Raw genomic sequence first — 141,518 nt, 5'->3', positions numbered from 1 at the left:
CAGACTCCATGAGAAAGCTTTCATATACTTTATTTGTTCCATCCTCACAGCAATTTTGTGTGGTAGGTAGTTATGAACCTAATGTTTTATGTGAGGAAACAGAATTTTAGGTTAATAACTTGATCAAGGATTTACACAATTAGTGGCAGAGCCAGAATTTAAAACCCAGTCTGTCATCTCTAGAGCCCATACTCTTATTTTGTTGAGAACTGGAACAGATTTTTTTGGTTAAGAACTGGAACAGATCCACCCCACAGGCTTATTGTGATAGTTAAATAAGAATTTTTTGAGCTGGAAAATTCTGAATACACCTAAGGATTTTGTACTGTTCTTTGATTGCTCTATCCTCTATGCTACAATTGGAGGCTGAGACTTCTTTTAAAGCACTCTCTGCCATAGCGGATGTTTCATTTATATTACCGAAAGCTTGAAATTTTGGCTTCTCTGTACAAATCAAGTCTCGGAGACAGACTTTTGGGTGAAGTAGAGATGGATTTCTTTATTGCTTTGCCAGGCAAAGGGAGACACATCAGGCTTCTGCCTCAAAAAACTATGTGTCAGCAACCCAGGAGAATTTGATGAGGAGTTTATAACAATGATTCAAAGGTGGGGTCTCTGACAAGATTAGGGTGTGTGAAGGGCCTGCACGCCTTTAATCTCATCTCAGATGGTCTCCTAATCTTGATGAGCTTCTCTGGTCCCTTTAATCTTGCCTCAGGTGGTTTCTTGGTTGCTCCTCCTTTGATTAGCAACTAATCAAATGAATCTACCCTTCATTGAACTCAGGGAAGGTCATGGAGGCTGGTGTCTTGCCTACAAGAAAGACAAAAGGGCCTCTGTGCCTGGGAACAACACAGGGCCTTCCTCGGTTTCACTTGGTTTGTTTCCATACTCTTCCACCATTTGTGAATTTCTCAGTGGCAAAGCCTCTATCTTATTCATTGTTTCGGGCAGGATTTAAACTAGAACAGTGACAGGGAGATCAGCTCGGTGCTTTGTGACCACCTAGAGGGGTGGGATAGGGAGGGTGGGAGGGAGGGAGATGCAAGAGGGAGGGGATATGGGGATATATGTATATGTATAACTGATTCACTTTATTATAAAGCAGAAACTAACACACCATTGTAAAACAATTATACTCTAATAAAGATGTTAAAAAATTTTTAAAAATAAAAAATAAACTAGAGCAGTGTTTGTCAGAACAGAAGATGGGGTTTAAAGAAGTGGGCAGGATGAGAGTCAAACATCATCTCTGTGTGACTTACTCCAAAAGCTTCCTGAATCCCTACCATACCAAGTATTATCATTACCCTCACTGCTCTCACCATCATCAACATGTATAATCATCATTAACCACAGCAACAACAACCCCAGTAGCAACAGACATGTTATCAGAGCCTACCAGGTGCAAGCTACTAGCCAGGGCTACAAATAAAAGTTTTAAGCCACTGCTTTCAAAGTGTCTAGAAAAGCCTCTAATCTTTCCCACCCTTCCCTATCCTGTCCTCTAATGCCAGACGCTCCTTTCATAAACCCTACTTTAATCATGTCACTCACTGAGTGTTGCTGAAAAGAAATTCCTTAGTATTTAGGCCTTCAAAATCGAGATCTTAATATATATATATAAAATTTATATATATATATATATTTAACATCTTTATTGGAATATAATTGCTTTACAATGGTGTGTTAGTTTCTGCTTTATAACAAAGTGAATCAGCTATACATATACATATATCCCCGTATCTCCTCCCTCGCGTCTCCCTCCCACACTCTCTATCCCACCCCTCTAGGTGGTCGCAAAGACTGAGCTGATCACCCTGTGCTATGCGGCTGCTTCCCATTAGCTATCTATTTTACATTTGGTAGTGTATATATAAATCCATGCCACTCTCTCACTCCGTCCCAGCTTACCCTTCCCCCTGCCCGCGTCCTCAAGTCCATTCTCTATGTCTGCGTCTTTATTCCTGTCCTGCCCTTAGGTTCATCAGAACCATTTAAAAATTTTTTTTAGATTCCATATATATGTGTTAGCATACAGTATTTGTTTTTCTCTTTCTGACTTACTTCACTCTGTATGACAGACTATACATCCATCCACGTCACTACAAATAACTCAATTTGGTTTCCTTTTATGGCTGAGTAATATTCCATTGTATATATGTGCCACATCTTCCGTACCCATTCATCTGTCGATGGACACTTAGGTTGCATCCATGTTCTGGCTACTGTAAATAGCGGTGCAATGAACACTGTAGTACATGAGTCTTTTTGAATTATGGTTTTCTCAGGGTTTATGCCCAGTAGTGGGGTTGCTGGGTCATATGGTAGTTCTATTTTTAGTTTTTTGAGGAACCTCCCTACTGTTCTGAATAGTGGCTGTATCAATTTACATTCCCACCAGCAGTGCAAGAGGGTTCCCTTTTTTCCACACCCCCTCCAGCATTTATTGTTTGCAGATTTTTGATGATGGCCATTCTGAATGGTTGAGGTGATACCTCACTGTAGTTTTGATTTACATTTCTCTAATGATTAGTGATGTTGAGCATCTTTTCATGTGTTTGTTGTCAATCTGTATATCTTCTTTGGAGAAATGTCTATTTAGGTCTTCTGCCCATTTTTGGATTGGGTTGTTTGTTTTGTTGATATTGAGCTGCATGAGCTGCCGGTATATTTTGGAGATTAATCCTTTGTCAGCTGCTTCATTTGCAAACATTTTCTCCCATTCTGAGGGTTGTCTTTTTGTCTTGTTTGTGGTTTCCTTTGCTGTGCAAAAGCTTTTAAGTTTCATTAGGTCCCATTTGTTTATGTTTGTTTTTATTTCCATTTCTTTAGGAGGTGGGTCAAAAAGGATCTTGGTGTTATTTATGTCATAGAGTGTTTTTCCTATTTTTCCTCTAACGGTTTTATAGTGTCTTGCCTTACATTTGGGTCTTTAATCCATTTTGAGTTTATTTTTCTGTATGGTGTTAGGAAGTGTCCTAATTTCATTCTTTTACATGTAGCTGTCCAGTTTTCCCAGCACCATTTATTGAAGAGGCTGTCTTTTCTCCACTATATTCTCTTGCCTCCTTTATCAAAGATAAGGTGACCATATGTGCATGTGTTTATCTCTGACCTTTCTATCCTGTTCCATTGATCTATATTTCTGTTTTTGTGCCAGTACCATACTGTCTTGATTACTATAGCTTTGTAGTATAGTCTGAAGTCCAAGAGCCTGATTCCTCCAGCTCCGTTTTTCTTTCCCAGGATTGCTTTGGCTATTCGTGGTCTCTTATGTTTTCATACAAATTGTGAAATTTTTTGTTCTAGTTCTGTTAAAAATGCCATTGGTAGCTTGATAGGGATTGCATTGAATCTGTAGATTGCTTTGGGTAGTATAGTCATTTTCACAGTGTTGATTCTTCCAATCCAAGAGCATAGTATACCTCTCCATCTGTTTGTATCATCTTTAATTTCTTTCATCAGTGTCTTATAGTTTTCTGCATACAGGCCTTTTGTCTCCTTAGGTAGGCTTATTCCTAGGTATTTTATTCTTTTTGTTGCAGTGGTAAATGGGAGTGTTTCCTTAATTTCTCTTTCAGATTTTTCATCATTAGTGTATAGGAATGCAAGAGATTTCTGTACATTAATTTTGTATCCTGCTACTCTACCAAATTCATTGTTTAGCTCTAGTAGTTTTCTGGTAACATCTTTAGGATTCTCTATATATAGTATCATGTCATCTTCAAACAGTGACAGCTTTACTTCTTTTTTTCCAATTTGGATTCCTTTTATTTCTTTTACTTGTCTGATTGCTGTGGCTAAAACTTCCAAAACTATGTTGAATAATAGTCATGAGAGTGGTCAGCCTTGTCTTGTTCCTGATGTTAGAGGAAATGGTTTCAGTTTTTCACCATTGAGAACAATGTTGGCTGTGGGTTTGTCATATGTGGCCTTTATTATGTTGAGGTACGTTCCCTCTATGCCTACTTTCTGGAGAGTTTTTATCATAAATGGGTGTTGAATTTTGTTGAAAGCTTTTTCTGCATCTGTTTAGATTATCATATGGTTTTTATCCTTCAATTTTTTAATATGGTGTATCACGTTGATTGATTTGCATATATTGAAGAATCCTTGCATTCCTGGGATTCTGGAATCCCATGCTGTATGATCCTTTTAGTGTGCTGTTGCTTTCTGTTTGCTAGTATTTTGTTTAGGATTTTTGCATCTATGTTCATCAGTGATATTGGCCTGTAGTTTCCTTTTTTTGTGACTTCTTTGTCTGGTTTTGGTATCAGGGTGATGGTGGCCTCGTACAATGAGATTGGCAATGTTCCTCCCTTTGCTATATTTTGGAAGACTGAGAAGGATACGTGTTAGCTCTTCTCTAAATGTTTGACAGAATTCTCCTGTGAAGTCATCTGGTCCTGGGCTTTTATTTTTGGAAGATTTTTAATCACAGTTTCAATTTCAGTGATTGTGATTGGTCTGTTTATATTTTCTACTCCTTCCTGGTTCAGTCTCAGAAGGTTGTACTTTTCTAAGAATTTGTCCATTTCCTCCAGGTTGTCCACTTTATTGGCATATAGTTGCTTGTAGTAATCTGTCATGATCCTTTGTATTTCTGCAATGTCAGTTGTTACTTCTCCTTTTTCATTTCTAATTCTGTTGATTTGAGTCTTCTCCCATTTTTCTTTATGAGTCTGGCTAATGGCTTATCAATTTTGTTTATCTTCTCAAAGAACCAGCTTTTAGTTTTATTGATCTTTGCTATTGTTACCTTCATTTCTTTTTCATTTATTTCTGATCTGATCTTTATCATGTCTTTCCTTCTGCTAACTTTGGGGGATTTTTGTTCTTCTTTCTCTAATTGCTTTAGGTGTGAGGTTGGGTTGTTTATTGAGATTTTTCTTGTTTCTTGAGGTAGGATTTTATTCCTATAAACTTCCCTCTTAGAACTGATTTTGCCACATCCCTTAGGTTTTGGGTCTCTGTGTTTTCATTGTCATTTTTTTTTAGGTATTTTTTTGATTTCCTCTTTGATTTCTTCAGTGATCTCTTGGTTATTTACTAGTGTATTATTATTATTATTTTTGCGGTAAGTGGGCCTCTCACTGTTGTGGCCTCTCCCGTTGTGGAGCACAGGCTGTGGACGTGCAGGCTCAGCAGCCATGGCTCACGGGCCTAGCCCTCTGTGGCATGTGGGATCTTCCCAGACCGGGGCACGAACCCATGTCCCCTGCATCGGCAGGCGGACTCTCAACACTGCGCCACCAGGGAAGCCCCTACTAGCATATTATTTAGCCTCCATGTGTTTGTAGTTTTAACATATTTTTTCCTGTAATTGATATCTAGTCTTATAGTGCTGTTGTTGGAAAAGATACTTGATACGATTTCAGTTTTCTAAAATTTACCAGGGCTTGATTTGTGACCCAAGATATGGTCTATCCTGAGAATGTTCCATGAGCACTTGAGAAGAATGTGAATTCTGTAGTTTTTGGATGGAATGTCCTATAAATATCAATCAAAGTCCATCTTCTTTAATGTGTCATTTAAAGCTTGTGTTTCCTTATTTATTTTCATTTTGGGTGATCTGTCCATTGTTGAAAGTGGGGTGTTAAAGTCCCTTACTATGATTGAGTTACTCTCGATTTCCCCTTTTATGGCTGTTAGCATTTGCCTTATTATATTGAGGTGCTCCTATGTTGGGTGCATAAATAATAACAATTGTTATATCTTCCTCTTGGATTGATCCCTTGATCATTATGTAGTGTACTTCTTTGTCTCTTGTAATAGTCCTTATTTTAAAGTCTATTTTGTCAGATATGAGAATTGCTACTCTATTTTTCTTTTGATTTCCATTTGCATGGAATGTCTTTTTCCATCATCTCATTTTCAGTCTGTATGTGTCCCTAGGTCTGAAGTGGGTCTCTTGTAGACAGCATACATATGGGTCTTGTTTTGGTATCCATTCAGCCAGTCTATGTCTTTTGGTTGGAGCATTTAATCCAATTACATTTAAGGTAATTATTGATATGTATGTTCCTATTACCATTTTCTTAATTGTTTTGCATTTGTTTTGGTAGGCCTTTTCCTTCTCTTGTGTTTCCTGCCTAGAGAAGTTCCTTTAGCATTTGTTGTAAAGCTGGTTTGGTGGTGCTGAATTCTCTTAACTTTTGCTTATCTGTAAAGTTTTTAACTTCTCCATCGAATCTGAATGAGATCCTTGCTGGGTAGAGTAATCTTGGTTGTAGGTGTTTCCCTTTCATCACTTTAAATATGTCCTGCCACTCCCTTCTGGCCTGCAGAGTTCCTGCTGAAAAATCAGCTGTTAACCTTATGAGGATTCCCTTGTATGTTATTTTTTGCTTTTCCCTTACTGCTTTTAATATTTTTGCTCTGTATTTAATTTTTGATAGTTTGATTAATATGTGTCTCAGCATGTTTCTCTTTGTGTTTATCCTGTCTGATACTTGCTGTGCTTTTGGACTTGAATGCCTGTTTCCTTTCCCATGTTAGGGAAGTTTTCGACTATAATCTCTTCAAGTATTTTCTCCGACTCTTTCTTTTTCTCTTCTCCTTCTGGGACCCCTATAATTCTAATGTTGTTGTGTTTAATGTTGTCCTAGAGGTCTCTGAGACTGTCCTCAATTTTTTTCATCCTTTTTTCTTTATTCTGCTCCCTGGCCGTTATTTCCACCATTCTTCCAGTTCTTCCAATTCACTTATCCGTTCTTCTGCTTCAGTTATTCAGTTATTGATTCCGTCTAGAGTATTTTTAATTTCATTTATTGTGTTGTTCATCATTGTTTGTTTGCTGTTTAATTCTTCTAGATCCTTGTTAAATGTTTCTTGTATTTTCTCCATTCTGTTTCCAAGAGTTTGGATCATCTTTACTATCATTTCTCTGAATTCTTTTTCAGGTAGGTTGCCTATTTCGTCTTCATTTATTTGGTCTTGTAGGTTTTTACCTAGCTCCTTTGTCTGTAAGATATTTTTTCGTCATTTTATTTTATTTTATTTTTTGATGGGTGTATTCCTGTCTTACTGGTTGTTTGGCCTGAGATGTCCAGTACTGGAGTTTGCAGGCAGTTGGGTAGAGTTGTGTCTTGGTGCTGAGGTGAGGACCTCCAGAAGGCCTCACTCTGACTGATATTCCCTAGGGCCTGAAGTTCTCTGTTAGTCCAGCGATTTAGACCCAGAGCTCCCACCACAGGAGCTCAGGCCCAAACTCCAGCCTGGGAACCAACATCCTGCAAGCTTTGTGGCATGATAAAAAAAAAAAAAAAAAAAAGGGAAGGAAAAAAAGGAGCAGTACAATATCAAAGAATAAAAAATAAAATAGAATTAGAAAGATAAAAATTATATTAGGGGCTTCCCTGGTGGCGCAGTGGATCAGAGTCCGCCTGCCGATGCAGGGGACGCGGGTTCGTGCCCCGGTCTGGGAGGATCCCACGTGCCGCGGAGTGGCTGGGCCCGTGGGCCGTGGCCGCTGGGCCTGCGCGTCCGGAGCCTGTGCTCCGCAACGGGAGAGGCCACAACAGTGAGAGGCCCGTGTACAGAAAAAACAAAAAACAAAAAACAAACAACAAAAAAAATTATATTAGGAAAAATAGAACTATAATTGAAACAACTGCAGCAAGGTAAAATAAAACCACAACAGAGGGCTTCCCTGGTGGTGCAGTGGTTGAGAGTCCACCTGCTGATGCAGGGGACACGGGTTTGTGCCCCGTTCCGGGAGGGTCCCTCATGCCACAGAGCAGTGGGCCCGTGAGCCATGGCTGCTGAGCCTGTGCATCCAGAGCCTGTGCTCCATGGCGGGAGAGGCCACAGCAGTGAGAGGCCTGCATATCGCAAAAAAAAAAAAAAACACACAACAGAAAAAAGAATTTTAAAAGGGAGGGTGGGAAACAAGCCAAAAGGAGAGAATATTAACAAAGTATAAAGAATAAAATAAATTAGAAAATAAAAGATTTATTAGGAAAAATTAAAAGGTAAAGAATCAGCAACAGTGAATCAACAAGGTAAAACAGAACCCAAATCCAGTTGCTGGGGGTTCCTCCCGACCCCTTAGGTGTTTGTGGTCCCCCTCCGGTCGGTGCCTGGTAGGTGCCCTAGTTGTGAGGAGACACGAATTCCGCATCCTCTTAGTACACCATCTTGACTCTGCCCCTCGAGATCTTAATATATTTTAAGAATTATTTCTTTTTAGAATAGACATTACATTCACACAACTCAAAATTCATATCAGTATATGGAGGAAAGTCTTTCTTCCCCCTTGTTTCTTCCAGTTACTCCATTTCCTGGGTACCCTTCCAGAGGGTTTCCCAGAGGGTTTCTAAACATGCCCTTTAAAAACAATAAAATAAGAAGATTATTTTTCCTAGAGCAGTTTTAGATTTAAAACAAAACCGAGAGGTAGGTATAGAGATTTCCCATATGTCCCCTGCTCATACACATGCACAGCCTCCCCCATTATCAACATCACTCACCAGAATGGTACATTTTTTACCAGGATGAAGTTATATTGACATATCATAATCATCCAAAGTCCATAGTTTACCTTAGTGTTTGTTCACTCTTGGTGTTGTACATTCTATGGGTTTGAACAAGTATATAATAATATGTATCCATCATTAGAATATCATATAGAGTATTTTCACTGCCTAAAAATCCTCTGTGCGCTACCTAGTCATCCCTCCCACAACCTAGGCAACCACTGATCATCTTACTATCTCCATAGTTTTGCCTTTTCCAGAATGTCATATAGTTGGAATCATGTGGTATATAGCCTTTTCAGATTGAATTCTTTCACTTAGTAATATGCATTTAAAGTTCCTTCATGTCTTTTCATGGCTTGAAACCTCATTTATTTTTCTTGCTGAATAATAGTCCATTGTCTAGATATACCACAGTTTATTTATGCACTCACCTACTGAAGGGCATCTTGGTTGCTTCCACGTCTTGGCAATTATGAATAAAGCTGCTACAAACATCCATGTGCAGGGCTTTGTGTGGGCATAAGTTTTCAGCTCCTTTGGTTAAGTACCAAAGAGGGTGACTGCTAGATTGTATAATAACAGTATATTTAGTTTTGTAACTTCCAAACTGTCTTCCAAGGTGAGGTGGCTGTATCATTTTTCATTCCCACCACCAATGAATGAGCATTCTTACAGCTCCACATCCTCACGTGCATTTGGTATTGTCAGTGTTTTGCATTTGGTCATTCCAACACCACTAAGTGTTTGTGTCTAGAAGGAGTAATTGCAGTTTGACTTATCTGATCAGATTTGTTCAATCCCACTTCCCTTAAGAGGAGGGGCTTTCAAAATGATCTGATTTGTAATAAGATTAAGAACATTCTGGCATCCTGAGAAGGAGGATTACTATGCTTTTGCAAGAGTGGTCCAGTGAAGGTGGGGGAGGGGCACGGGCCCGTTGGGGAGCAGCTATCTTCCTTCCCAGCTGCCCCTCAGGTTGCCCCTGAAGGAATGGTTAACGGAGGTTGCAAGAAACACCTGATGTTAAGATGCCTGTCCTTTACCCAGTTGATAGCCTCCAGAGAGCCTGAGACTGGTCAGATAAGCCACTTTTGTGGATAACATTCTTATCCTGAAAACTGAAAAACACTAAATGGAGTGAAAATTATCTGTCAGATATAACTCACCAGCTTGGAAGACCATATGGTTATATTATATGAAGATTACATTCTAGTTCAAGGACTCCCCAAAATATCAATTTTTTTGGTATTTTTAAAATTTATATTTGCCTACTTCATTCTGTAAAGGAATTGAAGTAATTTACAAGAATTTTAACCTTATAATAAATGGAAATTTAAAAAAACAAAGGGTTTAAAGCTAGGATAGCATGAAGGTTTATAGATCATAAAGTAGTTTATTGTTCTTAAAATTGGGCTGCCAATATTTTTTTGAGCTGCCTAATAGCCAAGGTAAAACGAGAAACATGATAGGTTAAAACTTCACATTTCATTAAAGCAATAATGATTCAGTTTCTCAGGAGAAAGGAAACTTTTATTGTTTCTTAGGTCCGTAAGACATTTGTGTGGGGTTTCATGTGTTGGCATCAAGTGCCACATGGACATCTTTAACGACATTCCTCAATAAACACAATGGTCGGTTCTGTCAGAAGTTTCCTCTACCATTCCTCTGTGTAAACCAAAGATATAACAGTATACATAATTCGAAAACGTGGAAGAGAGTAGATTCTGTATGCAACTCTGTGATAAACCAGGGAATAAAAGTGAGCCATCTAAGGGGATGGAATAACTGTATGTTCTTCAAGATGGATTCCCTGCATATTTCCTTCAGTTGGACTTTTGATAACAGTTGAGCAGGAGCCTGGTGGATGTGTTAATTAACTAGATGTGGGAAATCCTTTCACCATGATGACCATTTTAAATATCTTACAATTTTATATGTCAACTATACCTCAATAAAGCCTGAATTTTTTTTTAAGTTGAGCAAGAGAGAATTCAATGCATAAAATTTTACATAGCCTGACATTCAAATATTCTCTGTAGTTGTCTAAGAGAAGATCCACAGACTTTCAGAATCAATCAAGAATGGGAGGATGGTAACCTTTATAAAAACTGAGGGCTGGGTATCGTGAGCACAATTTTGATTGCAACTTCCAGGAAACCAAAATAGCTTAAAGGCTTAGTTAATTTACTTTAATATTTATTTCCTAAAAATTTATTTAAAGTTATAAATTTCCTTTTAGTATTACAAAGGTGAATCTCATAGATTTTTGGCATATACATAGTGTTTCCATTATAGGGCTATAAGTGTGACTCATATTTAGTAATATTTTTCAGTTTCTAAACACAAGAGATTTTAAAAAGATATCCTTTGGTTGTTAATTTCTAAGTTTATTGTATTATGGCAAGATAATTAAGTCTGCATTGCAATCCTTCAGAATTATTTAGACTTCCATTTGACCTAGTGCATGAAATATTTTTGTCAGTTTTTCATGTGTTCTTGAAAGTGTATTCTCTGTTGAATGTAGAGTTTTATATAATGGCTTGAGCTTATCAAATGCATTGTTCAGGTCTCAGATATAGGATTGTATGGAACTTTACAAGCTACTTCAGAGAGAAGGCTGTGGATGAGGAAATTTTGAATTGATTGAACTTAAATCAAACTCACTTTTCTGGAATTGACTACAATTATGGTTTCAACCAGCAGGGTTGTATCAGTTATCTATTGCTGCATAACAAGGCACCCCGCACGTTAATGGCTTAAAAAGCCATCATTCATTTGCTCATGGTTTCTATGGGTTGGCAATGGACTGGGCTTAGCTGGAGTGGTTCTTTTGCCATTCTTGCCTGAGGTCACTCTTGCAGCTGCAGTTATCTGGGGATTGCATGAGCCTGGACCATCCAACATGGCTTCACTCACAGGTCTGGTGCCTCAGATGGGATGGCTGTCTTCTCTCTCCAGTCTCTCTCCAGTCTTCTTCACAGAATGCTGGAAGCTTTCCAAGAGGATAAAAGCAGAAGCTGTGAGGTCTCTTGAGTCTGGGCTCAGAAGTCCCATGGCACTTCTACTACATTCTGTTGGTCAAAGAAAGTCACAGGGCCTTTCCAGATTCAAGGATTGGGGAAATAGATTTCACCTCAGTGTGAGGTGCTACAAAGAATTTGGGGCCGCTTTACATCCATCACAAAGGGAAATGCAAGTTCAAAATAGAGTTTGAATTGGGTTATAGGGTTGTTGAAAGAGAGAAGTTCTATATATTGTATTCTTGAGTACACGGTTTGAATATGTAACTGCTCCATATGGTTGCAAAGGGTCTGTGTTGAACAAAGTGTTCATGTCCTTGTGAGGCATGTTTCAACAGGACTGAGAGCTTGCAGAGAGGGTGTCTGCCTGACTCTTTCCAGTGAGTTATTTCTTGGCGGCTTCAGCTCCTGGCAGATGCCCAGGTAAGAAACCCAATTTCAGAGCCCCATAAACTTAGGCCCTGCTTTGTATGAGGTGATATATAAAGAGTATGACTTTTGAAAAGCCTAGGGCCATAATTTATCTAAGGCCTAAATGGGTAAAATTTTTGTGACATTATCTCTTCTTTATGTCAAGTTCACAGTATGTGATTTGTTTTAGCAAGATAAAGCCTGGCTGAAGGTAACTACAAGGGAAGTCCTGGTGACTGCCAAGTTAATGTACAGGCATGAAGCTAGTGTAGAGGAAAATGTTGAATGCCCTTATTCTTTTTTAAAAATATTTATTTATTTTATTTATTTATTTGGCTGTGCCGGGTCTTAGTTGCAGCTCATGGGATCTTTAGTTGTGGTGTGTGAACTCAGTTGCAGCATGGGGGATCTAGCTCCCTGACCAGGGATAAAACCTGGGCCTCCTGCATTGGGAGCACAGAGCCTTAGCCACTGAACTGCCAGGGAAGTCCCTGAATGCCCTTATTTAAATACCACATCCAGAATGACATAGGGCAGGGTGGAGTTGGAATTTGTAACATCCTCTGAAGAATCAATGCCAAAGAGTTTGGAATTTACACACTCAGTTCCTGTGATCTCACCAGGAAAGTAAAAGTTTCTGCTCCTAGGAATGAAGGCAGGGGAAGAATTCTTCATTTGAAAAATGCTATTTTGGCCCTTTTCCTCTCTTTGAGTTGCCTTTCCTTCTACCCCAACAAATCAGATCAGCCCTGTCCTCCCCAGGAGTCTCTGGGAATTCATATCTGGTGTATGAAATGGATTTGGATCATCTAATCTGCTGCTGACCTCCTTTCTGCCAACTGAGCTAGACAAATCTGAGCACTGCAAGGTGTGGTAAGCAAAAGAAGCAATCGTTTGCTAGCACAACCATTTTAACTTTCATCCCATCTCTTAGCTCTCACATTCACAGTACCATCTGTAAAAGTGAAAAGTTCAGGGTCTTTGCTGGCCCCACTTGAATGTTCCGTCCTATTCCTTTACTGGCTACATTTGGATGAAGAAACATACCATTCATTTGGCCTTGGGATCCACTTGAAAACTCTCACCAGGACTCAGATTTCTGTTCTTCTTCTTATAAGGCACAGTATGTTTGTCATCCTCTGAGCACCCTGGCAAGTGTGCTGATGGTGATGTTATTCTCTAAGAGTGCAAACAGTGTTTTCCGCCTGCATGGCTTCATGCTCTGTCTCCCACTGGGGCCTGGTCATGCAAGCTGTGTGTATACTTCTTGAGAAGGCTGATTGTTGTGAAAACCTTTGCCACATAAACAGAAGTAAGGGATTAGGTCTTTCAGATGCAATCGCCAGCAGCTTTTCTCTTATAACCTCTGGAACACCATTGCATCAGTTCAGACATGTGACTGGGAAGAAATATCAGCTCAAAGACCATCTGGTTAAAAATGAGCAGTACTTCCCAGCTTGGTGGATGGCAAAACAACAGAATGCCCCAGGTACATCTGCCTTGTTTCCCAATTCCTACAGGATTCACAGACTGACTAGTTTTGACCCAGCCTCACAAAGGTGGGTTTGCCTTGGAGGAAGCTGGAGTGATCCTCGCCTCAGGTCTTATGCCTTTTGGAGCAGTCTCACGGGCTTTTGTGTTTCTGGAGTTAACCTAAAGAGTAAGTGTTGCTTTATGACAAACCCGATTAAGCCAAAATCATTCATTCATTCATTCATTTGTTCATTAATATTTATGAGCAGATACTGTCCTACAGCTAGAGACACAAAGATAGATGAGATTGAATTTCTGCCCCTTAGAATTCATGCAATAGGGTGAGGATCTAAGAGAGGAAAGGAGGAGAGACATCAAAATAGATGCTGATAATACAGAACTCTTTCCCCCACCTTTTTAAAATGTGAACCACACTTTGTCCTGCTATGGCAAGTAAAGCTTTAATTGATTCATTTATTTAATCAGCAAACATTTGCCAAATGCCTGGTTTGTGCCAGGAGCTGTACCAGGTGCTGTGTCTACTTAAAGAGCAGCCTGAGGGTAATGTTAGGAAGATCAAAGCAGAAGCCTCCCTCATCTCCCTTTGCCCCTCTCACTTGCCCTTTCACCCAGCCCTCTGAGGATGGACCCCAACAGCACCAGATGTGTGGCAGCTGTTGCTAATCCTTTTTTGGTTCGAAAGGAGGAGATGCCCTCAAAAGGGAGCAGAACTGCAATGTAAACATCACCTTAAACCGTGCCAATCATTTGTCCTCCCTTGCTTTTCTTTAAACACACAAGCAGCTTCATTCAAGGCACTGAGGGAGCAACCCAACTGGAAGAAGGGAAAAATAGAACAGCCAGAGTATGGTAGCTTTGCCACTGACTGCTTACATCTTTGGTGAGTCACCATCTTTAGTAAATGGAAGCAAGCCTCAAAAATGAATGGAGGCTACCAAGGTTAGTAATGGGTATGACCCAGATAAGGCAGAGTCTTATCTCCTTCCCCATTTGATACCCAGTGAAGACATCTATACAAATATTTCCATAATGCTTTTTAGTTTACCAAACACTTAAAAAGAGAAAAACTATTTGGATAAATAAATGTAGATATTACTTCTAGGTACTGAGGAGTTGGTTGAAATAATTATATGGAAAATGAGACTTGAAATAGTTGAAAAAAGAAGAGGTAGATTTTATTTGTAATATTATGGAAATATTTCCATAATACATGAAGGGGTTAAACAAACAAATTTTCAAAATAACATACAGTAGTAGGATGCCATTTATGATAAATAAAAGAGGTGAAAATGATAATAGCTAAGGGATTTCCCTGGTGGCGCAGTGGTTAAGAATCCGCCTGCCAATGCAAGGGACACGGGTTCGATCCCTGGTCTGGGAAGATCCCACATGCCGCAGATCAACTAAGCCCGTGTGCCACAACTACTGAGCCTGCGCTCTAGAGCCCATGCTCTGCAACACGAGAAGCCACTGCAACGAGAAGCCCACTGATGGCAACGAAGAGTAGCCCCCACTTGCCACAATTAGAGAAAGCCTGTGAGCAGAAACAAAGACCCAACACAGCCAAAAATAAATAAATAAAAATAAATAAAGCTATTAAAAAAATAAAAGAATCTGCCTTCCAATGCAGGGGACCCAGGTTTGATCCCTGGTCGGGCAATTAAGCCTGCACGCCACAACTAGAGAGCCCGCATGCCGCAACTACTGAGCCTGCACACTCTGGAGCCCACGTGCACCACAACTAGAGAGAAGTCCATGGGCCACAACTAGAGAAGCCTGTGTGCTGCAACAAAGAGCCTGTGCGCCTCAACCAAAGATCCCACATGCTGCAACTAAGACCTGAGGCAGCCAAATAAATATTTTTAAAAAATGATAATAGCTAATACTTTATAGTGCATACTATGTGCCAGACACTGTTCTCAGTGCTTTACATAGATGAACTCATTTGATCCTCAAAACATCTCCATGAATTAGGTACTATAATTATCATCCCCATATTACAGACTTGAAAACTGGGCATGGAGAAGTTGAGTGTCTTGCCCTAGGTCACACAGCTAGGATTTAAACCCAGGCAGTTAGCCTATAGATTCTGGAACCTAAGCTTTGCATTATTTCCACAGGTACAGCTATATGAATGTAAATGCTTAGAGAAAAGTTCAGAAGGATATACACTAATCTGAAAATCATCGCTGTCTTTGGAGAGCAATCAGGAATTGGAGTTCGGGCAGGTCTACTAGCTACAATGGGTTTTGTTTTCCCCCAAAGATATTTCCCCCAAGATAATGATTTCTTGTAACTTCTGTTAAATTAATTAAAAATGATTTTAAAATATTTTAAAAAATCTTGGGGTCAATAGAAGTGATTATTTATTTATTTTTGGCTGTGTTGGGTCTTTGTTTCTGCATGTGGGCTTTCTCTAGTTGTGACGAGCGGGGCTACTCTTCATTGCAGTGCACGAGCTTCTCATTCCGGTGGCTTCTCTTGTTGCAGACTGCAGGCTCTAGGTGAACGGGCTTCAGTAGTTGTGGCACATGGGCTCAGTAGTTGTGGCTAGTGGGCTCTAGAGCGCAGGCTCAGTAGTTGTGGCGCATGGGCTTAGTTGCTCCGCGGCATGTGGGATCTTCCCAGACCAGGACTCGAACCCATGTCCCCTGCATTGGCAGGCGGATTCTTAACCACTGCGCCACCAGGGAAGACCCAGTAGAAGTGATTTTGAGTCAAATTACTAGATTATGCTCTCCTCCTAAATTTCACATTGCCTTTGGTATCTTTGGGAGCAGAAGGATTAATTGCGTTCATCTTTCCTCTTTGTCAGTCTCATGACCTTTGATGAAATCTTATTTCAGAGATTAGATAAAAACCTATTTCAGATTTTATCTGGAACAATGGGAGACATATTGGTAAAAGTATTATATTTCATGGCTGAAATGTCTTTCAGAATTAGAAACTGAAGCCCAGGTAGCCATGTCAGATCATGTTATTAAGTACTGAACTAAATCAAGAATGGATTTGTCATTTAATTACAAAAATGAAGTAAAACCTTTAAAGTCTCATATGTACTAGTAATTAGAAAATAGTAGTGTATTAGAGTACTCCAGAGTAACAGACCAATAGGAGATACAAATAGATAGAGATATATGTAATCTTTGAACATAGATCTAAATCTTTGGAGATTATGATAGATATTGAGAGAATATTTTATTTTTTTAATATTTATTTATTTGGCTGTGTCGGGCTTAGTTAAGGCACGTGAGATTTTCGTTGTGGCATATGGGATCTTTCACTGTGGCATGTGAGCTTCTCACTAGTTGTGGCGTGTGGGCTCCTAGAGCACGTGGGCTCAGTAGTTGTGGCGTGTAGGCACTCTAGTTGTGGTGTGCGGGCTCCAGAGCACATGGGCCCGGTAGTTATGGTGTGTGAGCTTAGTTGCCCTGTGCATGTGGGATCTTAGTTCCCCAACCAGGGATCAAACCTGCGCCCCCTGCATTGGAAGGTGGATTTTTTTTTTTTTTTTACTTTTACTTATTTATTTAGTTTTGGCTGTGTTGGGTCTTAGTTGCAGCATGCGGGGTCTTTCACTGCTGCATGTGGGCTCTTTGTTGCGGTGCTCAGGCTTCTCTCTAGTTGTGGCATGTGGGCTCCATAGAGCGCAGGCTCAGTATTTGCGGTGCACAGGCTCTGTAGTTGTGGCACGCAGGTTCAAGAGCAAGTGGGCTCTGTAGTTGTGCCACATGGGCATGGTGCACAGGCTCAGTATTTGCGGCGTGTGGGCTTAGTTGCCTTGCGGCACATGGGATCTTAGTTCCCCGACCAGGGATCGAACCCACATCCCCTGCACTGGAAGGCAGATTCTTAACCACTGGACCACCAGGGAAGTCCAAGAATAATTTATCTTAAGGAATTAGCTTACACAATTTTGGGGGCTGGTAAGCCTGAAATCTATATGGCTGACCAACTGGAAACTCAGGTGAGAGTTGATGTTGACTCTTGAGTCTGAAATCTACAGGGCAGGTCAGCAGGTTGAAAACTCAGGCAGGGTTTCTATGTTGCAGTCTTGAGGCAGAACTGCTTCTTTTTTGGAGAAACTTAAGTCTTAACTGATTGTATGAGGCCTATCCACATTATGGAGGGTAATCTGTTTAACTTCAAGTCAATTGATTGTAAATGTTAATCACATACACAAATACCTTCACAGCAACATCTAGACTAGTGTTTGACCAAACAACTGGGCATCACAGATTAGCCAAGTTGACACATAGTTAACCAGCATGAGTAAAGTCTAATTTGAACTAAATTCTGACTGCTCAAGAATGTATGTTAGAGATACATCAGTCTAGTGATTTCTTCATTTAGGATGACTGAAGTTCTAATTTGCTTTAAGAGATTCAATCATTTGAGGAAAATATTTGAACAGTACATTCACAATATATTTAGCCATTCTAATCACCAGTTTTGCTTAACACAAGCTAGGTTGTGAGATGATTCTGAATTATTTCATGGCAGTTGAAATATAAGGTTAACTAAATGCACACACATCTGTGAAGCTAAACAGCAAACACAAAGAACTCATTGCTGTAATCTCACATTTTCAAATTTGCTGCTAGTTAAAGACAGTTAACTTAGACACAATGTGCATACTGTTCTACAATGAAGATGGTCAGTAATGAGGTGTTTTCAACTTAACATAATCACTCAGTTCTGTCTCTGACATCTCATCTGCAAGTTACACAAATGGTTAACTAAGTTATGCAAATGATTTCAGGATAATCTCCATCTGAATATAGATTCTAAATAAATTATGAGTTGGGCATTTGAGAATATTAATAAATGTGGATCTATGACTCCTGGCATTATTGCTTTAGTTTTGCCTTCTCTATTACTAAACACATCAATACTTTGTTAATGATAAACTGAGGAAAAACTAGTAATCATTTTTCAGATTTAGAACTATTTAATTAACAAAAGATTGTTACCTTTAAAGAAGAAAAGTATATACCACCGAAAAAGATATCTAAATGTCTTCCTACCACTGGAAAGGAGAGGAAGAAGGGAATAGTGTGTTGTATATGTCAGGGAATTGGTGGCCTTTATCTTATTTCTCACCTGTGTGGTAGGTATTATTAGTCTCTGAAAGTGAGGAAAACTAGGCTCATAGAATTTCAGAAACTTGCTCAAGGTCACCAGAAAGCAGCAGATTCCCTTCAAGGCCTAAACTCTTCCTCTACAGACCCAGCTGAAACACAGAAGGAATTAAAATGCTTGCTCTTGGGACTTCCCTGGTGGTCCAGTGGCTAAGACTCCGTGCTTCCAACGCAGGCAGCCCGGGTTTGATCCCTGTTTGGGGAAATAGATCCCGCCTGCTTGCTGCAACTAAGAGTCCGTATGTCTCAGCTAAGAGCCGGCCTGCTGCAACTCAGACCCGGCACAGCCTAAATAAGTATTTTAAGAAAACTGCTTGCTCTTGCATTTCTTATGTAATAACAAAGGTGATTCATTCCTATCTTATCTTGCTTTTGCCTCCTTTCTCACCATTAGCACAGCTGTAAGGGCAAAGGTCTTCCCCCACAAATAAGGCATTTATTTCCAGGCAAGCGCAGCAGGTGAGACTGTTTTCATTATGCTTTTATTACATTGCAGTTTGTCTTTGGTAAGATCAAATTTAAACTTGCTTCTCACCTTAACTTGCCTTTTCCTAGTCCACTGGAGTAGACTTAGAATTGCAATCAGTGCCTGTGTGATGGCAGTGGTGGGGATGGAGACCAGGGGGGCATAGTGGGAGGGAGCAAACGACTCCTTGGGTGGGATTTCAAAGGCATTAATGAGTGTTTTCAGTTATAAGAAAAAAAGAGGGAGTCTTCTCCTTCCCCCCGGTTTTCCTTTGGTCACGCCTTTGATGAAGCCTCTAAGCTGTCATTGCTGCAGAACAGTTTTGTTTAGATAGGCACTCAGGACAAGATTGCACTGTGGTGCTTTCATCTAGTTGTGTCATGAAGACGAATCTATATTTTGCACTCATATAGCATTGCTAGATATGAATAAGACTATATGGTTCTACCCTAGAATTGTATTCATAAACTGAAAGGGTACTAGAGATTATCTAGTCCAGTGGTTTTCACACTTTTTTTTTTTTTTTTTATAGCACAAAACTCTCTTCAAACTTACTTGCAAGCCCAGAACCAAAACCAAGAGGTGCTGCTCCTAGGCTCTTTTCTCAGTTAATGTTTCCTTGGAGCCCTCATTTAAAATCTTTTGATATTAGTCTATCCTCTCATTTTATGAACTTAACAAAAAGTTCTGAGCAAATACAATGTGTCTAGCTAGCACCGTACTAAGTTTAGGAAAAACACTGGGCCTCAAATGCTCTGGTCCCTGGCTTATCAGGAAAGACAGATGATTACAACACAACATAGCGAATTCAGTGATTCAGAATTACCTGTGACACTATGGAGGCATGGAATTGGGGCTCTAATTCAGTCTGGGGACGCTGAGTCTGAGCCTGAGTCTCTAAGACTGAGCAAATTAGCTAGGAGGGCAGTTAACTTGGGAAGGTGTAGGGAAGAGTATAGTACAGACTGAAGAATGGAGTGGGTAAGTAGCTAGGGGTATATTCTGGAAGCTACAAGTCATTTTATGTAGCAGAGAGTTCAGTGGAAACTGGTGAAGAGGCCTAAGGCCTGTCTTGAAATAGGAAGTAGGGTGCCACTAAGGCATTTAGGTAGGGAGACAAAGAGGTCAAATTTGTTTCGGATTGCCAACAGGGACTGTGAATTTGATGAGAACAAGAAGGGAGGTGGGAAGACAAGACAGGAGAGTATATAGCAGGAGCTCTCTGACAGAGAACGTGAGAGCAGGAGCAAGTCTGGCAGGAAAATGATGCATTCATGTTGAGCTTCCAGGCAAAGATGTCCAGCATGATTGGACGGGTATCTCATCTGAAACCTCAGAGAATACACTATGATCCTACATAGAAAGAGACTCGAGAGAGATGTGGGGGGAATTCCCTGGCAGTCCAGTGGTTAGCACTCTGCCCTTTCACTGTCGAGGGTGTGGATTCAATATGTGGTCAGAGAACTAAGATCCTGCAAGCCGAGTGGTGCGGCCAGAAAAAGAGATGTGGGAAAAGGTTAACTTTGCTTAACTCTTAATTTGTGGTTAATTCTCACTTTCTTAATCTTTTTCTGTACACGTATATTACTTTTATAAATGGGCAAAAGCATAGTTGTTCTAAAGTCTGCTGACTTATCTTCCAAGTTTTGCTCTTTACCCTAAATGGCACCGTACCATATATGCAATATTCTGCGTTTTCACTCACAGTACTATGTCTTCACTAAAAATCATGCTTTCAAAGGAAAAATGCAAATATTTACCAGCCTTCTTAGACTAAACTTCACAATCTGGTTTAGCTGGACTCCATGCAGATACAGTAAGACAGAAAAATCTCTTGAGAATAAACCAGTGTTCACAGCACGTTAAGTGGTCTCTTGAAGGAATAATCACGGGCAGCCCTAATGTTCTGTCACTAGTGATGGCAGAACAAATGCAAACCTGAAATGTAGCTCAGGGTCTCCTCAAAGTCTGACTCGCAGGACTGTGTGAGGAGGTACGGGCTTTTCTGACATGGTCTGGGGATGATGGGCCCCGCCGAAGAGCGGTAAGGAAAAGCAGGGTGGGTCCACTTGAACTTCCTTCCCACAACAAATGGGCCATAGTCTGTGATTCGCATCATCGACCAGATTGATGGCTGACTTTAATGGAGCACACATACTCAAAAGCTGTCACTGAGCATTTGCTACTTTTAATTCATTAGAGGAAAAGAACCATCACTACAATATTCAATAACTTATTTCCACTATGCTCAAAGCAACTTATATTATAAATTCTTTGGTATAGTATCACCAGTTTATCCTATTTCTTTAAACCATTAAAAAAATCAAAGTATAGTTAATTTACAATGTTGTGTTAGTTTCAGGTATACAGCAAAGTGATTCAGTTATACATATACATATATATCTATTCTTTCTCAAATTCTTTTCCATTCTAGGTTATTACAAGATACTGAATCTAGTTCCCTGTGCTATACAATAGGTCCTTGATGTTTATCTATTTTATATATGGTAGTATGTGTATTGTTAATCTCAAACGCCTATTTAATCCCCCCTCCCTTCCCCTTTGGTAACCATAAGTTTGTTTTCTACATCTGTGGGTCTATTTGTTTTGTAAATAAGTTCATTTATATCATCTTTTTAGTTTCCACATAGAAGTGATATTTTTGTCTTTCACTTAATATGACTGATAATCTCTAGGCATCCATGTTGCTGCAAATGGCATTATCTCATTCTTTTTTTATGGCTGAGTAATACTCCATTGTATATATATCCCACATCTTTATTCATTCATCTGTCGATAAGACACTTAGGTTGCCTCCATGTCTTGGTTATTGTACATACTGCTGCAATGAACATTGGGGTGCATATATCTTCTCGAATTAAAGTTTTCTCCTTACCAGCTTGTTCTAATCCATATAAGCACTGTAAGGCTATACACTGTGTTTACATGCCAATGGCATCTATTTCTAGCCATGTGATGCACTTCTCAGTTATCAGTAGAGGTAAATGGAATACTTGGGTGAGGAGAGTGATTTACGCCAAGTTTTCGAGAGATTAATTTTCTCCAGTAGTAGTTCAACATATTAACTTTTGCTTTCTAGATTGTAGGTGGGGGTAAAAGTGTCAAGATTCTGCAGATTTCAAAAAAGGCAGGTGGAATTACTGTCAGGAAAACATAAGCACCATAGTCAAGGTTTTAAAAACGTGATCTGTAATCTAAATGGGCTCAGTTCCTAACAGAGAGAAACTGGCTAGTACACACAGTATAGACTTTATTTGGGAAACATACTGCCAACTTGGAGAAGTTATCAAAAGACAAAAAACAGAAGAGAATAAAAATTTGATCTTTAAAATAAAATCACATACTAGATTCTTATGTGAAATCTCCTAATTTTTAACTCAGAAATGCTATGGATGTTTAGGGAGTGAAACAGAAAACCAAATACAGGGAATCAGACCAAAATTATCTAAGGTTAATGTCCATTTCAAGTAGATGACAAAGATAGATAATACAGCTGACCCTTGAACATTATGCAGGGGTTCAGAGGTACCGACCTGTGCTGAGTGAAATTCCCCTTACGGCCCTCTGGATCTGCAGTTCCACATCCACAGATTCAACCAAATGTGGATCATGAAGTACTGTAGTACTGTAATACTTATTTATTGAAGAAAATAAAGTGGACCCACACAGTTCAAACCCTTGTTGTTCAAGGGCCAATTGTATAATTTGAAAAGACTGGTGTGGTGTTTTTCACATTTGAAAATTCTGATCATAAGAATTACCCAAGGCACTTCTTACAGATAGAGTCTGAGACTCATTCTCTTTCCATTCGGGCTCAGTGGGTGGTAGGTTTTGACTGGGGACCAAGAATTTGTATTTTAAGCACCTCAAGTGGTTCTAATAATCAGGCAAATTAGGGAAATAGTGGTTAAGAGAGAAACAACAGCAACAATGCCACCACAGCTCCCGTCCCCTTACTCACTGACTGCCCACCAAACTTCCTGAGAATGAGAAAACTCAACTGAAATTGAGGAACTGTCCATAGAACACTGTTTATTTCAAGTCCAAAGCACAACATTACTCATTTTTCTTAACAGACTGCATAATTTTTACTGCATGAATATTTACGGTTTCTCTATTCACAAGTGTAGATTTACTTCTTAACTTTAGGCTCAAATGATTCATATATATCAGTTTACTCCAGAGGACACATACTCTAACAAATCTGTTCAGAAAATATTTTACATAAAAACACACAAATCATTTACCAAGACTCTTCAGTTGTTACAAACAGTCTTCAGCAAAGATCTGGCTGAAGTTCATCATTTTCTACAAAACATTCCAAGACTTAATACAATAGAATGTAGTATTTTACATACTTTAGCTTATTACTGCAGTTAAAAGTTCCTCTTTCTTTGATGGCTTCTGCATATATTATACTCATAAAGCAGGAGAATTCTTTTCTCTAACTGCTGACTTATTAAATAGAATTGTCTTTTTTGGTATAACTTGTCTCCAATTAAGAACCTAAATAGTCATGATGAAATCAAATAATGGACACATATAGGGCTTGTAGTAAGAGCTTTTTCAAACTAATAGAAGAATTTAATACCTATCAATCAGTATAATATCCTTTATTGTTTTGTGTTCAATAACTACCACCTGGAGTGCTATTACTTCTAGTATTATCAGTTGGCATCAAAATATAAAGAAAAAATATGTACATTTTAATATATCAATTCTTACCTGAATAATCTCAGATCTCTTGAGAATGTTCCACAAAGTGGAATTTCTTCCTAAAGTTACAGTGAATGTGGTACAATGTGTACAACTTGGTTAACCAGTGCCTGCCTTTCATTTCCAAGATTTTTCCTTATCTTGAATCAAATACACAATCTCAACTCCCATATCATAAATGCACTGGCTTACAGTTTGTATATAAAGTCCAACTCAAGCTTATTTTGGTTTATTGTACATGCTTTATTAAAATGGTACGGGTATTTACAGTATCTGCAGATCCCTTCCAAGGTGCTCTCACACACACTCAGACACACCCACACGACATCCATACTACGGCCTCATGCACCCACACCAGTGAGATGTGAGAGTCAAGACTCCTAAAATTAGGCAGCTGTTGGGAACAGAGTTGTTGATTTGTTTTTCAATTTTTTTTTGAAAAGAGAAAAGCATGGGGGAATGCATTTGGCCATGACAATACTAATTAAGTTTGTGTATATTAACATATATGGCAGTAACACTGAATATTCCTTTTACATTCTATATACACAGAATGACATCAAGGTTTTGCGGTCAACAGAATATTCCAACTTCAGTCTCAATGCTGCTTGTAGTGACTTCTGAATTCACATAGGGGCTTTCCCTAAAAATAATTCAAGTCGATGTAAGTGAAATAAGGCACAATTAATATTGGTTTGATCTAGGGGAAGGAAAGGGATAAAAACCAGTTTCAAATGATCTGTTGGGGAATTAGCTTTGACTTAAATCCACCTGAAATCCCTTTTTTTTAATTTCCAAAAATTTCTTAGAAATAAAGGTTTTTTTCTTTTCTCTGACAAAACCCAAAAAGAAAAGCTCAGGGATTCACATCTTAGTGTTTCAGTAGCCTTAACTACTCAGACTGATGGGCACCACCCCCCAGCTCCTGCCCAGGTCTCCTCCCTCCCTCATTGCTAAAACAGACCCAACGCACGAAGTAGGAATTCCTTGCTGTTTTTTTTGAGGAGATCTGTACACTTAAGTAGCAAATATGTATCAGGTTGTCTTTGATTTAAAAAAAAAAAAAACAGAGAAAAAGAAAAGTAATCTTGTGACTTTCTTGCTCTTTAAAAAAATCCCTGTCTCCTTCTTTTCAGGATGAAGAAGCCCCACGAGACATTACAAACAACTGCAACAAATTAGTCTGGCAGCATAATGTCTAGTATTCAAATCTTCATAGTGAGACTCATTTAGCTTGTACAAACAATCTGTTGAATGTTTTTTTGCAGCAGGTGAACCAAACCCAAAGACGCTGGACATTCTGTGAAAGGGAGTAAGAATTGCAGTTCTGAAGGCCCCTGACTTTGGTTGTTTACAAAGTTCAATCCTGTTTATTGTGATCCTTGGTATCTTCTTCATCTGTATATTCTGATGGTTCTTCCCCTGGTTTTAGGAGTCTGCCTACATAATCATATTTTTCTGAAAGATACATCAAAAGAAAATCAGTAGTGATCAAATTTGTCTCACTATTCCATTATACAGCAGGGAAGCTGTATGCTTCCTTTAGAGTCATATAGAACAAGATAAGTTTTTCCTATTGTTTACCTTGTCCAGTCTTTGTACTCATGTAACACTTGAACAAAAGAAAACAGGGTCAGGGAACTCATAAAGCTTGGGAATTGTGCTTTGCAGTACAGTGTTCCATACAACCAGTTCTTAATCAAGGACACTGCATCAGAATCACTTGGAGACCTTTAAAAAAAAAAAAATGCACACCCAGGACCCATCTTGGCGTCACCCATGTCAGGCTCTTGGAATAGGTATGAGGACGTGTACTTTAAAACTGGTTAAACTCTAATGTGCACTGTGAGTCTCAGAATAGTTCTTTAAATTTTAATAGCCCAAAGTATTGTAATTAGATAGATAAGTTGGCAATGTAGGGCATTTCCAACAGTTAGAAGACCATAAAAAAGTTAATGGTTACTTTCTTGGGGAGAAAGAGTACATGAGGTGGAAAATCACATGGAAAGTAGATCCAACCAGGAAATAATTCTTGGGGAGAAAATGTGACACATGCTAGTAGTCCCTAAGAAAACAAACCAAATGAGAAGATGAAAATTCACTCGTTACTTATTATCCTGTGTTCTCTGAGGTCCCAATATGTGGTGCCTAGTACATTATTGTTCTTTCTCCTATCAAATTCTCTTCTTAGATCTTGGTTACATTGCTTGTTTTTATGTTACCAGGTGTTTAATTTAGAACATCGTTATGTGCAAGGTGATAACATGTTTAGTCATTTCTTGGTCAAGACTCTGAACCTAGTTTAAGCAAATTAACTGACAAACTGAGAGGATAAGATAGGAGGACTGCTTTGTATAGCAAAACCAGTATAAGTGCCAAGAAGCCAGAAGAAGTATTCCAAGGGATCCAAAGGTCACATAAATAGCAGTCCAGAGTGTTCACAGAGGCGGTAAAAATTGATGTCATGAGCATGTAATGAAGGAGAATGACATTTTTCCTTTATGGTTTGAAGGTAAGATCAAGAAAATCATTTTAGAATAAACTAAAATTACAATATCAATATCACTAATTAATTGTTTTAAATAATTAATTGTTTTAAATATAAATATATTAGTTGTTTTAAATTGTTTTAAATTCTATATTTAAAAAACTATACCTTAATGAACAAGCCTTATAAGACTAAAGGTGTCACAATTTTTATAAATTTTATAGTTTGTAACAAGCCAATTTTTAAATATGGATTTTATAAATAATAACAATCATTTTGATAGTTAGCTATGTTTATCATCAAATAATGATGGCAGTGAAAACAGACAGCATCCTTAGGCTCTTTAGTAATGAAACAGTATGTACTTTCTTTGGCCATATATTTAATATTTGCAAAGAACCCAACAAAATGAAGGTACCTTTAAACTGCATTTCCCATTCTCGAACACTCTCCATTTGTACGGCATTCAAATCTGAGAGATCATCATATTCATCTTTAAGTGCATCTTTATCTAGGCAAAATGTCGCCAGTCCTCTGGAGGCATCCCTACCAGCAAATATTCCATATGGACCCGCTGGGAAAAAAAAGAAATTGTTTAGATTATCTAACCCTATTTTAGAATGTCTCAAATGAAAAGGTCAAATAAAAGAAACCTCATGACTCTTATTTGGTACACAGCCTTAATTTCAAAACATGCACAGACACTAAATAGGATAATGAGAAGAAATTTCTTAGAATGAGGTAACTCTATATGTACAGGCACAGAAAGAAGTCCATGATATAGTAACTGAAAAAAGCAATTCAGCAAATTATATAGTATGACTCACTTTGAACTAAAAAAAGATATACATGTATGCACATTTCACCCACGTTTGTATATGCACAAAAAAAACACCAGGAAGAATACAGACCAAGCACTTTACAGTGGCAACATTTCTGGAGAATGGAGAGGAAAATTTTACTTCACATATAACAGAATAAAGCATTTTCTAATGAGAAGTACACAAGTAGAAAAAAATGGAAATCCCCTGATTTTTAAATGAGCAAAAAAATGATTATAGCCATATTCATACTTGAAAGCATTTAGGAAATTGAAGGTTATGTGTCAGAAAAGCATCTATACTTTTAAGAATAGAATTCAAAAATTTACTTAAATAGACAAAAATCTAAACATTTATGAACGTTAATTTGAATTATAGAAAGCACTGCACCATAAAGTTCACTGGATGTAGGAAAACTCGTTTCTTTTAAAATTTGTTGCATGGAACAAAAAAGTGGCCTTAATAAATTTAAAAGTAGCATTACTAGGTATTAATATATTAACATGAAAATAAAGGCAATACTTCCAGTAAAGTACTTTTTCCTGCTTTCCCGTTCTTAAGTACTTTCCATATTGCTGCTTAATATTAGGTGACTATCACAATTATCATTTAAGGGTTATATATTTTCCCACTGAGTGGATATACCTATAATTTATTTAATCATTCCCCTATTAATATAAACTTAGGCTATCATTTTATACTTTTAAATGTCTTCTATATAAGAAAATGGGACACTATTTACAATGGGCCAACATTTGTAACTTTCAAACTTTGCCCATTATCTCAACTGACATTCAAAAAGGTATGACAACTGACATTCAAAAAGTGTTTAAGAGAAGGAAATTTAATACTGTTTCTATTTACAGAGTAAAATCTGAAGTTCTTTAATTGGAGTTAATTATTTTGGAGAAACATTAACTTTTTTTCTTTTAAATTTAAGCATAGTTAATTTACAATGCTGCTCATTTTAAGTGTACAGCAAAGTGATTCAGATATATATATATTCTTTTTCATTATAGGTTATTACAAGATAATGAGTATAGTTCCCTGTGCTATACAGTAGGTCCTTGTTTACCTATTTTATATATAGTAGTGTGTATATGTTAAGCCCAAACTACTAATTTATGCCCCCCCATCCCCTTTGGTAACCATAAGTTTGTTTTCTAAGTCCGTGAGTCTATTTGTTTTGTAAAAAAGTTCATTTGTATCATTTTTAAAGATTCCACATACAAGTGATATCATATGATATTTGTCTTTCTCTGTTTGACTTACTTCACTTATGATAATCTCTAGGTCCATCCATGTTGCTGCAAATGGCATTATTTCATTCTTTTTATGAGAAACATTTAATTTTTTTTTGTTTTTTGGCTATGCCACCTGGCTTGCGGGTCCCCGACACCAGGGATTGAGCCCCAGCCCTGGCAGTGAAAGTACCAAGTTCTAACCACTGGACCACCAGGGAATTCCCAAAGTTAACTTCTAAAACTAAGCAAGAACAGTCCCTAGGGAAAGAAAAGCAGTCCACCTTAAAGCAATTGTGTTTTTTTGTGGTATAACTCCACATGCTTTGTGGCAATGGCTGTTTTCAGGAGATGGAGAATATATATATATATATATATATACACACACACACACACACACACACACACACAGACACACACATACACATTTATGTATATATAGAGAGAGAACTAATGTGGTTTTTTTTCTTAAGAAGCAACAATGACAAAAAAAAATCTGTGAATAATATATAGCCTCTTAATGCTAACTGGACCAATGCTTACAAACTTAAAACAGTGATTAGTCAAACACACAAAAGAAAAAATAAAATTGATCAAGGCTATAAAAAACTACAAATGTAAAATGAGAATTTCAACTTTTTGGAGAATTTCCTAGCAATCTCACTTTCCTCTCTCACAGTATTGCAAAGTGGAAGGGACAGTTTTTGCCCTATCTGGCAGACAAACTGAAACAGAGGCATTCAGTGCCTTGCCTAAAATTACTGACAGAACTGGGAAGTAATATTTCCACTTTTCTGACTACCTCAAACACAGCACATCTTGAGAAAACACACAGGGGACCCACAAACCCAAAGATGGAGTGACAATCCTGAAAACTGGAGCATTTCACTAATCACAAAATTTCAGGGAAATGGCTATTTTAGAATACCTGTTAAATCAAAATGGAAGAGCATTAACAAGAAAAGCTTTTTTTTTTTTTTTTTTTAGAAATCAACAGCTTTTCTTAGCATTGTGTTATAATATTTACCTCCATGGCCTACAAAAGTCAATCTACTTCAGGATACTTCACAGTATCAACCTTAAAATATATCCAAATGGTAAACAGGAGAGAAGAAAAGATGATCACTATAAAAAATAGGAGTCATAAAACCCTCCATCTTTGAGTATATTAACATATAACAGTGTATTCTTTAGTAAAATTGTCTGCCAACTTCTCTTAAGAGGGAATGATGTTCTTTTTTTTGTTTGGCTAACTTAGAGTGAACTTGAGTCAACAGTTAATAACCCAAGCCTAATTCTAGACAAAATGATGTTTTGTTAACTCTTGAAAAGAATGACTCAGTGATTAACATATTTTCCCACTCTCTGTATTGTGCTCTCCACATGTTTCGAATTTCCCTCAAGAAGCATTTAACTTCTGAAAAGGTTTTTTTGAAAACAGTTTTCTTTACTTTTTCCTGTAAGACCATAAAGAACGTAATATAAAGATTCAGAACTAGAGTTGGAAAAGGATGAGTTAGTTGCTCAGAAAAAGGAGGATTTGAGGTCCAGTTAAAGTATATTTCTCTGCATCCCTAACACAATCAGAACCATATCTGAGAAGTCAGTAATACCTCCCCTTTCCACTACCTCCTTACATAACAGACCTAAATGTTACTGATTCTAATATTTTGATAACTACTCTTGGCTATCCATAATACTATAATAGCAGAGAGCTACCCAAGGAAAGCAAATTTTAAATGGTATTAGGTCTTCAGTATGGTATAATTTACACACACACACACATCTAGCTTACATAAATTAATCAGATTGTTTAGATTAAGGCTCATTTAGATATTAACATTTCAGTAATAACTAAGCGAATTATACTCTTGCTTTATCAAAGACTAAAATATAGTGCTGATACAAAACTAGATTTACAGTTTCAAGAAAATTCTTGCTACAAAAAATGCACCCAATTATTTAGCCAAGACAGATTCTCTTAAATATACATATATAACAAATATTCTAGGACATCATTTTAACAATAAATTTTACTTCCACGATATTGTTAAATACACCAAAATGACATTATACTAGTTAGAATTCAGATTTCATTAACAGTTTTAAGAGTTAACACCACTTATGATACAGATTTTTAAAGTTCAAAAATCAGTAAATCTACTAGTTATTGTATCCTGAAACTGCTTACTTTAATACAATCAAGTGACAATGGGGTGACATTTTTGAAGGCAACAACATATGGTCACTGTAAAACAATGTTTTAAGAATAATTTAATGAGCAAAAAATTCCAGGAGGAAGTAAATATCTAAAATATGTAACATAATTTTATGAGTATTAAGATGATTATGTATCTACATTAGCATTTATGAAAGAGAAAATTCCAGAATGTTTTAGTTATTTCCATGGTATAAAAACCATAGCTCTCAGAGACATTATTAAAGTTTATAAACAGCCCAGTTTTCTGGCATGTTCTGACAATAGTCTTCTGTGATTATTAAAGTAAGTTAAAAAAAAATCTAATAATACTTGGTATTGAGTAATTTATTCCAAATAAGGTTATAATGTCCCTAGGAACAAATGAAACAATATGTAAAAGTGACTAAATGAAACCCAACTAATAGATATTATTTTTTTATACTTAGTTCTAGGAACTCCCAGGACTTTTAGAGAGAAGGCAGCATGGTAAAACTGAAAGAATACCTCTTAAGTTAAGATACCTGGGTTCAAGGCCGCACCCTACATTTGACACTGGGCAAATTTTACATGCCTAAAATTGGAGGTCAAACCAGATAATCTCTTGACTACTATAATTCTAAGAGGAACTGAAAACTTAACCTTGTTTCTAAAATTCAAACTAGGAGGCTCTCAGCAATACTGTGGGTTGAGCTAGTGGCCCTGGCCCCAGGGCTCAAGGCTGGGCTGGGGGCAGGGAAGACTTTGAAAAATTAAAACCCCAGGCCTGTGCCGTTTGTGGAAGTGGGGCCTGAGTCTACCTAGCCCAGGTAGAATGAGAACTCTAAGGTGAAAAAAATACAATAGCATGGATTTAAATATCTGTTGGAATTTAGCAAACAGTAATGGTAATACAGCAAGTATTGGGAAAAAGAAATTATTCTATAAATGGTGTTGGGATAACTGAACAGCCCTCTGTAAGAAAACAAAAACAAAAGTTGGATGCTTACTTCACTTCTTAAAACAAAATAAATTCCAAGTGGAACTAACAAACTAAAACCATAAAAGTATTAAGAAACTACAGATTTTTAAAAATAATCTTTAAGTGCAAAAAAGCTTTAAGTATGATACAAAACCCAGCAGCAATAAAAGTCATGATCGAAAAAATGTGGCAAAAAATATATGAATAGATAATTTGTAGGAAAGGAAACGTAAATGACTCAAATTTTTGAGGATGTCCAACCTCACTGAGAAATGTAAATTAAAATAATATTGAAATACTATTTTAACTTCTCAGATTGACGAAGACCAAAAAGTTTAATATCACATTTTTGGCAAGAGGGTGAGAAACAGGCATTTTCGTGTGAGTGTAAATTGGTCCAATGTCTCTGGAGGGCAATTCAGAAATAAGTACCCAAATTAAAAATGTCCATACCCTAAGACTAGTAATTTTACATCTAGGAATTTATTTTATAGATAATTATGATTTTACTCACCTTTAAAATGATACATGAATATTTAGAGCAGTACCATGTGTAATAAGAAATTGGAAACAAAGGTTCATTAAAAGTGGACTATTATGATATATTCATATAATAGAATTTATGCACACATTCAGAAGAATGAAATGGTTCTCTTTAAACTGATATGAAAGGCTCTCAATATATTAAAATATTGTTAAAGGTTTGTATAGTATGCTACCATTAGTGCATGGGAGGGGTGACATACCCACATGCTTTCACTTGCAGAGAATAGCTCTGGAACAAGACTCAGATACTCAGATTGGTTCCTCACCTCTAGGGAGGGGAACATGGTGGCTGGGTTGTGGGAAGGAGACTATCTTTTACTATATACCCTTTAAAATTTTTCTATCTTGAGCACGTATTACCTAATAAAAATTTTTTTTTTCAAAAACTTCCATTAGGCCCTATTTTGAGGCATACCCCAAACCACTCCACAGGGAGACTTCCACAACCCAAGCCTCATGGAACATCACAGAAAATATTCAAGAAACAAAAAGATAGCAATTGCTGAAGTTTGTAATAAAAGTTATAACTACATGAAGAAACAAACTACCATGGAGGAGTGAGCACACAGAACAGATATAAGAAATGGTATCCCAAGAATAAGGATAACAGAAGCAGATTAAAGAGATATAGTATGTTTACTTAAAATTATTAAGAAATTAAGGGGACTTCCCTCGTGGTCCACTGGTTAAGAATCCACATTCCAATGCAGGGGATGCTGGTTCGATCCCTGGTCAGGGAATTAAGATCCCACATGCCGTGGGGCAAATGAGCCCGCATGCTGCACTACTGAGCCTGCGCACCTCAACTACAGAGCCTGTGTGCCGCAAACTACAGGGCGCATGTGCTCTGGAGCCTGCACACCACAACTACAGAGCCCCATGCACCGCAGCCACTGAGCCTGCACTCTGGAGCCCACACGCCACAATGAAAGATCCTGCGTGCTGCAACTAAGACCCAACACAGCCAAAAATAAAAGTTAATGTGTATCTACTAAGAGTTCCAGAAAAAGTAATAAAGAGAATGGGAGAGACAATAACTGAAAAGATAATGTGTTCAAATTTTTTAAAATAAACTAATGACACATATCCTCAGATTTTAGTAGAGCCTGGCACATGTTAAAAAAAAACATTATCGGGGGACTTCCCTGGTGGCGCAGTGGTTAAGTATCCACCTGCCAATGCAGGGAACACGGGTTCAAGCCCTGGTCTGGGAAGATCCCACATGCCGCGGAGCAACTAGGCCCGTCCGTGCACCACAACTACTGAGCCTGCACTCTAGAGCCTGCGAGTCACAACTACTGAGCCCACGTGCCACAACTACTGAAGCCTGCATGCCTAGAACCTGTGGTCAGCAATAAGAGAAGCCATCACAATGAGAAGCCCGCATACTGCAATGAAGAGTAGCCCCCGCTCGCCACAACTGGAGAAAGCCTGCACGCAGCAACAAAGACCCAACACAGCCAAAAAAAAAACAGAAAACAAAAAACTAAAAAACCATTATTGAGGATCTGAGTTAAAAAAACAGTTAACCCACAATTTTATATCCTACATCTATACTATTATTCCTGAGTGAGGGCAGATAGACACAGAATTTTTTTCTATCAATGAAAAAAGCTATAGGACGTACCTCACTAAAATGAAAACTGAACCCTGAACAAAGGAATGAGATGCAAGAAATGACAGTGAATAAAGAAAATGGTAACTATGTTGGTAAATTTAAATGAAGATCGACTATTAAAAAAAAAGTTAATAATTTAACCGATTTGGGGGTAGAGTTTTAAAAACTGCAGTAAAACTAGAAGTCTAATAGTAATAACAGAAAATGGAATGTGGGAGGGATTAGAGTTAATGCTTTCTAACCAGGGCCACAATATATGGCTGTGTACCATATAACTCCAGGGGACACCATTTACATTTGTATACATGATAGTTTTGTGTATTTAATATTAAGAAATATTCTGTCAAATGGCAGTGAAGTGTCTTAAAGAGACAGTTCTTTCTAATTCATACAAAAATGTTTGGTTAACATTCTTATATTGTATAGCAAAAACTTAAGGAAAAGAATCTTATCACCAAAAGAATAGAAATAGAATGCATCCAAATCAGTAGGGGGATGTGAAACAGAAACAGACACACAGACATAGAGAACAGACTTGTGGCTGCCAAGGGGCGGGTGGAGTGGGGGAGGGATGATTGGGAGTTTGGGGTGAGCAGATGCAAACTAGTATATAGACAACGGATAAACAAGGTCCTACTGTAGAGCACAGGGAACTATATTCAATATGCTGTGATAAACCACAGTGAAAAAGAATATAAAAAAGAATGTATATGTATGTATAACTGAAACACTTTGCTGTATAGTACAAATTAATACAACATTGTAAATCAACTATACTTCAATAAAATAAATTTTAAAAAAATCAGTAGGGGAGAAAACGTGGAAGGAATAAAAAATAAACTGATTAAGTTGGTAAAAGACAGTATTGATATTAAATTTAATGAAAAATCCAGGTATATGTTATTTATAAGGAAAAAACCCCACAAATTGGTTAAAAGTAAAAGGATGGAAAAAAAAGCACTGAGGTAACACCAATCAAATGAAGCCTCAAGTCAAATCTGAAAATCAGTAAGGGTGATAAGGATGTTTCTTCCTCTGCCGATTAACACAGTATCAGTTCTAGATCTAGTGCTTAGATAGCTTCAAAACATTGATATACCCAATCTTTGTAAGGCTGACTCCTTCAGGTTTTTGCTTAGGTATCAATCCCCACTTTCTTGACAAACCAATATAAATAGGGTACCTTTCTTAACCATCTGATCTAAATAAAGTCCTTTGTTAACCTCTATTACATATCCTATTTATTTCTTTCACATCATATTTAATTACAGATTATAATCATGTATTGAATGCCTGTTTATCATCTGTCTTCCTCAACAGACCATAAACTCCATGAGGGTAGGGAGGCAAATGTTTTGAAGACTCAGAGAACTCTCATTTCTCAAAACATCTTATCTAGGCAACAATGTAATGAAATCCAGGCAATTCCTTCTTAGAGTTTAAAAGTGGAGATGAAATCCTATATTAAAGATCTTGAGACAAGATGCTGGCTCTAAGAGTACAGCAGTTATTTAGTGATGTCTGTCACAAGTACGTGGGGGAGGAGTGATCTATGTCATACTGTTGAAAGAACTATTATAAAAGAACTTGAATGGCTAACTCCAGATGTTACTAAATGTACTCCTTTCCTCCAACCTGAATAACATCTGCTGGTCTTATACATGCTTTAGGCTATCCTATTATACTTTGTGTTAGTATTTAATACAAATACAATTCCCTCTTAGATTAAAAACATTGGAATGATGTTGAACTCAGAAGAGCCAAACAAGAAGGTACTGTAGAAATTACTAGTATAAATTTGAGCAGAGTATCAAAATTCATCAGAAGACTTAGCTGATCCCTTTATCTGATTGGCAGGTAATGAATAGTAGGTAATGAATGTGTATGGGCATTAGACCTAACACAGACCCAGTTGGCTTCAAAGCAAGAAGCTAGGATGAGAGCTGGGTACTGTCAGTAGGACATTCATGAAGGAATAGGTTTGTCTATATGCCTCAACTGTTGCTTCAGCTGCAATTCTGCAAACTACAAATAAAATTCACATATTGAACATAAAGTTAAAAAAGGAGGAAAGACACATGAAAGGTAAATGTGCTCCTTTCCCCCACCTCCTAAATATTAGGCATCTCATGGGGTACTTCATATATACTTCTTTCCTTCCCAGTGGAATTTAAATGGTATGTTGGAGAAAATACACAGCTTTGGTATATGTCAAAGAATACATGGAATAATGGGGGAAGCTATATATATAAATATCAGAAATGCAGATAAACTATTAGAAAGGTCAATTGTATAATTTCTTGCCATTCTAAAGAATAAAAAACACTGTTTTAATTCCACTGCAGTAATATTACATCAAATTATTTAAAATTATACTATCTGTTGGAGTCTTCCTCATCTATTATGAGTATGGAAACGTGAAATTATATTATGTTGTGATACAGTGGGAGGGGATAGCCTGTGAAGGCTGTTAGACTGGGTTTGATTTCTAGCTTGGCCACTTACTAGATATGCGACTTGGGGCAAAATCTCTGAGTTTCAGTTTCCACGTTTGTAAAATGGGAACATTACTTATTTCCTAGGGCTGTCTGAAAATTAAATGAGATAATAAACCCCAAATGGAGTTTCCTACTCCTTCTACCCTGACCTCTAGAATCAGTGCTGTTGAACAGAACTCAATTGGGAAGATGGAAATGCTCTATAAAGTGCACTGTATAGTACGGTAGCCATGTGGGTACTGAGCACTTGAAATATGGCTAGTGTGACTAAGGAACTCAATTTTTAATTATATTTAATTTTAATTAATTTAAATTTAAAAAGCCACACGTGGCTTGTGGCTACCATATCAAACAGCACAACATAAAGCCATGAAGTGTGTTTCTTTGAGGCTTTAAATCCTTATGGAACTAGGAGAGGGTATAAAAAATAAGAGCAGTGAGATTCTCTTTAAGTTTATCCCAGAATGCAGTATACCTGAAATAGAATAGATAGGCTTTGTGGTCAAATGTATGGATTTGAATACCATGTCTGTGTGATCCAAGCCAATTTACCTCAAATTCCTAAACCTCAGGCTCCCCATCTGAAAAAATACTCACTAATCTCACTGAAGCATTGTGGAGATGACAAATTAATGGATTTGATGTAGTAGCTGTTTAACAAATCTGGTTCCTTTCTCCTCCCACATTCATTGTTTCTTACATGTCCACTTTCCTCACATGCTGGCCAACTGCCTGAACTGTTACTAAATTTAATATTAACAAATGTAGTTAATGCCAACTGTTTGCCAATATGTGTTTACTCCACTAAATTAAACTGCCAATATTTAATTTTTTAAGAACCCAAACTTTAAAAATGTATGGCTAAAAAGAAAAATATCTTCAACACAGAAAAAGCCTCACAAAACAATCTTTTAACTCTAAAACCATTACTGAGAAATGGGAGTAGATATTGGTTAGGCACAGAAACTAGGTTTTCTAGCTCCCTTAGCTCATTCTTTCAGCTACTAAGAGTCTCAGATAAGGATTTTTACTTCTGAATTATTCTGCTACAAAACTGCTTAACTGATTTGAGGACGAAAATAAGAAATTAAAACCAAAACCGAACTTACGTCTGTTTCACCGCCAGAAACTTGGCTTCAAGACTTTTGGGAAGTGTTTTATCTTCTCTTAATGTGAAATATATTCCAAGCCCCTAAGATGATCTGGCTACCTTTAAGGTTCCTTTCAATAATAAAATATTCCAAATATCTCTATTAGGTTGTTAACTGATAACTACTTAGAATGAAATAACTGAATATCACTCTTAGCCTGTTCATTAGGACCTGGAAATCAGTGGAAGCTAACCTAAAGCTGACTCCTCTGTTGTTACGAGGAACCCCCTCACTGGCTCAAGCCACACAAAGGCTATCTACATTGTAATTATGATTCAATTTTAAAATTTCTGTTGCAGAACATTTGCCACTGGATCGTGCCAAACTGTGTCTAAGGCTGTTTCTCCTAGTTATTTTCAGATAGTGGCAAGGCATAATGTGTGAGGACCGATATGCTTCTTTGCACTAATACTTTGGTTGCTTCACTGTCAGTTTAGATAGGGGTACAAAGGCAGAGTTTTTAGTTTGGTTAAGCTCTGTATTAAAAATCTAAACCTGTACACAATTTCTAATCATCGAACACACATACTGTGTAAATCCTTGACTAAAAAAAAAAAATTAACTATTTAATTTGGTCTGTCCGTTTAAATATTGTACTTTGGCCCTACTGTCTTAACCTACATGCTCATAAGTAAACAAAAAAAGTATTAACTATTTCAGCTGATATGAGTAGGCAGACATCTGGTTTTCATTTTTATACAACGAGAAGCAAGTACTTAATAAGCTATCTGTGACTTGGTTGGATTGAATGTACTATAAATATATACAGAAAATACAAGCCACTAAGAAATAAATAGTTCAACATGTAGAATCTCCAATTTCTTACCTCTAATTAACAACTAACCAAAGCACTTCTAAAATATCTTCCAGCCACTAAGCACAGAAATCGTAAGTATATATTTGCAAGTGTCAATAAATCTCATGGACTAACAGATTAAAGAGGAAACCGACTTGTTTTTAGACTTGCCAACCCCCTTGACTTTAAGACTTGGATGTACTCTTTCGAATAACAGGTCACTCTTAGGTCTCTAATTTTATTTACTTTTATTGTAGTCACTTTTTTAAAGCTCAGAATAACTACACAACCAGCATGTACAATGTTGCTCAGTTTTATGGTATGCCAACAGGTTCCATGAGTCTGAACTGAAGTTTATTAACATAATCTGAAATGTATGCTATAACTACATTGTAAAAAAAGGGTTTCTAAACCAAACATCCTATACACACACAGTTCTCTGAAAGCAAAGTTTTAAAAACCTTTAACTTGCAGAACTGGTGCCTGGGGGTATGAATTTATAGCTGTTTTAAGTTTTTGCTCCTCAGTGAAAACACAGTAAATCATAATCAACGTGTAGTTGAATACTTGCCTTCCTACTAAAAAAAAAAAAAAAAAAAAAGGAAAAAGGAAAAAGAGAGAAACCGGACAGGCACGCCTGCTGGGTATATGAGCTCCACCCCCAAAACTCTGGGCGAAGACCTTTGCCAGTATTTATTAGGATCTGCATTCAGGTTTGCCTCATCCCACATATATTGTTAATCTTGAAAAGCACCTTCGTACCAAAACCCATTTAAAAAAAAAAAAAAGAGTCGAGGTGTTGCTTATATGACAGGACTTTACAGAGGGGTTGGGACTTGGAACTCCGTGTACCTAAACGTGGCCTTATGGGGAGTAGTAGAGGGAAAAAGCAGCTCAGTGGCGCGTGCACACACACGCACGCACGCACACACACACTGAGTAAAGAAAGGAAAGCTATGAATTACAGGGCCTAAAACTTTAGGTCCCTACTTTAGAAATCTTTCTTCTCTCCCGCCCCCAACGATCCCAGGAATCAGAAAGCTCAGGAAAGGCTGAGGGCCAGCGTGACTGGCGACAACTAAAAGGATTTTGAAAAATTCAGCACAAGAAAAGGCTGCGAGGAGAAATGGGATAGGAGAAAAATGAAAGATGAGAGCTGGCTCCTGGGGCGACACTGGGACCCCGACTTCGGGGGGGTAAACGCCAGAGGGGCCCGCGGCCGAGGCGTGTGGGGGGCGGGCCGTCTCAGGTGCGGGAGACAAGGCGCAGGGATCCAGATGTCGAGAAGGCTGGCAAGCTAACCCTTTGCCCAGGGGCCTCCCAATCATAAGATGGTCGCGCTTGAGCTGCAGGGGTCCTCCCCCTCCCCGTCCAACTCCTCACCGGGGCCGTAGAACTTGCTGCCTTTGGTCACGTCGAAGACTTTCCCATTGACCGCAAGCAGGATGCGCGGGGTGCGTGACCCGTCGTACTGGCGTAGCTGCTCCAAGCTGAAGTCCCGCTTCTTCATACGAGGCAGAGAGGCAGCGGGGCTCTCCTCGCCCGCCCCGGCCCCGGCCCCCAGACCCCGCCGCCCCCAGCGCACCCACAGCCGGTAGGCCCCCAGCAGCACCAGCGCCACCAGCGCCACGTTCAGCAGCATCTCCCCGCCCCCCGTCAGTAGGGCCAGCGCAGCAGCCGACCAGCCGCCCCCTTCTGCTGCCGCTCCCGCGCCGCCCGGGCTCTCGCTGCTACCGTCGCTGCTGCTCTCGCTGCCACTCCCCAGGGTGCCTAAATTCCCGTCCCCATCACCCGCCGCCATCACTGCCCGCCAGCGCCTTCCTCTCCTCCCCGCCCCTTGCCCTCCCCAACCCCACGGTCGGCCCCGCCCATGTGGGGCCTCCCAGCCAATAGCGTGAGGGTAGGGGGCGGGGTCAGGCCGGCTCCCGACTGGGTGTTGACGCGGTAACGTTGTCTTGGATCTCTCCCTCCCTCCCCCTCCCTCCTTTTGCAGGCCGCGCGCGCTGCGACGCCCCGCCCACCTCGCCCCACACTTCCCTGCTCTCGTCCTTCGCCTCTAGTTGAAGTAGAAGAGGGGGGCGGTCTGAAGAAAACACGCTGCGCCGGCCGCGCGCGCGCGGGCGGGGCGAGACTACGGCGCGTGCGCGGGCCCCACGGCGCCACGCGCTCTCCTTTTCTCAGCAAGCCCTCTGGGAGACACGCTCCTCCCAGTCCCCTCGCTGTGCGCGTGCGCCCAGGGGTCGCTTTTCTTCCCAGGCCAGGGTTCGCGTCCGCAAACTCCCGCCTCTTCGCTTTGGCTCCGCCCGAGAGCTTCATGTGCGCTGAGGCGGCCGCTGAGGCGGGATCCTCCCTGACGCCTTCCCGAGGGTGCGGGTTGGTGGCTAGTGGGAGGCCGCGACATAGTTATAACTGCTTTCGCACACTGAAGAGGGGTGTCTCTTTCTCCCCCGGGCGCCGTCGCGCCTGTCCGGAAGCCCGGAGCGTGGGCGCGCAGGCAAAGCTACAGCCTAGAAGTTTTGGCGAGGAGCTGGAGTCGCCTGGCGCGGAGAGCGCGCACGGAGCTCGCCCAGGGATTGTTTGGCAAAGGGAATCTACGTGCTGTCTGCGCCATTCCCCAGTGGTTTTAGCCAAGGCTGCTCTTGTGGAATTTTCTTTCAGATTTTGTACTAAAGGTGTCGTTTTTCCTTGAACCGTTCTCATTGGTGCGAGAGGCAAGTGGATAGGATGAAGTGGTCCTTTTTTTCGCGTATTTAGCTTTATTTACAGTTTCTTTTCATCTTCCTGGGTCTTGTAGAGTCTTTTAGCCTCTCGAGTCCTTAAAATTCCTGTGTAAATGTCACCTCTGAAGCCTCATTCTGAGCCCCTCACCTCACGCTCTCAGGTCATCTGATGTGCTCCCTCTCAACCCCAGTCTGTTCTGTGTCGCTAGTCCCCGCCCCCGCGCGCGTGTGAACTACCCTTGTGGCGAATGAAGGTTTATCACGGGAGTAACAATTTCGTTTCATCTTGAGGAACTGATGGGATGGAGGAGAGACGTGGGCAAGCAGTGGGGGCGTATGGTATGCTAATTAGGGAAACAGCAAGTGGTCCATTTTGGCTTTAAGTACTGAAGAGGAACAGTCTGGAAGACTTCAGGTTGTAGTCTTCAGTATCGAGGGATAGGCTTGGACTTCATATTGCCGGTTTTGGAGGAGCCTCTGAAGATATGGAAGGGGAAAGTGACAGGATCACAACTCTTCTGTAGAGAGTTCTCTACTAGGATTGGTATGAAAGATTGGAGTGGGGAAAAGAATGGGAAACCAGTTAAGTAGGCTACCGTATTGGTGCAAGGAGTAAGGGAAGTGAGGGAACGCAGGACTAATGACAGCATTAGAGCAGGGGTCTGCAAGCTTTTCTTCAGAGGGCCAAACATTAATATTTTAAGTGCTCTCTGTCATAATTACTCAACTCTGCCTTGTAGTGAGAAAGCAGCCATAGACAATACTTCAAGGAATGAGCTTGGCTGTGTCAATAAAACTTTATTTTTTGGACACTGAAATTTTAATTTGATACAGTTTTAGATATCATGAAATATTCTTTTAACTTTTTTTTTTTTTTTTGGCTGTGCTGCCCAGCATGCAGGATCTTAGTTCCCCAACCAGGGATCGAACTCACGCTCCCTGCATTGGTAGCACGGAGTCTTAACCACTGGACCGCCAGGGAAGTCCCCTTAACTTTTTTTCAATCATTTAAACATGTAAAAAACTTTTTTTTTTTTCCACTTTCCAGAGGTACAAAAACAGCCTACAGGCCATAGTTTGCTGGCCCCTGCTTTAGAGGTATTTTCTTGAGGCAGAGTGAACAAGATTTAATTGGGGGTAATGACCATGTATAGTCTGTAGTCCTCCAATCTAGAATACTTTCCGAAGTTAAAGGGGGCACTGTTAATTACACTGGGAGAATAGGAGTAAAATTAGACTGTCCTAAGCCAACCTCAAGTGGTCATCCTAAGGTTAATGGTTAAGAGAAGTCAAAACTGCTTTAGGACCTGGTAAAGGGAAATGGAAGTGGCAATGATGGAAACAGGGAGCTTGGGAAGACACTGGTTTTAGGGAGAAGATGGCTGCAGCAGTCCCAGGTGTCATATGGTTGGGACAACATTGACAGGCAGGAAGAAACCACTCCAGAGGCTTCATAGCTGGCCACTCCTTATATCTTATTTACCAGAATTGAGTTGCTAGCTAGTCCCTAAAACAGTGACGGACAAGAAGCATGGGATTACCATGATTGGCTAGTGTTTATCTGGCTTTTGACAGTTCTTATACAGGACTATGGCATGCGTTGCTGGACATTTAGCATCTCTGGTGCCTTCCTACTAAATATAGTAGCAACCCCAGGCATTGTGACACCAAAAAAAAAAAAAAAAAAAAAAAAAATCCTTTCCCCTCCATCCCACACACACTCCCTAGAGAAATGATACTGGTTAAGAACCACTGGCTTAGACCAGTTGGGATTTACCTTGGAACTGAATTATGTGTGCATAGTTTTCTTTTTCCTGATTGGTTTGGAGGGAAGAGAGGAACTAAGCAGTATTGAAGTTCTGTTGTCAAGGAAGTAGGGTGGGGAATGGTGGGTAGGTAATTAACATTCTGCCATGAGAATTAAACATTTTCTTTTAGATCCTTGATAAAATAAACATCTCAACTTCACACTTGAAGCCCTTCTTTTTTTTTTGAGTTCCCCTCCACTCCCCACGGGAAAAATCTCTCCCAGTAGGATACTCATTTTTTGAATACTGTAGTAACTTTCAGACTGGTGGCCCGCTCTGTCTTTCCCTCCTTCATTACTACATGAAGGGCCTAGTCCTGTATACTGATTTCCTTTACTCAGATACCTATCTCCAGTGGTGCTCAGCTATCTCAGCAACTCAGTTGGCACTCAAAGGCCTCCATAAATCCACAGATGGCTTCACTGCCTTTCTCTTACAAATGTAATCCACTGCTTACTGATTGACTTGTCATCTCTATGGAAGATGTACCTCTCTAGGCCTGACCCCTCTCTGAAGGTATTAGTACTAACCAACAAATTTTTCCATTTCTTTTTTTTTTAATAAATTTATTTATTTTATTTATTTATTTTTGTCTGAGTTGGGTCTTCGTTGCTGCATGCGGGCTTTCTCTAGTTTCAGCGAGCAGGGGCTACTCTTCATCGTGGTGCACGGACTTCTCATTACGGTGGCTTCTTATTGCAGAGCACGGGCTCTAGAGCGTAGGCTCAGTGGTTGTGGTGTGTGGGGGCTTAGTTGCTCTGCGGCATGTGGAATCTTCCCAGACCAGGGCTCGAACCCGTGTCCCCTGCCTTGGCAGGCGGATTCCTAACCACTGCGCCACCAGGAAAGTCCCTACAGTGGCTTCTTTTGTTGCGGAGCACGGGCTCTAGGCACGCAGGCTTCAGCACTTGTGGCTCGCAGGCTCTAGAGCCCAGGCTCAGTAGTTGTGGTGCATGGGCTTAGTTGCTCTGCAGCATGTGGGATCTTCCCAGACCAGGGCTCGAACCCATGTCCCCTACATTGGCAGGCGGATTCTTAACCACTGCACCACCAGGGAAGCCCTCTTTTCCATTTATTTTCTCACGTAGCCAACTTGCATTTCCCTCCTTTCAACTCAGCATGGCCATTGAAGTGTGATTGAAGTGATCTGTGTCACTTGCGAGCAAAAGCTTTAAGAACCCGTGCACAATTTCTCATGCTCTTTCCTTCTGGCACAGTGACGGAAAGTTTTAGTTATCTATTGCTGCATAACAAACCATCCCAAATCTTGGTGACTTAAAACCGTAACCATTTTATTATCGTCAATGGTTTTGTGGGTTGAATGGGCTCATGGGCAGTTGTCTAATCTTGCTTGGTGTCTCTCATGTGGTTCCAGCCAGGTATTGTTGGACTGGAGTAATCTGGAGGCTCGATGGGGATGCTAGAATGGCTGAGCCTTTCTTTTTCCAGTGTTATTCCAGGGCCTCAGTTTAAATGGCTTCTCCTTCAGAGTAGCCTGACTTCTTACATGGTGGCTCAGGATTCTTCAAACCACAGAAGCAAAAGCTTCCAGGTGTTTGTAAGACTTAGGCTTGGAAATAACGCATTCTATTGGTTAAAGCAGTCACATGGCCAACTCAGTTTGAAGGGGAGGGTAAATAAACTCCACCTCTTCATGGGGATTGGGGAGAAGAGTGACAAAGGATTTGTGGCCTTATTTAATCTACCACCCCAACCATGTTCCACATGGTGGCTGCTTCCATCAGCCAGGGTCCTAGGGTCAGGACAAAGTGGAAAAGAATCCTTAACTAATACACATGGTTGTATGAGTGAGAAATACATTTCTGCTGTCCTAAGTCACTGAGATATTTGTGGTTGTTTGGTAAAGCCTGATCGATACTAATACAAAAATTGGTACTGGAAGTAGGGCACTGCTGTAACAGAAACCTAAAATATATGGCATTGACATATATGACTATGTTACAAATGTTAGTGGTTGGTTGTTAGGCAGCATCCAGCTCTGATTCACTTAGGAATCTCTCAGCAAATGTAGCTTAGAAATTTGAGCTCAATAAATATTTCTTAAATAAGATAGACTGTTTCTTGTAATTCTGTTCTATTTCTCTATTTTAGGGGAAAACACTTCTTTCCCACATCAGATGTTTCTTAAAGTATGGAGGGGGTGCCACTAACATAACACTCGATACCTCATTCCAGCGCTTCTAACAAGTTTCCTGATGTGTAAGTTTGGCGTGTGCAGCCCACCTTCTTCCTCTCTCCTTTCTCATGGGAGCCAGGCCGCCCACAGAAAGTATGCTTTCTACTCTGCTGCTTCATACCACAAGTTTCACAGGGGTGTGCCCATGCCAGGGGGGCCTGTCCAGGACAAGGGAGGCTTGGGGTAAGCTTAACAGGATAGGCGCTGTGGGGGAAGGGGAGCTTCAAGCTTGGGAGCTAAGCTCACTGCCAAGGAGTGAAAAAACCTGTTGTTTGAACTTTAATTCACAAGCGCAAGAGTGTTAACAAGTTGGAAGTTAATAATTTTGGACTTTAACATGAAGTCGGTACTGATTACTTTGGGCTATAATTCAGAAGAACAAGATAATGTAATGTCTGAACTTTTCATTTCTTGCTGGAAAATTCATATTGGAAAGGGGTCATAATCAGATTGAGGATGTCTTTTTGGCTCTTAATTTTTATAGTATTTTTATGTTATCATTTGATCTTCTTTTAGAACTTCTGATAATGTTGAACAAGGTAGTGGGACATAATTTGAGGTGGCAATAGAACAGGTTGTGAATTATAGCCTTGCGTACAGAATAGCATGGGAGCTGATTTAATTGATGTATTGTTCTGACCCATTCAGGGCATTCTGGGAACAAAACCTACCCTTTACCAGTGGCCCCAAGAGATTCCACAAAAGAGGTGAAATCAGTATTGAAGTGGCCTTATGAAGATGGGAGCAGGACTACCCTAACTGACTGCTGACTTCTTACCCAAGGGGGATAACCATGTCCTAAGGTGATCTCAGTGGGTAAGCTGAAAGGGTTAAAGCAATGGTCTTTATACATTTTTACTGACATACCACCCAAAATAATTTTTAGGTTCACATGTAAAAGTTTTTGTCCTTAGTTGCAAAAGATGTAATTTCTGGTGTAATCTAAATATGAATATTTTAAAGTATAAAGGGTTATATCACTTAAAAATGCATTTAGTGGGCCTCCCTGGTGGCGCAGTGGTTGAGAGTCCGCCTGCCGATGCAGGGGATACGGGTTCGTGCCCCGGTCTGGGAGGATCCCATATGCCGCGGAGCGGCTGGGCCCGTGAGCCATGGCCGCTGGGCCTGCGCATCCGGAGCCTGTGCTCCGCAACGGGAGAGGCCATAACAGTGAGAGGCCCGCATACCGCAAAAAAAAAAAAAAAAAAAAAAAAAAAAAAAAAAAATGCATTTAGTGAAATTAAATCCCATAGAAATTGAATACTCACCATCATCCATATTTACAGAAATTTTACATTACTCTTTTTTCTCTTTGAATTTGTGTTTTTATTCTACTTCCCCACAGAAGTCTTAAAAATATATTTTATGCTCAAACGTATTTTATTGCTTACCCTATCATTCTTTTTGGCAGTCAAAAAATTGTTTATAATTAAAAAAATTTTCTACCACCAAAAGGTTCTAAATGCCAAAAATTTCTTTTGGATTGAGTTATTTTTACAATTATTATTAGTAATACATAATTAATATTAAATACATTACAAATTTTCCCAAATAATTACTAAAGAGAACTAAAATTTTACTGGAAATATGCCTCTTAATGAAATGGATGAAACTCCTCCTCTCCAGTTAGTTCATGAATGTAATTTCCTGCTAGGACACAATAAGAAAACAAGTTGGGGGACTATTAGGTGCAGGGCTTACAAAAGATGAATAAATGATGTTCAATGCATTATTTACAATAAAAAACTATATATCTAAATCTAAGTTTATTACATAAAAGATAGGAATGAATAATGAGGTGAGAAATGGTTAACAAATAATAATAAGCAGAAGTGTTTGGGTAAGAAAACAAGTATAGACTTACTATATTCAGTAATCTTCAGGTAAAAACTAGTGAAAATATTTTCTCCCATGAGTCTGAATAATTGTTCAAAAAGCACTACAAAACATTAATGTATCTGTGATATATATTCCTTTTATATGTAACATTGATCTGTTAGAAGGAAATTTGGAATTTTTTTAACATCCTTTTCCTTGAAATCATCTGAAATATGCAGTTGAGACACAGGACGATGGCACCAAGTTCTCTCTCATTACTGAGCAGATGTGCCTTGTAACTGGTATTTCCCAGAATGTTTTCTACATATCTTCCATTTTTGAATTCTGAGAGAGATATCTGGAGCATGAAACTTTGCTGTGGGTTTGTTACCCACATGAAATAGGGCTCAACCTCCTTCAGTATTTCTTTTTGCTATCTCAACAGTATTGTTTGACACCATCAGGAAATGGAAGAGGAAATGGCATTAGGCAAAAATGATCGTAACTCTTGCCACCCTGCTCTACAATTATCTGAACTCAGAACACCCCCGCACAGACCAAAATACCCAATTTCTAGCACCATGCTTTTCTCTTAATAGAAATATATTTAAGATAAGGAAAGCCAGGAAATCCTCCTGCTACTTATAATGCATTGATTAAATTAAATATTGACATCAATATTTAGAATTGTTCCTTTGTATGGTGCCTTAGATGCTTTTTGCACATGGGAGCAAGTTATAGTAATATCTGGGATGGGTGAGAGGATGCCTGTCTTTTATAAGTGAGAAAAGACTGATTTTAAAATAGAATTGGAAAAATTGAATTGTTGTGAAATCCCAACCTCAGTCGTATTTTAGACAGCTCAATTTTAGGAAAGAGTAGGTGAAAGTTGAATAAATGGAATTGATTTCCTTAAAATTATCTGTGCTTGTATTCCTCTTGGAAAGTAGAATCCCAGGGTAGATTTATTCCAGTTTGGAGATTACTAGGTTAAGAGAATAAAATTATGTGGGGAATGTGGTGTAAGTTGCAGGGGGTTTTATTAACATTCCTGGTGTCTTGGGCCAGCCTTTCCTCTTCCCCATTGAGTAAGATACTACATAGTGAGAAGCTGCATGAGAAGGCTCAGCCCTTTGGCCAGTCTTACCCTTGGGGCCAGGCTGCCATCAGGAATAGACCTCTAGTCTATTCCTTTATGCTGCAAAATTTACAGGGACAAGTCTTTGGAGTAGGTGGAGGGGAGAGTTTCTGTAATCCTGTTCTGCCAGTCAGCAACCCAGTGTCAAGTCTGCCTTGTCCTAGGGTTCAGTGTTGGGAGGCCCACTGGCGCCATCTCGCCTCCAGCGTCAGCTTTATCAGGAAGAGCGACAGTTCTCAGCTGTCTACTCTTTTTCCTGTTTTTCAGCTGGCTCACAACTTGGTAGGAAGAGGGATGTGGTTCACTGAGTCCCCTAAACGTTCTCAGTCCTTAACAGTGCTGTGCATATTAACACAACAAATACTACTGTGAATTTTCCTATGTTTTTTAGCCATGAAATTACATTCAATCTTACCTGGTTTATTTCTAATAATATTTTGTGTATATTTCATAGATTTGTACACACTAATGAGTGTAGTTTGTTTTCAAAATGGTATTTTCTTAAGGACTGTTACTGGGCAATATATGAAACATCAGAATAGTTAAGTTCAGGAGAAAGAGAATTGCTCTGTCGCCTTAAACAGCTAGTTCAAGACACATTGTTGCCAGAGTTTCATAGAAGGTGAATGAATACATTAAGAGGTTGATTCTAAGGAAATCAGGCTTGCCATTCTGTTTCTTCCTGCACTGTAAGTTACTTGGCCTGCTAAGACTTTTAACATTCATAAAACAATGATATAAAATATGGCCCTTATATGAGACAATAAGATTATAAAGCAAAATAAAGATGTGATAACTGTGATAGAAGCTCTGAGCTTATAGATCTCTAATATTGCAAGGAAATGGCACTTCTTAAAGTGACACAAATCTTTGTTTTGTAAGCAACTTGGGTCTTTAGAAAATGAGCTGCTTTTTAGATTACAAAAAAAAAATCAGGAGCTTAAATCTTCAGTTTAATGAAGAATAAACTGTTCTTGAATCCTCTGTCATAAATTGGCATGCATAATTCAAATATTGTCATACACTAGCGGAAATTTTGACTGGCTTTGACTTTGTTATGGTTACTGAAAGGAGATTCTCCAGCAGAACACAAATTTTTATTGGCAAGCAGGTGCAGGAATTCCTGATGAGAAGAACCAAAGGATCACAACTTTGATTCTTCTTTTTTCTCTTGGCTGCAACATCCAATCAAAGATCAAGTCCTGTTGATCCTACCTCCAAAATGTTATCCCAAATTTGACGGACCACTTCTCACTATGTCTACTGCTACCATCCTGGTACAAGCCATCAGCAGCTCTCATTTAGACCATGACAATAGCCTCTTGCCTGGCTCCTGGGTTTCCACTCTTGCCTTCCTAGAATTCATTCTCAATCATTAGCCATTTAACAATATAAATCAGACTATCACTTCCCTACCTATACTTCCCTAATGTCTTTCCCTTGCAATTAGAATAAAATCCAAGCTCCTCATCATGGCCCTTATGATCTGTTGTACATCTACCCTCTGATTGCTCTTAACTCACATTCCTTGTTCATTATGCTCTAGCCAAATTGGTTTTCTATCTTTCTTTGAATGCAGCAAGCTCATTCCTACCTTTGAGATTTTGCATTTGCTCTTTTTCCAGCCTGGAATTCTCTGCTCCCAGATTTTCTCATGGCTGATTCATTCTCATTACTTAGGTCGCAGCTCAAATGTCCATCCCTCAGAGAAGCCTTTTATCCTGACCACACATCTAAAGAGCTGTCACCCCTTCTCCCCAACTTTAATCATTTCCTATCCTGCTTAATTGTTTTCACAGTATTTAGTACTGCCTGAAACTCTATTGCCTTAATTGTTTTCACAGTATTTAGTACTGCCTGAAACTCTCTTATTTTTCACATGTTTATTATTTGTCCCTCTGCTAACCCCCACTAGAATGTGACTCCATGGTGGGTAGGGCTCGTCTGTCTTGTTCCCTGCTATATCCTCAGTGCTTGGAATGAAGGTTGCCATTTAGTGGGGGTTTATTACATATTTGAATGAGTGAATGACTCAAGGTCCAGATGTAGCCAGAGAAGGCCTCCCAAGAGGCCTTTACCTTAGAATTTACCATAGTTCAGAGTTGTGGCCCTTTTGTTTTAAATACTCAGATGTCAGCTTTTGCCAGCACATGGAGGTTTTTTCCTCCAGGGCAGAACTTACGTTAATGAAAGTATAAGATTGTAAAATCCCTATACCAATTTATTAGTTTTCAGTGAGCAATATAGCTGTCACATGGACCCAGACTTGTAGTAATATGATCTGTTGTGGATTTTCTGCCTATCAGCTAGCACAGATAGGATAGGGCATTAAGTGAGAAACTATTTGGGAAAACATGGAATACAAAAAAGGAGAAAGAGTTAGATGGCTTGTATGTTTCAAAACATTTGTTTATTTAACAAATATTTATAGATTTCTGACTTTGTTTTGTGTTCTGTGCTAGGTACTGAAGAATCAACAAGGAATACTATTAAGCACCAGCAGTTTAGTTGGAGAGGCAGACAATAAACTGACAATTACAGATCAGTGTCAAAAGTTCTCTATTTAGGTTCATGCCAGGGTGATGTAGGAGGACCTAGAAGGGAAACTGAGCCTTGGGGGATCAAGGTGAGCTTCTCAGGAGATAGGACTATTTGAGCTGAACTCTGAAGAGTTAGCCAGGCAGAACAAGGAAAGGTATGGGGAGCACTGCTGGCAGAAGCTGCAGCCTGAGCAAAGGTCAGCTGGAGAGAGCAGAACCTTCTAAGAACTACAAGTAGTTCAGTAAGGTTGAGGAAAGGTGGAATGAGAAGCCTGGCTATCAGACTCACAGACCTAAGTAGGTCTGGACTTTATCCCTATAAAAGGGAGCTACTGAAAGTTTTTGTTTTGGTGAATGGGCAGAGTACATCTTTCAGACTGCCCTAGTACAGCCAATACTTTGCATTCCTTTCTTCCAAAGAACTTTCCATGAATATCTGGAGAAAGTCCACGCTCCTCCTCCGAGAACACGCAGTCCTTCCTTTACCACCCCCAGCCTTATACCTGCTATACCTGCTGCCTCCACAGCGCACTCTGTACTCCAGACCCACCAAACTTCCCAGCTTCCAGACTCACTTCCCGATCTTTAATTATGCTTTCGTAGCCTCCACTCCTGCTAGCACTCTCACCAGGCCACTTTCAAAAAGTGTTACTGGATTAGTCTTCCAACCTATAAAGGCAATACATGTTCCTTGCAACACAGAGACATGCAGAGGAAGAGCTAAAACCTTCTCCTTTCCTCTCACCACCACACACACATACATAGTGTGCTTTAAAACATATATACACTTTTAACTAAAATATATCTATGCTATACAATTTGTACAGTTCTTCCCTGCTTCCCCAACAGAATATCCAGCATTTGCTGGATTCCAGGCCCTATGCTTTATCTCATTTACCCCACAACTACCATACAAGGTAGGTACTGTGATCCCCAGTGGATAGACAAGCAACTGAGATGTGACTAATTTGCCCAAGGTTGCACAGTTGGTGGGAGCAGCAATTTGAACTTGGGCAACATGGCTCTCAAGTCCACTGCCTTTTGATATCTTCCAAATAATGCTATTTTTGTTCTTTTCAATAACTACGATATTTATATGGAGGTCCAGAATTTATTCAATTATTCCTCTGTTGATGAATGTTGAGGTTGTTTTTTGCCACTTAAAATGCCTCAATATGTAATTCTCCAAAGCAGGATTTGAGGTCAGAGGTCATACTTATTTTTAAATCAGTACATGACCAAATAATGTTCCAAGGATTGTGTAGCATTTTCATATCCCCAAGAATCATGGGACAGTATCTGTTTCCCTATACCCTCACTAGTTCTAATGATACTGATATTTTTAGGTTTTGGGGGTTTTTTTGGCACTTTGCTCAGTAGAGACAGTGCACCTTTGTTTTGTTTTGCATGTTTCCTGACTACAGGTGCAGTTGAGAATTTTTCTGTGTGTTTTTGAGATGTTTGCATTTCCTGTTCCATGATTTGTCTATTCATTTCCTCTCGTTCATTTTTTCTGTTGGATTGTTTGTCCTTGATCATTTTTGGGGGGGGAGGGAGCATGTTTATAGTAGTAGTAATATTAACCCTTTTTCTGACATGTGTTCAAATATTTCCTCCTCTTCTGTGTTCATTCACCTTTTGACATTTTTAAGGCATCCTTTAATTTCATTTGTGTGTGCTCAAATCTATTGGTCTTTCCCGTCATGGCTTTTGGGCTTCTTGAAATTGACAGGTTTGGGCATCTCCCTTTATTAAGGATTGGACCAGCCAGCCAGGACTATCCTTGGAGGCTGCTTGATGGGCTTTGATGACTTTTCTCAGACTCTTATACCTTTGCTGCTACCTCGCAATCTCCTTCTGAGGGATCTGTTTTCTTGAGATTTGTTATTACATTCAAGCAAAGCCTTTCTGGCCTGGGAATCATTTGTCACTTATAAAAATGCATTTGCATATCTTTGCTCTGATTCACTGTGTGCTCATTTTGTTTCTCTCTTCTAGTTTTAAGAAGCAATTACCATGGGGTCTTCTATTTTATGTATTGAGTTTTGGGCCATCTTTAGCCTCTGAGTTCTTAAGCTTTTTAGAGGCAGTTTAGAGGGAAGATGTGCCCTTGGTATAAGACGTATGGATGGTGAAGATAAATTGGTAATGGGGAAGTTGTGGGCTTGAGAGTGAGTTTGATTCTGTCTTTGATTACAGCTGTATAATCCTGGGGAGGTTGTTATATGTCTCAGGGCCCTTTTTCATAAAATGGAAGTGATAATAATACTGCTTTGAGTCCACTTTTTGATGTAGGATAGGCCTCCAACAGTTTACTTAGACGTTTCTTCCTTTTTGGTCACATTTCAATAATATTTTAATGAGGTCAGGTCTTCACAAATTACCTTGGTATCCCTTTTGGCGAAACAAACTCTTTTCATTTGCTGTCAGCTTGTGAAAGAAGGATAAAATTTCTTGGCCTTAAAGACTGGCACTCTTTACAGCTCTCTGGAATGAACTGCCCATATTTCATTATTGAAGAGAGAAACATTTAAACTCTTCTTAGTAGAAATTAAATTTGAGGCCATTTTACACAAACCATGGCTTAGGGCCAAGGCTACAAGACAGAGCATGTGTGGGTTGGGGGTAGACACTAGGGAGGAGTCTGGCCTGCATTTTGGTGGATTTCAAAATGTGTACCAGAATCTGTTCCAAGTCGTCACTAATGGGCTCATAGAAAAGAAAGTTACAGGGAATCTAGATTTATCACCCAGGCCTCTTCCCGTGCCCTCAAGCTGATGATCATGAAACCATTTAGCGAAGGCAGTTGGTTGAATTGCTCAACTGATAGTATTCCTGAATGATAACTAATTTTAGAGGATTTGGGGCTGAGTACTGATTCTGAGAAGCTAAAAAGGAGAAGTGGGTCTCAGGAGAGCTTATGCTTCATCCTGTGTAATGATCTTTGTTCTTTGTCTCCCACCTCCACATTTGAGGCAGCATTGACCTGCTCTTTCATCAGGATCCAATAGACAAAGGGAAGGAGGCCTAAACCAGTTCCTGGCTTAAAAGTCTTGCTGTCCTTCAAGCTCAGGCCTTGAAGGATTCAGACTTTATGCAGGTACTCAAATCAACTAACATAGTTGAGCGCTATGTGTAAGACACTGTGTAGGATGGTGAGTGTGTATGTTTGAGAGAGGCAGAGAGACAGGGGTTGGAGAGGGAGAAGGAGGTATATAAGGCAGGTTTCTTGCCCTCAAGTAGCAGAGTTTGCTAGTAACTCGAATGCTTAAGAGGTCAGGCATATTAAGTTAGTTAAGTGACTTTGCATGTGTAAGAGAAACAAGAGAGTAAGCATGATAGTTGACAACAGATACTTGTGTCACTGACCATAGGATGTGGTGTGGGCTATGTTAAACTGGAGTGTGCATCCCTATTGAACAGGAACAGCCCATGCAAGGATCTAGCACAGTGGTTCTCAAAGTATAGTCTCTGGACCAGCAGCATCAAAATCAACTGAAACTTGTTAGAAATGCTCTTTTTTCAGTCCTATCCCAGACCTAAGGAATCAGAAACTCTGAGAATGGGGTCTTGCAGCCTATGTTTTAATGATTTCTTGCTGTGATTCTTATGCTCCCTAAAGTTTGTGTTGCCTTGTGGGAATTTGGGCCCAGTGTTGCTAGATCTTTTGGTTTTTCAAGAAAAGCTAGAAAACTAAATTTTTTATGGGAATTTCATGATTTTTAAATATATATATATATATATTTAAATATATAAATATATGGAGAGCATATATCTAATTTTTGTTGGGGAGGGAGCAGATGTACCCTTTGTAGGCCAAACAGCAGGCCAAGGAAAGCACATCTTTGGCCTTGGGGTCTCCACGCCTCCAGTTTCAGCTACAATAGAGTATTCAAATATTTGACAACAGATTAATTGAAAATACTGTTGGACTAGAGGAATGACTCTCAGTGTGTGTTTGTGGGGGTGGGGTGGGGTGCAGCAGGACATTGGTGTCTGGCAGGAGGAGGCTTTTAAGAGCTGCACAGATCCTGATACTTTCCCAGCCCAGGTGCTTCCTTACTTCCTACCATGGTGAAAGTCCTAACATTGTCAGCCACTGTTCCTCTTGCAAGTCCAGAGCATCCCTTGGATATGCAGCAAAGGAGGAAAGAAGCCGTGTCACAGGTCTAGAGCACCGTGGTTTATAAACTGCTTTCACATCCGTCCTTTCATCAGATCCTTACAACCTTGTGTAATAGGTGTGATGGTATTGTCTCCATTGAAAGCTGCTAAACTACGCTGAGAGAGGTCAAGTGATTTGTTGAAGGTCACGTAATTTGTAAGGGGAAAACATGAGACTAGATACCTAATCTTATAGTTTCTAAACTAGAGTTTTTCTCCCATATATAGTTTTATGTGTTTATCCATACTGTCACTAATTTTTTCTTTTTTCTTTTTTTGGCTGCACTGAGGCATGAGGGGTCTTAGTTCCCTGAACAGGGATCGAACCCGTGCCCGCTGCAGTGGAAGCAGAGTCTTAACCACTGGACCACCAGGGAAGTCCCTACCATCACTAATTCTTGAAAGGATCTGATGTGGCTCACTTCACTATGACTGGTGACTAGTTTTTTGCCATTCCCATGACCAGGCCTCAGACGGTCCCCTCCCTGGCTTGGTGTGCTGCCTGGGACCCCAGATCTTCTTCTGTGGGCTGGGAAAGTATCAGCTTTTAAAAGTCCCCTCCTGTCAGACTCTAATGCCCTGCTGTTCCCTCCACCCCTGCAGACACACACACAGTCATTCTTCTAGTCCAACAGTACTTTCAATTACTCTGTTGTAACAAGATATTGAATCGCCCAGACCAGTCTTCCCTCTTGGGACCCTTCTCCATCACCAGCTTTCCTCCTGGGCTCTGTCTGTTTGTGGGGTTCTGGGTCTCCTTGTTCTGGCCTATCTTGTCACCTACTAAGCCTCAGGGGGACACTCTGAGTCCAGAGCTGTCCCCAGTACAGGTGATACGTGACCTGCACATCAGTTGTCTGGAACTGGACTAAGCACCGGGACTCATTTTACATAGGCTGCTGAATAGCAGCCAAAGCAATAGCTTTCTGACATAGGGCAAATTTGAATGATAGACAAAGGACATTATTAGGGGAGCTAGAATTTAGGATTCTTCAAGTATTCTCCCCAGTCTAGCTTAAAATGCAACAGTCATGCATCTGGGTAGCACTACCAGAAAAAGTTTAGTAGTTTGAAATTTCTGGGGTTCGTTAAATGCTACAGTTGACCCTTCAACAATGGCGGGAGGGGGCTGGTGGAATTGGGGGACCCTCCTGGTGGAATCAAAAGTCTATGTATGGCTGCCTCTCCCGCTCGCTCCTCGGCGCAGCCTCTGCGCCCTGTGCTGCGGCAGCGGCACCCAGCTCTCCCCGACACGGATGGCGGCATGGCGGGCAGGCTGGGCCCGGGCACCGGGCCGCGAACCGAGGCGGCCCGGAAGCGCCCGCCAGAACACCCAGTCATGGATAAAAATGAGTGGTGCAGAAGGCCAAAGTGGCTGAGCAGGCTGAGCGAGATGATGACATGGCATCCCGCATGAGGTCTGTAACTGAGCAAGGAGCTGAATTATCCAATGAGGAGAGGAATCTTCTCTCAGTTGCTTATAAAAATGTTGTAGGAGCCCGTAGGTCATCTTGGAGGGTCATCTCAAGTACTGAGAAAAAGACGGAAGGTGCTGACAAAAAACAGCAGATGGCTGGAGAAGACAGAGAAAATTGAGACTGAGCTAAGAGGTCTCTGCAATGATGTACTGTCTCATTTGGAAAAGTTCTTGATCCCCAGTACTTCACAAGCAGAGAGCAAAGTCTTCTATTTGAAAATGAAAGGAGGCTACTACCGTTATTTGGCTGAGGTTGTTGCTGGTGATGACACGAACGGGATTGTGGATCAGCCACAGGAAGCATACCAAGATGCTTTTGAAATCAGCAAAAAGGAAATGCAGGCAACACATCCTATCAGATTGGGTCTGGCCCTTCACTTCTCTGTGTTCTATTATGAGATTCTGAACTCCCCTGAGAAAGCCTGCTCTCTTGCAAAGACAGCATTTGATGAAGCCATTGCTGAACTTGATACATTAAGTGAAGAGTCATACAAAGACAGCACACTAATAATGCAGTTACTGAGAAACACCTTGACATTGTGGACATTGGATACCCAAGGAGACAAAGCTGAAGCAGGAGAAGGAGAGGAAAATTAACCGGCCTTCCAACTTTCATCTGCCTCGTTCTAAAATTGACACAGTAGACCGTTTGTCATCCATGCTGTCCCACAAATAGTTTTTGTTTACGATTTATGACAGGTTTATGTTACTTCTATTTGAATTTCTGTATTTCCCATGTGGTTTTTATGTTTAATATTAAGGGAGTAGAGCCAGTTAACATTTAGGGAGGTATCTGTTTCCATCTTGAAGTGGCCAATACGGGGATGTGGAATTTTTATACAAGTTATAAATGTTTGGCATAGTACTTTCAGTACATTGTGGCTTCACAAGGGCCAGTGTTAAAACTGCTTCCATGTCTAAGCAAAGAAAACTGCCTACGTATTGGTTTGTCCTGGTGGGGAATAAAAGGGATAATTGGTTCCAGTCACAGGTGTAGCTGTGGGTACTTTAAGGTTTGGAGCACTTACAAGGCTATAGTAGAAATAGATATCCCATGGATATTACATGTTAAACCATGTGTTATCTGTGGAATACTCAGTCTCAATGTGCACACCACTGACTACAGCTACAGAAGTGTTCCTTTAGTTGTGACCCAATTTACTCTGGATAAGGGCAGAAACGGTTCACATTCCATTATTTGTAAAGTTACCAGCTGTTTGCTTTCATTATTTTTGCTACACTCATTTTATTTGTATTTAAATGTTTTAGGCAACCTAAGAACAAATGTACAAGTAAAGATGCAGTAAAAATGAATTGCTTGTTATTCATTACTTCATGTATATCAAGCGCAGCAGCAAAACAAAAAACCCATGTATTTAACATTTTTTAGGTTTTTGTTTTGTTTTTGATACTTGCCTAACATGCATGTGCTGCAAAAATAGTTAACAGGGAAATAACTTGAGATGATGGCTAGCTTTGTTTAATGTCTTATGAGATTTTCATGAACAATCCAAGCATAATTGTTAAGAACACGTGTATTAAGTTCATGTAAGTGGAATAAAAGTTTTATGAATGGACTTTTCAAAAAAAAAAAGAAGAAGTCTATGTATGACTTAAAGTTGGTGCTCCCTATATGTCTCCACTTCCTCCGTATCAGCAGTTCTGGACCTGTGGTTTGAACCAACTGTGGATCGTGTTATACTGCAGTATTTACTACTTCAAAAAATCCGTATATAAGTGGGCCCATGCATTTCAAACCTGTGTTTTTCAAGGGTCATCTGTACTCTGAAGAATTCTGGAACGTGCAGGATTGGGTGGACATTGTGACTTCCTCCCTCCCTCCCTTCCTTCCTTCCTTCCTTCCTTCCTCCCTCTCTCCCTCCCTCCCTCCCTTCCTCCCTTTCTTTTTGTGTCTGTCTTTGACATAATCTTTTGAAGGGGTTGTTTCCTTCATGTCTGGAAACTGGCCAGGGAGGGATGGTGAGGAGAACTGGTTACTGCTGGGTATCTAGGTACTTACAGCAGGCCTCTGCATGTCAACTGTATGAAAAGCTGTTCAGTCTTCTCTTTCTTATCTTCACTCCAAACCATCACTGTGACTGACACTGAGTGTGTTGGAGAGGGAGAGAGATAGAGACAGAGAGACACAGAGAGTGAGAGACATAGACAGAGAGACAAAGGGGGAGAGAAAGAGAGAGAGAGAGAGAGAAATACTTAGTGACCAAGAAAGCACTACAGTGCAGAAATGTCTTGGTACAACCCTGCTGTGAATATTTGTAGAAAGACATGGAGCATTTTGCCAGGACCTTTCTTTGCCCAGGATTGGCTTCAATTATAGTTTTTTATCGGGGATGGCAGATCACCAGTGGGAAGGGTGTGTTTCAGCCTTATCTTGGATGCTTCCTTACTTTACTTGACTTAATTCAGAAACTAGAGAACAATTTAGTGTGTAGCTTGTACCATTTCCTTTGCATAAAATGAAAGTTTTATTTAAAGTCCTCATAATCATTTCCACTGTTTTTCAGCAGTGAGAATAATCAAATGAGAATTGTAAACACTTTTGAGACCATTTTTACTTGACAAAACAGTTCTCCTAAGCTAGATCTTTCCCTTTCACTGTCTCTGAAACACTTAGGGGCAGGAGAATCAGACTTTTATAGGAAGACTATGAATTCTTGTGCATTGTTACATACTGCTCAAGGTTTTTTCAGTTTAATAATAAATATTTTAAAACCAGAAAGGGACTTATCAATATGCTGGTCTCCAACTTCTTCCAAAAGACATATAAAGAGCAAAGTATTTCTCAGATTATTTGAAAAATATAACAAGATGTTTTAAATTTCCCTCAGTGACCACATAGAATGTCATTTATCTGTCTACTTCAACACAGAGGTGTTGGGTAGCAAGTGAAGGCTGAAGCTAATTTATACAGTTATGTGCCAGACCTGTTCATATATGTTTGTGTATAAATTCATACACACACACACACACACACATATTCACTTAATCCTCACAATAATGTATGGGTCAGGTACTATTATTATCACTACTTTACACATGAGCAAACTGAGCTACAGTGAGGTTAAGCAACTGTCCCAAGTCACACAGCTAAAAACTGATCACTTGCACCCAGGCGGTCTGTACTACGTGGACCCCCCTGACATGTTATTGCAGGGCTCAACTGAGGATCAAGATTCCCCAGTGCTGGCACCTGTGCCAAAGTCGGCCCACAGGCCAGTTCTCTTGTGGGACATGGCTGCTATCACTCAGCAACCCCCATAGGCTACAATAGCTGACACCTACGGAGTCCTTACCACGTGCCAGCTAACGCGGGAAGTGTTTTACCTACATTATCTCACCAGTTCTCCCAAAAGCCTTATGAAGTAGGAGGAGTTTCACCTCCATTTTATGTAGGAGGAAACTGAGACCTAGAAAAGTTAAGTCACTTGTTCAAGATCAACAGCCAGTAGAGCCAAGATTTATCATTGTGCTATCCTACTCTCTTGCTCAGGAGCCAGGCTCCTAACTTCTTTGTGTTCCTAGTGAGTCTCCACCAGCACATATTTTCTATATGTTATGACTGTTTTGCTAGGAACTTCCTGAAATTAAGGGCTAAGAGTACTTTCAGAAAGAGAAATCCCAGTGTAACAGGGAATGTGGAAGAGAGGAGGTGACAGGGACTCTTCCCTTCAGGGGGATGTGTGCAAGCATATTACAGTGTGTTCCTGTTGGGGAAGGGGAGCACTGACTATGAAAATGGGAGCTCTCAAAATATTCACTGTGGGCGGTAACATCTTGGCCTTCATCCTTAGTCAACAATTAGCATTTGGTTCCACTTTATTTAATATACAATGTATCCTTCTCTTTTATTCTTTCATTTGGACACTGTTGATGCCTTAAATATTACAGCTGCCTACCTCAGCTGTAAAGCTCTAGCAGAATTACTTGAAAATAGAATCAACTCATCTACAGGCATACCTCAGAGATATTTCAGGTTCAGTTCCAGACCACCACAATAAAGTAAATATCTCAGTAAAGCCAGTTACACGAATTTTTTCCTTTTGCAGTATATATACAGAAGTTATGTTTACGCTATAGTCTATTAAGTGTGCAATAGTATTATGTCTAAAAAAACAATGTACACACCTTAATTAAAAAATACTTTACTGCTGGGACTTCCCTGGTGGCACAGTGGTTAAGAATCCACCTGCCAAAGCAGGGGACATGGGTTCAATCCCTGGTCCGGGAAGATCCCACATGCTGCGGAGCAACTAAGCCCGTGCGCCACAGCTACCGAGCCTGTGCTCTAGAGCCCATGAGCCACAACTACTGAGCCCATGCGCTGCAACTACTGAAGCCTGTGTGCTGCAACTACTGAAGCCCGTGCACCTGGAGCCTGCGCACCGCAACGAAAAGTAGCCCCCGCTCGCTGCAACTAGAGAAAGCCCACGCACAGCAATGAAGACCCAATGCAGCCAAAAAAAGAAAAACAAAACTTTATCACTAAAAAATGCAACCATCATCCGACAATGCAGGTTTGCCAAAGATCTTCAATTTGTGAAAAGCGTGGTATCTGCAAAGTAGAATAAAATGAAACACAGTGAAATGAGGTATACCTGTATATAAACTATCAATATTATATTATAAAAAAGAATAATTGTAGTAATGCCAATTATTGTAAAATGAAAGAATAAATATTAGATTTTACCTGAGAATAATAAATGTTTAATTCTGGCATCTTCCCTAGATACCTCTTATTTCAACATCCTGTAAGCACTTACTCTCTTTCAGTCTCCCTGGTAGGTGCTGGGGCTATAAAGATAATAAGCCATGGACCTTGTCTTCAAGGAATGTTCACTCCCTATTGGGACACAACTGATAAAGGGTTTTGAAAACACAAAGTGCGGGATGCAATTCAGAGCAGAAGAGTTGGGGTGCAAATGCTGGCTGGGAAGCGTCCTGGAAGAGACAATCCTGGAGTGTCTAGTGTTTCACACTGATGGGGCAGGGTTCGTTGCTGAGCAAGTAGGCTCTGGTGTCAAGGGGATTCAAATCCTGACTCTGCCACTTACTAGCTCTGTGGCCTTGGGCCTTGATCTGGTCTCTCTAGGCCTTTGTTTCCTTAAGTGTAAGATGGGGTGACACTGTGAAGTTTACAGGTGGTTATGGGAATCGGGGGATGAAGCACTTAGAATACTTACAGAGTTAGGCTTAGCACAACGTAAGCATTCAGTATATGAGAGCTGTTTTTTTATAATGTGTAACAACATGAAAGCATTCTACATCTTCAAGTTTATGGACTTAGATTCTGCTTATCTCCTCAAATATTAACCACTTATCTAGATTTTCTAGTTTCTAGAATTCTTCTACAATGCCTCCATTTCTAAAACTACTGCCTACCATACTAAGGCAACTCTAGGGGAATACAGCCAGGGGAGGTGGTATTTGGGCTAAGGTGTGATATCAGGGATAACCTTACCCCAAAATGTCAAGAGCCTGTCATTTAAGACTTGAAGGATGTATTTTGGTTGAGGGTTTGGACAAATCTGACTGACTCTTGGGTAAGAGTAGATTCTAGATTTAAAATAAATCTTGTTCTTTTCTTTTCATTAGGTGTAAAGGTAAAACCCAATAATTATCCTCAAAATAAGGTGAACATCAAACCTCAAACCAAAGTATAAAAATAGAAATTCCTAATTGTTTCCAACTTAATTCTTTTAGTGAAAATATTAATGAGAAAAGTTGTCATCTAGGATCCCTGCCATTCCTTGGAAAATTAAGTTAAAAAAAAAGTCATCTTGGATTTCAGTACAAATTTCAAATGTTATATTTTTAAACTTTGAAAGAGATGTGTAAGTTCAGTTTTTCCCATTGGCCTGGACTCGAGCACCTGCCTTTCTTTTGGACAGTTATATCACCATTAACAAATGCTCTGGAAGCTAAGATCCTTTGATAGTCAGCTGTGGTCATACAAGAAAATCCTCATGAGACATGCCAGACAGGATAGTGTGAGCTCAGCCAGGCTGAGAACAGCCTCACTGAGAACCCTCAGGCAGCAGCATCTGTCTCTCTGTCTGCAGAGCAGCAAGGCTGCAAGTCGTCACAGTTTTTCTTTGGGGTCTATATCTTTTCCTTTCTCTGCCATTTCCCTCTCTTGGTCATGATTCTCCCCACTGACACAGGGCTGGTCTCTAGCCCCTCCCTCTGATAACAGTTGTTTCCACCCATTCTCAGCCTCCAGACTATTTTTTCAGAAGCCTGGGATCCTCTTTGTGATAATTCTCCCTGCCCCGTCTTTAGTCACTACTTTCCTTCTCTCTCTATCAAAATGTGAAAGGATCATGAGGCCCAGATCAGGGCAGTGGGCGGGGGGGGTGGTGGTGGGTGTGTGTGTGTGTGGTGTGTGTGGGGGGGTGTGGGGGTTGGGGTGGGTCCATTTGTACATTCTGCCAGAGAGCTCTGCTGTCCCTGGGAGAAGGTGCCTGGGACTAACCACAGTGCACTTTCTGGAGGCCCAGGCCCCCTAGGCTGAGGTAGTGAAGATGGCAGCAAAGACTCTGGCCACTGGCACCAGTAAATTCCCACATAGCAGGTCCTGCCCACTCCTCTCTCTTGCATCTTCACCCGCTCAGATTTAACCTCTTCCTTCCCTCTGCCTCAGAGACTTCTGTTGCATATTTTATGTTTTTCAGAATGCCTAGTGCTATTTTTTTTTTTTTTTTTTTGCAGTATATGGGCCTCTCACTGTTGCGGCCTCTCCCGGTATGTGGGCCTCTCACTGTTGTGGCCTCTGCCATTGCGGAGCACAGGCTCCGGACGCGCAGGCCCAACGAGCACGGCTCACGGGCCCAGCCACTCCGTGGCATGTGGGATCCTCCTGGACCGGGGCACGAACCCGTGTCCCCTGCATCGGCAGGCGGACTCTCAACCACCGCGTCACCAGGGAAGCCCAATGCCTAGTGCTATTTTAATAAACATTTAATTCTGTTTTCATACTATATTAAATACTTTGCCTGAAATTGGGATGTGACTCTCAATGCCTCATGTTATTTCTATGTCTGAAAATGAAGTTTTTGACAAAGAAATATGTTGGTAAAGTATAATATCTCCATCAATAGAAGCAGTTAGTACTCAGTTGTCATTAAGGAATATTTAAATTTGCTTTTTGACAAAATAGTGATTTGTTCATAGTGATTAGAGAATATAAATAGTAACGCATCAACAATTGTTAATTTCTTATCATATCTACGTTAAAATAACAATGAGGGAAATAAATATAGAAAGATTTCACTTATAATTCTCCCACTCCATATAATTACTATTTTTATCCTCTTGTGTTCTCTTCTAGGCCTAGGCCATGTGTTTGTGAAGCTGCCAAATGGGGTTCCTATTGCAGTTCTGTGGTAGAGGAATTCTTGTGAAAAACTGTGTTCCATTTGAGGGTTGTACTTCAAACTATCTCTAGTAGTACCCACATTCTAACTTGCTGTATTAGCCAGCTGTAGTCTGTTATATAGAACTCTGGCTGCACCATTATGGTATTGAGATGCATCTTTGTTTTTTTTTTTTTTTTTTTTTGGTGGTGGCAGTGGAGCTATGATTTTACCACCAGTACGTGGAAGAATAGTTGCATAACACTAGGTTTTCATTGTATGTTTCATTGTATATATTGAGTTTGTGGGTATTAATAGGCCTTTACACGTAAGAGTTGAATTCCCTCTTTATCTTGGATTCCTGTGTACTGTTTACATCATGAAAAGTTCTCAGCTCAAGATAGGCAGTGGATAAGGCCTAAAGTAATAATCTACCTTATCCTCCAAAAGGGACAGCAGCATGTATTCCCAAGCTCAGTGGAGAAACAACTCCCTCTGGCCTCTCCCTTTTCCTAGTTTTCTTTCTGAAATTGTGTATTTCTTATCTTAGTATTTATAAAACTTGCCTGATTATAAAAATCATCTGAAGTGCTGGTGAAAAACACAATTTTCTGGATCCTTTCCAGACCTATTGAATCGGAATTCTGAGGAACTGCTTGGTTTAAACAAGCACCCTGGATAATTTTTACAATCCAGGCAGATTTGAGAAACAATAGTTTATTTGAAGCAAATTCATAGCTGCTGGCTCACACATTTGCTTAGCCCAAGTTTGAAGAGAGATGGACAGTAATTCCATCCTCAGGAGAATAGCAGCTGGGCAGGACCTGTCCTTATTCTGTTCCAAATATGGATGTGGTCATGGCTGTATGAATTGTAGCACAGAAGGTCAGACCAATGTGGGAAGATCATCTTCCCCACCCACCGTCATCATACAGAAGACTGCCACAGCCTTCACTTTGCCTCAGTGAAGAGGGAGAAATGTACAGATGAAGTTATTTACTCTGTGTCACTTGCAACTTCCGAATTCCATTTCTCAGTGAAATTATAGTTATGTACATGATGGGATGTGTGTACATTTAGAATTTTTACTTATGCTTTCTTCATGTGGTTATTGGGTCATTTAAAATTCAGTTTATGCACAGAAAAATTGTGCCCTCATTAAGCCCAGTGGAACTAATTTGAAAGATAAGCAGAGTTTATGCAATTCTAGGTCATTGCCCAGATCTGAAGTAGTATTCCCTGAAGTAGGCTTGTCCCAAAGTTGGGAAATATTGGGGCTTTTTGAGTTTGAGCTCACTTGCTGGGTTCCTCTCATCACCCTGGGGCATCAGGGTTCTCCTGCTGTCCTCCAGCTGCCCCTTCCTTCTGTGGCTGTGCCCCATCCTCCAAAATCACCCTTCCCTCCCTTTTAAGTTCTTCTCCGAGTCAAAAGATAAAATAGAACGTGAACAATAAAGTGTAACGCAATACCTCTCATCCTCTAGATTTGGTGATTTCAGCCAGTTGGTAGAAAGAAAGGAATGGATGAAATGAACACATGCCATAGTAGGAATGACTGATTGATGACTTAATGCATTAACAAACTGTCCCACATTGAGAATAGACTGGTGGTTGCCAAGGGGGAGGCACATGGGAGAGGGTTGGATTGGGAGTTTGGGATTAGCAGATACAAACTGGTATATATAGAATGGATAAACAACAAGGTTCTACTGTATAGCACAGGGAACTATATTCAATACCCTGTGATAAGCCATAATGGAAAAGAATATGAAAAAAATGTATATTTACGTAAAACTGAGTCACTTTGCTGTATAGCAGTAATTAACACAGCATTGTAATTCAACTATACTTCAATAAAAAATTAAAAAAAAAACTGTCCCAAGGACATTGGCATTCTAAGACAATGCACGTTAAACTAAAGGAGTAAGTCTCAAATACAGGGTATCAGGCAGTTTCAAAGAGAGTGAGAGGAAATTTGGGGCAGAGGGATCTTTAAATCACACCACAAGGGCCATAGTTCACTCTGCTACCTGAGGTTAGCCGTTGTTCTTGGAAACATGGTGATATGGTGTTCAGCCAAGAAGGCCAGGGAAACATGCTTGGGTCTGGTTAAAGGGCAAGTCCAGACCTTTCTCCCCACCTTCTTGATCTCTCTCATCTCTAGCAGGGCATTGCATGGGTGCACTCTCTGCAGGGTGGGTTGTTACAGGAAGCAGATAGTTCCACAGAGCCCGGAACTATGCAAATCCACACTCAGGTCCTCACATTTTTGATATTTAAGGCTGTTGACTTGTGGACTAAATGATTATCAGTTAGAGCCCTTTCACGTAGATAGAATCAAGAACCTTTGGCACAGGCGCTTATCACTGTGTGTAAAGGTGAAAAATTGATTGGAAGAAAACGTGGTACTTTATTCTACCTCGTGTCAGTTGAAAGTTTAGTCTCCATGTCTTTCTGTGTCGCTGAAATAATAAATTCAAATCCAACCAGGCAGGCTTTTTTTCTTCACTAAAGGATTCTGCATTAGGAAATGAAAACATTTGACAGAGTAAATGCAGTGTGAATAATAGAGTAAGCACATTGTATCCGCCTCCCCTAAGCCTAGATACAAAGCTCATTCATCAGGCTGTGTGTTGCAGCATTTTAGGCTATCCTTGGGTCCTTAGGTATCATGACTGCTTAGTGATTTTCAGTGATGGGGCAGACCTACAGAGACAAGACTGGATGTGGCTCTATTGAGTTTCATTTTTCATCCTACCCTCACCCATTTAATGCTTTTCATATTAAATAAAAAGCTGAAATGTCAGTAACAGTACTTTGATGGGCCTGGTTTCCATCTACAAGGTGTACTGAATGATACTGAAGACATTTTTTGGCTCAATACCAATGATTAAATATTCCAAGAGACCTATTTCCCTGAGTGCCTTTGTATTTAATGTAGTGTTTTGAGTGACTTTGAGTTACAATAAGTGTTTCAATTACTTATTCTTCAACTGCATTGAAAGAAGCAAACGTAGATATTTTATTATGAAAGACTGAAGAGTTTATCAGTAATAAGTGACAATTCCTGGGTGCCAGGCTCTGTTCTAAGGGTTTTATGTGTATCATGTGTTATTCTCACAATAACCTCATGAATGGTTGCCATTTTTGCCACTCTTTTTAGGTGGGGAAACTGAAGCACAGGGATTTTGGATGACTTCAACATGGTCTACCCTGGCTAGTGGTGCTGCTGGGCTGTGGACCTGGCAGCACGAGTCCACAGTCTCCATGCTTAGCCAGAGAGCCATACTGCCTCTGCAGCAAGAGCAATGAAAAAACCTAGAAGAACACACTGAAAGCTGGCAGGACAAGTCCCCTCTAGGATTATGAGAAAAGGGCCATAACTTCTGTTTATGTTGATAATGTATTCATGTGTTAATGTACTTGAAACTTGTAAAGTTAAAATTGTCAAAGTCCTAAGTCAGGTTATTAATTTCCATAAGTTTGTTGCAACTTTAAAAATTGTCAGTTAGACTCTTAAAGCTGTTAAAGAGTTTAGGGATTGTGTTAGAGAGATGGTTAAACACAATCCCTTTGTTTTTCAGATAAGGAAGCTGAGGTTATATGACTTGCTTAAGCACATAGAACTAGTTAGTGACAGAGCGGGTCTGCTGATTTGGTGTGCTTTCTATTGCATTTAAAAATTATTTATTTATTTATTTATTTATGGCTGCGTTGGGTCTTCGTTGCTGCGCGTGGGCTTTCTCTAGTTGTGGCGAGCGGGGGCTACTCTTTGTTGCGGTGCGCAGGCTTCTCATGGTGGTGGCTTCTCTTGCTGTGGAGCACGGGCTCTAGGTGCATGGGCTTCAGTAGTTGTGGTGCGTGGGCTCAGTATTTGTGGCTCGTGGGCTCTAGAGCGCAGGCTCAGTAGTTGTGGCTCACAGGCTTTGTTGCTCCGCGGCATGTGGGATCTTCCCAGACTAGGGCTCGAATCCGTGTTTTCTGCATTGGCAGGCGGATTCTTAACCACTGCGCCACCAGGGAAGTCCCTCTATTGCATTTTTGAGACATATGTTACAGGGAGTAATTTACAGGTCTTAAGTTAATAGTCTGAGAACTTCATCAAATGCATGTACCCATGTAACCAATTTCAAAGCCATATAGATCATTTAGATCCTGTGATGTAGATCATTTCCATCACGCCTGAACATTCCCTTGTGCTAGGCAACTCTTTGAAAACTTTACCCTTGTTCATTAGTGTGTATTAGTAAGAATCAAGTACTTACATTTTATATGTATCCATACATTTTGTATTTCTCAGCAAAGATACACCTTAGTGTGTATGTGTGTGCATACTTCCTTAAAGACAGAAATAGGGTTTTCACAAAGTCCCATGCTCTTCTTCTTATCCTTTTACAGACCAGATCCTAACTGATGAAATTGCTAATTGGTGTTCCTTGTTTACAATCATCGCTGAAGTTGGTCTTTAGCCTGACATAATAATTATCATTACATACAAGATTATTCTTCAGTTGTTTGATGCTCAAGCTCCCCAGACACATTTAGAGTCAAAGTACATGTGTTTTTTTTGTTTTTTTTTTAACTAAGCAGTTTCTATATTAAAATTTTGGAAGTTTTGTAAGAATAAGACATATTGACTAAAACCAGTGCATCTGAGCATGGACAAGTTTGGTCTGCTGTGCTTTGTGTTAACTAGAAAAGCTTTCCAGCCGAGTTGGTGGTAAATCAACACAGCGATAGTCTGTCAACTTGGCTCCTTGAGCATCCTTTTCTTTCTCTTTTTGTTTGCTCTTCAGGCTTGGTGAATGGTGTGTGTGAGAGAGAGAGCTGTTGTCTGGCAATGGTACCAGTGTGTTGATGAGTAATTTTCAGAACTGCCTCCATATTCAAAAGTATGGAAAATGTCCTCTGGTATGAGTGGATCTCAGTCCATATAAGTTTGACATCTAAAATGGTATATCTTCTTTTTGATCTTGCTCTACAGAATTATTCTAAAATCCCTAGGAAATATTCCCAAAGGAAATAATTTTTATAGCTATGTTCATAGCAGTGATACTGTAATTGAGAAAATTGGAGATAACAGAAATGTTCAATAGAAGAATGATTATATCATAGTGAATATATAGTTACTAAAAATGATTGACGTGTAACCAAGTTGATACATGGAAATGTTTAAATAAGACAATATTAAGAGAAATAGAAGATCCTAAAGTTTCAAGTACTATATATAGTAATTTATACTTTTGTAAAAACCTTATATCTTAAAAGAAATTGGTTATGAAACTTTTATGCATGAAAATAATTTTGACTTTAATGTTTTATAGGTTGTTTGTGTGTGTGTGTGTGTGGTACGCGGACCTCTCACTGTTGTGGCCTCTCCCTTTGCGGAGCACAGGCTCCGGACGTGCAGGCTCAGCGGCCATGGCTCACGGGCCCAGCCGCTCCGCGGCATGTGGGATCTTCCCAGACTGGGGCATGAACCCGTGTCCCCTGCATCGGCAGGTGTACTCTCAACCACTGCCCCACCAGGGAAGCCCTATAGGGTTTTTAAAAGAGTTTTTATTTTGAAATAATTTCAAACTACATAAAAATCACAAGAATGATGCCAAGAACTCCCCTGACCCTATATCCTTTACTTGTAGTCATGGATTTTTAACATTTTGCTACATTTGTTTTATTACTCACTTTCTTTCTTTCTGTATATATGTACATATTTTTTTCTGAATCATTTGTGGGTAGGTGGCATACATCATCCCCATTTACTCCCTTAATCTTCAGTGCATTTTTCCTAAAAACATGGATGTTCTCTTATGTTCTTACAGTAGAGTTATTAAATTCAGGAAATTTAACATAGATATAATACTTTAAACAATGTACAGTATGTAGTTCAATTGTCCATTGTCCCAGCATTGTCCTTTTCTAGCATCTCCCCCCTCCAGTTCAGGATCCAGTCTAAGATCATGTACTGTATTTAGTCATGTTGTCTCTTTAGTTTCCTTTAACCTGGAAGAATTCCTCACCGTTCTTTGTCTTTTATGACATTGACATATTTGAAGAACATGGACCAGTTATTTTATATTATATTACTCAGTTTGGATTTGTGTGATGTTTCTTCAAGATTAGATTCAGATTTCATGAGGAAATTAGATGTCTGACTAGAAAACTACAAAAGAAATGTTGTGTCCTTCTTGGAGTATGGCATCTGGAGTCACATGATATCTATCTGCTCCTCTTTGGGCATGTTAATGTTGATCATTTGATTAAAGTGTTATATGACTTCTCCACAGTACAGTTGTGATTTTCCCCCTTACACCTGATAAGCATTCTGAGGGGAGATTTGTTAAGAGCACATGAATATGCTTCTTGTCCTACTCTTCCCTCTAGACTTAGCATCTCTCTTGGTTCCTTTATAAAGCCACATTTCCCAAGACTCACATATACCCTAGGTAAAGCGGAAAGCTTGAGTGATTTTGCTGAGGTTGTATATTTGCCTGTAATACCCCCATTCAAACCTGTCTAGTTTGTACCACAATTTAAGCCTATCTCAAAATGCTATCTACTTCCCTATTTGTAACTAGATTTAATGTCTTCCTCTTTGACCTCCAGGAGCACTTTGTACTTTTCTTGGGGGACATATTAACTTCTACTTGTGCTTGTAACTAATGGTATAATTCCTTTATCCCAGTTACCAGAGAGCAAGTGCCTTGAGGGCATGGACTGTGTCCTAATCGTTTCTGCAAATTTTGCTGGGCTCAGAAGAGGCAATCAATGGGAGACATGTGACCAGTGTTTATTCATGAAATCTGTATTTACTCCTACTACTCACTGCTTCTGATGTGCTAGTTGAATACCCAATTGCATATTTCAAAAACTCAATTTCATCTGTTTAACATCTCTATACCTCCTGTTTAACATTTTGCTATTTTGCCCCTGAAGGTAGAATGGAAACCCTTCAGTGTCGGTCATTTCTGTATTCTTAGCTCAGGTGTTAAGAAAAGTGTTGTTGAGTGAATGAGTTGCTTCCATACTGTGAGGATTTGTGTTTCATGTTTCCATCTAAATCTCTTACTAGGGCACTGGGCCAGCTTCTCATGGCTTTGACAAGAATGTATGATGAGGTCTGCTCTTCCTCTAGGGTATTCTTCTAACACTCATTAAGAATAACTCCGTGAGAGAGAGTGGCATGGACATATATACACTACCAAATGTAAAATAGATAGCTAGTGGGAAGCAGCCACATAGCACAGGGAGATCAGCTCGGTGCTTTGTGACCACCTAGAGGGGTGGGATAGGGAGGGTGGGAGGGAGACACAAGAGGGAAGAGATATGGGGATATATGTATATGTATAGCTGATTCACTTTGTTATAAAGCAGAAATTAACACACCATTGTAAAGCAATTTTACTCCAATAAAGATGTTAAAAAAAAAAAAAAAAGAATAACTCCGTATGTGTATAGGTAGGAGAGCAGATCCCTACCTCAGGACTCCTCTGTGTATGGGCTTTAGAAACTGAAAGTATAACCTGCCAAAATCACAGGAGTTAGGAGCCAAGGTTATTAATTTGTTCAGATAGTATTAATTTGTTCTGCCAAGACATGTAAGAGCAAGCATTAATTTAGTTTGTAAGTTTAATGAATGATTAGAAGAACCAAAATTCTAAGTAGGTCAATCAAATCTTATGGTACTGATGCTGAGCAGGGCCCTGTGGGGTTCCCAGGCACGGAGGCTTTTTTAATCTCCCATTTCTTGTAGGCAAGACTCCAGCCTCCATGACCTTCCCTGAGTTCCAAAGGGCAGATTCAAGAACAGTTGCTAATCAAGGGAGGAGCAGCCAGGAAACAACCTGAGGCAAGATTAAAGGGACCAGAGAAGCTCCACCTGAGACTCTGCACACACTGTAATGTTGTCAGCAGCCCCACCGTTTTGAAACTCTGCAGAAGAAAGAATGCCAGACTGTTACTGCCTTGATCCTTATTGCATACCCCTGACCACTATAAGACCCGCCTATAAGACCTCTCCCTATTCCCCAGGGAGTGGGCACAGTTCTTGAGGCACTAGCCTGCTGTGTTCCCCTCTTTGCCTGGCAAAGATTAGAGCCACCCTTTCTTTCTTCTCCAAAACTCTGTCTCCGTATCTCATTTTGGCATCGGGGTACAGGGAGCCAATATTTTGGCAGCAGTACAACTAACTTGCAATTATACTGGGAAAAGTTGTCCAGACAGATGACACTAGACTGCTTGTTACTTTATATAGAAAATGTATAAAATACGTAAAATCCATCTTTTCTAAAGTGTATTTTTTTATGTTGAGTTTTTGAAATGGATGAAGCCATATCTTTCTTCATAGTGAGGCTTTCCTTTAGAATATGAACTGGTCTATTATTTTAAAGATAATTTTAAAAATTTTAATAGTTTTAGATTTCCAGAAGAGTTGCACAGATAGTACAGAAACTCCTGTATACACCTCACCCGGTATTGATGCTGAAAGCTCAACTTCTCTGTACACCGGTGCTGAATCAAATCTCGGAGATGGAGTTTTGGGTGAAGTAGAAACTGATAGCTTTATTACTTTGCCAGGCAAATGGGGACACAGCAGGCTTCTGCCTCGAAAAACTATGTGTCCCCACTTGGAGAAGATAGTGAGAAGTTTTGTAGTAATTGTTCAAAGAGGACATGATCAGCTCATGGACATTCTTCTGATTGTTGGTGGTGAGGTAAGTAGGAGTCAACAGCATCAACCTTCAGGACCAGCTGGTCGGGGGTCTACATGCTTGTGGGCAGCATACCATTGTTAATTGTTAACTTTTCCCACCTGGAGGGGGTTTCAGTATCTGCAAAATAGCTCAAAGATATTGTTGTGTGTATCCGTTGATGGGGAAACAGGACCTTGCCCCAAGGCTGCTCTTGACTGTTTGTTTCTCCCTGGTCTGGCATCCCCTCCCTTCCCTAATTAACAACTGCTTGGATCTGCCCATTGGAATTCAGGGAAAGTCATGGGGGCTGAATGAAGGCTGTTTCCCATAATCAAAGAAATGGGGGACACAGAAAGGCTTTGTGCCCAGGAGCCCCACAGGGCCCTGCTTGGTATCAGTATCCTCTACTGTTAACATCTCATTTCACTATGTACATTTGTCACAAGTTAGAAATAAACATTGGTACATTATTATTAACTAAGCTTAATACTTCATTCAAATTTCACCAATTTTTTCCTCTAATGTCCTTTTCTTTGTTCTGGGATCCCACCTAGGATATGACATTATGTTTAGTTCATATGTCTCCCTAGCCTCCTCTGCTCTGTGACAGTTTCTCAGACTTTTCTTGTCTTTGGTGGCCTTGACAGTTTTAGAAGTGCTAGTCAGGTTTTTTTGTAGAATGTGCCTCAATTTGGATTTCTTCAATATTTTTCTCATGGTTAGACAAGGGTTTTGGGGAAGAAGACCACGGAGGTGTAGTGCCATTCTTATTACATCATATCAAGGTTACATACTATCAGCATGACTCATCATGTTGTTGTTAACGTTGCCAAGGTGGTCAGGTTTCTCTACTGCAAAGTTACTTTTTCCTCTTTTCCTCCTTTTCCATACTCTACTTTTTGGAAGACAGTCACTATGGCCAACCTACTCTCAAGGGAGTAATGGGGTGGAAAATTAAGTTTCACTTCTTGGAGGGGGAAGTATCATCATGAATTCTTCTGTAAAGAAGATTTGTCTCTTCTTCTTTTTTTTCTTTTGGCTGCACCACACACCATGTAGGATCTTAGTTCCCCAACCAGGGATCGAACCCGCACCCCCGTCTCTTCTTATTTATTCATTCAATCATTTATTTATATCAGTATGAATCCATTAATATTTATTTTATACTTTGGGTTATAATAAAATACTTTGTTATTTATTTTGTTGCTCAAACTGTTCCAGATTTGGCCATTGGGAACTCTTTCAGTTGATTCCTGTGTCTCTTTGATATGTGCCCATCATTTTTGTTTTCTGAGCACTTCCTTGCTTTCTAGTACTACAAGATGCTCCAGGCTATCTTGTATATTGTCTGCTCCAGCCTTAGAATCAGACATTTCTCCAAGGAGCCATGGTTCATTTTGTAGGAGAATGGTATTAGAAATCAAGATCTGGTCCATTTTTTGATAATACAATAGTGAATTTTGGAAAGGAAAGAAATGTGAAGAGGTAGAGAGCATAGGCTTTGATAACAACTTTGAATGATTTTGAAGCATAACTCTGCCATGAATAGGTTGATCAGCCATCCCAGTTTGCCTGAAACTGAGAGGTTTCCAGGGATGTGGGACTTCCAGTGAGAAAACAAAGTTGAGTTGGCCACCCTAGTCATGGAATTGGTTATGTCTCTTGGTTGCAAGGGACAAAAACCCAAATAAAGCTACCTCAGTTAAAAAAGGGAATTTAATGACTCATTTAACTGGGAAATCTAAGGATGAATGGATTTCAGGAAGAGCTGAATCTAGGGATCAAATTATGTAATTAGGGCTCCCTCTGACTTCGTGTTTCAGCTCCACTTCTCTCTGTGTGTTGGTTCTTTCTTAGACTTTCTGCATGTGGTGGGAAAAGTGTGAGCTTTCTTTAACGGAGAAGAACAGCTGTCCTCATCCCCTAGGACAGGGATCAAAACTGAAATGCCTAGAGGGGTGAGGCATCTAGTGTAAATGAGTGGAACAGACTGGGTGGAGAACAATAGGGAGAAGCTCTAGTTATAGCAACTGTGCAGGAATGAAAGTTCACTATTGCCAGATACTTCAGTTTTTCAAAAGAAGCCAGAGATGAGAAAACCTGATTTTTAAATGTTGGCAACGAATTCAATTAAATAACAACAACAACAGCACTATTTATATCAAGAAAATATACTTTTGGGGCAAATACTTGTAGGGCACCAGTTTATAACCTCGGCCTTCAGGAGTTCAGGGCCACTTCCTGGCTGCCTGAGGACACACTTGGGCATATACCTGTGGAAAGTGGTTCACTTTGTGTTCTCAGGATACATTTACTACTTTTGAAAATAGACCCCATTTAACTTAATAGTCACTAAATTCATCACAAACACTTGCCATGTGCCAGACATTGTGCTAAGCAATTTACACATCTCTTTTAATCCTTAAAATAACCTATGAAAGAGTTACTATTATTTTTATTATTATTATTTGGCTGTGCTGCACAGCTTATGGGATCTTAGTTCCCTGACCAGGGATGGAACCTGTGCCCTCAGCAGTGAAAGCACGGAGTCCTAACCACTGGACCACCGGGGAATTCCCCAATAGTTACTATTATTACCATCATAGCCTTCCTACAGATGATGAAACTGGGAACAGAGAGGTTGTGTATTTTCCTTGATGTTCACAAATGGAGGTGCCAAGGCAGGATTTAGATCCCTGCTAGATGTGACTCTAGTGCTCAGATTCTTTGCTCCTTTGTTGTATTGTTTCAGATGCCTGCAGAGAAGAGGCATCTTATCCCTCAGGGGCAGAGAAGGTCTGGGATGGAAAGAACCTTGGAGATTACCCAGTGTGTTAACTTCCTTATTTTATGGATGGAGAAATTGAGGCCAAAAACAAGCAGTGACTTTGACAAGGTCTCATAGCCTATCAGTGGCTGAGCTGAGATAAGTCTAAAGCCCTTCTGATGCATCATGTAGCTTCTGGGATTTGCTAACCGCAAGGACTAAGTCCATGGCGGGTTTTACAAAGCATTCTGAAGCCTTGATAGATTATCCCTGCTATTGCTGTTTCTGAATTGACACATTCTTCATCTCTCCATACATTAGGCTCTTCAGAGGAGGAAATATTTTCTTGTCTTTTTAACCAGGAAAGAAGATTAAAACAATTATTTTTCTCTAAGTTGATAATTTAACCTATAAGCTCAGCCATCACTATAATTTGAGTGCCCCCCCAGAGTGAGATGGAGAAGAAATCTCACAGCTATGATAAATATCTGTCTTTTAAGGCCTTTCTGTCAATGCCTAAGAGATATGTCTCCAAGAAGCCATGAAAGCTACATTTTGTCTACACAGAAATGATCATAATATTCAGTTTCAAAAATACTAAATTCCAATGTGTGATTTCTTAAAGGTATATACATGTGAATTTAATAGATATTTAAAGACAGCCATTTCTTTTTTTTTAATTGGAGTATAGTTGATTTACAATGTTGTGTTAGTTTCAGGTGTAAAGCACAGTGATTCAGATGTTTGTGTGTGTATATATATATATATATATATATATATATATATATATATTCTTTTCCCTTATAGCTTATTACAAAATATTGAGTATAGTTCCCTGTGCTGTACAGAAGGTCCTTGTTGGTTATCTGTTTTCTATATTGGAGTGTATAATACATGTTAATCCCAAACTTCCTCCCCCACCACCTTTCCCCTTTGGTAACCATAAGTTTTCTATGTCTGTGGGTCTATTTCTGTCTTGTATATAAGTTTGTATCTTTTTTTTTTAGATTCCACATATAAGTGATATCATATGATATTTGTCTTTCTCTGTCTGACTTACTTCACTTAGTATGATAATCACCAGGTCCATCCGTGTTGCTGCAAATGGCATTATTTCACTCTTCTTTATGGCTAAGCTAGAATTTTGCTAGTTTTTTGGGGGATATAAAAATAAGGCATGATCCCTGTCTTCAAGGAGCTTATTACATAGTAGAAAAGGAAATATATAAGCCCTTAATTACAATAGAATAAAGTAAGAGTCACAAAAATAAAACCATTGAGGAAGTACTGGAAAAAGAACCATCAAATCCAACTCAAAAGATCAGGGAAGACTTCCCAAAAGATCTGAGCCGCATTTTGAGGGCTGGTCAGATTTCAGCAGCTATAGTCGGGGATGAAAGCCCTATAGGCAAAAGGAAGCTCATGAGTAAAGACATAAAGGTGAGAAACATAGGGTGCATTAAGAAAATATTTAGTAACAAGTTTGGTCATATGTGCAAGGCTCTGTTTGCCAGGCTAATGAGTCTGCTGCACTTGGTAAGCATGAGGGATCTATTATAGACTTTTGAACAGGGAAGTGGGATGATCAGGGATTTTTATAGGAAAGTGGACTTTGTGGGATTGAAGTGGGAAGAATGAAGGTGAATAGACTACTAAAGAAGCTATTGTGGAGCTTTCAACAAGAGCCAGTACCGGTCTTGTGAGAGTCTTGGCAGTGGGAATAGAAAGAACATTGAAGGACTTTGTGGAAATAGTTTTTGGACTTGGTAGTAGGATGTGGGAAGGGGGTAAAAGAATTAAAGATGATTTCTGTGGTTTGAAGCCTCAATAACTGGGAGATGGGTAGCATTATTATAAAAAGAGGGAAGAGAGGGAGAGGAGATGATTTGGAATAGAAGATGGGGTAGTTTCAAATTGTTGAGATCGACAGGCCATCTGGCTATCAAGGGAGATATGTGCATTTGCATCTGGAGTTCTGGTGTGAGTATAGTTTACAGATTTAGGTCTGGGAGTCATTTACATGGGAAATAGAGAACACGTTAGCTGTTTATATTATACTATATGCCTGTTATTTTCTTTCTAAAGTTTTCTTTTTTTTAATTGAAGTTACTCTATTTCCAACATACTGTTAGTTTCAGGTATACAGCAAAGTGATTCAGTTACATATATATTTTTTTCCCCCAGATTATTTTCCATTACAGGTTATTACAAGATATTGAAAACCTTTCCTTGTGTTACACAGTAAATCTTCTTTCTTATTATTTTGTGTATAGTAGTTTGTATCTGTTAATCCCATACTCCTAATTTATCCTTCCCCATGCCCCTTAGGTAAGCATAAAGTTGTTTTCGATGTCTGTAAGTCTGTTTCTATTTTGTATATGATTCATTTGTGTTATTTTTTAGATTCCACATATAAGTGATATCATATAATATTTATCTTTCTCTGTATGACTTACTTCACTTAGTATGATATTCTCTAGGTCTATCCTTGTTGCTGCAGATGGCAATATTTCATTCTTTTTTATGGCTGAATAATAGTCCATTGCATATATATACCACATCTTCTTAAACCAGTCATCTGTTGATGGGCATTTGGGTTGCTTCCATGTCTTGGCTATTGTAAATAGTGCTGCTGTGAACATTGGGGTGCAAGTAACTTTTCAAATTAGAGTTTTCATCTTTTCCAGATATATGACCAGGAGTGGGATTGCTGGATCACATGGTAGTTCTGTCTTTAGTTTTTTAAGGAACCGCCATATTGTTTTCCATAATGGCTGTACCAATTTACATTCCCACAAACAGTGTAGGAGAGTTCCCTTTTCTCCACACCCTCTCCAGCATTTATTACTTATGGCAGTTAGGCTTTGAACCACTTTTGGGTACACAGAGAACTGTAATCTAGCCAGCATTCCAATTAGGTGTGTGGGCTTCTCATTGTGAAGGCTTCTGTTTGTTTTGGAGCACGGGCTCTAGGTGCACGGGCTTAGGTAGTTGTGGCACATGGGCTCAGTAGTTGTGGCGCATGGGCTTAGTTGCTCTGCAGCATGTGGGATCTTCCCGGATCAGGATAGAACCCATGTCCCCTGCATTGGCAGGTGGATTCTTAACCACTGTGCCACCAGGGAAGCCCCTCATTGTGGTTTTGATTTACATTTCTCTAATAATTAGCAATGTTGAACATATTTTCATGTGCTTGTTGGCCATCTGTATGTCTTCTTTGGAGAAATGTCTATTTAGGTCTTCTGCCCATTTTTTGATTGGGTTGTTTGTTTTTAGGATATTGAGTTGTATGAGCTGTTGGTATATTTTGGAAATTAAGCTGTTGCTGGTTGCATCATTTGGAAATATTTTCTCCCCTTCTGTAGGCTGTCCTTTCATTTTGCTGATGGTTTCCTTTGCTGTGCAAAAGCTTTTAAGTTTGATTAGGTCTCTTTTGTTTATTTTTGCTTTCATTTTTTTTTTTTTTTTTTTGCCTTGGGAGAAGAAAATATTGCTGCGATTTATGCGTGAAGATGTTTTGCCTGTGTTCTTTCTAGGAGTTTTATGGTGTCATGTCCTATATTTATGTCTTTAAACCATTTAGAGTTTATCTTTGTATATGGTATGAGGAAGTGTTCTAATTTCATTTGATTTACATGAGGCTCTCCTTCACAACACCACTTGCTGAAGAGACTGTCTTTTCTTCATTGTATATTCCTGCCTCCTTTGTTGTAGGTTAATTGAGTGTAGGTGTATGGGTTTATTTCTGGGCTCTCTATTCTGTTCCATTGATCTATATGTCTGTTTTTGTGCCATGATGTTTTGATTACTGTAGCTTTGTAGTATTGTCTGAAGTCTGGTTGGGTTATGCGTCCAGCTTTGTTCTTTTTCCTCAAGATTACTTTGGCAATTCTGGGTCTTTTCTGTTTCCATATAAAATTTCAGATTATTTGTTCTAGTTCTGTGAAAAATGTCATGAATATTTTCATAGGGATTGCATTAAATCTGTAGATTGCTTTGGGTAGTATGGCCATTTTAACAATATTAATTCTTCTAATTCAAGAGCATGGGATATCTTTTCATTTCTTTGAATCATCTTCAATTTCCTTTATCAATATTTTATAGTTTTCAGTGTATAGGTCTTTCACCTCCTTGGTTAGGTTTATTCCTAGGTTTTTTTTTTTTTTTTTATGTGATTTGAAGCAGAATTTTTTTTACTTCCTCTTTCTGATATTTCATTGTTAGTGTAAATACAGCAACAGAATTCTGTATATTAATCTTGTATCCTTATGCCTGTTATTTTCTAGCCTCTAGATAAGTTTTTTTAATATATTGTAACATTCAGTTCACATAACAACACCATGAAACTGAGATCCAGAGAGATTGATTGGTTTGCTCATGTTCTCACATTTCATTCATCTCATCACTATTGAAGACTTACTATGTGCCAGAACCTGTTCTAAAAGAGGGAAAACTTGAAGTCTTACTGCATGAGGAAATGAAGAATAGATTACATCCATATATGAAGAAATAGGGTGAAAATAACATGAAGATACATCTAGAGAAACACCAAGCTTTGCAGAGTTAGGGGAGGAGGAGGAGGGCCCAGAAGAAGACATATAAGGTGCAGGTAGAAGGAGGAAGGGAAGCAGGATAGCATCATGTCTAGAAGAGGAGAGAAAGCTAGAACTAGAAGGAAGAGATATTTACCCAGCCAACAATGTCAAATGCTGTAGAATGAGCAAGGATATGAAAAATGAGCAAAAGTCTCTCAGTTTGGTGATGAGTTGGTTAGATGAACTCCAGAAAAATGGGAAGAAAGTAGCACCAGCATAACAATTTGTATTGAAGCCAGATTTTATAGAATTAAGGAGTAAGTAGGTGAAGAAATGGAGGCAATAGACAGAGATAGTTCGGTAAACAAGGGGAAAGAGAGATAGTGATTGACAAAGTGGGAAGGGTAGGAGACTAAAGGGCAGAGATTCTAGGGAGGTAGTGACTTATCTGACTGTTGGACAAGGCTGGATAGGAAAGCAAATCAAGCTGAACTGAAATAGATTATGGGATTTGGGGCCATTATGAAGATCAAAGGGCAGTGGATGAAAGAATAGGAAAGTTGGGGAGATGGCAGGTTATGGTCTTAAAGGGTGAATTAAATTTCAGTTTAAGAGCTTAGAAATGGGGTAGTATGCATGATAAAGAAAGCTAAGGTTTGGGACTTCCCTGCTGGTACAGTGGTTAAGAATCCTCCTGCCAAAGCAGGGGACATGGGTTCAGTCCCTGGTCCGGGAAGATCCCACATGCCGTGGAGAAACTAAGCTTGTGCACCACAACTACTGAGCCTGCATTCTAGAGCCTGTGAGCCACAACTACTGAAGCCCACATGCCCTAGAGTCCACGTGCTGCAACTACTGAGCCCACACACCGCAACTACTGAAGCCCACACGCTTTAGGGCCTGCGTGCTGCAACTACTGAGCCTGCATGCTGCAACTACTGAAGCCCATGTGCCTAGAACCTGTGCTCCACAACTAGAGAAGCCACTGCAATGAGAAGCCCGCGCACCACAACGAACAGTAGCCTCCACTTGCCACAACTAGAGAAAGCCCACACAGAGCAATGCAGACCCAATGCAGCCAAAAATAAATAAATAAATAATTTTGAAAGATAAAAGAAAGCTAAGGTTTGACTCTATTGAAAGGAAGCTGAGATGGAGTGAAGACAGAATTTGCTGGGATTATGGGGGAGGGAGGCTAGTGTCCTGACAGGGTCATCAATAGTTATGGATCTTCCCAAGTGCAGAGGAAGATCCAAGGATGTTGATGGAGGACTGGGTATGAAAGAAGACATGGATCCTGATTCTAAAGCAATTGGGGAGGATCCTTTAGGTCTACAGTCAACCATGAAGAACGATGGCAGATAGTGGGGAAATCAGATGACCTTCACCTGAGGTTAGGAGAGATTATTAAGTAAAGATTTTGGAAAACAGGACAGTCAGTGTGAGAGGTGTGTGAAGAAAGCATAAAGAATGCTTATTCACATTGGAAGGGAGATCTATAGAAGACACATAAAAGAAGTAGATTAAGTGAAATAAGGTGGTTGATAGCTAGAGTACAATTGGATGAGGATGAAAATGCTGGTGGCTGGTAGAAAGGAGAGAAAAAGGGATGACAGAAACATTTGAGAGGAGGCTGGAGGGGTGGAGAGTTCTGAAAAAGCCTAATTGGAATGCTGGCTAGATTACAGTTCTCTGTGTACCCAAAAGTGGTTCGAAACCTAACTGCCATAAGTAAATATAGCTCAAGTGTGTCATACTATATAAATATTTTGGAATACAGAATGGAGCTGTTGTACAACAATGCCTGGAATGCTTACTTTGCATTGACTAATCAAGGAACAATCAACCTGAAAAGGTCAGGAGAGTTCTCTCTCTCTCTCTCTTTTTAATGGAACAAATGGCACCATACATCAGCATTGTTTTAAAACTTGTGGTAGCTACATAAATAATTCTGTGCTTGGGAGGAATAATTCCCACACTTTTTTGGGGGTAATTTTACTTTCTTTGAAATACTGTAGAATTTTAAACAAGTTCCCATTTAAAAAAAAAAATTTTTTTTGGCTGCACCGTGTGCTTGAGGGATCTTAGTTCCCCAACCAGGGATTGAACTCAGGACCCCAGCAGGGAAAGCACCGAGTCCTAACCACTGGACCACCAGGGAATTCTCGTGTTCCCATTTTTTTTGGATAACTGCCATGCCAGCTTTAAAAAGTGCAAAATAGTTGTGTGTGTGTGTGTGTGTGTGTGTGTGTGTGCATGTGTGCGCTTGATGTTTAATAAGAAAGCAACTTAGATTTGTGGGAAGAAGTCTACCCAACTTTAAAAATAACCGCTTTTCTTCTGAATTTCAGGACCCACACTGTGGTTATAAGCAGACAGGGTGGTGTTCATGGAGTTGATACAAACAACACAGGATCTGGCATCGGACATCTTGCACATAAAACCTGCCTTACCATATATTAATGGAGTGACTTGGCGAAGCTACTTAACTTCCTTCAGCTTCAGTTTCTTCATTTGTAAAAGAGGAATGTTAAAAAAACATCTTCCCCAGAGATTGCACATGAAGATGAAGTGAGGTAAGGTTGAAATCATCAACCTTAAGGGTTGGGTGTTAGGAGCTTACAGTTATGATGTTTCTCCTCATGGGGAATTCACGTGTACATCAAAGTGTGAGAACTTATGGTCCAGGATATGTCTACTTTCTTATCTGAGTCTCTGGAATGTCCTATAGGTTCTATAACCAAGAATAAAACCACAATGCTATTTAAAGGGAGAATAGGGGAAGTCTTTTGGGCTACTGAGAGGATCAAATCACTACAGGAATTTTAAGTGGCCTTAGGCATGGCCCTTGAAACTGCTCCTGATTCCCTTCTTGAGCTGCCATAAGCCACTGACTGATCCTTCTTGAGAGACAATGACAGTGTCTCATCATAATAGTGAGATTAACCCTGATTTAAGAACCTTGTTTCCCTGGCAAGATCAGGGTTCATGTTCTGTTTATAGCAGATCTTTGGACTAAAGCTCTCTGGCTTTGCCTCTGAACTAATTCTTTTACCCCAGGGATTTTAAGAACAGTTCTGATTCGGAGGTTAGGAAGACAATACCAGAGTGGCCTGCTAACTTTTCCTTTAGGCCTTTCCTACTTCAAATCTACATTAGTCTGGAAGTTGTACTAATTTTTTGGATGTAGAAGTTGAGGAATTTGGAAATTAGCTTTCATGTTGCTAATTAGATTTCTAAATAAGATTATCCTTTTCACAAGATTGTAAGACTGGATTAGTCCAAAGAATACCTAGACCTTTTTTTAGCCCTCAAAGGGTTACCCAAATCTTAACTTATCTCTTCTCCTCCCACCTCTCCTCTCCCCTCCCCTCCTTTCCTCTCCTCTTCTCTTTTCAGTTCTCTTCCTTTCCTTTCTCTTTCCTTCTCTTTTCTTGTTCATCTATTAGCTATTATCCATCTGTCTATCTACCTGTTAATCTGCCTATCCTTCCTATCTATCTATCTATCTATCTATCTATCTATCTATCTATCATCTATCTGTCATGTGTCTTTCTCTACCTATATTTTGTTTTGTTTTTATGGGAATGGGAACAAAGGTGATAAGGGAACAGTAGTTATCTGAAGTTTCAAATATCATTGGAGTTTTTTTGAAATGTTGCATGAAGACAGTTCAATTATACCTATCTTGTATCATTTGTTAAAATAATGGTTAGGGAAGAAGAGAACTTTTCTGGAGTCCAAAGAGACAAAATTTGGGGTAATGGGACAAAATGGAGCAAAGGAAACTTGTTGGTTAAAGGCTGGAATTCCTGGTGACAAGAAAACAGTTATAATCTCCTGTACCTCTTCAGAAGAAGAGAAACTAGTGGCTCTAGCTCCTCACCTGGCCTCATTACCCAGTTGCCATAAAACTTTCTGCCCTGAGATAGACTATGACCCTTCTGTTTGCACCTCCCATCTGGGGAAGCAACCAACAGCCCACTGGTGCTCAGGTTGTGACAACAGTGCAATGAAGGGAGATACCAGGGTTTGGAGGTCTCAACAGCAACTAGTACTCCCAGTGAAATAGCTCCTTCCCCAGCCAGCTCTGCTCATTGAACAGCCTATTGACTAAAATGACCTGTTCCCCAAGGAGATCCTCTTCAATTCCCCAGCCCCAAACACCCCTGATGAGATAGTAAACAATGACCCCACACCTCCCAGGTAAATACTCTGGATGACTCTGGTTACTCACCATCCTCCAGCTTTTTGGGACTACTCCCAACACACCCTATATTCCAGTTACCAGCAACCTCCCAGGTCATCACCACATGTTACATATCTTGACACTGCTTTCTACCTCCCTAATCTGGCTCCATTTCCTATGCTTCCCCATAATTTTCAAATTTCTCCACTGTACTTTCTGGGATTTCTGGTTTGCCATCAGCAAACTCTCCTGTGTTCCAGACTCTTCTCTGAACATTTGCTTTGCCTTCTTCTTCTAACTGAAACCTGGCTGTCCCTCTCAAATGGAAGAAGTCTTTTCTTTCACCTCTTATTTGTCTCAGAACTTGTAGGTAGAATAGTTGTCTTCTTTCCTATTCATCCTGCCAAACCATCTATCCTTCTTTGGACTTTGAAAACCCCAAGTCCATTGAGCTCATGTCTCAGACTTTACCGCCTAATATCTCTCCTAAATCATCTTCCAGAATCTCTTTGCCATGTCCCATCATTCTTTGGTGATTTTATCATGTGGTTTACTGTCTTTGTTTATTCCTACAATCAACTTAACTATGTAGATGGTCCACTCAGCACCTTGGTCTCTTAATTTTTTGAACTTCTCAACTCCAGTAATCTCCTCCACCTCACTGCAGCTGGTCATTGCCATTTTCACACCATGGATATTATTGGTAGTCATTACCAATAGCCTCTCCTCCTTCAAAATCTCTGGACAACAAATTTTGTCCCACTGTCTGATCACCACCTTTGGAGCATCAATCTCACTCCTACTAGTTCCCTTGGAACTATTCTTTGACACCATAGGGACATTCAATCCACTGACCCTATGCTTTTTATTTTTAAAATTTTTCTTCTCTTTCATATTATCATTTACCTTCTTGTTCAGCTAGTTTTTGTGATCTGGCATTTTAGTCACAACTTTGCAGAAAAGCTGAACTTCGTTGTCCCTCTCTCTCTCCATAGCATTCATTTGAAAAAACCCAACCTTGTGAAACCCAATTATCCTATGCTGTGACTACATCTGAGCAAGTGATATTTGTAGAGAAAGTTTATACAACCATGCTGACTGGGCTTGTCTAAAGTTAACCACCCTAAATCCCAAATAGTATCCAATGCTGCCAGACAAGCTATTATATTATAGTTTCCTGTAACGTTCACTCTACTACACTCTAGGACAACCTATCTTCTCAAACCTCTATACTTTCATCCTATTTATAATCTTAACCAGTTAAATGCAGTTGACTAAGTACTACCCCATCTTCCTATCACTAAAACTTCCTATCAGTGTTAGGGGAAACACTGACTGATACCACCCTCCCTGCCCAGGCAACATAGTAACCACTTGCATGAGTTATCTTACACAGAAGGTCCTGGTAAGGAATGTGGAACTAACAAGCTACTACCCACCAGAAGAATTCAGGAAAGGTCAAAAGGAGAGAGGAGACTCCAGTCCATATGTCCTACCAACCTCCCAGAATCCCGCTCACTGGAATCCATCTTGGCTGAGCAATGCATGTGCCACCAGGAAGGGCCCTGAGTAAGAATGATTGGCCAGAGACAACCCAGAAACTAACCCCATTCCCATAACACCCGAGACTGTGAACCACATGGCAGAGCAGTCCTCTGGGGTTCCCTAACCCTCCTGCTGTCCACTTGGGTGCCCCTTCTCAATAAAGTCTCTTGCTTTGTCAGCACGTGTGTCTCAGACAGTTCATTTCTGAGTGTTAGACAAGAGCCCACTCTCGGTCCCTGGAAGGGGTCCCCTTCCTGCAACAAATGGCTACTCTGGTGAGGCCTCTTCTTTGCTACGACTGACATCCTGACCACTTGGGGTACTCGGAGACCAGGTTGCCCTCTGACGGATCAGACCCAGCGGCTGCAACTGGGACCTTTTTGTCCCTGGTCTCCTCCTGATGTGGACGACTGGCCAGAATGCCCCGACTGGGTAAGGAACAAGAGACTTTATTGACCTCTTTTCCCTTCCCTCTTTTCAATGCCTCCTATCTTACCCTTTTTATTTCTGTCCTGGTCCTGGACACAAGAGTCTGGTTGAAGGGCCTCAGCCTGACCCGAGGGTTGGAGCCTGATCACCTCCAGTAAGCAGAGAACTCGAATTCTGGTTCTGGTCTGGTATCTGGTATCTAGTTTCTGGTAGGGCCGAGTTCCCATCCTCCCTTCCTGGAAGCCCAGGGAAAAGTCCCATGATGCCTGGGCATCTGCAGGTGGCAGGAGATGTCCGCAAGGCCACCCTCTCCCCACCCCCTTATCTTTCAATCTGGCCTCCTTTCCTCCCTTTGAAATCTTTGAAGACCTGAGATATTTCCGTTTACTCTGTTAGTACTTGGATCTGAAGTTCTGTGTCTCTGTAGGAGGTTTTCTGAGAGACTGCAATCTTGTATTTAAAGGAGTGTCTGATTAGGACAGCCAGACCTGTGTGTGTTTTATACTTTGTATTCTGTGTTGTGATTTGTGATGGCCATTCTGCCTTGTGAAACGGGAAATTCTGGTTCTGTTAAGCTATGAGATCTCTGGTTGTGTTTGTCTCTATGTCTATGTGCATTATATATATTATATGTCTGTCCTTTTGGATGGTATTATCAAAATTTGTCAATGAGCTCTACTTAATTGGCTTAGAGGAAGTTAAGTGCTTATATAAATTCTGGAAAATATAACTGGCCAGAATTAATTTTAGGTTAATGTGAAGTGGGAAATATTCAGTATTAAATTAATTTCTGCTATTAAACTTAGTTTAAGTTTGTTAATCTAATTAATACAGGCATGTCTTTAGAGTCATCAACGTTAAGTATAATACCTTTATTGTACCTAGGTTTAATAGAAATTAAAGACATCAGTTACTAAACAGAGAAACTACAGGTATTTAAGACTATTAGTGAATATGTTTGGTGCCACCCTGAGATGTTCTCTATAAGAAAACAAATGATTTTAGAAATCATCACTGGTATTTATGTTTATCAATCTACAGAGTGCTAATGTAAAAGACAGTTCATAATTGCTTACTTCTTAGTTTTCACTAGAAATTAAGATTTGAGGACTCATTTAAACATGTAATTAGGGCTAATAAAAATAATAAAGGAAGCATTTCAGTATGCAGTAGGAAATGTGTTTTCAATGAAGAAGGTATGAGGAATGGAATTACATTTTAATAAGGGAAAAGTAAGTGAGTCTGTCATAGAGCTGGTTCTGGATGGAGAAGAAAATGGGGGATAGACTAATAAGGTTAAAGAAAGTGATGGAGGGTTTGTGGATGGCAGGATTGACTAAGTTTAAAATAAATGTAATTGGGTAAGTGAATTTTAAAAGTAAGCTGATGTAAAACTTGAATTTGGCTTTTCTCTCTGTTAAGAGACAAGTTTTCTTAAAATGTTGAGCTCCCTTTGATAACCGATTTTAAGTTTCTTTACCTTTTAAGTGATCTGTTCTGTATTTGTCTTTGAAATCTTTTGTCACTTTGGCTAACTGAATAACTGTTGTTTCACAGTGACTATGATCCTATCTGACTGAGTGTTCTAAACCCTTTTTGATATTTTTTTGATAAAACTTCCCAAATCAAATTGTAATGAAGTTTCATTGACCTCTAGCTAACTTTGCAATGCTTCAAAGGGCTCCTGAAACATCCCAAAGAGAGATATTAAACTAATTAAGTTCATTTTGTATGTTAAATTACATGAGAAGTATTGTCAAATGAATAACAAATATTCTTAGGTTATATTGTATGGTAAATGTTACTAATATAGATATTCTAGGAATTATATGGAGTTCCTAAAATTCTGTCATGTCCTGGTAAAATGTTGTCAGTCATAATTCTAGTTATTATCTGAAAGTGTTGTATGTCACAGCAGTAACCAAGTTACTTTGTCAATTGCATTGTAATCAGATTTTAAATATGCCTTCTTAAGTGTTTTGTCATTATGGACAGTTATGGTTTTATTCTGATGCCTTTGAGAAAGAAAAAAATGATTCCTTTTCAAGAAGATTTATAGAAAATACTTTTGGATAAATACAAGTTTCGGACTTTCAGACCATAATGCTGAACTGGGTAAGAAATTGAAGAATTCTAATGAAAAACCTGATGGCTTCATAAAAACTTAACAAAAGGACTGAGTGAACTGTTGAATATGGTTATAATTTTTATGGTTTCTATCTGAAAATTTCCTAGTTTGAATCTATGTTTTCCAGGTGTAAGAAAAACCTTCCCCTCAAACTAATTATGACATACAGTAATTTAGTAAATTAAACATTTGTAAGGAGAATTGAAACATTTATCCTTTCTCTCTATCTGCTCCCTCCAGAGGTTGGAAACTCTTAGGTTCTCAACAGCTTTATCAGGTAAATTAGGAAAGCTACCTCACTAACAGGTACAGGAATCTCAAGGTATTTTGGGGACCTTGAAAAGGTAGGAATTCACCTAGATCTATTAGGCAAAATGTGTGATAAGCCCTTGGCATGACTTTCCTAGCCCTGAGAGATTTTTTAAAAGTTCAGTCTGAGACTCCTTATAAAAGTTTCACACACACACACAAAAAGTCTATACCATCAATTATAGTTATATAAATCATCAGGCTAAGTTTATTGAGACCAGACTTATTTTGCAAACAAACTACTCTTAATTTGGTTATATTTGGTAAAATTGAGGGTAATTTTAGAGAGAAAAAGATTATGTTTCAGTGAATATTAAATTCCGGTTTTGTTAATGGGAGGTCTGTATTTATTAAGACTTACCTCCCAGGTAGTTCCTTGCCGTCATGTTATATAATGTAAAGTTTAATTGAAGGACACTCTAAGTTTGTTTCTGAAGTCTACTTCAGTAATCTATCTTTGAATGAAGATCAGATGCCTCAGGACCTCAACCAGAAGATTATGCATGCTGGAACAGACATAATTTAAAGACTATCTCCAACCTGGACAGAAGGACCCTTATCAGGTACTCTTAACTAGCTCATGCACAGTGAAACTGAAGGCAATTGACTCCTGGATTAATTTCCACTCACAAAGGGCCCCTGCACTGGACTGGCCTATGGAGAGGGTGGCTGACCTCAAAATCACCTTAAAACAATGCTCAAACAAAAGAGAAACTACACTCATACCAGGATGAGAAGAAGACGACATCAGAAGTAGACAGCTTGCCCAAGATCCTGGACCTGACTCGTATGATCATTTATAATGTTTTCTTGACTTCTTGGACCCTTGCATGTGATTCAAATGTTTTCCTATCATGGGCACGATCCTATGCTAGTTTTAAAAATCAATCCAGTTGTTGGGTTTGTGGCCAATTACCTGTGTCTAGTACTTCTGGGTTACCTTGGTGGATTTCTCTACTCCAAATCTCTTACTAGTTGGCTCTTAGGAAATTTATTCTAGAAGAGAGAAATTATAGTCCTATTTAGGCCACTATTAATTTTACTAGGTGGGATCCCCTCACCTAGCCAATTAATGATCCTACTCTGACTCCGGCCATAAATTTTTCTTTATTACTCAGGCTCAATCATAGCAACAAGCAAAATTTCAGCCAAAGAATAAGACCTCCCACAATTATGGGATGGATTTATGTAGTTAACACCAGGCCATGGTAATTTAACTTTAAAGGCTCCTCTATGTTGGGAACAATTAAATCATACTAAGGATAATCAGTCTAGTAACACTAGGAAACTGGGCTGGGTGCCTTATGGACAGTGCCAATATATAATTTACCTTAAAGATAAGGATTGGTACAGAACAGACTAAGTCAGACAACCTGGGATATACTGGGCCACACCTAATGGAAGCTCGCATAATTCTTATTTATGACTTCTCTAATACTGCTAGCTATGTTATTTGTATTTCACCTGTTTTACAAAATTGTTGTTTCTTACTTTACCAAATGTGTGACTGAGCCTCTGATAAAGTGATGATATATGGTTCCATGTAAGATCAATGATGGTAATAGTGTAACTCTAGATATGAGGAGAAGCAACAAGAGGGGATATTTTCCTGGACCATAAGAGACTAGTAAGACAGGTGGTCCAGAGACTTTTTGGCTACTCCTAAGGCCTAGTCCAATAATAACACATTGAGTAGCCTATCAGAAAACTCTTTTCCAGGCCTGGGAATGAGCATTCATAGCACCATGGAATGAAATGGTCATGAAATGCCTCCCAAACCATGGTCAAATTTATGGCCATGAAGGGGCCCTGTTGACTGGAAATTGGCACTTGCCATTTGCACTTGCTGTCTGCCTCTACAAAGAATAAATCATGAGCCACTGCAGCTGCTGACCTTCAGCACCGCCTGAAAGGAGCTCAGAGTGGAAATCAGGAATGAGGCAGTCTGTCCTCTGGGAAAAACTGGCAGAACAGGCCTTCAGATAGTTAGATATTTTCAGGAGAAGATTCTTTGAGCCCAAATTCTTGCATCTTCTAGAGAAACACTAACATCATTAATGGTGATATCTGCTTTGGCTATTAAGGAGAATATTACAATTAAAAGTCAAAATGGAGTAGCTATGGTTTAGACATCCAAGGAAATAACTAGATGACACTGTAGATGTGATTTCAGACAAGTCCTTGTATTGCTAAGAACTTGAGTTTTCTGAGCTGTGTCAGACTTGGATGCCACCAGCCATTCTCAGAATAATGTCTGCTGGCAGCTGGTAACTGCAACCTTACTTTTTAAAGGTCTCCTCTTGTAACTATTACATTTTTAGACAACGGAATTCCTTTAGATCATACATTAACAAAAAGAAAGACATGTATGATGACCAATAGCACCTGTTATCTATGGTTAATACCACATTAAAAGTTAAAACCTACCTCAATAAAACTAGATAACTGGCTGCCTGGCTACAAGTCTCCCCAAAGCACCAGGTCCAGACTGTGTTTCAGGCTTATTCTCCTGAAAAGAAATGAGGTTTATTTTGCCTATTAAAATCCTGTTGTCACTCCTCCAACTACTTCTAATTGGGTCTGTTACACCAAAATGGCAGACCAAGGGATTGAGATTTTAATCGTGCAAGACTCAGATCCAGGACTTGGAAATCAGAAATATTTCCAATTCAGTGTCTATTCTCCAAATTGAGGCAGGACTATGCCCTATTGTAGCAGGAAGTGGCCAGCACTGTTGTTGCCCAGTTCCCTGAACTGAAACTGAGCAGGACTCTGGGGGGCTCCAGAGTACAAATCCTTTCTGTGTCTCCTGTTTCATGTTTGTAGGATATAGGCTTCACTCAGCCTCCTTGACCTTCCCTGAGTTCCAAAGGGCAGATTCAAACAGTTGCTAATCAGGGAAGGGAGGGGATGCAAAAACAGGGACGGAGCCATCAAGTGGTGGTACAGCCTTGGGGCAGGGTTCTGGTTCCACCTCAAGGAGTATGCATAACAATATCTTTGAGTTCTTCTGCAGGAACTAAGGCCTCCACCCAGGTGGAGGATGTTAACTTTAGGCTGAGCACAAGATTCTTGGAGCACTGCCCTGTTACCTCACTACCAATCGATCCGAAGAAAGTCACACACCCTGCAGCCCTCACCCCAAATTTTGCCTTCCTTTTCTGGGCCCAGTGATGACCATCCTGTTAGGCCTCCTGTTTGGCCCTTGTCTGTTTCAGCTGCTTACAAGGTTCATCTCCGACAGGATCCAACGGTTTCAGCTAAATTGTTGTTACTACAGGGGTGAATGCCAGTTTCGGGCACAGAATACCTCGATTTAGATCAGGTAGGGAGAGACTTCTACTGTACTAGGCAGGACTACGCCCACTCTCAGCAGGAAGTAGTTACAGAAGAAAGAGACCTCTGCCCCAATTCCCAAGAAGTATCTTGAGTATGAAATCTCTCAGGCGGGATTTGTTAGGGGAAACACTGACTGAAACTGCCTGCCCTGGCCAGGCAACATTGTAACCACTTGCATGAGTTATCTTAAACAGGAGGTCCTGGTAAGGAATGTGGAACTAACAAGCTACTAACAACTGGAAGAATTCAGGGAAGGTCAAAAAGAGAGAGGAGACTCCAGTCCATATGTCCTACCAACCTCCCAGAATCCCTCTCACTGGAATCCATCTTGGCTGAGCAATGCATGTGCCACCAGGAAGGACCCTGAGTCAGAATGATTGGCCAGAGACAACCCAGAAACTAACCCCATTCCCATAACACCCGAGACTGTGAGCCACATGGCAGAGCAGTCCTCCTGGGTTCCCTTACCTTCCTGCTCTTCACCCGGGTGCCCCTTCCCTTTCATCATTTAATTATTCCTAACACAATACAAAGATGTATTATTATGGATCACCTTTAAAAATAAACCTCCCTTGGCCCTGTATACCCCTCCTATTTTCCATTTCTCTCCCTTTCTTTACGCAATCCTCAAACTACTTGTTTATACTGTCTCTACTTTCTCACTTCCCATTTTTCTTTTCATAAGCCCATGGCATGGGCACTTTTTTTACCCACCACTCTTCTGAAATTGGTCCTTTTAGTACCATCTAATCTACCAGCTATCAATCTAATCATCAGTTTTCTATCATAATTTCATTCAACCTCTCACTAACATCTAACATAGTTGACCTCTCTTTCTTCCTCCTCCTCCTTCATCTTCTTTTCACATTTAATAATGTTTATTGTTTGCTTCACAAATGAAACATGGTAGTGAATAATTCTGAAGTGATGACTGTAAATAGGTAATGAAATCCTATTGACAACTCATTTTGACTCCTTCATAGATGCAGCTTTACCATTTTGAAATTTCTCAGAGATCTCTTGATAATTGAATATATGACATATTTTGAAGACTAACTGCTGATTCTTGCTTGAGTAGATAAATATCTCCTTCCTTCTTGAAACTCTTTCTTCTCTAAGCTACGACATTTTTCTATTTCTTCCTACCCCAGGGGTTGACCTTTTTGGACTTTTGATGGTACTTGTTCTTTACTCAACCTCTATGTTGGAATACCCCAGAATTGGGAGCAGAGACTCTGGAATCAAATTGCTTGGGTTTAAATTCTGATTCTGTCACTTCCTATCTGTATGCAGGAATTTACTGCATCACTTCCCTCTTTGAAAAATGAGGGAAAATCATAGCACCTACTATTGTAAAGATTGAATGAGTTAATATATGTAGAATATCTTGAAAGGTGTCTGTTATATTACTGCTATATATTACTGTACTGTATTAATGGCCGCTGTTATTATTCCCCTCACTCTTTTATTTGGTGCTGAGGTGACAGGGGACTTGCCTTTTGGGTCATGGAGCTGGAAATTGCCAATTAATAGCTGTTGGTGGCTCTTTTCTCTGCCATGTGGAGAAAGTCAACATGAGAAGAATGAGGCCAACACATAAAAGTAGCCAAGAAGAAGTGAGTGGTATAATAGTCAGCATTCTTGGTTGTGAACATTAGAATCAATTCCAGATAGTCCAGCTAAATTAAACAAAAATGAATTTATTAAAAAATATTAGGTAGCTTGAGGAATTTCCAGGATTACTGGAAAACAGGCTTGATATTTCATTGCCATGTTCTTTGCAACCTGGAACAGTATAGCTGAGAACAATGCCTAACTTCATTGAAAAATTATTCTAGCAGAAGCAACATTCCTACTACCTACTGCTACTTAACATGCCCCCAACCCTGAAACTGATACCAAAATCTGTGCCATTGATGCCCCAGGAGAATAAGACAACTTGACCACTGATATTGTCAGAAAATCAATCATTTTCCCAGTGCAAGGCCAGCACTGCAAGTCTTGTATGGTTGTATCTGGCAAAGCCTAGATCATATGATTTTGCTCTAGCTGCGAAGGAGTCTGGTAAATGTAATTTTTTATATTCTACTTTTGGAAGGCAGGATTCACAATGTGGAAAACTATAAAAATATAAGAATGGTTTTGGCAGCAAGAAGTGATATATTTCCAACATAGGTTTGTGTCATGAGAGGGGGACCTGTTGACTTCATGTGAATTCCTGGATCCAGCTGCACCTAAGCCTACTCCTTGGACCTTCCTGTTTTATGAGATGAGTTTTCTTCCTTTAGTTAAGATAGTTAGAGCTTTTTGGTCAATTCTATTTAGTATTCTTATAAGTATGACTTCTTCTTCCTCTGATTCAAGCTCCATTATTACAGTATCTTCTCAGTTGGTGTTTTACTCTAGCCCTGCCCTCTGTCCCTTCTGTTCATTTTCTTCTCTGGAGTTGGATAATCTTTTATCAATGTAAGTCTATTTGTATCACTTTTCTGGTTAGAACTCTTACTGGCTTTCCATCACTTTAGGATAACAACCATAGTCCTAGCACAGTGTACAGCTCTCTATAATCTGAGCCCTGCCTACTTTAGTTTACCTTTTTGCTGCTTTCTCTGGTCAAGTCTTGGTAGACTTCATTTCACTCTCTAAACATATCACCTTTCCTTTTCACTTTTATCTGTGCCTTCAGACAGACTGTTTCTTGTCCTCCTTACTGAGGACTTAGGCCCGGGATACAGCCTCTCAGATAGCCCTGAGGGACTGTTCCAAAGAGGTAAGAAAGGAACCAGGATATATAGGAGTTTTTGCAGAACAAACAAAAAAACAGGCAGTTGAACATCAAAAGATTACTGCTAATTAAAGAAAAACCAGATCTCTCTAGTTAATTAATTTAGTACTTTCCTATGTATGGGAAGATGCAAGAGTCTGGGCTTATTGAAACTATTCCTTTGATATGCACCTTAACTATCTCAGGCCAGTATCCTGTTTATCTCAGTCCTGAGTTCCCCTCAGGATGCACCCTTGGGGCTGGCTGCAGTGGCTGAAGCCTTGATGGCTGCAACATCCTTTGTTTACTGCAATGGCTGGCAACATTCTTTGTCCACAAGTCCTTGACCTGCTTCTCACTAGGGTTCTTGAGAGGATCAAATGATATGTTCTGTAGGGGGTCTTCTAGTGCAAAGGATCATTCAGCTACCTTTTGCATGTGTCACAGTGCTGGGCTCTTCCCTGAGGTGATGTCTTTGCTGCCCAAGGTAGGAGTGACTTAAACTTACCTCCCTCATCATGCCTCTCCTCCATTGTCAGATCTATCCCACCTGATGTATCTCAGCTGCTGCCATTCTTTCTCCTTCCCTGGAGGCACTGGAGCTACATTGTGCTTTAAAAGGATGGACCATAAAGCCTTTGTTAAGTTGCCCATGTATCCTTTATGTCTGTACTTATATCAGACTGTAAGCCCCTAGAGGAGCAGAGCCAAGTTGTTAACTCACATTCACAGTTCTAAATTCAGTGCAGTGAGTAGATCGGGTTTATCCTCATGATGATGATGAAGAGAAGCTGGAAGATTTTTCTTCCATTATATCGAATGCAATACTGAATTTTATAGGCTCCCTCTTAGAATTTTCTGGATAGTCTCCTTTTTTTTTCACTTGAATACCTTATTGCCCTGAAGTGAAATGCAGGATAAAGAGGTAAATGATCTGAAAACAAATGTACTGTAATACATTCACTTTGGCTACAAAAATAAAGCAACCCAAACCTAGTTTTTCTTGCAGTCTTTAAATCCAGATGGTAGTAAAATTTGACATTTCAATTCTGTTTGTGAAATTCATTTTGTTTTTAAATTGGGAAGAACCATAGAGCTAAAAATTGTCTGAAGTACTAGGAAGGCCTGGTGAGACCTCTTTAAGAGTGTTATTAATAAGGACTTGGTATTTTAAAGTGAATTTAGAGGCACTGTAGATAGAGACTGCAAATAACTGTAATGGATATGAATAAGGACCCTGATATTGAGAAGTAATGTGCTACCCCATACCTAATATGAAAAAAAGTAGAGGACTGGCTTGGACAATGAAAGGAAAAGAGAAATCTGGACAAAAATAGAGACTGTTTTGGTAGCCAAATGTAGTTAATATTTTTAGAGTTCTAATGGTCTCATTCCAAAAGGTAAGTTATCATTCTCAACAAGTCCTTATAAAGTTCTGAAATTTAGATCATGTAAGGTCTTTTTATAAATAAATATCTATACTATAAGAATACAGTTTAATCAATTAAACTCAAGACTTAGGGACCCAGAGTTCAGAGCATTCAAAACCAGGGGAAAAAAAGGCTCCTTTACAGAATACTCTATTGGCAAGGCTTATTTCTGACTGGGTCTGATCTAAATGTATTCCTGGAATAAATCATAGAAACCAATTAGCATCTGTATGTAATAAGCAGTGTATCAGTTAACTTTCTTTTGGTTGAAAGTAAAGAAAGCTTAACCTAAAAGATTTTAATCAAAAAGGGAATTTATTGGTTTTTATAATTGGCAAGTAAAGTGGGGTGACTGGATTAACTGTTGCTTGACACAGATGCTCCAGAAATTTCTCCAGGGCTGCGTCTTACCTCAACTTCTCTCTCTTCCACATATAGGCCTCATTCTTAGACAGAATCATCTACTGGAGAGGAGAAGACCTATCATTCTCAACAGATGATCAAAGGCCCTGCGTCTGGTTCTCAATGCCTGAAGTAGGTCATGTGCTCACCCTTGAATCACTCACTTTGTGTGAGAGAATTAAATCTGCTGATTAACTTAGTTCAGTCATGCCTTAGATTTAAGAGTGGGGACAAGTCATTCAAACTACATGGCCTGAAATTGGTGGGAAGGCAGTTCTTTTAAGGAGATTCATGATGAATATAGGGGCCAACACAACAGATATCAGCTATAAGTAATATTTAATTAAAGTACTTGAAGTTTTGATGGAATATTTCCCAATATTGACTGTTTACTGTGTGCTGGGACATGCAAAGATAAATAAGAAAGGTCTTCTGCTTCAGATTTCTTATGGGGAAACCTGGTAAAGCATCTAATTCTTAAAGCTGAGGCTGCTATGAGAACTTTATGTTTCCTGGATCTCATATATTTAGTTACAAGAGTCTGGGTACCTAGCTGCTTTTATTATTGTAGAAAGATATATTAATGAGCTACTTTCTCCTCACTTTTCTCCAGGGAAACACACATTCTCTGGAGATAGAGAGAACAAATTTTTTCATATTCTCTCTTCTCCCTTTTACTAACCACATTCTATGTATAGACTAAACGGAGAAAGAGTTATTTCCGGCATTGGGCTGAAGGAAATTCCTCTGTGTGTGTGTTGCTGCTGTATACATAAACTGTATATTTTTGTGTGCAATGACAGTTATAGTTTCCTCCACTGGCTCTGGTTCAAGTTCTTTTCTCTCTGATGATTTCTTCTCTGTTTTCTTCCATGTCTCTTCTCCTCCTCCATAAATGCATAACGCATATGCGTGTGTGTTCATGTGTGTATACACAGTAGATATTGAAAATATTTAAAAATGATATGGCATATTCATCTACTAGTTAGAGTGGATGCCACCTATAAACAACCAGTACAATTGTAGTGGGACATAAAGGCTGTAAGGAGGCAGAAACCATGTCTTAGATGAGGAAGCAGAGATTCAGAGGTACAAAGAATAGGGTGAGGGAGCCAATCAAGATTGAGAGAAGAGCAGAACTAGGTTGTTAGTGAGACTGAGAGGGAAGTGAAGAGAGTACTCAGTATCAGAGCTATCTCTAAGTTGGGGGGCTTTCCTTCCCCTTGAGGGCTGTCTATACCATGGTTTCTCTGAGATTCCTGTTTCCCTTATTGCTCCATTGATTCTTCCACTAAACCACCCTCCTCCCTTTAAAATCTACCTTGAGGGACTCTGTTAGTATTATAGAAACTAAGGATAGCTAACTAAAATGAATGGGATCATACTATATATAGTATTTCGTAAGTTGCTATAACAACTTTGTTTTTCTCTTATCAGTAACAGACATCTTTCATGTCAATAGATAATAGAACAATGCCATTGCTTTTGTGGCATGTGGTATTTGTGTTAGACACCTCCAGCTCTCATATCTCACATCCTCTCAGCCCCAGTTTTACTTCAGCCATTGCACAGGTGTTACCTTACACATACCTCCTTTACCTGCACCATGTGTTTCTGTTTCTGCCCTGAGCTTCTCATACCCCATGTGGGAAATCTGCAGGGACCTATTTAGCACTTGAGCATGGGCAGGCTTGAAGTGTGAGGATGTTAATCCTCATGGGAGAAGCTTCACCAATGGGGGATGAGAGCTGGTGGATAAATGTTCCCTGAGAATCAGGGAACTGATCTCGTAGAAAGGCACAATCTATGTGATACCTTAGAGGCCTCCAGTCAGATCAAGCTCCAGTTTCCTATATTTTCTGGTTTGATAATATACCTTTATTGGGTTTTCCTTCTTCCTTGTTCAGTTACTCCTGGTCCCTCACAACCTTTCTTTGGGTTCACTTCTCAAAATAAACTACCTGAATGCAAATCCTTTTGGCCTCTGCTTCTGGCCAGAATCCAGTCTGAGACAGTTTTGCTTTGCCTAGATTCATCCTTATTTATTAATTATTTCCTTAATAATGGACACTTAGATTATTTCCTTTTCTTCATTGTTATAAACAATGTTGTGAGGAACATTCTTATCAATACATCTTTGCATACTTGATGCTTATTTTCTTAGGAAAAAATACTATAAGTGAAATTGTTGAGTCTATTACTGATCGACAGGCACATATATTTTAAAGGCTTTTGATACACACTGGAGCAAAAACATTTGTATTTAACAGTTTCATATATTTGTCAAAAAAAATTAGCCACTAACCTGAGGATATAATCTATCTACAAAAATTCACCTAAATGACTGATTAGATGTCGAAGGCTGGCTGCCTTCCATAACTATAAGCTAGCAGCTCAATTGTGACTAAGGTGGAGAGCCTTGCTTCACTTGGTCCAAATAAAATTTACTGCCAAGTTCTCTGGGCTTAGCTTTGCCCATCACATTTTGGGTCTTTTTAACACTGAAGTAAGAAGTGACAAGAGATTAAAAAGATTAAAATTTAATCAAGAGGCTCACTTTTAGTTATCATAAGATGATTATGCTAGTGATATTGCCGCTCAAGAAAGTTTTCAAAGACACAAAGACCTTTAATCTCTAATGCTTAAGCTTTTAAGTTTACTACAGGAAAATTTTCCTTGAGAGAAAAATAGGGACACCAACAATTTAGATATCTCTGTGTCAGTATCACTGAAAAAAGTCACAAGTAGCCCTAGGTCTCTCTTTCTTGAAGATGCTCTCAGAGTTGACCTAAGGTAAACCTCCTAAATTCTATGTCCTTGGTGAAGGTGTCTCTCACCTTCTGCTTTACAGCAGTGAAAATAAAGTAGAAGTTATCAAGTAAGCAAAGAAAATTGTGTAAGTTTTGATAGCATATCATATTAAATGCATTCTTATGATTGTATTACTTGATTGCTTATATATACTTTAGAAATCTTTATATTTTACAGTGCACATGAAGGTGACTTATAGTTGACAATAGACAGTGATTGTGGGTTCCACGAAGGGGTGCTCAGTAGGTTCTTGGTTAGAAGTATAGCTATTTCCATAGAAAAGAAAATCCTACTGATATTGTTTGATTTATAGCACTTCTTCCACTATCTTGACCTGAAATAAAAATTTGGGGTATTAACTTCTTAGTCAAGAGTGAAAATATTTGTAATGACATTTTTCTATGGGAACATTAGAATCTATTTACTTTATGTTGATTTAAAATAACTTTTCCATTAACTTAACCCACATAAATGAAAGAATTGCTTGTCTCACAAATCTCTTCCCTCTTTGTATAAATTTATAGGACATGTGGTAAAATATATTAGTACAGTTTAAAATTGCTTCTGAAAAGTACTCCTGTTGATTAAATTTGGACAGAAGAGGTGGAGCCAGAACTTAGAGGCTGACAGTTGGGAGTTTGAAGTAGGCTGTGTGGAGCCATTTGAAGCTTTTGAGAATTGAACTAATCAGAATAAATAAGGATTTTCAAAACTATAATCTAGTCAGGATGTACATTTTAGATTGAAAGAAAATTGGGAGATCAGTTCAAAAACTGGTTTAGATGATGAAAACCTGGGCTCAATGTGCTGGCTCTAGAAACAAACATAAAGGGGATAAAGGAATAAAAGAGACATCTGAAAGGATGCAGCATACTGAATAACAGAGGGGCTGGGAAAAAAATGGTCAGAAGGACCATGACTTTGTGTTTGAGTGACTAAGGGTAAGGACTTTGGCTTTTCCACCACTATATATTCAGTGTCTAAATCAGTGCTTGGCAAAGAGTAGATAAATATTTGCTAAGAGAGTGAAGGGTATTTATATCATCAAAAATGAGATGAAATTACCCATATGACCTTCTCAAATTAATTTCTCACATGATATTTGTGAATCACCCACGTGGGACTCAGGGCAAATATTTACCAACCATATATTGTGGGCTTTTTCTCCCACCAGCAGACCTGATTTGTCAGATTTGTTTTGTAGCATGTACATCATGTTAGCTTTCCATCTTCCTCTAGGAGTGAATTTTAGTCTCTCCAAGGGATGATGCTTGTATGGCTCTTCCTTCATCTTTGGAGCAACAGAATGATTTGCTGGTAGACCTGGCTGCTTATTTACTTCCTCTATAAAGTCATGAAGAGAAACATGTTGCATTAGTATTTGCTTGCTTTGCATGGTGTATGGGAACTGGAAGGAAAGGATTGACTTGCATGGAGGAAGCCTAAGAGGCCAGAGTTTATGATCACAAAATCCCTCATTAAACAAGGATTATGGAATGGAAGGATGGTCTAGAAAGGTAAAGTCCCTGTCCTCAAGAAACTCAGGTAGAGGAGACCAAAATAGTATGGAGGAGAGAATCTAAACTGTAGATAAAGAAGTCACAAGTGACAAGGGTCTCAAAGACCCTTTCTTGGGTCTTATTTTCTTCATATGTTAAAAAAGAGAGTCTTGGGTTAGGTACTGTAAGATTTTTTCCTGCCCTAAAGTCTACTATTCTTTTTCTGACCTTTGGTGCATTGATGAAAATATCATTTATTTTTCATCAAGGCTTCTGTTCAGCTTCCTTCTGAATACTTACCTGGTGTTCCATGTTCGTTTTAGCACTTGCTTTAAGCCCTTACCAACATTCTGACTGTGTCTCTCAGCTTTTTATCATGGCAGCAACTCCTCCTCATTTTGTTAAGACTTAATTACTTAGCCTATTTAATTCAGACAACACAGCTGTTGTGTTTGGAACAGCTAGTTTGATAAAGTTGTAAAAGGTACCCAGAAATTTATTAGGAGCTGCCTCAGACACAAACCAGCTTGTCTGCCCTTAGCTAGTGTTTATAACCCACATATTTACATTCCCACTGCATTTTGCCCTGAGCTACAATATTGCACTTAGGACTTGGTGGCTGTGATTGGCCCTTTCAACTCTAGTCCATCTCTGGGAAGCAACTTTTTTACCTAATGCCACACGGACCCTGTCCTATCATACGCATTAAAGAGTAAGCAGGTATCTTGTTAGGCGGCATCTCCTACTTGCTGTAAGAGAAGGTCTGTGCTCTTTCTCATACTCTTGATTAAACAGATTTATTACCAGATCATTGTCTATTCTGTTTTTAAAAGGCTACTACATAATTTTTCCTCTCTGAGAAAACTCCTAACTAATTATGCATAGTATTGTTGACCTCAGATTTCTACGTATTTATTAAATTTGCAAGGTAGAGCTTAACAAGGATGGCAAAGATTTACACTGACAGTTTCGTACAGTCTTCCCTCAGTGTCTGTGGGGAATTGATTCCAGGACACCCACAGATACCAAAATCTGTGGATATTCAAGTCACTTATGTAAAATGGTGTAGTATTTGCATATAACTTAAACATATCCTCCTGTATATTTTATTTTATTTTATTTTATTTTATTTTTTTTGTTTTGTTTTTTTTGGCGATATGTGGGCCTCTCACTGTTGTGGCCTCTCCCATTGCGGAGCACAGGCTCCGGACGCACAGGCTAAGCAGCCATGGCTCACAGGCCCAGCTGCTCCGCGGCATGTGGGATCCTCCCGGACCGGGGCACGAACCCGTGTCCCCTGCATCGGCAGGCGGACTTCCAACCACTGCGCCACCAGGGAAGCCCTCCTCCTGTATATTTTAAATAATCTCTGGATTACTTATAACACGTAATACAATGTAAATGCTGTGTAAATAGTTGCTGGTACATGGAAACTCAAGTGTTGCTTTTTAGAACATTCTGGAATTTTGGGGGACTATTTTTGATATGCAGTTGGTTGAGTCCACAGATGCTGAACCAGTGGATATGGAGGGCCAACTGTAGTGGTTATATATTATAGGTGAAGATTGAACAGAGATGCAGGGTTTAAGTAGAACTTTCAACATTTGCCTATAAATGCAATGGTGTTGACTCTCTTAAAACAGGCATTTTTTAAAGAAATGAGAATAGCATATAAATGCTTAAAGGTACCAAGTACCCAAAGGGATGTATTACTCCTTTTTCTTTGGTTGTTGTTTTGGATCCTTGGATCACTGTCTGGAATTAGCAGCTATCTCATCTGAGCATTTATAGAGTTCCAGTGGGGACTCTTGCTAATGAACCCTTCATTCACATAAGAGACTAACTAAGACTTTCAGTTTCAGAGCTTGTTTCTTAGGGGAACTCATTTACCCCTTGATAAATTTCACATAGGGAAGTGGAAACTTGGACAGTACTTATATTCCCACACATGGCACGAGCTTTTTAAATATCTAGACAAAAATAAGTCTTATTAAGACTGAATTAATTAAAGAGTGCCTGCTTGGGTAACTCAATAGTCTAATAGAGCCCACACAGTCCAGTTGTCTGTGATTGGGGTAGATTTCATTACTATCTAGTCTCATTCAAGTTCACACGCTGCTGAGGGCCCCCCTTTCATAAACCACTGCTCCTCTGGGTGTCATGCACTTATGAGTTTCCTAGGATGCCCCTTAAGAGGCAGTTCATATGGAATTCAGCATGGGCATGAATGGGTGTCCACCTGTTAGATGCTTCAAGGATGATGTGTAGGCCTTTTTCAATAATGTACTTTCACTCTAAAACTCCTCAGTGTGGCTGATATATGGTTTTCATTAGAATGATATTGGTTAATTGATGAGTATTAGCTCAACTTCCATGTGGTTCCCTGGTATTAGTTACCATGTGGTTCTTCCAGGTCCATTCCAGTTGTTTACAAAAAATGTCACCCCCACCACTATTTTCCTCTGAATCCCAGCCCAAGGGATCCTGGAAGAGACAGAGATTAACTTGGGAGAGGCCAAGAGGATCATTTGCCTTTCTCTAGTCTATTTCCAATTTATTATTATGACAGGAACTCCATACCCTGCTCCCTTCATTATTGCTATAACTGTCCTAATTCTCTGTAAGGCAATGTGAGTGCCTGAGGTTGGTGAAGATAGGGTCCAAGGAAGTGCAGAAAAATAAAGCCATAAAGGTTAATATTTTAAGATACTACTTCACTACATATCTCAATATAGCATGCCTAGAAGAATTCCTTACCTTGAGGTTTTATGAAGATGCTGAAAGTAATTAATTGTTGGTGCAACTGAACCTAGATTGCTGAAAGACAATTGTTTAGGCTCTCTAGGTGTTCTGATATCCCTGAGAAGCTGGTGAGAACACAAGTTGTGTGACTTAGCAAAGAGTTTAGGTCAGGATCCTGTTCTTGCTCCATTAGCCTGGAGAATTCTCTTCTAGACTCTGAGTCTTTTATTACTGATTCCAGTCTGTGCCTTCGCTCAAAGTCCAGTCTTTAGCACTGAGCCTTTATCAACTGGTTTCTATGGGATATTTTGCCTCTCTCTGTAGCGTCCTCTTAGAACTGGCAATGGATGTGCAACACCACAGTTCTCTTTCTAGTGGACTTAATATTGGTGTCTGTGTCTTAGCAGATGAATTCTTTTTGAGGGATCAGATCTTTTTGTCCTATTGTGTTGATGAGAGAAAAGTTTTAGAGCCTGTTTTTGGTAGCAGTCTCTCATCTCTTGTAGTCCCCAGTGTGGGTGGTGCCATAAGACATTTTGAGTAACAACTTAAAAAATCTCCTGGACAACGATGGCTTGGCACATTAGTGTTTTATCACTTCATTCCCAGTCTCTCATTACATTTACTGTGCAAAGTTTGGCCTCAGTTGGGGCTGAGAAGTTAGTTTTCTTGGCTGCTTCTTGATATTTTCACTTTAGATGTTATTTCCTAGTATAAAAGATGAGCTTAGCTTTCACTCTTCTCCCCTGCACCTGTGATATATTCGCATATTTCCCATTCCCCAATCCTCCTAATATAGATATATAGTTGTTTTAGTAGGATCAATATCCAATAGTTGTGTGATAATGATTATGTAAAAGTTATTCCCATTTATCTGAGTCATGATAACATTTACTTCTCTATACAACTTTTTGGATTTTTTATAATTAATAATTTCCATGTTTACAAATTCATTGAATTTTTTCTTTGCTTATATTAGGGGTCAGCAAACTATAGCTCATGGACCAAATCTAACCTACTACCAGTTTTTATAAAATTTTTACTGAAATACAATCATGCCTATATGTTTACATGTTGTTTATGTCTGCTTTTACCCTACAACAGAAGAATTAAGTAGTGTAACAGAGACTGTATGACCTGGAAAGCCTAAAATATTTACTATCTGACCCTTTATAGGAAAAGTTTGCCTGCATTCAGTTTATATAATTTAGCCTCAAACTCTGCAAATTTTCAGAGTATCTCCTCTAAATATATCCAGAAACATCAGATATTCTATTAACTTCACTTCTTGGGGCAGTCTATTCTGGAGCTTTCTGATTTGGTTTCTGATCTTTCAACCTAGACTGGTTACCCCTGGCCTGGTATGCAGATGTTTAGTCTGGTGTTACCCATTATCACCCATCTGGGGATACCCTTTGCTCTCTTCTGTGTCAGATCCTTTGTTAAGAAGGAGTCTTAAAAATGTAAAATGTGACATAAAAAACAAAATGTGTGTGTGGGAGTAAGTAAAACTCTAGAGCTTTAGAATTTTAAATTGTTATCAACTTAAACTAGACTGTTATAAATATAAGTTGTTATATGTAAGTCTCATGATAACCACCAAGCAAAACTTACAGTAGATGCACAAAAGATAATGAGAAAGAAATCTAAGCATGTCACTAAAGAAAGTCATCAAACCACAAAGGAAGAGAGGAAGAGAAGAAGAAAAGAACAGAGGAACTACAAACAGCCAGAAAACAAAGAACAAAATGGCAATAAGTACATACCTTGCAACAATTACTTTAAATGTAAATGGACTGAATTCTCCAATCAAAAGACACAGAATGGCTGAATGGATAAAAAACAAGACCCATCTATTATTTATGCTGCCTACAAGAGACTCACTTCAGATGTAAGAACATACACAGACTGAAAGTGAAGAAATGGAAAAAAAAATTCCATGCAAATGGAAACCAAAAGAAAGCTGGTGTAGCTATACTTATATCAGAAAAAAACAGACTTTAACACAAAGACCGTAATAAGAGACAAAGAAGGGCATTACATATTGATAAAGGGGTCAATGCACCAAAAGATACAACATTTGTAAATATTTATGCACCCAACGTATAAGCACCTAAATATATGAAGCAAGTGTTAACAGACCTGAAGGGAGAAATAACAATACAATAATAGTAGGGGGCTGTAAACCCCCCCTTATATCAATGGATAGATTGTCCTGACAGAAAATCAATAAGGAACCATCAGCTTTAAATGACACATTAGACCGGGTAGACTTAACAGATATATACAGGACATTCCACGCAAAAGCAACAGAATATACATTCTTCTCAAGTGCACAGGGAATATTCTCTAGGCTAAAGCATATTGGGTTGGCCAAAAAGTACCTTTGGGTTTGTCCATAACATCGGGCAAACCGAAACAAACTTTCTGGCCAACCCAATATATTAGGCGACAAAACAATTCTTTTTTAAAAACTAATTAATTAATTAATTAATTAATTGCTGTGTTGGGGCTTTGTTGCTGTGTGCGGTCTTTTCTCTAGTTTTCTCTTTTTCTCTAGGTAGGGTCTACTCTTCCTTGTGGTGTGCGGGCTTCTCATTGTAGTGGCTTCTCTTGTTGCAGAGCACAGGTTCTAGGATCATGGGCTTCATTAGTTGCAGCATTCTTCTCTTGTTATGGAGCACGCGCTCTAGGTGCATGGGCTTCAGTAGTTGCAGCACGCGGGCTCAATTGTTGTGGCTCACGGCTCTAGAGCGCAGGCTCAGTAGTTGTGCTGTACTGGCTTAGCCACTCCGCGGCATGTCGGATCTTCCTGGACCAGGGCTCAAACCCATGTCCCCTGCATTGGCAGGCGGATTCTTAACCACTGCACCACCAGGGAAGCCCCCACAAAACAATTCTTAACAAATTGAAGATTTCAAGCATATCAAGTCTTTTCCAACCACAATGATATGAAATTAGAAATCAATTATAAGAATAAATCTGGAAAATTCACAAATATGTGGATATTAAACAACATGCTCCTGAACAATCAGTGAATCAGCAAAGAAATCAAAAGCAAAAAAAAAAAATTTTGATACAGAGCAGAAGCAAGAACTACAATCGTGCAGCCTGTGGAATGAAAACCACGTTCACAGAAAGACAAGATGAAAAGGCAGATGGCTAGGTACCCGATGAAGGAACAAGATAAAACCCTAGAAAAACAACTAAATGAAGTGGAGATAGGCAACCTTCCAGAAAAACAATTCAGAATAATGATAGTGAAGATGATCCAGGACCTCAGGAAAAAAATAGAGGGAAAGATTGAGATGATGCAAGAAATGTTTAACAAAGACCTAGAAGAATTAAAGAACAAACAAACAGAGATGAACAATACAATAACTGAAATGAAAACAACACTAGAAGGAATCAATAGCAGAATAACTGAGGCAGAAGAACAGATAAGTGACCTGGAATACAGAATGGTGGAATTCACTGCTGCAGAACAGACTAAAGAAAAAAGAATGAAAAGAAATGAAGAGCCTAAGAGACCTCTGGGACAACATTAAATGCAACAACATTCGCATTATAGGGGTCCCAGAAGGAGAAGAGAGAGAGAAAGGACGTGAGAAAATATTTGAAGACATTATACTAGAAAAATTCCCTAACGTGGGTAAGGAAGTACCCACCCAAGTCCAGGAAGCACAGAGAGTTCCACACAGGATAAACCCAAGGAGAAACATGCCCAGACTCATAGTAATCAAATTGGCAAAAATTAATGACAAAGAAAAATTATTGAAAGCAGCAAGGGAAAAATGACAAATAACATACAAGGGAACTCCCATAAGGTTAACAGCTGATTTCTCAGCAGAAACTCTACAAGCCAGAAGGGGGTGGCATGATATACTTAAAGTGAAGAAAGGGAAGAACTTACAACCAAGGTTACTCTACCTGGCAAGGATCTCATTCAGATATAATGGAGAAATCAAAAGCTTTACAGACAAGGAAAAGCTAGGAGAATTCAGCACCACCAAATCAGCTCTACAACAAATGCTAAAGGAATTCTCTAAGTGGGAAACAAAAGAGAAGAAAAGGACCTACAAAAACAAACCCAAAACAATTAAGAAAATGGTCATAGGAACATACATATCGATAATTACCTTAAATGTGAATGGATTAAATGCTACAACCAAAATACACAGGCTTCTGAATGGATACAAAAACAAGACCCATCTATATGCTGTCTACAAGAGACCCACTTCAGACCTAGGGACACATACAGACTAAAAGTAAGGGGATGGAAAAAGATATTCCATGCAAATGGAAATCAAAAGAAAGCTGGAGTAGCAATACTCATATCAGATAAAATAGACTTTATAATAAAGAATGTAGTTACAAGAGACAAGAAAGGACACTACATAATGATCAAGGGATCAATCCAAGAAGAAGCTATAACAATTATAAATATATATGCACCCAACATAGGAGCACCTCAATACATAAGGGAACTGCTAACAGCTATAAAAGAAGAAATCCACAGTAATACAATAATAGTAGGGGACTTTAACACCTCACTTACACCAATGGACAGATCATCCAGACAGAAAATTAATAAGGAAACACAAGTTTATATGACACAATAGACCAGATAGATTTAAATGATATTTATAGGACATTCCATCAGATTACAGCAGATTACACTTTCTTCTCAAGTGCACACAGAACATTCTCCAGGAGAGATCACATCTTGGGTCACAAATCAAGCCTCGGTAAATTTAAGAAAATTGAAATCACATCAAGCATCTTTTCCGAACACAATGCTATGAGGTTAGAAATACATTACGGGGAAAAAACCTGTAAAAAACAGAAACACATGGAGGCTAAACAATACATTACTAAATAACCAAGAGATCACTGAAAAAATCAAAGAGGAGACCAAAAAATACCTAGAGACAAATGAAAATGAAAACATGACGATCCAAAACCTATGGGATACAGCAAAAGCAGTTCTAATAGGGAAGTTTATAACAATACAATCCTCCTTCAAGAAACAAGAAAAATCTCAAACAATCTAACCTTACACCTAAAGGAACTACAGAAGGAAGAACAAACAAAACCCAAATTTAGCAGAAGGAAAGAAATCATAAAGATCAGAGCAGAAATAAATGAAATAGAAACAAAGAAAACAATAACAAAGATCGATAAATCTAAGACCTGGTTCTTTAAGAAGATAAACAAAATTGATAAACCTTTAGCCAGACTCATTAAGAAAAAGAGGGAGAGGACTCAAATCAATAAAATTAGAAATGAAAAAGGAGGAGTTACAACAGACATTGCAGAAATACAAAGCATACTAAGAGGCTATTACAAGTAACACTATGCAAATAAAATGGACAACCTGGAAGAAATGGGCAAATTCTTAGAAACGTATTACCTTCCAAGACTTAACCAGGAAGAAATAGAAAATATAAACAGACCAATCACAAGTAATGAAATTGAAACTGTGATTAAAAATCTTCCAACAAACAAAAGTCAAGAACCAGATGGCTTCACAGGTGAATTCTATGAAACATTTAGAGAAGAGCTAACACCCATCCTTCCCAAACTCTTCCAAAAAATTGCGGAGGAAGGAGTACTCCCAAACTCATTCTATGAGACCACCATCACCCTGATAACAAAACCAAACAAAGATACTACAAAAAAAGAAAATTAGAGACCAATATCACTGATGAATATAGATGCAAAAATGCTCAACAAAATACTAGCAAACAGAATCCAACAACACATTAAAAGGATCATACACCATGATCAAGTGGGATTTATCCCAGGGATGCAAGGATTCTTCAACATACACAAATCAGTCAATGTGATACACCATATTAACAAATTGAGGAATAAAACCCATATGATCATCTTAATAGATGCAGAAAAAGCTTTTGACAAAATTCAACACCCATTTATGATAAAAACCCTCCAGAAAGTGGGCATAGAGGGAATCTACTTTAACATAATAAAGGTCATATGTGATAAACCCACAGCGAACATCATTCTCAATGGTGAAAAACTGAAACCATTTCCTCTAAGATCAGGAACAAGACAAGGTTGTCCACTCTCACCACTATTATTCATCATAGTTTTGGAAGTCCTATCCACGGCAATCAGAGAAGAAAAAGAAATAAAGGAACGCAAATTGAAAAAGAAGAAGTAAAACTGTCACTGTTTGCAGATGACATGATACTATACATAGAGAATCCTAAACATGCCACCAGAAAATTACTAGAGCTAATCAATGAATTTGGTAAAGTTGCAGGGTACAAAATTAATGCACAGAAATCTCTTGCATTCCTATACACTAATGATGAAAAATCTGAATGAGAAATTAAGGAAACACTCCCATTTACTATTGCAACAAAAAGAATAAAATACCTAGAGATAAACCTACCTAGGGAGACAAAAGACCTGTATGCAGAAAACCTATAAGACACTGATGAAAGAAATTAAAGATGATACCAACAAATGGAGAGATAAACCATGTTCTTGGTTTGGAAGAATCAATATTGTGAAAATGACTATACTACCCAATGCAATCTACAGATTCAATGCAATCCCTATCAAATTACCAATGGCATTTTTTACAGAAGTAGAACAAAAAATTTTAAAATTTGTATGGAGATAGAAAAGACCCCGAATATACAAAGCAGTCTTTAGGTAAAAACGCAGAGCTGGAGGAATCAGATTCCCTGACTTCAGACTATACTACAAAGCTACAGTAATCAAGACAATATGGTACTGGCACCAAAACAGAAATATAGATCAATGGAACAAGATAGAAAGCTCAGAGGTAAACTCACGCACCTATGGTCAACTAATCTATGACAAAGGAGGCAAGGATATACAATGGAGAAAAGACAGTCTCTTCAATAAATGGTGCTGGGAAAGTTGGACAGCTATATGTGAAAGAATGAAATTAGAACTCTCCCTAACACCATACACAAAAATAAACTCAAAATGGGTTAGAGACCTATATGTAAGATCAGACACTATAAAACTCCTAGAGGAAAACAGAGGAAGGACACTCTTTGACATAAATCACAGCAAGGTGTTTTTTGATCCACCTTCTAGAGTAATGGAAATAAAAACAAAAATAAATAAATGAGACCTAATGAAACTTCAAAGCTTTTGCACAGCAAAGGAAACTATAAACAAGATGAAAAGACAGCCCTCAGAATGGAGGAAAACATGTGCAAATGAATCAGTGGACAAAGGATTAATCTCCAAAGTATATAAACAACACATGCAGCTCAATATTAAAAAAAGAAACAACCCAATCAAAAAATGGGCAGGAGACCTAAATAGACATTTCTCCAAAGAAGACATGCAGATGGCCAAGAAGCACATGAAAAGCTGTTCAACATCACTAATTATTAGAGAAATGCAAATCAAAACTACAATGAGGTATCACCTCACACCAGTTAGAATGGGCATCATCAGAAAATCTACAAACAACAAATGCTGGAGAGGGTGTGGAGAAAAGGGAACCCTCTTGCACTGTTGGTGGGAATGTAAATTGATACAACCACTATGGAGAACAGTATAGAGGTTCCTTAAAAAACTAAATATCGAATTATCATATGATCCAACAATCCCACTATTGGGCATATGCCCAGAGAAAACCATACTTGAAAAAGACACATGCACCCCAATGTTCACTGCAGCACTATTTACAATAGCCAGGTCATGGAAGCAACCTAAATGCCCATCGACAGACAAATGGATAAAGAAGATGTACATATATACAATGGACTATTACTCAGACATAAAAAGGAACGAAATTGGGTCATTTGTCGAGACGTGGATGGATCTAGATACTGTCATACAGAGTGAAGTAAGTGAGAAAGAGAAAAACAAATATTGTATATTAACGAATATATGTGGAACCTAGAAAAATGGTATAGATGAACTGGTTTGCAGGGCATAATTTGAGACACAGATGAGAGAACAAACCTATGGACACCAAATGGGGAAAGCGGTGGGGGGTGGGGGTGGGGGTGTGATGAATTGGGTGATTGGGATTGACATGTATACACTGATGTGTATAAATTTGATGACTAATAAGAACCTGCTGTATAAAAAAATAAATAAAATAAAAAAATATTTTGATACAAACAAAAATGGAAATACAATGTACTAAAACTTACGGGATGCAGCAAAAGCAATTCTAACAGGGAAGTTCATAGTGATAAATGCCTACCTCAAGAAACAAGAAAAATCTCAAATAGACAACATAACTTTATGCCTCAAGAATCTAGGAAAAGAAGAACAAGTGAGGCCCAAAATTAGTAGAAGCAAGGAAGTAACAAAGATCAGAGCAGAAATAAATGAAATAGAGACTAAAAAGACAATAGGAAAGATCATTGAAACCAAGAACTGGTTCTATGAAAAGTTAACCAAAATTAACAGACATTTAGCTAGACTCATCAAGAAAAAAACAGAGAGGAGTCAAATAAATAAAATCAGAAATGAAAGAAAAGTTACAACTGGTACCACAGAAATAAAATGATCATAAAAGATTACTGTGAACAATTATATGCCAATAAATTGGACAACCTAGAAGAAATGGATAAGTTCCTAGAAACATACAACCTTCCAAGAGTGAGTCATGAAGAAATAGAAAATCTGAACAGACCAGTTACTAGTAAGGAGGTTGAATCTATAATTTAAAAACTCCCTACAAACAAAAGTCTAGGACCAGATGATTTCACTAGTGAAACTTATCAAATATTCAAAGAAGAATTAACACCAATCCTTCTCAAATGCTTTCAAAACATAGAAGAGGAGGGAACACTTCCAAACACCTTTTACAAAGCCAGCATTACCCTGATACCAAGACCAGACAAGGATGCCACAAGAAAATAAAATTACAGGCCATTATCCCTGATGAACATAGATGCAAAAATCTTCAACAAAATATTAGCAAACCAAATTCAACAGTATATTAAAAGGATCATACACCATGATCTAGTGGGAGTTATTCCAGGTATGCAAGGATGGTTCAACACTGGCAAATCAATGAATGGATAACCACATTAAGAAAACAAATGATAAAAATCACATGATCATCTCAGATGCAGAAAAAGCATTTGACAAAATTCAACATCCATTCATGACAAAAACAAAACAACTCTCAACATAATGGATATAGAGGGAACATACCTCAACATAATAAAGACCATATTTGACAAATCTATAGCTTACATCATGCTCAATGGTGAAAAGCTGAAAGCTTTTCCTCCAAGATTAGGAACAAGACAAGAATGCCCACTTCTGCTGCTTTTATTCAACATAGTATTAGAAGTCTTAGCCAGAGCAATTAGGCAAGAAAAAGAAATAAAAGGCATCCAAATTGGAAAGAAGGAGTAAACCTGTCACTATTTGTAGATGACAAGATACTATATATAGAAAACCCTAGAGACTCCACCAAAAAACGGTTAGAACTAATAAATGAATTCAATAAAGTTGCAGGACACAAAATTAATATATACAAATCTATTGCATTTCTATACACTAACAATGAACTTTCAGAAAGAGAAATTAAGGAAACAATCCCATTTACCATTGCATCAAAAACAATAAAATACCTAGGAATAAACTTACCAAAGTAGGTAAAGACCTGTATTTGGAAAACTGTAAGACAGTGATAAAAGAAATTAAAGATGACACAAACAGATGGAAAGATATACCATGTTCATGGATTGGAAGAATTAGTATTATTAAAATGACCGTTCTACCCAAGGCTATCTACAGATTCAATAAAATCCCTATCAAAATACCAATGGCATTTTTCACAGAACTAGAACAAATAATTTTAAAATTTGTATGGAAATAAAAAGACCCCGAATAGTCAAAACAATCTTGAGAAAGAAGAACAGAGTTGGAGGAATCATGATTCCTGGCTTCAGACTATATTACAAAGCTACAGTCATCAAAGCAGTATAGAACTGGCATGAAAACAGACACATAGATCAATGGAACAGAATAGAGAGCTCAGAAATAAACCCATACACTTATGTTCAATTAATCTATGACAAAGGAGGGAAGAAAATACAGTGGAGAAAAGACAGTCTTTTCAATAAGTGGTGCTGGAAAAACTGGACAGCTACATGTAAAAGAATGAAATTAGAACATTTTCTCACATCATGTATGAAAATAAACTCAAAATGGATCAAAGACCTAAATGTAAGACTGGATACCATAAAAGTCCTAGAAGAAAACATAGGCAGAACAGGCAGAACATTCTTTGACATAAACTATAGCAATATATCATTTGGATCTCTTTTGGCAAAGGAAACAAAAGCAAAAAGTAATAAATGGGACCTAATTAAATTTAAAAGCTTTTCGTCAACAAAATGAAAAGACAACCTACTGAATGGGAGAAAGTATTGCAAATGATATGACCCATAAAGGGTTGACATCCAAAATATATAAACAGCTCATACAATGCAACATCAAAAAAACAACTCGATTAAAAAATGGGCAGGAGACCTGAATAGACAATTTTCCAAAGAAGACATACAGATGAACAACAGGCACATGAAAAGATGTTCAATATCGCTAATCACCAGAGAAAAACAAATCAAAACCACAATGAGATATCACCTCACACCTGTCAGAATGGCTATCATCAAAAAGATGGCAGGGCTTCCCTGGTGGCGCAGTGGTTGAGCGTCTGCCTGCCAATGCAGGGGACAAGGGTTCATGTCCTGGTCCAGGAAGATCCCATATGCCGCGGAGCGGCTGGGCCCGTGAGCCATGGCCGCTGGGCCTGCACGTCTGGAGTCTGTGCTCCGCAGCGGAGGGGCCACGACAGTGAGAGGCCCGCGTACCGCAAAAAAAAAAAAAAAAAGATGGCAAATAGCAATTGTTGGTGAGGATGTGGAGAAAAGAGAATGCCTGTACACTGTTGGAGGGAATGTAAATTGGTGCAGCCACTATGGAAAACAGTACAGAGGTTCCTCAAAAAGTAAAATAGAACTATTATATGATCCAGCAATTGCATTCCTGGGTATATATCTGAAGAAAACAAAAACACTAGTTTGAAAATGCACCCCATGTTCATCGCATCACTCTTTACAATAGCCAAGATATGGAAACAACTTGAGTGTTCATTGTCAGATAAATGGATAAAGAAAATATTATATATATATATATATATATACATATACATATATATATATATATACATATCACATTTTTATATATATATAAAAACACACATATACACACAATGGAATATTATTCAGCCATAAAAAGAATGAAATCTTGCCATTTGTGACAACATGGACCTTGAGGGCATTATGTTAAGTGAGATAAATCAGACAGAAAGACAAATACTGTATGATCTTACTTATATGTGGAATGTAAACAAACCAACAAGCAAGCAAAAACAGTAAGCTCAGAGAACAGATTGGTGGTTGCAGGGGCTGGAAGCGGGGGCTGGGCAAAATGGTGAAGGGAGTCAAAAGTTACAAACTTTCAGTTATAAAATAAATGTGTCATGGGGATGTAGTGTATAGCATGGTGACTATAGTCAATAATACTGTATTTCGTATTTGAAAGTTGCTAAGACAATAAATACTAAAAGTACTCCTCGCAAGAAAAAATATTCTGTAACTATATATGGTGATGGGATTTAACTAGATTTATTGTGGTGATCATTTAGCAATGTATAAAATATTGAATCACTATGTTGTACACCTGAAACTAATATACTGAATGTCAATTATACTTCAATAAAAAATTAAAAAAGAAAGGATCTCATGTCTTATTTTTTCTAAAAATATTCTTCATTCTTTCACTTTAGTGGAATACAATCTCCTGCTTTCTGAAAAAGGGTGTGTGGGATAATTTTTTGAGCCCTTGCATGCCGGAAGATGCTTTTTATATTATCTTCATTTGTGATTAATTGTTTGGCTGGGTGTAAAATTCTAGATTGGGGATAGTTTTCTTTTGATTTTGAAGCCATCATTCCTTTATCTTCTAATTTCCAGTATCGTTGAGATGTCTAAAGCCACTCTGATTCCATATTCTTTTTATGTGATTTAAGAAAAAAAACTCTTCAAAGTTCATTTTCTCAGTGTTCTGACATTTCATACTGATGTGCCTTGATATGAATCTATTTTCATCAATTAGGCCAGGCAATTGTTTAGCCCATTTAATCAGTAAATTCATGTTCTTCAGTGTGTGAAATGTTTTTGAATTATGTAGTTGATGTTTTACTCTGGCAACATACCTGAAGGCAGAGCTTCTTAATCAGGTGAGTGTATACAATTACTTGGTAGAATTTTAGAGATATACATGCCCAGGCTGAAGCCCTAGAGTTTCTGGCCGATATATCTGGGTTATGGCTCTATATCTGGGGTACGACTCTCAGTATGTATATTTTGCAGAAGCTCTTGGGGTAATTCTGAGAAGCACCTCTGAAAAAGAGCCATTACTTTAGGACAATAACTCTTAGAGTATGGTCTCAGGAGTGTGACATCATGGAGTAAAATAGTATGGAAAAAATAGTCTTTGAAATCAAATTTGAGTTCAGTTACTCCTTCCCAACCATCACATTTGGTTGGTGTGTGATCTTGAGCAAGTATTAAATGGGAATGATGATGATGATGAACTAGCTTGGGTTTTTTAATATATTTTTAAATATAAAAATGCCCACCAAAGTGCCTGGCAACACAGTAAGTCCTAGATTTCCTCTTCCCAGCTGCTACATGTGATATGAAGAAAATAGGTCAGGGTAAGGATTGTTTTGTTTTTTTTTGTTTTTTGTTTTTTTTTTCTTTTTGCGGTATGCGGGCCTCTCACTGTTGTGGCCTCTCCCGTTGCGGAGCACAGGCTCCGGACGCGCAGGCCCAGCGGCCATGGCTCACGGGCCCAGCCGCTCCGCGGCATATGGGATCCTCCCAGACCGGGGCACGAACCCGTATCCCCTGCATCGGCAGGCGGACTCTCAACCACTGCACCACCAGGGAGGCCCAAGGATTGTTCTTTGACTTCAAGGGAGCATGTAAACTATAGCCATGCTGTATCAGAAGGATAGTGGGTATCAGGTAAATGCTCTGGTTTGAGTCTTTCATACTTCACATTCTCACAGCACTCGGAAGCTTGGTTTATATTATATTGACTCGTGTGTTTAGATCTTATGTCACTCTATAATTGCTCTTTAAATAGTTCTGATGGGCATTTTGCCTAGCCAGTCAGATGGCAAATTACACAAAGGTGATTACAGTCTGAGTAATCCATAGTGCCTGGTACACGGTTCTGTGTATCAAAAATTTCTTTCTTGAAATGAGATCATCGCAGCCTAACATTTACCCACTTTTCTTATTGACCGAGGAGACAGAACATGAATAAAACAGAGCTTAGGAGTTTAGGAGAACATGATTACCAACTCAAATATCCGGCATGGTGTTTCTCAGCAGTTATCTGGATGACAACATAATGATACTGATTTATTGGTGCTTTGCTTTAAAAACCACTTAGGAAGATAATAGCAATAAGTTTTTTATCTGTACTTACTGTTGACTGGTTGGCTCTTCATCCCTCTACTGTTCTGGGTGATGTTATTGGCGTATGTAAAATTGCAATATGTAAAACATGCATGGTTTTCGCTTTATTCATAAGATCCTTTAGGGCAAGAACCTTGCCTTAATAAATTTCATATTTCCAATGCCTAGAATAGTGTGTGATACATAATAAGCACTCAGCATAAATTCTGTTGATGAGTCTTCATATATATACATAATGCTGAGTAAAGATGTAGGCCAGTAATTCTTTGGGATGCAGAGCATTTATTCATTTTCAAAACAGAACATTAGTTTTTCTCAGACTTCTGAGAATTTGTGGTCTTCTAGGCATTTAATCATAGATATCTGTAATCATCTTACATTACCAAAATTGTTATGAATTTGGGGTTTATGTTATTTGACTTTAGAGCATTTCTACTTTTTAATATACCAAATATTCACCAAATATCATCTGTTTTCAAGATTCTTTGAAATTCTACTGTAATGGTATATTTATTTAGATTTAAGGCCGACATTTGATGATTCAAGCAATTTACAAATACTTGTATTGATAAATATACTTTAATCTAAAGTATTATTACTGTGGACTATCAGAACTATATTACATCTTTAAAAATTATTTAGTTGCCAAATGATTTTTTTTGTAGTAAAATTCATGTAATATAAAAGTCACATTTTAACCATTTTTAAGTGTACAATTCAATGACACTTAGGACACTCACAGTGTCATGCAACTCTCACCCCTATGTAGCTCCAGACATTTTCATCACTCTAAAAGGAAATGGGAGATATTAAGCAGTCACTCCCATTCTACCCTCTCCACAGCCCCTAGCAACTAATCTGTTTTCTGCCTCCTCTAGATATTTCATATAAATGGAATCATACAATATGTGGCCTTTAGTGACTGGCTTCTGTTATTAGCATAATATTTTCTAGGTTTATCAATGCTGTAACATGTATCAGTACTTCATTCCTTTTTAAGGTTGAATAATATTCCACTGTGTGTATATACTACATTTTGTTTATCCATTCATCTGTTGATGGACATTGTGCTTTTCCCACCCTTTGGTGTGAATAGTGCTGCTATGAACATTCATGTATGTGTCTATCTGAGTCCTTTTTTTCGATACTTTTGGGTATATACCTAGGAGTGAAGTTGCTGGATCATATGGTAATTCTATGTCTGACTTATTGAGGAACTGCCAAAAGTATCACTGTTTTACATTCCCACCAGCAATGTATGAAAATTCCAATTTCTCCATATCCTCATCAACACTTGTTATTTTGTTTTTGTTTTTTTTAAACATAGCCACCTTACAAGTGATTTTAAACTTTATTATAATTTTTTATCCTTCCATGGGGCATATTTGCAGCCCTCCATTGTGTATTATCTGGGGCAGCTTTGAGTTTTGGTCCATTGCTGGATTAAGGACACTTGTTCCTTGGGAAGAGGGAGTAGGGTTCTCTGTGTGATTTCCTGGTTAATGCTAACAGGGCTCTTTGACCCATCAATACTGTGTTGTTTAGGTGCCTGAGAGTGTCAGACTTGGAGTGTTGCTGTTGATTGCTGTGGACAGTTTTTGTCTTTGTAGGGAAGATTTACAGGTTTATGGCTAGAGTGAGGACTGTTGTGTTCTTGGAGCTATTTTTACCACATCCAGATAACTCTATTGCAACAAATATAGGATAAGTAATCATTCTTACTATTTTGATGTCAGAAAGAGTACATTAGTAATAATTTCAGTTTTCTGCTGAAAAGAAAAGTGTCTTCCTCTGTTAGAAAATTATTTTAGACAGCAGAATGTTGGCAAGTTTAAGAGTTTTACTGCTTATTTTATGATAACATTTTCTCCTTTGAGAGACAAATATAAACAATAAAGTATATAAGTAGTTGTATAGAGCAGCAATGTTTAAATACATTGTTATGTGCAGGCTTAACATCCTGACCTAAACTTTTGAAAGAATGTATAAAAGAGGTTGTTTAGTTTCACCTAGGGGTGATCAAGGCTACCATATTTATGCCACATTTTCAAATGCCATAGGCTGCTTTCAGAATCCAGAGGAGGTCTTTAAGTACAAAGATCCAGAGGTAAATATAGAAAGACAGTGGTCCATTCTTTCTGTTACTTAACAGTCTCCCTCAGGATGTGGGTTAGGTGCTTGGGTCATGCAATTAAAAACACCAAAGCACATAAAAACAAAAAACAAAAAAACACCAAAGCACAACTTATTGATTGCTCAAGAATGTGGGTTAAGTATTAGGCTGCTACTAACTTTCTCATGCAGTTTCCCAAAGAACTCATTGGGTATAAACACAAATGTATGGAAATATTTTAACACTACCTGATATTATACTATTTGGAAAGAAATTTTAGCTTTGTTTTGAGGGAAATATTTATTACTAGTGTAAGCACCTCAAAAGATATGTCTTCAAAGTGCTAATAACTCACCTGGTTGGTACAGAAACCATTAGTTAAATAAGAAAATTAATGAAAGACCAGTAGAGATAAAAGGCAAAGAAAGCCTGTATCTCATAGTTTTTAGCATATAAACATAGGATTTTAGGAAGCACTATTGTACATGCTTAGTAGGCTTTCAAAAAATGTTTGTAGAATTGATTTGAATAATGTAGGAAAGAGAAAATGTTATAAACTGAACTAAAATATTTAACTTAATGAGCCAGCTAATCCAAAGAGGAATCTTTCTTTGTTGCTATATCCAAAGGAGCTCAATTTTTCTGTTTACCAATCATTCAACAATGTTTATTTAGTGCCTTCTACGTGCCAGGCACAGAGATGAAGCAAGGTGAGATGATGGAAAGACAGGGAATGAGAGGAATGTAAAAAAAGATGTGCAGTCATAGAAGTCTACAAAAGTCAGGAGCAGACAGGGGGAAGAAAGAGGAGGAAGACATTAACACTGACAAAGTAATGGTGGCATATTAGAGAGATTCACAAAGAAATGACTCAAGCTCAGTTTTGAAGGTAAATGCTGGTTTATCAGAAAGACAACGCCCAAGGAAATTCTGAGTAGCCAGAACAGCATGGGCTAATGTGGAGGCATGAAACAATACAGTGTGCTCAGGAATTACAAATAATTTAACGTTGGTGGTTCTGAAAGTTTAAGGTTTGAGGAGGAATAGTGAAATACGAGGCTGGAAAGATATTCAAGGCCTGGGTCTTGGAAGCTTTATATTCCAAGATAAGGGACATGGAATTTATCCAGCTGGTAATGATGAGCCATTTAATTGCTTTAAACAGAGGACTGGCAGTTGAGACTTGGGATTCTTGCTGAGATTTTGTACAGAGCAGCATCTCTCTTAGGACCACACACATTGCCATCTTCTGCAATACTTAAAAAAAATTCAGAGCCCTGAATTGCACCTTAGATCCACTGAATCAGAATTTCCGGGAGGGGGGAAACTTGGGAATCAGCATGTTCAACCAGATTCTAAAGGATTCCCTTCCACCCTGCAGTTTCAAGCTCAATGCTTCTCAAATTTGGATTGAGGGAGGGGGCAAGACTAAATGCAGGGAGATCATCTAGGAGGTGATGTGATTTTCCAGATGAGAACATTTGAGCCAGCCACGATAGGGATAGAGGAGAAGATGATGAACTTGAGAGATACTTTGGAGATAAAATCAAATGCAGTTGGTGATTAGACTGAGTGAAAAGGAGGGTTTCAAGCCAGGTTTCTAGAATAATTGGGTAATGCACAAATAGCTATTATTAATGTTTTAATAAATTATAATTTTCCTTTAAATATATGATTTAAAAATTTTATGCATCCTTAAATTTGATTTATTGTTTTTTTGGGGGGGCAGTTCATTGTTTTGTTGTCACTGAGTTTTGTGGTAAAAATAAATGGAAAAATACATCAATTTATTGATATCTGTTACAGTCAACTTGTCAGGAAAATACTTATTTAGTTGTAACTCTCCAAATACCTACTTGCCTCTGTGAATAAAACAAACACATTTAGTTCTGATATTTCTGAAGGTCTAAGTCAGCATACAACCAAAGCCCTTGGAAGCCTGAGCCAGGAGCTGGAGACACAGTGAGGTTTGGTAGACTGATTTTTCAAGTTGGACAAAACCCAATAAAATTGTCAAGTATGTACATTTGTCTCTGTCACTGTCTCTTTTCTATCTCTTCCTTTCTGTTTCTGTCCTGAAGAAGAGATTCCTTGCATACTACTTGTGTCTATTGTTGCTAACTCTTAACTAATGTACTGACAGATAAGAACCAAAGCTACAATTCTTTCAGGAGTGTGGTGGAGATTATAGTGCTCACCCATGCCTTTGCTCTCCTGTACTTCCCAGCTACCTGTGCAGTTAGGTTGTTCTTGTGAGTGATATCTGTCCAGCAGAATGTGGGGGGAAATGATGTATTCCGCTTGTAGGACTGCATGATCTGCATCTGTGAATCTAAAGCATCCTACACTGTCCATCTTCCATGCTCACCTTGTCTCATCCCCAATCCCCTTTAAAGGACTCCAGACATCTGCATCAGACTTTGCATGAGCAAGAAATACTTTTATTGTGTCAGGCTACTGAGATTCCAGTTTAGTCTGTAGCATAGCACTGTCTACTCTGATCCATGCAGAGGTTATTTTAAATTTCATAGATGACTATTAAGGGTATTTAAGTCACAAATAAATGGAGCTAATGAAAGAATGACAGGCACTGGGGTGACTCTTTTGGGACAAAAGGGGGCCCTTTTGGTACAGCCTTAAATCACATCACAAAGTCTACCCTCCTTGAGCCTTAAGGATATTGTATTGACATCAGAATTTGTCTCTTACTTGTTTGGTGCTGCTCCCATCATGTTTTCAGTCTTTTGATTTGCAAAATGGGGTGATTAATACCCATGTAATAGGATTATTGAAAGGATTAAAGAGATGCCATATGTAAAATGTCTAGACCGGCGCCTAGCACATAGCAGGTGCCAGAGCCATCCTGGGAGAGCATCAGAGATGCAATCCCGTAATTAACTTCATAAATTTCTGATGTGATTCACAGATGGGTGTTATTTACATTAGTGGCATCTAGTAGTTTTTAAATTCCTGTTTAAAAATGGAACTCTCCAAATTCCAATATCATAGGGCTCTGACTGCCCTGCCCAAATTGATGCATAGATAAGTGCCCAAATAAAGGATAACCATTGTATTTTTCTGTTGCTCTTCAAAAGGAGGTGAGGGCAACATTGCCATTGTGAGGATTGATTATTCTCCAGGCTTGGGCCAGAAAGGCTGAATCTCCATGGCTATGCTTGCTAGCTAGGCAATGCTGTACAACTGATTGAATTGATGCCAGTCTAACTGATTTGTTCTAAAGGCTAGAAAAACTTGATTGAGCCATGGGCGTAATAACTACATGTTCTAATCTTGTTTATGTTCAACTTGTTTCTTTCTATAAACAATAGCAGGAAGAGCGTTAGACGGGGGTGGGGTTGTAGATTTCAAAAGACTTGAGATAGATCTCCATAGTTCCCAGTTTTACTACTGTGTTCCCAGCTTTACTACTGTGAGACAATGAAAACTTAACCTTTCCAGCTTCATTTTCTCACCTTTGAAATGAGAGCTTGGACTAGTGTATCTTTAAGGATCCCCTAGGATCTAAGGATCTTTTCTCTAGTCTACTATAACCCAAACATAATTGAAGTTCCACATGGCTCAGTCTCTGTGCAAGAATAATTCAAAAAATGGTGTGGTACCCCAAAAGTCATTACAGCTATTAAAGTATTTTTTAGTTTCTCAGTAAACTTCCAAAGTGGGGTGTGCATTTCTCTGGGAGGGTACTCTGTTTAAAAAAAAATAGCTTTATTGAGATACAATTCACATTACCATACAATTCACCCATCTAAAGTGTACAGTTTAATAGATTTTAATATGCATTCTTAATATAGAAAGGGCATCTTAAAATCTCTCTACTTCACTGTCATCCTCATTTCCTTCCCACATGGACATCAGGTGCTCCCCAAAGCTCGGAATCTCCGCCTGACACCTCACAATCCCGCAAACTCTCCCTGACACCCATTTTGCGATTCTCTGGTCTCCCTCCCTCCTTGTCCATTTTTGTACTGTCTCTCCATCTGTTCCTTATTCAGATTCTAAAGAACAAAGGGATGTCCAAAAGCAACCTGGACAGGTAAGAAAATTAATTTCCTCTTTAGCCGTACAAGGGGGACATGAGGTATGGAGGGAAGACTGTAAAGTCTCACATTGAACTATTCTTTTCTCTTTTTTTGGCCATGCCTCACGTCTTGCAGGATCTCAGTTTCCTGACCAGGGATTGAACCTGGGCCATGGCAGTGAAATCCCAGAATCCTAACCACTAGACCACCAGGGAACTCCCATACTGAACTATTCTTATTCCTGTTGTACTATGGGCACAGTGTGACTTGTTCACCCACTTGTTTTTCCTCTCTGTACTTTCAGTCAGCTCTGCCCTTATGCATAACTAGAGTGCAGTGTTGTTTCTGAGGAAGACCTAGAGTTTAGGGGACAAAGTGTTAAATTAATTTCTTGCAGATTGACACAAATTCCACTTGTCTCATTTGCTGTAACAACTGAAAAGCTGTGCTCACATTGGTTACTTCTGCCTAAGGGGAGTGGAGCTCAATAGTATCTCTGGGATTGCGTGGGTATGTCCAGGCAGTGACAGGCCTGCCCTTGCCTGCAGTGGCAGGCCCTGCCTGATAAGGCCATACCATGCCTCTCAGCTCACTGGGAAGTCATCTCCATGCATTGTGAAATTTTCACTGTGACCCAGTTTGTTCAGTGAGTTGTTTTACTGAATTTCATACTGATGAAAATCAATTAAAGAATAGAAATTTATTAAGCACCTATTGTGTTCAAAATATGCCCTAAGTATTCTGTGGTCCCTAGCCTCATGCAGTTTTAAAATGGAGAAGTATATATAAGCACATGGAACATTATCATATTAGACCTAAAAAGACACATCTTTTTTTTTTTAAGATTTAATTTTTAATTTATTTTTGGCTGCGTTGTGTCTTGGTTGCTGTGCGTGGGCTTTCTCTAGTTGTGGCGAGCAGGGGCTACTCTTCATTGTGGTGTGAGGGCTTCTCATTGTGGTGGCTTCTCTTATTGCAGAGCACGGGCTCTAGGTACGCGGGCTTCAGTAGTTGTGGCTCGTGGGCTCTCCAGCGCAGGATCAGTAGTTGTGGTGCATGGACTTAGTTGCTCTGTGGCATATGGGATCTTCCTGGACCAGGGATAGAACCCATGTCCCCTCTATTGGCAGGCAGATTCTTAACCACTGCACCACCAGGGAAGTCCCGGCACTTGTCTTTTAGGACAACTTGAATTTTTTTTTTTTTTGGAATGGAAAATATTCTTGTAATAAGTTGATTAATAAATAATACATTGTTTACTGTAAAATATTTTGTAACACATAGAATTATGAAGGAGAAAGTATAAAGGATGAGAAATTCTGCTCCCTAGAAATAACTACTGTTAGAGTTTTGATGAACATTCTTTGAGCCATCTTGCTGTGCATACACACACACATATTATGCATACATAATTTTACATAAACAGATTTATAATATACTTGCTATTTGTAACCTGCCTCTTTTTGACTCAAAAGTATGTCAGGAAATGGCTTCTCTATCAATAAATGTAGACTGACATTATTATACTTAATTTAAAAATGTATTCAATTTTACCACCATAATTTATTTAACTAATCCCCTATTAATGAAAATTTAAATTATTTCCAATTCTTTAAAATATTACAAATAATCATTGCAGATGTGTCCAATTATGCCCTTACATAAATTACCTGGAGGTAGAATTGCTGGGTCAAAGATATGAGCATAATGTCACACTTCCCTCAAAAACCAAACCTTTGATTCAGATACTGTTAGCCCCTGGGGCCACTTTGGAGGCCCCTCAGATGGCACAAGTGTACAGCCTCTTGTGTGTCTCTGCCAAGGTCATTCTCTAGCTGTGGAGCCCTTCCACAGTCAGGAAGGCAGGAAGTGCCAGAAGTGCCTGGGAGTTAATATGACTCCTAACTAATAAATTATGAGAATTGGTGGATAAATGCCCCAGTTTCTTTGCCCTTTGGTGGGACTATTCTGATATTGTTCTACACAGTCCTTGGAGGAATTCAGTCTGTTGCCTGTAATGATATCTTGCTCATTAACTCACTTGTTTGCTTTCCTCCCTTATTGCCTGACTTCCCCACTCCTTTACTCAGCTTCCTGGGATTTGTACTCAAATTCTAGTCTCAGGGTCTGCTTCTGGGGGAACCCAAATGAAGACATCCTTCATATTACAGATGGAAAGTATGGTAGGCCCAATAATGTGCCCCCAAAGGTGCCCACATCTTAGTTCCTGGAACCTACGAAAATGTTCCTTTACATGGCAACAGGGATTCTGCAGATTTAATCACATATTAAGAACCTTGAGATGGGAAGATTATCCTGGATTACCCGACTGGCCCCGATGTAATCATATGAATCCTTAAAAGTGACAGAGGGAGGCAGAAGAGGAGAGTCAGAAGGAAATGTGAAGAATAGTCAGAGAGATGCAGTGTTATTGGCTTTGAAGATAGAGGAAGAGGGCCATGAGCCCAGAGTTGTGGGCGGCCTCTAGAAGCTGGAAAAGGCAAGGAAATGGATTCTCCCCTAGAGCCTCCAGAAAAGAACCAGCCTTGCTAACATCTTGATTTTAGCGGACCAAGGGGCAGACCAAGACTGTAGACATCGTGCAGGGTATGTAGTAGGGATGGAGTGTATGGTCAGGCCACTCAAGATGGCTGTTCTCTTGCTCTCTTTGCATCCCCTGCCTGACCAGTGCTTGCTTCACCTGCACCCTACACACATGACTGACCTTCCTACGTACTTGTTCCAGGCCCCAGCTAGTGATTGTTCTTATCAAAGGGGGTGGTGAGGGGTGTGCCCCTCTACTGGTTTCGCTGGTAACTAATGAGCCCGCCTGATGTCCATTCCCCTATAACTGGCAATCCCCAGCACCCCTCTCCCCTTTTCTGCCTGCCACACGCCTTACATGGTGGAGTGTTGCTCCAGGACCTTGCTTCAGAGGTGTAAACTCCCCACCCATTAAACCATTGATCTCTCTGTTGCTGACTCTGGGCTCTTTCTTTGGTCTTGAAGCTGGACAAGCGCAGGGCTTGTAGGCCTGTGAGGTGCAGCCCAACGTAGCCCAGTAGGACCCATGTTAGACTTCTAACCTACAGAACTATAATATAATAAATTTGTGCCAAGTTTGTGTAATCTGTTATGGCAGCAGTAGAAAACTAATAAAAAAAGTTAAACAATACAAGGCAACTCACGCCAGAAGCATCATATGGCAGTACTTATGATCCCAAAGGAAGAGCATGAACAATGAGACTTGGAGAAGTAGGAAATCATGAAGTGCATTCCTTCCTCTTGAGTACAGTCACAGTTTGCCTATGGGTGAGCTTCGGGTAGATGACTCAATGACCACTAAACATAGGCCTGTGCCCAGAAACTCTCCCAACAAGCTGAGGGTTTGTGTGAGTTTTAATTTACTTGAAAATTCTGTCAGGCTTTAAAAACTTTAGTGTGCATAAAAATTATCTGGTAAAATAAAAGTTAAAGAAAGATCATCTGGGGAATTTGTTAAAGATGCAGATTTTGGATCTTATGTGCCAGAGGTTCTAATTCAAAGGTTTGGAATAGAGCCCGGGGACTGACATTTAAAACTAGGTTATTCTGACACATGTTGCTTTAGGGACTCTCCTATTAAAAACCTTTGCTCCGGGCTTCCCTGGTGGCGCAGTGGTTGGGAGTCCGCCTGCCGATGCAGGGGACACGGGTTCGTGCCCCAGTCCGGGAAGATCCCACATGCCCATGGAGCGGCTGGGCCCGTGAGCCATGGCCCTGAGCCTGCGCGTCCGGAGCCTGTGCTCCGCAACGGAAGAGGCCACAGCAGTGAGAGGCCCGCGTACCGCAAAAAAAACCAAAAAAACCCCAAAAACCTTTGCCCCTTGGTGGCTGGGGATAGGGTCTCCACGGTGCCTGCTTTGTCAGGCAGGTTGTGGAGGCAACATCAGAAGAGAAGGGAATCACTGGAAATTATCTACTCTGGTATCATGTGCAGAAATCCTAGTTTAGTTTCTGTTTGGGGGAGTCAGTCACAACAGTAATGAGAGTCAACTGAAGCCTGATTTTAATAGATGGAGGTGGCCTGTGTCACCAAAGACAGAGTATCTGAGCTCCTGGACCCCTGAGGATCGTTTGATCTTATGGTTGGTTTGCCTGCAGTAGCATTTCCTCATTTGGCTAATGGTATATCATTTCCAGATGACCTTGGAGAGCCAGGACAGTTCAGCTCTTACTCACTGGAAGAAGCACACTCAAACATTTGGAACATCCTAAGGATTACAGATGTGCCGAAGGGTGTCTTGGATCTCCTCCAATTAGGACTGTGGAGGTCACTCAGAAAGAATTCTTGCATTTGCCTCAGGCCTTTTTGAAAGAGGGTCTGTGTTTGTCTAGCTCCATGCAGCTCTCTGAAATGTCAGAAGATGAGAAATGCCTCTCAGCATGAAGGCTTCCAGACACATATGTGACAAGAAATTTGGCATCAGCTTTATAAGTGTCAGATGTCTAGGATAAAGCAATATGGGTATAGTATTTCTAGTGCTATTTTGGTGCCTTGTGCATGAGCCTGCAGCATTAGAAAAACTGCTTTTCAGCTTTGGGTGATAGCCTTACTGGCTCTCGGTGTGCATGTCTGAAAGTACAGTTGGGTCACAAACTAGTGATGGGCCGCAGCACATCATCCACAGTCATGGTACCAAGTTTTGAGGAGTGCCTTTGAGGGAAGCATGCATACCACAGCCTATGATGACTTGGGTGGTACAGCCAGAGCCCCTCATCAGATGGTGCCTTATAAGCATTAATCAACTTTTGCAACACCTACGTGAAGTTGGTAAACACTTATCGTCACTTTTCAGACAGGGAACTAAAGCATGGAGAGGTCTAACAGACAGGGTCACAGAGTTAGTTGGTTTCCTTACCTATTGTTTAGTGATAACAGGTGAATGAGTTCAGAACAAATTTATACTTTATATAATTCAGGGAATATGTCTTCTGGTGAGAGAGCATTTTTGGCAGTTGTGACTCCCTAAAAGACTTAAAGTTCTCAGTCTGGCTGTTCAGTGGTTAGGAGCAAATGCCTGGGGCACTTGGCTTAACGACTGTCATGAGTGGTGTGAAAAAATGTGTAAGAAAAAACAAAATATGGTAATGTAGTGAGGTTTTTACAGCAATAATATCCAAATAGGAATATTTTATGTCTAAGGAGTAACACAGCCCTCTCTCCCAAGGTATTTGACAGTGTCTGGCTCCTCTTTTAATTTTATTTCCATTTACTTTTTTTAAAGTCCAGTGATAAGCTGTGTACACCATAGTTTAAGAAGGTCAGAAAGAACTGAAAGTGGTGAGTCCCCCAAATGATTCAAATGTGGAAAAAGAAGACCTGTGAGAAAAAATGAAGGCATTGCTATTAACTTGTAGAAAGAAGGTTGATGGAAAATTATGTGGTCTACAAATATATCACAGAGTATTATTTTGTAAAAGTCAAGTTAATTATCTATTGATGACAAAACTTGAAAAAAATGGTTTTATCCCAGAGCATGAAAGGCTTAAAGAGTCATAAGAAAGAATTTTCTGGTGTGGGACTTCCCTGGTGGCACAGTGGTTAAGAATCCACCCGCCAATGCAGGGGACGCAGGTTCAAGCCCTGGTCTGGGAAGATCCCACGTGCCGTGCAGCAACTAAGCCTGTGCGCCACAAATACTGATCTTGCGCTTCAGAGCCCGTGAGCCACAACTACTGAGCCCGCATGTCATAACTACTGAAGCCCGCGCGCCCTAGAGCCTGCGCACCGCAATTTCTGAAGCCCGCGTGCCTGGAGCCCATGCTCCGCAACAAGAGAAGCCACTGCAGTGAGAAGCTCTCACACCTCAACGAAGAGTAGCCCCTGCTCACCACAACTAGAGAAAGCCCACACGCAGCAACGAAGACCCAACGCAGCCAACAAAAAAAAAAAGCAAAAAGAATTTTCTGTAGTGGAAGATGATTAAAAACCAGAATAGGCTACCCAGAAAGGAACTGCCCTTTTCTTAAGGTCTCATATAAGTAGGCGACATCAGCAAAGCATGGCTAGTTAGCAGGGTTAATGGCTTCACATGGTGTCCCCTGTGCCCTAAGTGGGCTGCCTAGTAGTGATAGTAGTGGGCTTTTCTTTTTCTTTGAACTTCTTAGTTTGAAATAATTTTAGACTTACAGAAAAGTTGCAAAAGTAGTACATAGAGGTTCCATATATCTTTCACCAGCTTCTCCTAATGTTAACATTTTACACAACTATAGTACAATTATCAAAACTAAGAAATTAATATCACTGCAAAACATGGATGGGGGCTTTTGAGGGGAGGCAGAGTAGGTAGGGCTATGGATAGCCACAAATACCTCAGCAGAAGAGATTACTTTTGTTTGTTTACTATGTTGCAATTCCACATGAGACTTTGTTTACAATCAAGTGATCCTATTGCAAGAAGTTTTAAAACCTTGGCTCTAGGAAGAGGGGTAGCTCGATTGACCTCTACTACTGAGATTTTGTGCTTTTGGTAATTATTTCACCTGTTAAATAATTACAGGGTAACTGTGTTTGGTAAAGACATTTATTAATATAACTCAATGGTACATATACTTTTTGTTGTTGTTTCTTGATCTCTTCAGGCTTGTCCTGCATTAGGCAGAATCTTTATACTTGCTTTCTCCCCAGCACCAAAAATGATTCCTGGCCCATAGTCTATGCTTAATTAATATTTGTTCATTGAATCAAATTGGCATGCTCACCCTTTTCTCATTTTTTCATATGGCTTGCCCCTTATTCAAATATCTGGTCAGGCCTTACCTGACCGCCATAACTAAAATAACATTGATCTTTTCTCTCTCTCTTTCTGCTCTGTGCTATTTTTTCCCTTTTATTCAGAGTACTTTTCACTACCTGAAAGATAATTTGTTTGTTAAAAGTGTATGGTCTGTCTCCTACTAACAGTCTTCTCCTTGAGCACAGTGAACTTGTCTTGTTTTTATTGACTCCCTATGCCTAGAATGGTATCTGGTAGCTGGGAGTTTATACGAAACACATGTTAAAAGAGTGAATGAATGAATGCAGCCATGGTCACTTGTACTTTGAAGATACAAATAGTCAACTTCAGAAATCTTCACTTAAGCATCATTGACTTTACAATTTGCACATCTGAAAACAATCAGTTTGGCTATTTTTTTCAGTCAGATCACTGTGTTTATAAATTTCCTTATGCCTCTCACTGATGTTTGAAAATTATTTCTTATTTTAATCTCAAATAGTGCTTTTGCAGTTGGTAACCCCATAGGCATATTATTTGAAAGAAAAAGGATAAATTCTATGAAACCCTTTGAGCTCTAAAAAAGATGAAAACTACATTCTAGATAGTTGCATTGTCATTATTAATTAGTGTTATGTGAAAGCAAAAGAATCACATAGCCCTGTCAGTGTCACGGGAATCATACCACCCACCAGATTAATAGGGACTCAGATCGCATTAAATGAATTAAAATTATTCAAAATATTATGCATGTGGGCATCCTGTCACATGACAACTGGGTCATTTCTTAGGTCCAGCATCATATGTACACAGAGAAGGATTCAATTGTTGTTATCTGTCTATATGGATGTGAGTGAAGCACCTCATGTATATCTGCTGGTTTTTTTTTTTAACATTCTTTGTGCCCAAAGGAAAAAAAAAATCCTCATGGTGACTCAATTGTGCAAGGTTTTGGAGAGGGCAGTTTAGGGCAGCTCAGTCTAGAGCACTATGATTTCATCATGGCATTTATGATTTAAGAGTTGTATAGAAGCTTCCTATCCTATTCTGAGTGTGGTAGGCAGAATAATGATCTCCAAAGTTGTCATGTCTGAATCCTTGGAACCTGTGGCAAAAGGGAATTAAGTTTCACAAAAAAATTAATATTGCTAATCAGTTGACCTTAAAATGGGGAGATTATCCTGAATTATTTGAGTGGGCCCAAGGTAATCACAGTGAGAGAGGCAGAAGAAAGTGTCAGAGTGTAGTGATGTGAGAAAGAATGATCATTGCTGGCTTTGAAGTTGGAAGAGGGTCATGAGCCAAACTCTAGGGCAGCCTCTAAAAGCTAGAAAAGGCAAGAAAATGGATTCTGTCTTAGAGCCTCCAGAAAGGAATGCAGCCTTGGTCCGGTAAGACCTATTTCTGACTTCCAGAACTGTAAGATAATAGATTTGTGTTATTTTAAGCCACCAAGTTTGTTGTAATTTGTTACAGTAGCAATAGGAAACTAATATACAAAGTCTCATTCATATCCCTATAAGACCCTCCCACACAAAATTCTCATTCACATTCCTATAAGACCCACCACCAGACCTACCCAACTTTATCTGCCTCTCCTATAGCATTTCTGCTTTTCTGCTCCTTCTCACACCCTAGCTGTTAACCCATATGTGGGTTTCTATGATTGAGAAAGCATTTCTCCCTCTTGCTGGAATGAATCTGTGTGAACATGGCTTATTCTTCCCATGAACTACTAGATCAACCTTGATGGCCCGGAATCTTCAGGTGCCCAGATGTTAAAAGATTTTAACCAAGATGAATTTAATTTTTGCCATGTGCCAGTACTGATATCATGAAGATGAGGAAGATTAAAAAGCTTATTTTTACGGACACACAAGTTGACTAGTTGAAGAGAGATACACAGAAGCATTTACAAAACAACATGCCATATTCTATAACTGAAATATGTTTAGAGTACTGAAAGAATGGAGGGAAATGAATGACTGACTGCTTAATGGGGTAGATACAAGGATCACAGATTGGATTTCGGTGAAACTTCTCAGATAAGGGATGTGTGGGCTCAGTCATGAATGATGAGGCAGCAAATATATCCAAGGCCTCTGCTTCATTTATGGAATAGGCATATTCCATAAATATCAGAAAAATTTTAAGATTATTTTGCTTTACCTTTGGAAATAATAGTTGGCAAGATGTAACAAAAGTACAGAATAAAGATGGCAACAGGACACACAGAGACAGATCTGGAGTCTGGCAATGCTCTCAATGGGCACCAGTATAGACTGGCCAATACAGTAGTCCCTGAATCATTGTGTATGCAGGCAGATCAAGATTAGCATGGGCAAATGAAGTGATTCCAATGACATTAACACACTGATAGCAGTTAAGTGCACTGCTTGTTCAACAATTCTTCAGTAGACTAAAAAATATTTATTTAAAGTAATGGGAAACTTAAAACATTTTTTTAATTGAAAATGATGTTTTATTTGAATAAAGCGTAAAATAAATTTATACTATTATAATTTATGTCAATCCCTACATTATGCTTATGTTTTATTTATTTATTTATTTATCTTTACTACAAACTTTTACTATGCTAATATGTGTTGTGAATGATCATAAGATACATTTAACATATAGCATTTCCCATATGAAGTTTTCCCCAGGGCTCTTCCTTTGGGAAGCATCTCCTGGAAATATGGTTGCTTACAACACACTTTTGGAAGAGTGAAATTAATCTCACTGTCAGGGGAGGTGTTACAATTGATTGTTTTTACCCAAATGAAGACTAGATTTTCCCCTGATGAGGTTATTTGGTTAGCCCTTACCAGCCTGCCATAATGATTTTTTTTTTTTTTTTTTGCGGTACGCGGGCCTCTCACTGTTGCGGCCTCTCCCGTTGCGGAGCACAGGCTCCGGACGCGCAGGCTCAGCGGCCATGGCTCACGGGCCCAGCTGCTCCGCGGCATGTGGGATCTCCCGGACCGGGGCACGAACCCGTGTCCCCTGCATTGGCAGGCCGACTCTCAACCACTGCGCCACCAGGGAAGCCCCATAATGATTTTTTTTATATGTATATATGTCAGTCCCAATCTCCCAATTCATAACCCCCCACCTTCCCCCCTTGGTGTCCATAGGTTTGTTCTCTACATCTGTGTCTCTATTTCTCCCTTGCAAACTGGTTCATCTGTACCATTTTTCTAGATTCCACATATATGTGTTAAAATACAGTATTTGTTTTTCTCTTTCTGACTTACTTCACTCTGTATGACAGTCTCTATGTCCATCCACATCTCTACAAATGACCCAGTTTCATTCCTTTTTATGGCTGAGTAATATTCCATTGTATATATATACCACATCTTCTTTATCCATTCATCTGTCGATGGGCATTTAGGTTGCTTCCATGACCTGGCTATTGTAAATAGTGCTGCAATGAACATTGAGGTGCATGTGTCTTTTTGAATTATGGTTTTCTCTGGGTATATGCCCAGTAGTGGGATTGCTGGGTCATATGGTAATTCTATTTTTAGTTTTTTAAGGATCCTCCATACTATTCTCCGTGGTGGCTGTATCAGTTTACATGCCCACCAACAGTGCAAGAGGGTTCTCTTTTTTTCCACACCCTCTCCAGCATTTGTTGTTTGTAGAGTTTCTGATGATGCCCATTCTAACTGGTGTGAGGTGATACCTCATTGTAGTTTTGATTTGCATTTCTCTAATAATTAGTGATGTTGAGCAGCTTTTCATGTGTGTCTTGATCATCTGTATGTCTTCTTTGTAAAGGTGTCTATTTAGGTCTTCTGCCCATTTTTGGATTGGGTTGTTTGTTTCTTTAATATTGAGCTGCATGAGCTATTTATATATTTTGGAGATTAATCCTTTGCCAGTTGCTTCATTTGCAAATACTTTCTCCCATTCTGAGGGTTGGCTTTTCGTCTTGTCTATGGTTTCCTTTGCTGTGCAAAAGCTTTTAAGTTTCATTAAGTCCCATTTGTTTATTTTTGTTTTTATTTCCATTACTCTAGGAGGTGGACCAAAAAAGATCTTTCTGTGATTTATGTCAAAGAGTGTTCTTCCTATGTTTTCCTCTAAGAGTTTTATAGTGTCCGGTCTTACATTTAGGTCTTTAATCCATTTTGAGTTTATTTTTGCGTGTGGAGTTAGGGAGTGTTCTAATTTCATTCTTTTACATGTAGCTGTCCAGTTTTCCCAGCACCACCTGTTGAAGAGACTGTCTTTTCTCCATTGTGTATCCTTGTCTCCTTTGTCTTAGATTAATTGACAAAGGAGTGTGTGTGTTTATCTCTGGGCTTTCTAACCTGTTCCATTGATCTATACATTTTTTTGTGTGCCAGTATTATATTGTCTTGATTACTGTAGCTTTGAAGTATTGTCTGAAGTCAGGGAATCTGATTCCTCCAGCTCTGTTTTTTTTCCCTCAAGATTGCTTTGGTTATTCGGGGTCTTTTTTGTCTCCATACAAATTTTAAGATTTTTTGTTCTAGTTCTGTAAACAATGTCATTGGTAACTTGATGGGGATTGCATTGAATCTGTAGATTGCTTTGGGTAGTATAGTTGTTCTCACATGATATATCTTCCAATCCAAGAACATGGTATATCTCTCCATCTGTGTGTGTCGTCTTTGACTTCTTTCATCAGTATCATACAGTTTTCTGACTACAGGTCTTTTACCTCCTTAGGTAGGTTTATTTCCAGGTATTTTATTCTTTTTGTTGCAATTGTATATGGGAGTGTTTCCTTAATTTCCCTTTCAGATTTTTTCATCATTAGTGTATAGGAATGCAAGAGATTTCTGTGCATTAATTTTGTATCCTGCTACTTTGTCAAATTCATTGATTAGCTCTAGTAGTTTTCTGGTGGCATCTTTAGGATTATCTATGTATAGTATCATGTCACCTGTGAACAGTGGCAGTTTTACTTCTTCTTTTCTAATTTGTATTCCTTTTATTTCTTTTTATTCTCTGATTGCCATGGCTAGGATTTCCAAAACTATGTTGAATAATAATCTTGAGAGTGGACAGCTTTGTCTTATTCCTGATCTTAGAGGAAATGCTTTCAGTTTTTCACCATTGAGAATGATGTTTGCTGTGGGTTTGTCATGTATGGCCTTTATTATGTTAAGGCAGGCTCCCTCTGTGCCTACTTTCTGGAGAATTTTTATCATAAATCGGTGTTGAATTTTGTCAAAAGCTTTTTCTGTATCCATTGAGATGATCATATGGTTTTTATTGTTCAATTTGTTAATATGGTGTATCACATTGATTGATTTGCATTATTGAAGAATCCTTGCATCCCTGGGATAAATCCCACTTGATCATGGTGTATGATCCTTTTAATGTGCTGTTGGATTCTGTTTGCTAGTATTTTGTTGAGGACTTTTGCATTTGTATTCATCAGTGATATTGGTCTGTAATTTTCTTTCTTTTTTTTTTTTTTTGTAGTATCTTTGCCTGGTTTGGTATCAGGGTGATGGTGGCCATGTAGAATGAGTTTGGGAGTGTTCCTTCCTCTGCAACTTTTTGGAAGAGTTTGAGAAGGATAGGTGTTAGTTCTTCTCTAAATGTTTGATACACATCACCTGTGAAGCCATCTGGTTCTGGACTTTTGTTGTTTGTTGGAAGATTTTTAATCACAGTTTCAATTTCATTACTTGTGACTGATTGCTCTGTTCATATTTTCTATTTCTTCCTGGTTCAGTCTTGGAAGGTAATACCTTTCTAAGAATTTGTCCATTTCTTCCAGGTTGTCCATTTTATTGGCATAGAGTTGCCTGTAGTAGTCTTTTATGAGGCTTTGTATTTCTGTGGTTTCTCTTGTAACTTCTCCTTCTTCATTTCTAATTTTATTGATTTGAGTCCTCTCCCTCTTTTTCTTGATGAGTCTGGCTGAAGGTTTATCAATTTTGTTTATCTTCTGAAAGAACCAGGTCTTAGTTTTATTGATCTTTGCTATTGTTTTCTTTGTTTCTATTTCATTTATTTCTGCTCTGATCTTTATGATTTCTTTCCTTCTACTAAATTTGGTCTTGTTTGTTCTTCTTTCTGTAGTTCCTTTAGGTGTAAGTTTAAATTGTTTACTTGAGATTTTTCTTGTTTCTTGAGGTAGGATTGTATTGCTATAAACTTCCCTCTTAGAATGGCTTTTGCTGTATCCCATAGGCTTTGGATCATCGTGTTTTCATTGTCATTTGTCTCTAAGTATTTTTTGATTTCCTCTTTGATTTTTTCAGTGACCTCTTGGTTATTTAGTAACGTATTGTTTAGCCTCCATCTGTTTGTGTTTTTTACATTTTTTCCCCTGTAATTTATTTCTAACCTCATAGCATTGTGGTCAGAAAAGATGCTTGGTATGATTTCAATTTTCTTAAATTTACCAAGGCTTGATTTGTGACCCAAGATGTGATCTACCCTGGAGAATGTTCTGTGTATACTTGAGAAGAAAGTGTAATCTGCTGTTATCGGATGGAATGTCCTATAATTATCAATTAAATCTATCTGGTCTATTGTGTCATTTAAAGTTTGTGTTTCCTTATTAATTTTCTGTCTGGATGATCTGTCCATTGGTGTAAGTGAGGTGTAAATGTCCCCTACTATTATTGTCTTACTGTTGATCTCTTCTTTTATAGCTGTTAGCATTTGCCTTATGTATTGAGGTGCTCCTATGCTGGGTGCATATATATTTATAATTGTTATAGCTTCTTCTTGGATTGATCCCTTGATCATTATGTAGTGTCCTTCCTTGTCTCTTGTAACATTCTTTATTTTAAAGTCTATTTTATCTGATATGAGTATTGCTACTCCAGCTTTCTTTTGATTTCCATTAGCATGGAATATCTTTTTCCATCCCCTCACTTTCAGTCTTTATGTGTCCCTCAGTCTGAAGTGGGTCTCTTGTAGACAGCATATATATGGGTCTTGTTTTTTTATCCATTCAGTGAGCCTGTGTCTTTTTGTTGGAGCATTTAATCCATTCACATTTAAGGTGATTATTGATATGTATGTTCCTATTACCACTTTCTTAATAGTTTTGGGTTTTGGGTTTGTTTTTTTAGGTCCTTTTCTTCTCTTATGTTTCCCACTTAGAGAAGTTCCTTTAGCATTTGTTGTGGACCTGGTTTGGTGTTGTTGAATTCTCTTAACTTTTGCTTGCCTGTAAAGCTTTTGATTTCTCCATCAAATCTGAATGAGATCCCTGTTGGGTAGAGTAATCTTGGTTGTAGGTTCTTCCTTTTCATCACTTTAAATATATCGTGGCACTCCCTTCTGGCTTGTAGAGTTTCTGCTGAGAAACCAGCTGTTAACATTATTGGAGTTCCCTTGTATGTTATTTGTCATTTTTCCCTTGTTACTTTTAATAATATTTCTTTGTCTTTAATTTTTGTCCGTTTGATTACTATGTGTCTTGGATTGTTTCTACTTGGGTTTATCCTGCTTGCAACTCTCTGCACTTCCTGGACTTGGGTGGTTATTTCCTTTCCCATGTTAGGGAAGTTTTCAACTATAATCTCTTCAAATGTTTTCTTGGGTCCTTTCTCTCTCTCTTCTCCTTCTGGGACCCCTATAATGTGAATGTTGGTGTATTTAATGTTGTCCCAGAGGTCTCTTAAGCTGTCTTCATTTCTTTTCATTCTTTTTTCTTTATTCTGTTCCATGGCAGTGAATTCCACCATTCTGTCTTCCAGGTCACTTATCTATTCTTCTGTTCAGGTATACTGCTATTGATTCTTTCCAGTGTATTTTTCATTTCAATTATTGTAATGTTCATCTCTGTTTGTTTGTTCTTTAATTCTTCTAGATCTTTGTTAAACATTTCTTGCATCTTCTCAATCTTTGCCACCATTTTTTTTCCGAGGTCCTGGATCATCTTCACTATCATTATTCTGAATTCTTTTTCTGGAAGGTTGCGTATCTCCACTTCATTTTGTTGTTTTTCTAGGGTTTTATCTTGTTCCTTCATCTGTACATAGTCCTCTGCCTTTTCATTTTGTCTCTTTCTGTGAATGTGGTTTTCGTTCCACAGGCTGCAGGATTGTAGTTCTTCTTGCTTATGCTGTCTGCCCTCTGGTGGATGAGGCTATCTAAGTGGGTTGTGCAAGCTTCCTGATGGAGGGACTAGTGGTAGGTAGAGCTGGGTGTTGCTCTGGCAGGCAGAGTTCAGTAAAACTTTAGTCTGCTTGTCTGATGATGCGTGGGGCTGGGTTCCATCCCTGTTGGTTGTTTGGCCTGAGGCGACCCAGCACTGGAGCCTACAGGCTCTTTGGTTGCACTAATGGCGGACTCCGTGAGGACTCACACTAAGGAGTACTTCCCAGATCTTCTGCTGCCAGTCTCCTTGTCCCTGCAGTGAGCCACAGACACCACCCGCCTCTGCAGGAGAGCCTCCAACACTAGCAGGTAAGTCTGGTTCAGTCTCCTATGGGGTCACTGCTCCTTCCCCTGGGTCCTGATGTGCACACTACTTTGTGTGTGCCCTCCAAGAGCAGAGTCTCTGTTTCCCCCAGTCCTTTTGAATTCCTGCAATCAAATCCTGCTAACCTTCAAAGTCTGATTCTCTGGGGATTCCTCCTCCCATTGCTGGATGCCCAGGTTGGGAAGCCTCATGTGGGGCTCAGAACCTTCACTCCAGTGGGTGGACTTCTGTGGTATAATTGTTCTCCAGTTTGTGAGTCACCCACCCAGCAGTTATAGGATTTGATTTTATTGTAATTGTGCCCCTCCTACCATCTCACTGTGGCTTCTCCTTTGTCTTTGGATGTGGGGTATCTTTTTTGGTGAGCTCCAGTGTCTTCCTGTTGATGATTGTTCAGCAGTTATTTGTGATTCTGGGGCTCTCGCAAGAGGGAGTGAGCGCACGTCCTTCTACTCTGCAATCTTCTCTAAAACATTTCTTATTCATATTATAAAAATATGTTTCTTGTGCCTTCAACTAATAGTTCTGTGTTTATGATTCTCAAATATATCTATCTCTAGTCATTAGTTCTCACTTTTACTCTAGTCCCTTATTGAAAACCCTTACAGGACATTTCTAATTAGAAATTCTCTAATTACATCAGTGTTTACATATCTAAAACCAAATTAATATTATCCAAGAGGCCCAGTAATCTTTCCCCAAATCTCAATTTCTGTTATGGGTATCACTAATATTATAGTCCCCAGAATTTTCTAAATTGAGAATAAGTTATAGCAGAAAAAATTCTGGAATAGTTGTTCAAGATTTGGGGGTTTAGTTTAGATTCTGCTGCTCACACAAACGTACTTCTGGTTAATTCACATAACCTTCAGGATCTTTCCTCCTGGGCAAAACGAAGGGCCTGGGCTGGAAGCTAGGTGGTTCACTCATTTATTTAACAAACATATTTTCAGCATCTACAATGTGTCAGTCAGTCATTAAAAGACTGGTGTGGGAGTATGACGGTGACTGAGCTGGGCCCAAATCCTGACATCACAGACCTATTCTCCAAAAAACTCATGCATCAATCTTTCACTAAGTCCATTGATTCCATCCTCAGTATATCTCTGGTTGGGCTCTTGCTTCTGTCTCCTGCTGCTGTCATTTTACTCAAGGCAGGCCCTCTCTGCCTCGTGCTGGGGTGCCTGCCAGAGACTCCTCCTTGTCTCTCTCCATTCTCCCCATACTAAGCCATGCTGTACAGTGCTTACACTTATAAGAGTCACACTCTTAACAGGTGACTCTCCTCCTCAAGAATCTAATGCTTCTTATTGCCTCTAATAAACAATGTCTCATTTTTTTAGACGATTGTCAAGGGTCTTCCTGTAGTTTGTCCTTCCTTCATGTCTAACTTTATTGTCCAACATGAAACCCATCTTTTGTCAGGCCAGTGTCCTCATTCTTCCCCAAATAAGGCTCAGATCTACATCTCTGCACTTGGTGAGTCTCCCTCCTGAGACACTTCCTTTTCCTATCTCACCTCCTGACTAACCACACTCCCTCAAGGCTCAGTGAAAACTGCAAGTTGTCTCAGAAGCCTTCCCCAGAACCCACAGGCCACCATCCCCACTCTCTCATTTATTTTCCAAGGCCCTTAGAGTATATTTTTTTTATTTTGGACATTTGACTACAGAATATTATAGCATCCTTATTTGTTAAATATGTAGGTCTTATAACTTGAATATGTTTGGGAGCTTTTTAAGCACAGGGACAGTCAGATTTTTTTTTTGTGGCCCAGCCCTGTTCAGGAACATAAGAGTCAAGGTTAAGACTGTGAACTCATAAATCTGGCTGCCTGAGTTCTTAACATGGCTTCATGTTTTCCTGGCTGTGGGACCACAGGTGATTTACTTATCCTCTCTGAGCTTTCTGTTTTCTTATTTGCAAAATTGGGACAACCATATTACCTGCCCAAGTTACTCAGCAGTTAATGTGAGTAAAGGGTTTAGAATAGATCTTGGAATATATTGAATGCTCAAGAAGTGTTAGCTTAGTTTCATTGGATTATTGTTAGAATTAAACAGAATAATTCATGTAAAATCCTTAACATAGTGCCTGACTTGTAGTAAGTATTCAGTAAATATTAACTATTGTTATCATTATTCTATTTAGTGGGAGAGGAGGCTTTGTGGGGAAAAAAATGGCCAAATCATAATTGTTGTCAAATATTTAAAATTCATGAGGTAGCATGATAATGATCTCTATTTTTTAAAGATGAGGAAACTGAGGTTTAGAGAGGTTAAGTAATTTGACGAGGTCACACACCTGGAAAGTGATGGAGCAGATTAAACAACCAGGAAGGCCAACTGCAGAATTTGCATCTTTTAAACCATTATTCTTATGCCTCTGATTCTAGACTAGGCAACGTAGGGGAAATTTTGATCTGATAGTGAAAATAAACATAGAATTTGGGTTTTCACAGTCCTGTTTCCCATCCTGGCTTTACCACTTACCTGGGCAAGATATTTAATCCTTCAGAGGTTATGTTTCCTTATCTGTAAGATGGGGACAGTAATACCTCCTTCATATGATTGTAGTGGGAATTAAAGAGGTAACATAAGTAAAGCTTCCAGCACAAGGCCTGGCCTTTAGTAGGTATTCAGTACATTTTGGACTCCTTTCTCTCCCTTTTGAAAATTTGAGCTAAAGGTTATACTTTTTAGTGCCTTTAATTAGTCTGCGATATGAACTAAAATGCAGCATAGCAACCAGATAAGCAGTCTGTAAGACTCAGCATTCTGTTGCCCTGACTTTGTGTTATAAATAACCAGACATGGCTGGTATTCATGACATGTGAACACCTGGCACAACTTATTCATGACCACTGTCCATGCAGCATTCCTAACTAGATGGAGTTCTTTCTACAAGTTGCGGCACGTTCCAGCAGGGAAAGCCTTTTGCCAAGCAGGTGGGGGTGAGTAAAGAATTTGAGATTGCAAATATATTCTGAGTTGGGAATGCTTGATTGTGCATGTGAAGAGCAGAGAATGCCGGGACTTTGAACAAGCATTTCAGTGAGTCTTTTGAAGGTCATATCCCTCTTTGATGAGTATGTCACGGGAATTTTCCAAGGATTGTTTTACTTTAGTCTTTGGACTGAGTTGGTGGTGACACAATCTGTGGTTGAAAATAGCATGAATAATTAGGTTAGAGAGAACATTAATGTCCCAAAATGTTAATAAAGCCAGCTACTAGGAATTCATAGGTAGGAATTCCCTTCCCAAACTTGATTCCTAAGTAGGCACAAGTTATATGATATGTTTCAACAGCCAGTAAGAGAAAACATCAGCCTCTTGCATATGTTGTAACCTTCAAGTAGGCAGTACAGAGGCTACACTTTCCTTTTCTTCCTTTTAAAAATTTAATGAAGACGTGTTATCTTACACAGAGTGGATGATCCCCTGTGACTTCACTGCTCCCTCTAAGGGACAACTGCTGGCCCGTATAGTCAGCAAAGACAATCAGCACCTTGAGTTTCCACATGCTTTCCTGTTCTGTTTCCCATCTGAGCTCTCATTTCAAAGGTCCTTCATAATAGAAGTCTATCCCATTTCATGGGATTAATTTAGGCATTAAATTATTTCCTAAATATATCCTGCATAATAATTTGCATCAACATATTTGAAATATTTCACATCTGTGATAGAATGAAAGCAGTTGATCATTAAGAATAAAACACTCAAAATATCTACATACAAAAAATG

General features: G+C 39.2%; 1 protein-coding gene, 1 long non-coding RNA gene and 1 pseudogene across 5 annotated transcripts; 2 read left to right on the top strand and 1 right to left on the bottom strand.

Annotated features, from left to right (window-relative positions):
- Positions 1–23,048: 23,048 nt before the first annotated feature.
- Positions 23,049–39,917, bottom strand: PGRMC2 (progesterone receptor membrane component 2). Of its 2 annotated transcripts, XM_082611744.1 has the most exons (3): positions 39,453–39,897; positions 26,659–26,814; positions 23,049–25,210 (listed from the first exon to the last, which is right to left on the bottom strand). In XM_082611744.1, the coding sequence occupies exons 1-3, from the start codon at positions 39,868–39,870 to the stop codon at positions 25,113–25,115; spliced, it is 672 nt and encodes a 223-aa protein (XP_082467870.1). In that variant the 5' UTR covers positions 39,871–39,897; the 3' UTR covers positions 23,049–25,112. The 2 variants fall into 2 exon arrangements, with proteins under 2 accessions (XP_082467870.1, XP_082467869.1); XM_082611743.1 differs by lacking the exon at positions 23,049–25,210 and having other exon boundaries at positions 26,525–26,814; positions 39,453–39,917.
- Positions 39,918–40,403: 486 nt separating this feature from the next.
- LOC309795326 lies at positions 40,404–82,121 on the top strand. Of its 2 annotated transcripts, XR_014292237.1 has the most exons (4): positions 40,404–40,780; positions 44,710–44,817; positions 45,443–45,610; positions 81,651–82,121. It is a non-coding gene; the product is annotated as an uncharacterized lncRNA (long non-coding RNA). The 2 variants fall into 2 exon arrangements; XR_014292238.1 differs by lacking the exon at positions 81,651–82,121 and having other exon boundaries at positions 45,443–45,714.
- Positions 55,233–57,508, top strand: LOC309796069 (14-3-3 protein zeta/delta-like; annotated as a pseudogene). The gene has a single exon. The product of its transcript is annotated as a 14-3-3 protein zeta/delta-like (transcript).
- Positions 82,122–141,518: the final 59,397 nt, after the last annotated feature.

Source organism: Mesoplodon mirus (genome assembly GCF_964341445.2).
Source record: "Mesoplodon mirus genome assembly, chromosome: 2".
NCBI lineage: Eukaryota > Metazoa > Chordata > Mammalia > Artiodactyla > Ziphiidae > Mesoplodon > Mesoplodon mirus.
This window is presented reverse-complemented; position numbering and strand designations above follow the sequence as displayed.

Excerpts from the sequence above, each read along its gene's own strand:
- PGRMC2 (XM_082611743.1), bottom strand. The coding sequence starts at position 39,870 with ATGGCGGCGGGTGATGGGGACGGGAATTTAGGCACCCTGGGGAGTGGC. Across the intron at positions 26,815-39,452 it reads CAGCAAGTTCTACGGCCCCG|CGGGTCCATATGGAATATTT; the intron begins GTGAGGAGTTGG and ends TTTTTTTCCCAG.